The 116,335-nt window shown below is 43.8% G+C and overlaps 14 protein-coding genes across 16 annotated transcripts; 5 read left to right on the top strand and 9 right to left on the bottom strand.

The window, feature by feature from the left end:
* Positions 1-15,552: 15,552 nt before the first annotated feature.
* LOC4344050 (peroxidase 2-like) lies at positions 15,553-28,109 on the bottom strand. Its single transcript, XM_015789672.3, has 2 exons — positions 27,702-28,109; positions 15,553-16,303 (listed from the first exon to the last, which is right to left on the bottom strand). Exons 1-2 carry the CDS (start codon positions 28,107-28,109, stop codon positions 15,557-15,559), a joined length of 1,155 nt encoding a protein of 384 aa, XP_015645158.1. The 3' UTR covers positions 15,553-15,556.
* A 3,953-nt stretch (positions 28,110-32,062) lies between these two features.
* On the top strand, positions 32,063-33,909 carry LOC4344049 (peroxidase 2). The gene is made up of 2 exons (XM_015789671.3): positions 32,063-32,536; positions 32,956-33,909. The coding sequence occupies exons 1-2, from the start codon at positions 32,129-32,131 to the stop codon at positions 33,700-33,702; spliced, it is 1,155 nt and encodes a 384-aa protein (XP_015645157.1). The 5' UTR covers positions 32,063-32,128; the 3' UTR covers positions 33,703-33,909.
* Positions 33,910-34,414: 505 nt separating this feature from the next.
* LOC107281647 (peroxidase 2-like) lies at positions 34,415-34,998 on the bottom strand. Its single transcript, XM_015790577.1, has 2 exons — positions 34,752-34,998; positions 34,415-34,620 (listed from the first exon to the last, which is right to left on the bottom strand). The coding sequence occupies exons 1-2, from the start codon at positions 34,996-34,998 to the stop codon at positions 34,415-34,417; spliced, it is 453 nt and encodes a 150-aa protein (XP_015646063.1).
* Positions 34,999-37,252: 2,254 nt separating this feature from the next.
* Positions 37,253-38,582, top strand: LOC4344048 (peroxidase 2). The gene has a single exon (XM_015790207.2). The coding sequence runs from the start codon at positions 37,295-37,297 to the stop codon at positions 38,315-38,317; it is 1,023 nt and encodes a 340-aa protein (XP_015645693.1). The 5' UTR covers positions 37,253-37,294; the 3' UTR covers positions 38,318-38,582.
* A 1,469-nt stretch (positions 38,583-40,051) lies between these two features.
* On the bottom strand, positions 40,052-41,091 carry LOC4344047 (dirigent protein 5). Its single transcript, NM_001403225.1, has one exon. The coding sequence runs from the start codon at positions 40,992-40,994 to the stop codon at positions 40,377-40,379; it is 618 nt and encodes a 205-aa protein (NP_001390154.1). The 5' UTR covers positions 40,995-41,091; the 3' UTR covers positions 40,052-40,376.
* Positions 41,092-42,647: 1,556 nt separating this feature from the next.
* On the bottom strand, positions 42,648-43,953 carry LOC4344046 (1-Cys peroxiredoxin B-like). Its single transcript, NM_001403226.1, has 3 exons — positions 43,731-43,953; positions 43,479-43,627; positions 42,648-43,364 (listed from the first exon to the last, which is right to left on the bottom strand). The coding sequence occupies exons 1-3, from the start codon at positions 43,846-43,848 to the stop codon at positions 42,969-42,971; spliced, it is 663 nt and encodes a 220-aa protein (NP_001390155.1). The 5' UTR covers positions 43,849-43,953; the 3' UTR covers positions 42,648-42,968.
* A 1,626-nt stretch (positions 43,954-45,579) lies between these two features.
* LOC4344045 (1-Cys peroxiredoxin A-like) lies at positions 45,580-46,806 on the bottom strand. The gene is made up of 3 exons (NM_001403227.1): positions 46,581-46,806; positions 46,320-46,468; positions 45,580-46,220 (listed from the first exon to the last, which is right to left on the bottom strand). Exons 1-3 carry the CDS (start codon positions 46,696-46,698, stop codon positions 45,825-45,827), a joined length of 663 nt encoding a protein of 220 aa, NP_001390156.1. The 5' UTR covers positions 46,699-46,806; the 3' UTR covers positions 45,580-45,824.
* Positions 46,807-50,448: 3,642 nt separating this feature from the next.
* On the bottom strand, positions 50,449-52,646 carry LOC4344044 (uncharacterized). Its single transcript, NM_001403224.1, has one exon. It carries the CDS (start codon positions 52,601-52,603, stop codon positions 50,624-50,626), a length of 1,980 nt encoding a protein of 659 aa, NP_001390153.1. The 5' UTR covers positions 52,604-52,646; the 3' UTR covers positions 50,449-50,623.
* A 3,420-nt stretch (positions 52,647-56,066) lies between these two features.
* Positions 56,067-67,810, top strand: LOC4344043 (kinesin-like protein KIN-12E). Of its 2 annotated transcripts, none has more exons than NM_001422986.1 (33): positions 56,067-56,660; positions 56,833-56,988; positions 57,073-57,156; positions 57,246-57,365; positions 57,449-57,562; positions 57,649-57,741; positions 57,849-58,009; positions 58,077-58,151; positions 58,733-58,820; positions 58,919-58,977; positions 59,070-59,133; positions 59,226-59,291; positions 59,369-59,515; positions 59,604-59,708; positions 59,847-60,082; positions 60,216-60,285; positions 60,395-60,451; positions 60,591-60,670; positions 61,212-61,278; positions 61,357-61,413; positions 61,529-62,578; positions 63,334-64,632; positions 64,702-64,809; positions 65,147-65,292; positions 65,379-65,466; positions 65,549-65,623; positions 65,706-65,942; positions 66,217-66,315; positions 66,416-66,490; positions 66,586-66,644; positions 66,789-66,900; positions 67,043-67,144; positions 67,225-67,695. In NM_001422986.1, exons 1-33 carry the CDS (start codon positions 56,238-56,240, stop codon positions 67,363-67,365), a joined length of 5,913 nt encoding a protein of 1,970 aa, NP_001409915.1. In that variant the 5' UTR covers positions 56,067-56,237; the 3' UTR covers positions 67,366-67,695. The 2 variants fall into 2 exon arrangements, with proteins under 2 accessions (NP_001409915.1, XP_015644577.1); XM_015789091.3 differs by having other exon boundaries at positions 56,141-56,660; positions 61,212-61,269; positions 67,225-67,810.
* A 649-nt stretch (positions 67,811-68,459) lies between these two features.
* On the bottom strand, positions 68,460-75,591 carry LOC107281646 (dirigent protein 5-like). The gene is made up of 3 exons (XM_026027052.2): positions 75,036-75,591; positions 73,493-73,501; positions 68,460-68,607 (listed from the first exon to the last, which is right to left on the bottom strand). The coding sequence occupies exons 1-3, from the start codon at positions 75,497-75,499 to the stop codon at positions 68,460-68,462; spliced, it is 621 nt and encodes a 206-aa protein (XP_025882837.2). The 5' UTR covers positions 75,500-75,591.
* Positions 75,592-78,439: 2,848 nt separating this feature from the next.
* On the bottom strand, positions 78,440-79,536 carry LOC4344042 (dirigent protein 5). The gene has a single exon (XM_015790650.3). It carries the CDS (start codon positions 79,333-79,335, stop codon positions 78,733-78,735), a length of 603 nt encoding a protein of 200 aa, XP_015646136.1. The 5' UTR covers positions 79,336-79,536; the 3' UTR covers positions 78,440-78,732.
* Positions 79,537-84,289: 4,753 nt separating this feature from the next.
* Positions 84,290-91,489, top strand: LOC4344041 (serine/threonine-protein kinase haspin homolog). Its single transcript, XM_015790576.3, has 14 exons — positions 84,290-84,540; positions 84,654-84,734; positions 86,678-86,777; positions 86,857-87,377; positions 87,458-87,581; positions 87,659-87,774; positions 87,892-88,003; positions 88,106-88,198; positions 88,287-88,348; positions 88,724-88,866; positions 90,400-90,470; positions 90,549-90,601; positions 90,884-90,950; positions 91,051-91,489. Exons 1-14 carry the CDS (start codon positions 84,296-84,298, stop codon positions 91,192-91,194), a joined length of 1,932 nt encoding a protein of 643 aa, XP_015646062.1. The 5' UTR covers positions 84,290-84,295; the 3' UTR covers positions 91,195-91,489.
* Positions 91,490-91,557: 68 nt separating this feature from the next.
* On the bottom strand, positions 91,558-94,324 carry LOC4344040 (novel plant SNARE 13). Its single transcript, XM_015790648.3, has 10 exons — positions 94,121-94,324; positions 93,812-93,904; positions 93,479-93,572; positions 93,347-93,384; positions 93,116-93,207; positions 92,948-93,027; positions 92,818-92,874; positions 92,609-92,701; positions 92,366-92,440; positions 91,558-91,939 (listed from the first exon to the last, which is right to left on the bottom strand). The coding sequence occupies exons 1-10, from the start codon at positions 94,195-94,197 to the stop codon at positions 91,838-91,840; spliced, it is 801 nt and encodes a 266-aa protein (XP_015646134.1). The 5' UTR covers positions 94,198-94,324; the 3' UTR covers positions 91,558-91,837.
* A 16,167-nt stretch (positions 94,325-110,491) lies between these two features.
* LOC4344039 (pyruvate dehydrogenase (acetyl-transferring) kinase, mitochondrial) lies at positions 110,492-114,286 on the top strand. 2 transcript variants are annotated; one of them, XM_015790646.3, is made up of 7 exons: positions 110,492-110,851; positions 111,231-111,260; positions 111,660-111,921; positions 112,130-112,310; positions 112,547-112,694; positions 113,428-113,632; positions 113,892-114,286. In XM_015790646.3, exons 1-7 carry the CDS (start codon positions 110,615-110,617, stop codon positions 113,948-113,950), a joined length of 1,122 nt encoding a protein of 373 aa, XP_015646132.1. In that variant the 5' UTR covers positions 110,492-110,614; the 3' UTR covers positions 113,951-114,286. The 2 variants fall into 2 exon arrangements, with proteins under 2 accessions (XP_015646132.1, XP_015646133.1); XM_015790647.2 differs by lacking the exon at positions 111,231-111,260.
* Positions 114,287-116,335: the final 2,049 nt, after the last annotated feature.

The raw sequence follows: 116,335 nt of genomic DNA, 5'->3' as shown, positions 1-116,335 counted from the left end.
GTTTTTATTAGAGTTTTTCCTCGTTTTGCGTGCCAGCGTGTAGTTTCCGTCGTTTCGGAAGTCCGCGGTCGCGAGGAAAAGAGTTCGGAAGATCAAAGTGAAGAAGCAAGGCAAGTCACACATTCCCCTTGAGCATGTTGATCCCAATTTACAAATGTTTTACTGTTTGCAAACAAATATGCATGTTTTGCTAATTACATGGGGTCAGGGTTTTACCTATCTGCTCGCTTGTGCCATGTTTACTTGATATCTGTTCTTTGTCAACCTTGGGTAATGAATCGACTAGCTCATGTTACTTATGTGACCTAGCTAGAACTATATGCTTAGCCATGCTTAATTACCACTAGCTCAGTTGATGGGATAATTGCAGTATTAGACCTTTTTAGTATCAGAGTGAGCTGCGTGCTCGAGACACCTGGCCATGCTTCATGGTCGTAATTATCCAACTAAAATGCAACTGAATGGTGGGCTGTGGGTGCATGGTTTTGCTAGTCGCACCCATGGCAGTTAAGGACCGGTTCGCGGGATGCCCTGGAAGAACTTATCGTACTTACCACAAGCCAGCGTGGGCAACGGCTGGGCTTGTAGTGTAGCTTTCCTCTAGCCGACGCATCCAGGCAAGGGTGGGCGTGATGGAGTTTGGATGGGCCCTGCGACGGTCTATGCGGCTTCCGGATTCACCTAGGCACGAGAGGGGACTGCCCGCTGCCTTGCGAGGAGTGGGGGTGAAACCTGAGGTGTGGTGTGCTTGGTTAGAGGGGGTTATGCGAAGGGTCCTGTCACGGCCTCTTTCCGGTATGTCGTGGTGGCATGTCGGCGCACGGAAACGTGTCGTGGGGCTGTGTCTTGTGGGTACAGTTGTACACCTCTGATCAGAGTAAAACTATTCGAATAGCCGTGCCCGCGGTTATGGGCGGTCGACCAGATTCACCGTGATTAGTCCCACCTTAATAAATCGACCCAATGCACTGTAGTTCAGGTGGGTTGGTTGGGCCTGTTCAACGTGGTGTAGCGTTGATCAGTGGAGATTCAATATTACTTTAATTACTCAACTGTTTTACTGTTTTGCTCAATAAAATGTTTTACAACCGCCTTTATGCAAATAGCCACAAACCCCTCCTTGTATCCCCTTGCACGTTCGCATCGTTGGTGTGGCTTGCTGAGTACGGTGGTTGTACTCAGTCTTGCTATTATTCCCCCTTTTCAGAAGTGTAGTGCTTCTGAGCTGAAGACGAAGTTAGAGGACCAAGGCTCAGACCCCAGTTGAGTTTTGCCTGTGGAGTGGAGCTGAAGCCCCGCTAGGATCGCCTTTTTCCGCTGCTGCTGTTTTCGTTTCGGTGCGAGGACTAAGTGCCTCTTTTGTAAGTATTTTACGCTTTATTTACGTTTGGAACTGTATATTACTTGTCGTTTTGTGTACCCTGGCTGGTCCTGGACAGGGATTTAATACACAAAATAGTCTGGAAATTTGGGCTAAATTTCTGGGCGTGACAAAGTGGTATCAGAGCCAACTTGACTGTAGGTTGAGCCAAATGGTCAAACCCTAAGGACAAGCTTTCTGAAAACCCTATTTGAAAAATGTCTCCCCTCGCCCTTCGGCTTTTCTTTGCGAAACGGTTTTTCAAAATTCTCCTCCCTGTCCCTCCAATTCTTATAGTTGTTAAACCGTGGAGGATAAACCGTCAGCTTCGTGTCTGTTCGGAAGTCAAGTCAAGCCTCAAGCTTCGTGCAAGGAGCGAGAAGATCAGTTCAGAGTCGTCGTTCTGCGAAGATCAAGTGGAGTTTTCCCGGAGTTTACCTAAACCCAATCCTTCCTGGAAGAGTAGTTTCGTTAGCTGCTAGGTCGTGTGTTGTTTGCTTGTGTGTAGGGGTATGGTTTGCATCATTGGTGGGGATGCGACCATACTAGGTTGTTTGCTTAAGCAACTTGAACAATAAAAGTCTACTCACAACAGATCAGTAGGCAATCGGTTTAAGACCTTATCTTTAGCAACCCCTCTCTTCCACCTCTCTTCCGTCCTGGCAGCGGATGGTCAGTGTCAGAGATAAGCTCAATTAAAGTCACCAATCAATGGTTCAGTTGAAAGCTACAAGGTATCCCAGTGCCAGAAGAACCCTGCTCGTGATCAACATTTGGTGTCCAAGATTAGATGATGGATGTATTGATGCGGGAGATGCAAAGCTCGATGCAAGGTCAAGAGTAGCGGAAAGAACTCCAGCAGTAGTGTGTTGCAGTCAAGAGTCAGTGTGTCCATGAGCTAAATGAGAGTCACTTTTATGTGGAATTTCCTATCATCAACTAAGGCTTAAGTTCCAAATCTTGTCGGGATGAAAGTGCATCGCCATTGCTTCAATTTGATGGACCGATGAAGTTTCAGTCTTCAAAGTCAGGGCATCTGTAAATCCGAGAAATGTTGGTCATTTTTTTCAAGGACAACAGTTCAAAGGTTCTCGGTCACGCGAAAGTATGACTACTCTCTGTAAGGGGGGTAGGTCGCAGAGATGAGTTTTGGTTCACCTCGTTGCCGTTTCCCTTAAAGATTCAACCCAGTGCAGCAAGTTGGTTAGTACTTGAAAGGGCCAGCTGCAAGGCGTCAGCAGAGTAACACTGATCCCAAGTTGTCTAATTAAATTCGAAGGTACGCCGGTGAGGCCAGGTCAACCGTTTGGCTTAAAGAAGTAGCATCAGGAACAGCCGCAATCCAGACAAGGACAGACCAAGCCAGTTTCCTGAAAATACTTGTGGTTTGAATCAAGAGCAGGTCGAGCAAAGTCATTGTCTGTGGGTTACGGAAGTCAGTTTCAAGGTTTTGGGAAAACTACACCGATCCCCGGTCAGCAAAGTGAATCCTCAGTTTATCTAATTGCCAGCATTAGCAATTCAATCCAAACAAAAAAAATAGAAGTTCTATGAGCACCAGCAGTTCTGGTCAAGGTCAGACTAATCAGAGTCGGTCCGTCAGTTTATGGGAAGCAACAGAACAGCAAGCTTATGCAGGTTTGGTTCATCGAGCAATCGGTCAGATGAATCAGAAAGAGGCAGCATGTGTAAGCAGATCAGTCAGACCGCCCGCCAGCACCAGCTTTCTTTCTAGCCATCCCAGAATCTCGGGACGAGATTCCTGTAAGGGGGGTAGATTTGTAACGCCCCGATTTTCGTTCGGGATTAAAAATCATTAAATAATGCATTTTCTAGAAATTAAATAAAAGTTAAAGCAATTTAATCAAGTGAAATAATGGGAGAATTAAAATTTTCCCTTAAAAATCATTGGCCGGGAATATTTTGTAATATTCTTTGTGCCCTAATATACTCTCCGAAAATTTCCCGTGAATTTTCGGAGCTCAATAAATAATTTTAATAATACAAAGTTCATTAATCAATTAAAATAAAAAGAAAAGAAAATAATTTTCCCCTTCCTTGCTTTCGGGCTCGGCCCAAATTCCTCCCCCTCCCCCTCTCGGGCTCTCTCTCCCTCGGCCCAGCTCGCCGCTCGGCCCTCTCCTCTCCGAAGTCTACTTTGCCTCCCCAGCCGGCCTCCCTCTCCTCTTTGGCCGACAGGTGGGACCCGCGGCCCCACCTGTCAGCTCCTCCTCCTTCCTCTGGCTGGCCGGCTGCAACCACCATGGCCGCCCGAGCCGCCCCACGACGCCGCAGTTTCCGCCCACCTCCTCCACCCCACGCGCGCGCGCTCGTCCGTGGGACCTCGCCGCCCACGACCCCGCTCTCCTCCCCCACTTTCCCCCTCCATAACCGGCGCCGAACCACCCCACTCGCCCACGTCGCCGGCGCCTCTTCCCCCTTCAAATCCGCCTCTCCCGGCCACGTTCTCCCCCTCCGGGACCTATATAAACGACTCACGTGCCTCCCTTCATCCGTTTTCCCCTCTCCCCGAGCACCCCGCGCTCCCTAGACACCTCCCCACCGTGCTCCCGTGCACCACCGCTTTCCGGCGAGCTCCGGCCGGCCGATTCCGCCGCTCCACCCACCGCCGCGCCAATCCGCCACCACTGTCGGCTTCGCGGCGCCGTGCCGCAGCCCGGCCTCTACCCCATTTCCCCTCTCCGCCTCTGGAACACCGCCGCCTCGTGCACCACCTCTCTCCCCCACCGCCGCCGTCTTCAGCCGGCCGCTGCTGCCGCGTTAGTCGTCGCCGCACCTCGTCGTTTGCGTCGGCGGCAACGCTGTGCCAAGCTCTACCTCGGCCTCTGCTCCGTTTCCCCATTTCATCGCCGCAACCACCTTTCCGCCGTCGACCCGAGCTCCGCTACCGCCGTTGTCGTCTCAAACCACCGCTCCTCACCGCTCCGGTCGCCTATTTCTCTCCCTAACCGCTCCAATATTTTCCTTAGGTCTTGCCGGCCCTCGGCCGCGGCTCCACCGTGGTCGGGCGTCGTCGGAACGCCGTTCCCGTCGCCTCCCGTGCCGGTCGCCGCCATCTTTTCCGCCGCCGGCCATCTCCCCGTGGTCGTCTCGCCGTCGCCGTCCTCGGTGAGAATCCCCACCGCCCCCTCTCCTTTTTCCCCATCCGCCGCTCCCCATGCCCGCCACCGCGACGCGCTGCCGTCGCCGGTGGTCGTCTGGCCGCGTGCGCGTAGCCGCCGTGCCATGGCCGGCCGGGTCAGTCTCGGCCGCGCCCGTGCCCCAGCCGCGCCGCCTCGTGGCCGTCCGATCGGCTCGGGCCGATCTGGGCCGTCCACGTGGTGGACGCGCACCCGAGGCCACGTGTGGACTTGGTCCACCATGCGCCGCCCCTTTGTACCGCTGACGTGCGGGGCCCGCGTGTCGGCGCCGGCCTCCCCTTTGATGACGTCAGCACGGCCTTTTCCTTTGTAAAAATAAATAATAATTGCGCAATAAATCGAGTTTAATTCTAGAAATTCATTAAAATGGCTCAAAACTTCTAAAATCCATATCTAATTCATTCGAACTCCGAATTGAGCCGTTCAACTTGCAAAATTCATCTAAAATTGAGCTCTACATGTTTGTTTACTTTTTATGTACTGTTTCCTTGGTTTTTATTAGAGTTTTTCCTCGTTTTGCGTGCCAGCGTGTAGTTTCCGTCGTTTCGGAAGTCCGCGGTCGCGAGGAAAAGAGTTCGGAAGATCAAAGTGAAGAAGCAAGGCAAGTCACACATTCCCCTTGAGCATGTTGATCCCAATTTACAAATGTTTTACTGTTTGCAAACAAATATGCATGTTTTGCTAATTACATGGGGTCAGGGTTTTACCTATCTGCTCGCTTGTGCCATGTTTACTTGATATCTGTTCTTTGTCAACCTTGGGTAATGAATCGACTAGCTCATGTTACTTATGTGACCTAGCTAGAACTATATGCTTAGCCATGCTTAATTACCACTAGCTCAGTTGATGGGATAATTGCAGTATTAGACCTTTTTAGTATCAGAGTGAGCTGCGTGCTCGAGACACCTGGCCATGCTTCATGGTCGTAATTATCCAACTAAAATGCAACTGAATGGTGGGCTGTGGGTGCATGGTTTTGCTAGTCGCACCCATGGCAGTTAAGGACCGGTTCGCGGGATGCCCTGGAAGAACTTATCGTACTTACCACAAGCCAGCGTGGGCAACGGCTGGGCTTGTAGTGTAGCTTTCCTCTAGCCGACGCATCCAGGCAAGGGTGGGCGTGATGGAGTTTGGATGGGCCCTGCGACGGTCTATGCGGCTTCCGGATTCACCTAGGCACGAGAGGGGACTGCCCGCTGCCTTGCGAGGAGTGGGGGTGAAACCTGAGGTGTGGTGTGCTTGGTTAGAGGGGGTTATGCGAAGGGTCCTGTCACGGCCTCTTTCCGGTATGTCGTGGTGGCATGTCGGCGCACGGAAACGTGTCGTGGGGCTGTGTCTTGTGGGTACAGTTGTACACCTCTGATCAGAGTAAAACTATTCGAATAGCCGTGCCCGCGGTTATGGGCGGTCGACCAGATTCACCGTGATTAGTCCCACCTTAATAAATCGACCCAATGCACTGTAGTTCAGGTGGGTTGGTTGGGCCTGTTCAACGTGGTGTAGCGTTGATCAGTGGAGATTCAATATTACTTTAATTACTCAACTGTTTTACTGTTTTGCTCAATAAAATGTTTTACAACCGCCTTTATGCAAATAGCCACAAACCCCTCCTTGTATCCCCTTGCACGTTCGCATCGTTGGTGTGGCTTGCTGAGTACGGTGGTTGTACTCAGTCTTGCTATTATTCCCCCTTTTCAGAAGTGTAGTGCTTCTGAGCTGAAGACGAAGTTAGAGGACCAAGGCTCAGACCCCAGTTGAGTTTTGCCTGTGGAGTGGAGCTGAAGCCCCGCTAGGATCGCCTTTTTCCGCTGCTGCTGTTTTCGTTTCGGTGCGAGGACTAAGTGCCTCTTTTGTAAGTATTTTACGCTTTATTTACGTTTGGAACTGTATATTACTTGTCGTTTTGTGTACCCTGGCTGGTCCTGGACAGGGATTTAATACACAAAATAGTCTGGAAATTTGGGCTAAATTTCTGGGCGTGACACAACGACTCCGCCGTTTTGCATAGGACAGGAAGGATGCGATCAAGGAGGAATTAACCAAGTTGTTAGCAGCGGGCTTCATTAAAGAAGTCCTTCATCCCGACTGGCTGGCTAACCCAGTCCTGATTCGGAAAAAGACGGGGCAATGGCGCATGTGTGTCAATTACACCGACCTCAACAAGTCTTGTCCCAAAGATCCTTTCGGGTTACCTCGCATTGACCAGGTAGTTGACTCAACGGCCGGCTGCGAGCTACTCAGTTTTTTGGATTGCTACTCGGGATATCATCAGATCCGACTAAAAGAATCCGACTGCTTGAAGACATCATTCATTACGCCTTTTGGGGCTTACTGCTACATCACCATGCCCTTTGGATTGAAGAACGCATGAGCAACCTATCAACGCATGATTCAAAGATGTTTTTCAACTCAGATCGGCCGCAACGTTGAAGCTTATGTTGATGATGTAGTCGTCAAGACCAAGCAGAAGGGTGACCTGATCACGGATTTAGAAGAAACTTTTGCAAGCATTCGTGCTTTCAAGATGAAACTAAACCTGGAAAAGTGTATCTTCGGAGTACCGTCAGGGAAGTTGCTCGGATTCATGGTATCTCAAAGAGGCATACAGGCCAACCCGGAGAAAATCAATGCCATCCTCAACATGAAACCGCCAAGCTCCCAAAAAGACGTCCAAAAGCTGACTGGTTGCATGGCGGCGCTCAGCCGGTTCGTCTCACGACTCGGCGAGAGGGGGATGCCCTTCTTCAAGTTGCTGAAGAAGACTGACAATTTCCAGTGGGGACCCGAAGCACAGAAAGCCTTTGAAGACTTCAAGAAACTTCTCACCACTCCACCAGTTTTGGCCTCGCCACATCCACAAGAGCCGCTACTGTTATATGTGTCGGCGACCTCCCAGGTTGTGAGCACGGTCCTGGTTGTTGAGCGTGAAGAGGAATGCCATATTCAAAAAGTCCAACGACCAATTTATTTTGTCAGCGAGGTTTTAGCCGACTCCAAGACAAGGTATCCTCAGGTTCAAAAGTTATTATATGGTGTCTTAATTACCGTCAGGAAATTATCTCACTATTTTCAAAGTCACTCGGTCACGGTAGTCACATCGTTTCCACTCGGAGATATACTTCACAATCGCGAAGCAAACGGACGGACTGCGAAGTGGGTTTTAGAGTTGATGTCTTTGGACATATCATTCAAGCCACGAACTTCGATCAAGTCACAAGCTTTAGCTGATTTCCTTGCCGAGTGGACCGAGTGCCAAGAAGACATGCCAGAGGAAAAGATGGAATATTGGACTATGCATTTTGATGGGTCGAAGAGGCTTACAGGCACTGGAGCTAGGGTCGTCTTGATTTCTCCGACTGGAGAAAGATTGAGCTACGCATTGTGGATACATTTTTCTGCGTCCCATAACATGGCGGAATATGAGGCGCTGCTCCATGGATTAAGGATTGCCATCTCTCTAGGTATTCGCAGATTAATCGTCCGTGGAGACTCTCAGTTGGTTGTTAATCAAGTCATGAAAGAGTGGTCATGTCTAGATGATAATATGACCGCTTATCGACAAGAGGTACGCAAGTTGGAAAATAAATTCAATGGACTCGAGCTCACCCATGTCCTCCGACATAACAATGAGGCAGCCGATAGACTGGCCAATTTTGGTTCAAAACAGGAAGCAGCTCCTTCAGATGTGTTCGTCGAACATCTTTACGAACCGATCGTGCCCAGAAAAGAGACAGTCGAAGCCATGGATATTCAAGGCGTAAGCATGATCGAAGCTGACTGAAGAGAACTGTTTATAAAATTTTTGAGCAAACAAGAACTCCCTCAAGACAAAAATGAAGCCGAGCGGATTTCCAGGCGCAGCAGACTTTACATTATTCATGAGACTGAGCTGTACAAGAAAAGTCCATCAGGAATACTGCAGCGCTGTGTGTCTTTGGAAGAAGGGAGACAGTTGTTGAAGGATATACATTCTGGTATTTGTGGTAATCATGCTGCTGCACGGACCATTGTCGGCAAAGCTTACCGGCAAGGTTTTTTCTGGCCTACAGCTGTGTCCGATGCGGACAAGATTGTGCGGACATGCGAAGGTTGTCAATTTTTTGCCAGACAAACTCATTTGCCAGCCCAAGAGTTGCAAACCATCCCGTTGTCCTAGCCGTTTGCGGTCTGGGGGCTTGACATGGTCGGCCCGTTTAAAAGGGCAGTCGGCGGTTACACGCATCTCTTTGTGGCTATCGATAAATTCTCCAAGTGGATTGAGGCTAAACCGGTCATCACGATCACAGCAGATAAAGCTAGAGATTTTTTCATCAACATTGTGCATCGGTTTGGAGTACCTAATCGGATCATCACTGATAATGGCACTCAATTCACTGGCGGAGAATTTAAAGACTTTTGTGAAGACTTTGGCATTAAAATTTGTTACGCCTCCGTGGCACACCCTATGAGTAACGGACAAGTCGAGCGTGCTAACGGCATGATACTGCAAGGGATCAAAGCACAAGTTTTTGACCGACTACGTCCATATGCTGGCAAGTGGGTAGATCAGCTGCAGTCCGTACTTTGGTCTTTACGCACTACTCCTAGTCGGGCTACCGTCCAGTCGCCGTTCTTTTTGGTTTATGGCGCAGAAGCAATGTTGCCGAGTGAAGTGGAATTTGAATCATTACGATTTCGGAACTTCAACGAGGAGGGCTATGAAGAGGGCCGAGTAGACGACATCAATCGACTAGAAGAAGCCCGAGAAGCAGTTTTAATTCGGTCGACTCGATATTTGCAAGGGTTGCGCCGTTATCATAATCGGAATGTTCGATCGCGAGCCTTTTTAGTCGGCGACCTGGTTCTGAGGAAAATTCAAACAACACAGGATCGGCATAAATTATCTCCCTTATGGGAAGGACCGTTCATAATTGCTGAAGTCACTCGGCCAGGTTCTTATCGACTCAAGCGCGAAGACGGTACTCTCATCAACAATTCTTGGAATATTGAACACCTTCGTCGATTTTATGCTTAGGTATTTCGCTTGTATCTTTCCTATTTGACTGCTAACTTCAAGTTTTTCCTTGAAGTTTTCAGTCAGGGGGCTATTATGATAATAATGGAGTGTGATTTTTATCAATTCAATTTGCTTACTTGATTTATCATTGCCCTGTTTGGTCTTTCGACTTAGCCAATGAGAACTAAAGGTTTTTAATAGCTTTTGCGGGTTTTAGGCTCAATAAGGCTTGACAAAGGCTTTTAAGAAATCAGAAGCCAAGTATGGAACACCAAGCATAGCATAAATTCATCAGTATTGTACAAATTGAGCCTCCACCGTCATTGATCATCAAAATCATTGTTATATCAATCAGTATCAGTTTTTTCATCATCAGACTTATCAGACCCAGTCGGCCGAAGGTCGACATCTTGGAATCTCTCAACTACATCAGCAGCAATCTTGTCAGCCGCTTTCTGCACATCACTGATGAGGTCAAGAGCAGCTTCTTCGCTCGTCCCGTCTGCAAAGCCATCAATGGCATCAATATCAACTCTTGGATAAAGGGATTTGGTCATCGCCAACGCCAGACTTGCTCCCATACTTTCAGCTTCTTTGATGTTCTTGAAGTAAGTATATGGAGCGACTCTCAGCTTGTCGAAGATTTCGGCAGCATCAAGTGTACTCGACCCGGCGTTATTGAAGAACATGGCCTAGATAAGTGGAGTAGCGGCATTAGCGACTTTATCCCTGGCTCCTTCAAGCTTGTTGATCTTGCCAACTAAGACATCAAATTGTGCTTGAGACTTGATCTTGCGATCTGCGTCAACAGATTCACATTAATGAATCAGCATGTAGAAGATAATGGCTTTTGAGGCATTGATTATTGGTACCTTCAACCTCCTTTAAAGCCGAATCCCTCTGTCTTGCTAGCTCTGCCTTGTCATTTTCCAGAGTTTGGATCTGCTTCTCTAGTTGAGATATCTTGGCAGCTTGCACTACATTAACTTCGGTTAATCTGGATTACAGATATAACAGCACAAATCAGTAAGGCAGAGTTTGCGCGAACCTTTTGACGAGCCACTCAGTTCGAAATTGGACTCCTGGAGCTCAGCAATCCGATCCCTCAGATCGTGTTCATTCTTCTTGGCAAGTTCTCTGGCCTCGTACAGTTGACTCCTAGTGGCTTCGAGGGTTCCAAGATGAGGAACTAGTCTCTCTAGGGTTGCGGTTTTCACCTCGTCCCTAAGATGAATCCTCTGCGGAGCAGTTTAATCAGCGCTCGAGCCAGACGGTAAACAAGATGGCTGAGGTCAGGCGTCAAAGAGCTTACATTTACAATGCGAGTCGCTTGGTTGAGTGCCTTTTTCAGTAGGCATACCTCTTCGTCTTCTTTTTGCCGGTTTATTACAATTCCTTGAGGTTGCAAGTTGTCATCCCACCACTTGACCAGAATAGGAGGGCATGAATCTTCGGCTGCTTGTATACGGGGAATTTCTTCTTCATCACCGATCATTGGTCCTAATGCATCCATTGACAAAGGTTAGACAATCGATCGGAGTTATTTGGGTCAACATGGTTTCGGACAAAGTGTTTACCTGTAATGATTTCTGGACGAGGACGAGTGGATTTGGATGCTTTTAAAGGGGATCCAGATCTCCGGTCATTGCTGGCGTCTTGTCCGCGAGGGTTGTCTGCTTGGGTTTCGACTTCTGGAATATCTTGGCTTGGCCCTGCGTCCGACTGGTTTCCAGTCGGGGGCTCCTGATTAACTCCGGCTTCGGCTTCGGCCGACTGGATTCTAGTCGGGGGTTGATCACCAGATTCTGCATTATTGGTTGCCGGTTGATTGTCACTTGGATGATCCTCAGCAGTTGACTCGGTTTCTTTGGAAGAACCTGTGTCCACATTAGTCGGGTCAGAGTCTTTCCCAAACGGATCTATATTAGATGGTTTCTTGCAAATTTGATTATCAGTATTAATTGCCGCAATGGGTGCGCATCAATGCAAGAGAGATCGTTATATGAGTTGCACCTAGAAGACTTCCTGATCTTTGGCACAGGGCGACTGGATGTTTTCTTCCTTGGAGTAGCCTGTTTTGGTAGTTTCTTGGTTGTCTCTCGGTCTCCAGGCCTCCTGGCGGCATCATCGGCTTCGTCGTCACTTAGAACCAGCTTCCTCTTTCGAGAATCTGGCTGGCCGATTGGATCAGAAGCACTTGGTTGAGTTTCAGACCGAATTCTTGGTCCTCTGCTCCCTTGCCCAGTTTGGTGGCGGGGCGATCGGCGTTGAGCAATTGGGGGATCCGACTTCATCAAAGCAAATTCCTGGGTGTAATATCCTTCATTGTTAACTGATTCAACAAGAAAGCAAGACCATATTTTGAGAAAGGTTGAAGTGTATGAATACGTACCGGTGGAGGAGGATTGAATGCATTGAATGGCACAACGGGTAGCAGGTGTGAATAGCTGACAACAATAGCGTTTGAGAAGATCTTGTACATTCTTTCTTTCATGACCTTAAAGTCAAGAGAATCTGGATCTTCCCGATTTGGCTCATGCTTGCCGTCAAACTCAAAAGCCGTGCGGGATCTCTCTTTGATTGGAGCTAATCGACTTTTGATAAAGTGCCGAGTGATTTGTTCTCCCTGCAAACCTTGTTCCTTCAGTTTTAGCATGCGTTCCATCAATTCCACTGCCTGAGCAGCTTCATCTCCCATAGGCAATGAGTTCCATGTGTCCTGGTAAACCGGAGGAAGACAGGAATATTCGGGAAGTGCGGGTTCAGGATTTTGGACGTAAAACCAGTTTGCGTGCCAGCCTTTGTTTGAGGTCTTGAAGGGCATAGAGAAATACTTTTGGCTTAGTGTTCCTCTGAGTTGGAAACCAGCGCCCCCAACCACGCATGGTTTGCTCTTATTATGTTGGGGCTTGAGGAAGAAGATTCGGCGGAATAAGGCGAAATGAGGCCTAATGCCCAGAAAAGCTTCGCAAGCATGAACAAAATTGGCGATATGCACTATGGAGTTTGGATTCAGATGATGCAAGCTAATCCCGTAGAAGTTCAGAATCCCCCGGAAGAATCTTGAGGTTGGAAGAGAAAATCCGCCGTAGAAGAAATGAGCAAATACCACGATTTCGTGTGTATCGAGGGTCGGGAATGCCTCACCAAATGCCGGTCGCCACCCGATGATCTCTTTTGCTGGAAGAACGTCGTGTGCCACCATCTCCTTCAGATTGTCTTCCGTCACATCGGAGGGCGCCCATTGACTCTCGAAGCTTTCTCTTTCTTCCGCCATGAATGTGAACTGGATGGTCTGATTTAGTTCGAGATACGGCTGGAAAGGGATGGAAATTGGAGCGGTGGATGCGGGGAGAAATTTCGTGAAGTTTTTGAGGGTGGATTGGAGCGGATTGATGAACCCTAGTTTGCCCGGCGCAGTTTTGCATTGTAGCAGGAAATGGGGAAAATGGCGAGAGTCTCGGCGGGGAAGACGAAGAGACGTTTTTTACTTCGGTATTATTAGGGTATCGGGGGTGCTAATGGGCCTGGGCCTGTACAGTACTTCAGCCCAATTTTGTTTTCAGCTTTGGCAATATGTGCTCACAATGATGTGGCTCGATGCTGTTAAAATCCTTTTTAACGTGATTCAATAATTCTTTGGAATTATTATGATGCACATAAAAAGGTGCCCGACAGAAAGGTGTTATACCATTTTTGTAAGCTTTTTTAGGCTACAAAAGCTGTTGGGTTAATTTGAGATGACTGGTTTATTAGTAGTCATTCTCCTAGCATGTTATATGCTTATTTTGATTATGGTAAGGGTTATAGCCTAGGCTATTAAACTTCCTAATTGCCATGATCTTTATCATATTTGGTGGATCATTTTACGAGTTTTCTACTCGGATTCCTGTCAAATATGTCTACTTATGAACCTTTTTGAGTGTTTGTCACTCGGGTCTTTTCATATTTTTTGTCCTTGATATGTTCAAGTTGAAAAGCAGTCGGCTGGGTATCTTATTGAGTACCATGCATGCTTTGTTATAAAACCACTCGGTTCTTGACTACATGTTTAGTTTTTCAACTAATCATATAGTTGGGGGCTACACCTAATTAGGTGCATCTACTCGATGCACCATGTTTTATTTTCGCCCTTCACAGTCTTTTAGCACTCAGCAAGCTGGAGCAAGTTGAATTGAAGCACTCGGATTATTGTTTTTGTTTCGAGAAGGCTATTTTGTCAACTGTGAAGGTCTCGGGGGCTACTGTGGAGATTATGGTTACCCCATATCTACATGGCGGTTATATTCCAGCTGGATATACGGTACCAAATATAGATAGAATATCTTTATGAGGACTCGGGTTAGATTCTAAACTTGTATGTCAAGAAAATACCCGGGATCCTAGTCGGTTACGATTGTATTTTATCTGTAATCCCATATTCCGTTAGGATATGGACTGTATTCTGTAATACGGATCCCTTCCCCTATATAAGGAGGGGTCCGGGTTCCTCTCGGGACGATTCTTTTTTCCAGTTTATACAATCAATAACACACTCGGCGGAATCATCCCCGGACAGGAGTACGGTATTACTTCTTGAATAAGAAGGCCTGAACCTGTATAAAATTCCTTGTCTCCAAACCCATCCACTTTCCTAGCTTGATAGCCACCCCCTTTTATTATTGCCGAAATCTTGTTTCGACAAACATTGTAGAGCTTGATGAGATCTACAACTTTATTATTGACTATTTTATTATTTGAGGTCATTTAAGGGTCTAAATATTCATTATAATATACCATATTAATTTTTACAAAATCTCAGATCTACAATTCAAACATCTGATGGAGATGTGTTCCATATCAAAGTTGTAGAGCTCAACGGGATCTACCACTTTGTAGTTTATAACATTTGTATTTGAAAGCATTTAAAGTATAAAACAAACATTACAAGTTTCGAAGATGTGAAGTAAAATAAATAACATCTCCAATTTATACAATGGTAAATAAGTTATACATCTAGTAAAAGGTCTTGGGAGTAGAAAACGATAATCATATTTGCATATGGATCTCTTAGAGGAACAGCCATGAAAATTGATTTTCACATACGGTTGTAGGACCGTCTACAAAATTGACGATATAAATGTTGGAGACGTTGAACTAAAATAATAAGCGATATCTCTTTCTTGATCAAGAAACTCAATTTGAGGGGTTTTTTTATATACCGGTAAATATTCGCTACCGTATTCGTTCCGTCTCGTATTCGCTCCGTATCTGTATTCGATAATATTCGATTTCATTTCCGTATCCGAGTTTTCGATTTCGATTCCGATTCCGAAAAAAATATGAAAACGAATATGATAAAGCTAGTTTCCGTCCGTTTCCGATCCATTTTCATCCCTATGTACGGCCGGAAGCGCGGCGAGGTCGAGGCTGGCGTGGCAGTCGTCCAAGCCCCCTTACGGCGAGCAGCGAGAGCGCGCTGAGCACCACGAGTAGAGTGTTCAAAAATTAGTGGAGTGAATAAAGTCTATGGAATTATATATTTAAATATGAAGGGGGTAATTTTCTCGGTCCACCAAATATGTTATAACTCATGCGGATTCACGGAAGAAAATATGTTATCACCATCATGTTGTGTTCAACATTGTTATCGAGCGATGATACGTAACGTGCATGAGGTTGCTTGGTTCAGTTAATCTTTTTTCCCTTAAAGAAGCGTGTTTAAATTCTGCCGCACACACAACAGCATCAACGCAAGATGTCAGGCCTTCATGCTTAACCAGGTGCGTGACAAACTAACAATCAATAATAATCTCATTAAAAAGGGAAATATTTATCGATAATAGTCTCATAAAAAACTTGCTGAAATTCCAATATTGGTACAAGCAGAATTACAACAAAGGGTGCAACAAAAGAATGGCAAAATTAAACTAACTAATTAAACCTTTAATCGGTGGAAAATGTATGACAAACAAAAATCACGAGCTTATTCTGACCAACAACATCCCCGTCGTCGGAGATGTGGATTAACTGTGATCATTAGCCGGTGATCAATGGCGGCTAGTTGACGAGGCGGCAGTTCTTCCTGATCTCGCCATTGGCGCTGGTCTTGATTCCAATGCCGCCCATCTTCACCATCGCCGCCGCGAACTTGCTCTCCCACCGGCCGGGAATGACCACGTTGAGGAACACGCTGAACCCCGTCTCCGACGACCGGAGCGCCGCGTCCGACGTGAAGAGCACGTCGCGGCTGAGCACGTTCCGGTAGTACTGGTTGTCCAGCTTGTCGGGGGTTTTGAGGTCCTGCACCACCGTGGGGTCGCCGGTGCGGTTGCACGCCCGCGTCAGGTTGGCCTTGAGCGCGGCGTCCATGTCGGAGGTGGTGGAGGCGAGGCGGTCGGAGAAGGAGGAGCAGTGGGAGACGCCGATGGAGTGCGCGCCGGAGAGGGTGACCATGTCGTCGGCGTCGAGCCCCTTGTCGGCGAAGTTCTTCTTGAGCTGGTCGAGCCCGGCGAACGGCGACGGCAGGTTGGTGAGGGTCTCGTCGGCGAGGGAGACGCGCCCGTCGTAGCGGCCGGCCGGCATGGCGAAGTCGATGTTGGCGTTGCTGAGGAAGTAGGCGGCGTCGCGGCCGGCGAAGGCGACGACGTCGGCGCAGGAGACGACGCCGGGGCACGCGCTCTCGAGCGCCGCCTTCGCCGCGTCGATCACCTCGAAGCCGCGGAGGCTGGGGAAGTTGGGCACGCCGAGCTTCTCCGGCCGCGAGTTCGCCGTCGTCGGGTCGAGCAGAACGGAGGCGTCGCAGCCCTGATCAATCGAAAGGAGACAATACACAGCCACATTAATCACGTGGATTACTAACTAATTATTAATCACGTGTTTTAATTGTCGAAACTAGATTTCGGCAATAATAAAAGGGGGTGGCTATCAAGCTCGGAAAGTGTATGGGTTTGGAGACAAAGGATTTATACAGGTTCAGGCCTTCTTATAAAAGAAGTAATACCCTACTCCTGTCCGGGGATGAATCCGCCGAGTGTATTATTGATTGTATGATTCGGGAAAAATCAGCATATATCCCTAGAGGCGCCCGGACCCCCTTTATATACTGGAAGGAGTCCGGATTACAAAAGATAATCTATATTCCTAACGGAATATGAAGATAGAGGTAAAATACAGTCGTAACCGACTAAGTCTCAGGGTGTTTCCTTGATACACAAGTTAAGAAACAAACCCGAGATACAGATAAGATATTCTATCTACATTAAGTATCCGGTACCCAGTTCGAATACCATCGCCGTGTAGATATGGGATACCCATAATCTCCACAGTAGCCCCCGAGTCCTTTGCAGTCGACCATCATAGTCTTCTCAAAGATAATAATCCGAGTACTTCAAACTCTTCAAGCCAAAATCTGCCGAGTGGACTGTAAAGGGCGAAAAAAATAAAGAATATGGTGCATCGAATAGATGCACCTAATTAGGTGTAGCCCCCAACTATGTGATTAGTTAATAAACTAAACATATAGTTGAAAGACAAAATAATAACACAATTGTGCATTATATGACAAAAGCATACGCGGCGCCTAAATAGGCATACTAGCCGACTGCTTTTTAGCCACCATAAAAGAAATCCGAGTGGTTTACACTCTAAAAGGTTCACGAATGAACACACTTGACAGGCATCCGAATAAAAAAATTCTAAAGATTACCCATCAAGTATTATAAAGATTATGGTAATAAATAAGTCAAATAGCCTAGGCCATGACTATTTACCATGAAAATAGGCATATAACACGCCAAGGAAATGACTATAATAAAAACAAGTCATTCCTAGTTAACCCAAACAGCTTTTGTAGCCTAAAAAAGCTTGCAAAAACAGCATGACGCCTTTCTGTCGGGCACCTTTTTAATTTGCATTGCAATAATTCCAAAGAATTATATGACCGCATAAAAAGGATTTGATCAGCATTGGGCAACACTGTTGTGCGCATAATATTGCCAAAGCAAAATATGCCTAAGTCCCTAAGGAACACAATGGGCCACGCTGTTAAAAGTATTGGGCTGAAGTACTGTGCAGGCCTAGGCCCATTAGCACCTCCGATACCCTTAACTGAAAAATCCTATATCCAAGCGACGCTTCGTCTTCCCCGCCGGAACTCTCGCCATTTTCCCCACTCCTTGCTACAGTGAAAAGCTGCGCCGGCGAACTAGGGTTCACAACTCCGGCCAAATCCACCTCCGAAAAACGCATCAAAATCCTTCCCGTGATCCACCGCCTCAATTCCTCACCTCTCCCAAGCCATCCCTCGAATCAAACCAGCACATTTGAGAAAAATCGATGGCGGAAGAGAGAGAAAGCTTTGAAGGCCAATGGGCGGCGTCCGATGTGACAGAGGAGAATCTGAAGGAGATGGTGGCGCACGGTGTTCTCCCAGCCAAAGAGATCATCGGGTGGCGGCCAGCGTACGGTGAGGCATTTCCATCTCCAGATACGCATGAAATTGTAGTCTTCTCGCATTTCTTCTACGGTGGTTTTGCTCTTCCGACCTCAAGATTTTTCCGTGGGATCTTGAACTTCTATGGAATCAGCTTACATCACCTAAACCCGAATTCCATCGTACATATTGCCAATTTCGTCCATGCTTGTGAAGCCTTTTTGGGGATCAAGCCTCACTTTGCCCTATTCCGCCGGATCTTTTTCCTCAAGCCCCAACCAAACAAGAACAAACCGTGTGTAGTCGGGGGGGCAGGATTCCAACTGAGGGGAACTCTGAGCCAAAAATATTTCTCCATGCCCTTCAAGACTTCGAACAAAGGCTGGCACGCAAACTGGTTCTATGTCCAAAATCCTGAGCCTGCTCTTCCCGGGTACTCTTGTCTTCCTCCAGTATACCAAGATACCTGGAACTCTCTTCCAATTGGAGATGAAGCAGTCCAAGCCTTGGAATTGTTGGATCGCATGTTAAAGCTTAAAGAGCAAGGCTTGCAAGGAGAGCAGATTACTCGGCACTTCATCAAATGCCGACTAGCGCCAATCAAGGAAAGATCTCGCACGGCATTCGAGTTTGACGGCAAGTATGATCCTAACCGTGAAGAATCAGACTCTCTGGATTTCAGAATCATGAAGGAGAGGATGTATAAAATCTTCTCAAATGCAATCGTCGTCAGCTACTCACACCAGCTGCCAGTCGTGCCATACAATGCATTCAATCCGCCTCCGCAGGTATGTATTGGAAATCCTCAAACCATGATCAGAACATAATTTTGTCTTCATGCTGAGTTGACTAACTATGGAAGCATCTTGTTCAGGAATATACACTGATGAAGTCAGATCCACCAGTCACTCAGCGCCGGTCTCCTCGTCAACATACCGCTCAGGGAGGTGGAGGGCCAACGATCAGACCGGATCCGCAACCTCAGACCTCCAAATCAACTGGTCAGACGGGTCCTCGCAAGAGGAAACTGGTGCTTGATGACGATGAAGGCGACGATGATAAATCTGGGGATAAGGGCTCGCCTAATAAACCCCCAAAACGCACCATGCCCAGGAAAAAACTGGCCGGCCGCGCAATGCCAAAAATTAGAACATCTTCCAGGTATAAGACCTCTCGGTATGATTTCACTTTGGTAAGCTCTCTCATGAGAATGATGCTAAATTCTGAAAGAATACTTTGCAGGAAACCATCTGATATAGATCCATCTGGAAAAGACCCCGATCCAGCCATGGCAGAGCAAAATATATCCAAAGACCCCGAGCCAACTGCCGAAAGCCAGCCGACTGCCAAAAGCCAGCCGACCGGCGCCCATGCTTCGGGTGACCAGGCCAATCCGAGTGACCAGCCGCCGACTGGAAACCAGTCGGCAACAACTGAAGCAGCAACAACTCAAGAGCCCCCGACTGGAAACCAGTCGGACGCAGGCCCTGATCAAGAAATCCCTGAAGTAGAAGCGCAGACGACAGCTTCCCAAGGGCCAGAAGCTGGTAATGACTCAATAGCTGGATCTCCAGGCAAAGAACAAAGATCACCTCACGCTCAGCTAGGTACATCTCCAGGTTAATTGTCTTCTCATACAACGGTGATTTAAATAACCTCAGCGTATCCGTCTAATGTCTTGGAAACACATCAGGACCATCAGGTGATGACGGAGAAGAAATCCCTCGCATAAAGGCGACCGACGACTCTCGTCCTCCTATCTTGATCAAATGGTGGGACGAGAACTCACAAGCCGCCGGTATAGTCATAAACCGTCAAAAAGAAGATGAAGAAGTGTGCCAGCTGAAGAAAGCGCTTGGAGAGGCCACTCGTATTGTAAATGTAAGTCTTCCGAGCGACAGCCTTCAGTAACTTTGTTTTCTTTTTAGCAGAACTGAACCATGATCCATCGTGCAGAGAATCCATCTTCGCAATGAGGCCAAGACCACAACTTTGGAAAAGCTGGTTCCTCATTTGGGAACTCTAGAAGCAGTTAGGGACCAGCTGCATGAGACCAAGGAGCTTGCCAAGAAGACGGAGAAAGAATTAAGGGACCGAATCGCTCAGCTCCAAGAGTCAAATTATGAGCTGAGTGGTTCATCCAAAGGTAATCTCTAGATCAGTTTCATCAGTTCAAACTGGCATAACTATATCCTCAACCATCTGAATTTCAAAACAGCGCAAGCCGCCAGGATGGAACAGATGGCAAAGCAAATTGAAGCCCTGGAGAGAGATAAGACAGAACTGGCTGCGCAAAGGGACTCAGCCTTGAAGGAAGTCGAAGGTAACGCCAGCCAACAATCTGAGCTTCTCTCCTTATAATGCAACAGATGCTCATCATAAATGTGTTTTGTAGATCGCAAGATCAAATCTCAAGCTCAGTTTGACGTCCTGGTTGGTAAGATCAAGAGGCTTGAAGGAGCAAGGGATGATGTCGCCAATGCCGCTGCACCAATTATCCAAGCCATGTTCCTCAATAACGGTGGTCCGAGTGCACTCGACGCAACCGAAATATTTGACAAGCTGAGTGTTGCTCCGGAAGTATATTTCAAAAATATCAAGAAAGCTGGAAGTATGGGAGCTGGCATGGCCTTGGCGATGACAAAATCTTTGTACCCGAGAATTGAAGTCGACACCATTGATGGATTTGCAGACGGGACAAGTGAAGAAGCTGCCCTTGATCTTATCGGTAGTGCGCAAACTGCGGCTGACAAAATAGCGAGTGATGTTGTGGAGCAATTTCGCAACAACGACCTCCAGCCGAGTAATGATGACTCTGATGATGAAAGGACTGACTCTGACTGAGTTTGGATGTAATACATGGAGGCTCAATTTGTACAATACTGGTGTATTTATGCTGTGCTTGATGATTCTTGCAAAGTTTTTGATTTCTTAAAAGTTTTTGCTAAGCTTTGTTGAGCCTAAAACCCAAAGAAGCTATTAAAAACTTTCAGTCCTCTCAAACTAAGTAGAAAAACCAAACAAGGCAATGATAAACCAAGTAAGCAAACTGAATTGATAAAAAATCACACTCCATTATTATGATAATAGCCCCCGACTGACAACGGCAAGAAGAAAACTTGATGTTGACAGTCAAAATAGGGAAATACAATGATAAAGTTAAGCGTAGAAACGACGAAGATGTTCAATGTTCCAAGAGTTGTCGACGAGAGTGCCGTCTTCGCGCTTGAGTCGGTATGAACCTGGTCGGGTAACTTCAGAGATAATAAATGGCCCTTCCCATAGAGGAGATAACTTGTGCCGATCTCGTGTGGTTTGAATTTTCCGTAGAACCAGGTCGCCGACTAGAAAGGCACGAGATCGAACATTGCGATTATGATAACGTCGCAACCCTTGTAAGTACCGAGCTGACTGAATCAAAGCTGCTTCGCGGACTTCTTCCAGTCGGTGCAAGTCGTCCACTCGGTCTTCTTCATAGCGTTCTTCACGGAAATTACGGAAGCGCAAAGATTCGAACTCGACTTCACTCGGCAACATTGCTTCTGCCCCGTAGACAAGGAAAAAAGGTGACTGGCCTGTGGCCCGACTGGGCGTAGTACGCAAAGACCAAAGTACTGATGGTAACTGTGACACCCATTTGCCGGCATAGGGTTTAAGCCGGTCAAAAACTCGAGCTTTAATCCCTTGAAGTATCATGCCGTTGGCCCTCTCCACCTGTCCATTGCTCATTGGGTGCGCTACGGAGGCATAACAAATCTTTATTCCAAAATCTTCACAAAAGTCTTTGAAAACTCCGCCGGTGAATTGTGTGCCATTATCAGTGATTATCCGATTGGGCACCCCAAATCTATGCACAATGTTGATGAAGAAGTCTCGAGCATTATCTGCTGTAATCGTGACAACAGGCTTAGCTTCGATCCACTTGGAAAATTTGTCGATGGCCACGAAGAGGTGCGTGTAACCGCCGACTGCCTTTTTAAACGGGCCAACCATGTCGAGCCCCCAAACCGCAAACGGCCAAGACAGCGGGATAGTTTGCAACTCTTGAGCTGGTAAGTGAATTTGTCTGGCGAAAAATTGGCAACCTTCACATGTGCGCACAATTTTGTCGGCGTCGGACACTGCAGTAGGCCAGAAAAAACCCTGCCGGTAAGCTTTGCCGACAATGGTGCGCGCAGCAGCGTGGTTTCCGCATATCCCAGAATGTATGTCTTTCAGCAATTGTCTCCCTTCCTCTAAAGATACGCAGCGTTGCAGAATTCCTGAAGGGCTTTTCTTGTATAACTCAGATTCATGCATAACATAAAGTTTGCTCCGCCTTGAAATCCGCTCGGCTTCATCTTTATCTTGAGGGAGCTCTTGAGAAGTTAAAAATCGTATGAAGGGCTCTCGCCAGTCGGCTTCAACCATAGCGACATCATGGGTGCCCGTAATTTGAGTGGCATCTTTGTGAGGTACCGTCGGCGTATAAATGTGTTCGACAAAAACATCAGAGGGCGCCGCCTCGCGCTTGGATCCAAAGTTCGCAAGTCTATCGGCAGCTTCATTGTTGTGTCGAAGAACATGGCTGAGCTCAAGTCCATCGAACTTATCCTCCAGTTTGCGTACCTCTTGTCGATATGCCATCATGTTGTCGTCAATGCAAGACCACTCTTTCATAACTTGGTTGACAACCAGTTGTGAATCACCTCGAACGATTAGACGCTTTATCCCTAGGGAAATTGCAATCCGTAGCCCATGAAGGAGCGCCTCATACTCGGCGACGTTGTGGGACGCCGAAAAATGTATCCAAAGCACATAACTTAGTCTTTCTCCAGTCGGGGAAATTAAAACCACTCCAGCTCCAGTGCCTGAAAGTCTTTTTGACCCGTCAAAATGCATGGTCCAGTGCTCTATTTTCTCCACGGGGGTATCCTCTTGGCACTCGGTCCACTCGGCGACAAAATCGGCTAACGCTTGAGACTTGATTGAAGTGCGGGGCTTGAATGATATGTCCAAAGACATCAACTCCAAAGCCCACTTAGCAATCCGCCCATTTGCTTCGCGGTTGTGTAGTACGTCGCCGAGTGGGAATGATGTGACCACCGTTACCGAGTGACCTTGAAAGTAATGAGACAGCTTCCTGGTAGTAATTAAAATACCATATAACAGCTTCTGAACCTGAGGGTACCTCGTTTTGGAGTCGGCCAGGACCTCGCTGACGAAGTAGATTGGTCGCTGAACTTTCTGGACATGGCCTTCTTCCTCACGCTCGACAACCAAGACTGTGCTCACGACCTGGGAGGTGGCTGATACATACAGCAACAACGGCTCCTGCGGATGTGGTGAGGCTAAGACCGGTGGCTTGGTGAGGAGTTGTTTGAAATCTTCGAAGGCCTTCTGTGCTTCAGGTCCCCATTGGAAATTATCTGTTTTCTTCAGTAGCTTGAAGAAGGGCATCCCCCGCTCGCCAAGTCTTGAAACGAATCGGCTGAGCGCCGCCATGCATCCAGTCAGCTTCTGAACATCTTTCTGGGTGCTTGGCGGTTTCATGTTGAGGATAGCAGTAACTTTCTCCGGGTTGGCTTGGATGCCCCTATGAGACACCATAAAGCCAAGCAGCTTCCCTGACGGTACTCCGAAGGTGCACTTTTCAGGGTTCAATTTCATTCTGAAGGCGCGGATGCTCGCGAAGGTTTCTTCTAGATCCAAGATCAGATCATCCTTTTGCTTGGTCTTGACGACTACGTCATCCACATAGGCTTCAACGTTGCGGCCGATCTGTGTTGAAAAGCATCTCTGGATCATGCGTTGATAGGTTGCTCCTGCGTTTTTTAATCCAAACGGCATGGTGACGTAGCAGTATGCCCCAAAAGGCGTGATGAATGAAGTCTTCAAGCAGTCGGATTCCTTCAGTCGGATCTGATGATACCCCGAGTAGCAATCCAGAAAACTGAGGAGCTCGCAGCCGGCGGTTGAGTCAACTACCTGGTCAATGCGAGGCAACCCGAAGGGATCTTTAGGGCAAGACTTGTTGAGGTCAGTGTAATCAACACACATGCGCCATTGCCCTGTTTTCTTCCGAACTAGAACCGGGTTTGCCAGCCAGTCGGGATGAAGGACTTCTTTGATGAAGCCTGCTGCTAACAGCTTGGTCAATTCCTCCTTGATCGCGTCCTTCCTGTCTTGTGCAAATCGGCGAAGTCGTTGTTTAATAGGCTTGGCGTCTTCTTTGACATGTAAGGAGTGCTCAATCACCTCTCTGGGAATACCGGGCATATCCGAAGGTTTCCACGCAAAGATATCTTTATTATTTTGAAGAAAGGTGATGAGCGCGCTTTCCTATTTACAATCTAACTCGGCGCCTATTACAGCAGTTTTGGTAGGATCAGAAGGATCTAAGGGAATCTTTTTAGTCGCGGCTTCGGTTTCCCCACTTTTTGAAGTCTTGGCAGCGGGCACTTCTCCTTCGCTCACCGTGGTTGCAGCCAGTCGGATTTCCTCTCGGGCTAGCGCCATCTCGCGAGTTTGGGCCATGTCGCAACTCTCCTTGTCGCATGTGACGGCTTGCTTGATGTCGCTCCGTAGGGATAGGACTCCTCGGGGACTAGGCATCTTCATCATCATGTAAGTGTAGTGCGGGACGGCCATGAACTTGGCTAACGCCGGGCGTCCGAGTATGGCGTGGTATGCTGTCTCGAAATCGGCAACTTCAAAGCTGATATTCTCTGTGCGGAAGTTTTCCCGAGTGCCAAAAGTGACCGGAAGAGTAATCTGGCCGAGTGGAGTTGCGGATAATCCTGGAATTACTCCATGAAAAGGCGCATTGCTTGGTTTTAACTCGGAGCGAGGGATCTGCATATCATCCAAAGTCTTGGCGAAGAGGATATTGAGTGCACTGCCGCCATCAATGAGGGTTCTGCGAAGCTTGACATTACGGACCACTGGGTCTAGTACCAGGGGGTACCGCCCCGGGTGGACCACTCGGTCAGGATGATCCGAGCGGTCAAACTTGATTGCGATTTCTGACCATCGAAGATACTGGGGCGTGTCAGGTTGAACAGCATTGATCTCCCGTTCAGTCAACTTCTGCTTCCGTTTAGATTCGTAAGCCAGGGGGCCGCCGAAGATATGGTTAAGCTCCTTGCGGTGGTCTTGAAATCCAGCCGGGGTGTCGCCGTCATCCTGCTTCCTTGACGTGCTTTGTTCTTCGTCGGAGTTCTTCCGAGTAGACTTGGTGTACTGCTCCGCGAACTGTTTGTAGATGAAGCACTCTTTGGCCACGTGGTTGGAGTTTGGATGATGCGGGCATTGGGAGTTCATGATCTTGTCGAAGGTGTTGACGCGCGAACGCTGTCGAGAAGAGTGAGCGGCGGTTGCAACAAGTTCCTCAGGCTTACGCTTGCGGTCCTTATGATTGTTACTTCCACCTCCTCCCGTAGCCGGCGTATTTTTCGGCTTCCAACTGGGACCCGACTGCTTCGATGCGGTGACGGCGTCTTCGGCTTTGGCGTACTCGTTGGCTTTTTCAAACATGAGCTTGACTGTTCTGGGAGGTTTGCGCCCGAATTTGCCGACCAATTCTTCGTGGCGAATCCCTTTGGTGAATGCGGCGATGATGACGTCGTCGGTGATGTCGGAGATCTTGTTACGTTGTTCAGAAAATCGCCGAATGTAATCTCGAAGAGATTCTCCGGACTTCTGAATGACGTTGTAAAGATCATATTGTGTGCCGGGACGCTCGAAGGTGCCTTGGAAGTTGGCGATGAAGTGGTCGCGTAGTTCGGCCCAAGATCCAATTGTACCACGGGGCAATCCATGGAGCCAAGATCGGGCGGAATCTGCTAAAGCCACCGGTAAATAGTTCGCCATGGCCTTGTTATCTCCTCCTGCTGCGCGGATTGCGAGACCGTAGACGGTAAGCCACGATTCTGGATTAGTGGTACCGTCGTACTTCTCTATTCCAGTCGGTTTGAAGCCGGCTGGCCAATCCACTCGACGCAGGTCGTCGGTGAAGGCTGCAACTCCGTCAAGGTCGTCGTCGCGGCGATCCGGCGAGTGATGGTAGCCTCGAGCTGCTCGGCGCTGTGTGATTGTGTCGCGAAGATCGATGGGGCGGCGACGAGGTGGTGAGCGAGGCCGTTCCACTCGGCGCTCCCTATGAAGTTCGGGAGGCGAGTGAACAGACCGCTCGTCGTGGCCCCTGCTCCTGCGATTGGATCCTGCTCCGGTGATGCTGAGGCTTGGATGACGGTAGTCATGAGATCGGAAGTGGGGGACCCGGCTGCCAGTCGGCGTGTGGACGCTTTCGGAGTTAACTGGGACCGTCGCCGCAATCATGGTCTTTGTCTGGTTCAGGATGTTGACGACGTGGTCGGATCGATTGAGCTCGTTTTGGTTGAGGAGGGTGTCGAGAAGGGTGATCGCGGCAACCGCATTCTGTTGAGGGGTGCGGAAAACCGGTGTCCCTTCGACATCTTGCTGGCCGATGAGATCACGCGCTCGGCGCCCTGCTTCCAAAGCTCGCTGACGTCGATCTTCAGCCTCCTTCGCGATCCGTTCACGGTCCTGCTGCTCGCGCCGTAGCCGTTCTTGTTCTTGTGCTTGGTGCTCCTCCTCCAGTCGGCGACGCTCTTCGGTCTCCCGGGCTTGGCGTTGCTCCTCCGTCTCGTTATTGGCCATGAAAACGCCAAAGTAGAGAGGGGTGTAGTTGTCATCTAGGCTTCCGTCGAAGTCGTCGAGATCCGGGTCGTGGTAGCGAGAGCTAAACTCATCGTACTCCACGATGTCAGTAGGACGTGAGTCGACGGTGGGAGAGCTGTTGTAGTCATCCAGCTGATCTGTCGAAACCGTGCCGAGTGGTTGGAGGATGACGCCGACTTCCCTGAAGCTAGGCGAAATCGGTGTTGAAGCCGACTTCCGCCTAGGCCTACGGGATGAAGGCGCTGTCGTGGTGAAGACGGCCGCTAAATCGTCGGGGAGCTTCATCAGGACCGGTGGGTAAGCCCCATCATCTTGATCTGGTATCGTTGGAAAAGATGCGATCTCAGCCGAGTGGTTTGAAGCCGACTCGGTTGAGATGGTCTGGAAGTAGCTTTCAGCCGCGTTCGGGAATCCAAACGGGACCGAAAGCCGGTTCTCTCCCGACTGGTCCGATTCCGAGTCAAGGAGAGAAATCTTGCCGAAGTTGTTGGTGATGAAGTCGAGGCTGCCGAACCGAAACGTCTGCCCGGGAGGGAAGACGAGGTCGTCGATGCCGGAGATGGGACCCATTGCACTGATCGGCGAAAAGCTTGACGCTACCCCTACCTGGCGCGCCAACTGTCGAAACTAGATTTCGGCAATAATAAAAGGGGGTGGCTATCAAGCTCGGAAAGTGTATGGGTTTGGAGACAAAGGATTTATACAGGTTCAGGCCTTCTTATAAAAGAAGTAATACCCTACTCCTGTCCGGGGATGAATCCGCCGAGTGTATTATTGATTGTATGATTCGGGAAAAATCAGCATATATCCCTAGAGGCGCCCGGACCCCCTTTATATACTGGAAGGAGTCCGGATTACAAAAGATAATCTATATTCCTAACGGAATATGAAGATAGAGGTAAAATACAGTCGTAACCGACTAAGTCTCAGGGTGTTTCCTTGATACACAAGTTAAGAAACAAACCCGAGATACAGATAAGATATTCTATCTACATTAAGTATCCGGTACCCAGTTCGAATACCATCGCCGTGTAGATATGGGATACCCATAATCTCCACATTAATTAATAAGAAAACATTTTTTTTTACCTCGACGAAGCAGTCATGAAAGAAGAGGCGGACGAGCCCTGCGCCGATGCCGCGGTTGGCGTACACAGCGTTCTTGACGGTGTCCTTCACAATTTGCTCAGCTTTTGGGCAAGAGGAACTGTAATAACCAACTCTAAGCCCCGGGGCCGGCGGGCTTGGGCTGGTTGGAGCCGGGTTCGGAGGAGTTGTGCTTGGTGGAGGATAGGTTGTTGGCGGGCTCGGGCTCACCGGTGCTGGACTCGGAGGAGTCGAGCTAGGTGGAGGATAAGTAGGCGGCATGCTCGGGCTCAGGCTTGGCGGGCTTGGGTATGTAATGGGTGTGGGTGGGCTAGCATTGCCGGTATAGCCTTGGCATGTCACGGAACCGACCAGAGCCAGCAATGTGAGCAGCACAGCAAGCTTAGCCATCTCTGATTCTCTGCACTGAACTCTGAAGCAGGTTACAGTGTTCTGAAACTCTCAAGACTCTGAACTTTGTGGTGAAATGCAGCTGCTTCTGCATCTCCATTTATAGTCAGTCCCCAGCCGAAGCAGAGAACAAACAATTTGGTGAGCACGTCGCGGTGACAAATGCACCCTAAGTCAAGCAGGGGAACATGGGAATCGAGCAGCTAGCTAGACCAGTTGACATGGAGGTTTCTTTGATTAATTTTTGCCGGTAAAGCTGCAGCTGCACTGAACAAGTCGACGGTCTGGTTGGTTTAATTTCAGAGGTTTTTCGTCTTGCAGCGTATGTTCCATGGATGGGTTGTTTATTGTTTCTGAATCAAATTTATCACCCAGATTTATGTTCTTGCGGCCGTTGAATTGGCAGTTTGGCATTGGTTTTGATGGGACTCGTCCACGCCAGCGCCTACTTCCCGGGGTGGTGGAACGCCAAGTTCGCATAGGCGATGGTGAAGATGGGCAGCGTCACCGTCAAGACCGCCGCCGGCGAGATAAGGAAGCAGTGTCGGTTCACCAACCAGGGGCCTGTTTGGGGAGCTTAAAATTCTGAGAAGCAGCTAGTTGGTAGCCAGCTTCTAAGAATCAAAGCTGGGTTTTCCAGCTTCTGTCTTGTAGTTCATTAGCTGGATTCTACAACTACAGCTTCTTAGAATCTAAACCAAAAGCTAGACTGTTTCGGGAGCTTCTAATTCTGAGAGAAGCTGCAGCAGTTAGAAGCTCCTCTAAACATGTCCTAGTACTAATCACGACGCTTTACATGCATGCCTCAAGCCGAGCCAGTGAACTTAATTTAGAACAATAATTATCTAGATTATGTGTCACCTGCGATAATATTTAGGATCTTATGCAACTTCGATTATAAAACGTGAGATTTCCTAAAATTCACTCTTTTTATATGGTCTCCATTGATCCCACAACAAATTTAATCGGTTATAAAATTACACGGCCAACCTCCGCTAGTTTTACTAATACGACTAACTAAACTTTACTTAGACATGTTCTTATGTCATATATAAGGGCATGTTCACGGCTGGAGCCTGGTATATACTAGTAGGCAATACACGTCACTTAAGATTATAAACTATACTCAATTTCTCAAATATTATAAGAGTATAGTTTATAGTTTTTCTATTTTCTCATGTTCCCTACCCTATAGTAAAAATTTCTTCTATAAATACTAAGAGTCTATGTTTAGCCTGTGTTAAGCTTAAATGTTTGAGAAAATTCTCTCTGTACCCCTAAAAATTCATCCAATCCCTTCTATACCCCTAAGATTTGCTCATTCCCTTCCATACCCCAAAATTTCAATTTAGATCCCTTCTATACCCCTTCCGTTAGTTGACCATTAGTTGACCGTTAAATTCATATCATAAAGTCCATTTTACCCTTTGGTATCAAGAAAATATAAATTTATGAAGTATATTAATAGAGTGTATAAATTTATTGTATACGATTATTATATTTATGAGTTTATTTTGTGAGATATTATTTAACAAAAATAATTTTTATCTCGCATAAAAAGATTTATCTTATAAAAAATTTCGTACTACTCTAACAAAATATGAAGTTTTTAATGGCAAAAAAATATTATTTTTTTGTTTTATCTAAAATAAATTTTGCCATAGATAAAAAATATTTTGTTTTCCCTTCGCAAGGCGAAACTAAAATATTACTTTTGTTAAAAATATCTCACAAAATAAACTCATAAATATGATAGTCACATATAATAAATTTATACACTCCATTAATATACTTCATAAATTTATATTTTCTTGATACCAAAGGGTTGTCATAGATAAAAATTATTTTTGTTTTCCCTTCGCGAGGCGAAACTAAAATATTACTTTTGTTAAATAATATCTCACAAAATAAACTCATACATATAATAGTCAAATACAATAAATTTATACACTTCATCAATATACTTCATAAATTTATATTTTCTTGATAGCAAAGGGCAAAATGGACTCTATGGTAGAAATTTTGTGGTCAACTAACAGTCAACTAATGGAAGGGGTATAGAAGGGATCCAAACTGAAATTTAGGGGTATGGAAGGGAATGAGCAAATCTCAAAGGCATAGAAAGGATTGTGTGAAGTTTCAGGGGTACACAGGGAATTTTCTCTAAATGTTTCACTCTCCTTTCTCTCTTCAATGTCAGTAAAGAGCCTTCTATTAATATTATTAACAGATGTTGTACATGCCCTAAACTAGAGGTCATGCCAACTTTGGATTCCTTTTTTTCAGTTAGTAATAATGTTTAAGGCCTCCTTTGGAACAAAGGTTTTTTTAAAGAAATTTAGGAGAAATTCAATCCATAACAAAGAGTATGGAAATTTTTCCTCCATGGCCCCTTTTGATTAAAGGAAAAGCCATCCGAAAATCCTACGGAATTCATTTGGATTGGCTCAAAACTTAGAAACTTCGGAGGAAATGTCCAACCTCTTGAAAAAAGTATACTTTGTGTGTGTATCTCCGATTCTAGCATTTTTCCCGTGCTCCATCCACATGGTTATTCTTATAGTTTCCTTACATTTTTTTCAATCTATAGGATTTGAAATGTTAGTGCGCTCCAACCCTCTTTTTTTTCTTATTTCCGTGTTATGAGAAATTGAGAATCCTACGTTTCAAAGGAGCACTAGTTTTTTAGGCATTTATAACTGAAAATACCAGGTATTATGATTTTAGAAAACCACCCAAATTATGTGCAACCCATTTCAGTTATTAATTGGGTAAATTAAGAAACCGTGTACAACAGTCCAAAGCGGTATTGTATTCAAAAGGGAAACTATTTTGATCTCTTGAAGGGATGTCTCCTCGTTATTTGCATGCCAATCAAATGGTTATAAAAAGAATGGAAAATTTTGAGAAGATGTATTAACATGTGATATAACACTCCACAAGAATGCATGTTCAAATTCAACTTTTAGATCTCGCAACGGAAAAAACAAATTAAACAGCAACTACATAATGTATTGTCATAGTCAATTTTTTCTTGTTGCGAGATGTAGAAGTTGAATTTGAACTTGCATGTTTATGGAGTGATATATCATATGTTAATACATCTTCTCATTTTTTTTCATAACCATTTGAGTGACATGCAAACAATGAGAGGATATCCCCTCGAGGGATCAAAATATACTTCCATATTCAAAATTCCCTTTTCATAATTAAACCACACTTTTTATAATATAAAAATTATATCCAGCAAACAGACATACCCTACTACTAGTAGTCAGTCTGGCAAGTCTATATTATCATCTTTATTTTAAAACATAGAGACAATTGACATACAAAATAATAAGAGTCAACACGGTGCGCTATGTGACTGCGTGGTGAGCACATTAGCAGACCGACACTAATCACTAGTATTACTAGTACACTAGTCTCAAAACTAAACTATAATTGTCGGTGCCCCATGACCTTCTATGAGTTTCTATACCATCAGATTAACAACACAAACCGACAGTCAAAACTGAATTAGAAACACAGGCCGCGAAGCGTAATTAGTGCAATCCGGTAGTTGCATCCTACAGAGGTTGCATCCCATCAAAACCTAAACAATGCCAAATTGCCAATCCAACGGCTGCAAGAGCATAAATCCGGGTGATAAATTTGATTCAGACACAATAAACAACCCCTCCATGGAACACACTCTGCAAGATGAAAAACCTCTGAAATTAAACCAATCAGTATCAGGCCGTCGACTTGTTCAGTGCAGCTGCAGCTTACCGGCAAAAATTAATCAAAGAAACCTCCATGTCAACTAGCCTAGCTAGCTGTTCGATTCCCATGTTCCCTGCTTGACTTCGAACGCATTTGTCACCGCGACGTGCCAGCCAAATTGTTTCTTCTCTGCTTCGGCTGGGGACTGACTATAAATGGAGATGCAGAAGCAGCTGCATTTCATCAAAAAGTTCAGAGTCTTCAGAGTTTCAGAACACTGTAGCTACTTCAGAGTTCAGTGCAGAGAATCAGAGATGGCTAAGCTTGCTGTGTTGCTCACATTGCTGGCTCTGGTGGGCTCTGTGACATGCCAAGGCTATACCGGCAATGCTAGCCCACCCACACCCATTACATACCCAAGCCCGCCAAGCCTGAGCCCGAGCACGCCGCCTACTTATCCTCCACCTAGCTCGACTCCTCCGAGCCTAGCACCGGTGAGCCCGAGCCCGCCGACAACCTATCTTCCACCAAGCCCAACTCCTCCGAGCCCGGCTCCGGCAAGCCCAAGCCCGCCGTCCCTAGGGCTTAGAGTTGGTTATTACAGTTCCTCTTGCCCAAAAGCTGAGCAAATTGTGAAGGACACCGTCAAGAATGCTGTGTACACCAACCGCGGCATCGGCGCAGGGCTCGTCCGCCTCTTCTTTCATGACTGCTTCGTCGAGGTAAAATCCTTTTTTATTAATTAAAACACGTGATTAATTAGTTAGTAAGGGATCACCTATACATTTATCGATAAATTTTCTTTTAAAAATTTGACAGATGTAATTATAGTATAATCGTGATGTAATTACACTGTAACTCGCATGTAACTTATATGTAACTTTCAAAAATATCTATGTAACATACTTTTTAGGTAAAACGGAGGTCGTGGGAGCTAATCCTCTCAAATGTTTGCACACAGTGACTTTTTTCATTCTTCATTTGCATAAATCTTGAAACAATCTAACGGTTTAAAATTATGTGAAAGCTATATGCAAGTTACATTATAGTTACAGTGTAATTACACTCCGATTGTGCTGCAATCGAGTTAGTAATCCACGTGATTAATGTGGCTGTGTATTGTCTCCTTTCGATTGATCAGGGCTGCGACGCCTCCGTTCTGCTCGACCCGACGACGGCGAACTCGCGGCCGGAGAAGCTCGGCGTGCCCAACTTCCCCAGCCTCCGCGGCTTCGAGGTGATCGACGCGGCGAAGGCGGCGCTCGAGAGCGCGTGCCCCGGCGTCGTCTCCTGCGCCGACGTCGTCGCCTTCGCCGGCCGCGACGCCGCCTACTTCCTCAGCAACGCCAACATCGACTTCGCCATGCCGGCCGGCCGCTACGACGGGCGCGTCTCCCTCGCCGACGAGACCCTCACCAACCTGCCGTCGCCGTTCGCCGGGCTCGACCAGCTCAAGAAGAACTTCGCCGACAAGGGGCTCGACGCCGACGACATGGTCACCCTCTCCGGCGCGCACTCCATCGGCGTCTCCCACTGCTCCTCCTTCTCCGACCGCCTCGCCTCCACCACCTCCGACATGGACGCCGCGCTCAAGGCCAACCTGACGCGGGCGTGCAACCGCACCGGCGACCCCACGGTGGTGCAGGACCTCAAAACCCCCGACAAGCTGGACAACCAGTACTACCGGAACGTGCTCAGCCGCGACGTGCTCTTCACGTCGGACGCGGCGCTCCGGTCGTCGGAGACGGGGTTCAGCGTGTTCCTGAACGTGGTCATCCCCGGCCGGTGGGAGAGCAAGTTCGCGGCGGCGATGGTGAAGATGGGCGGTATTGGAATCAAGACCAGCGCCAATGGCGAGATCAGGAAGAACTGCCGCCTCGTCAACTAGCCGCCATTGATCATCGGCTAATGATCACAGTTCACGTCACAGAATAAGCTCGTGATTTTTGTTTGTCATATATTTTCCACCGATTAAAGGTTTAATTAGTTAGTTTAATTTTGCCATTCTTTTGTTGTAATTCTGCATGTATCTAATATTGGAATTTCAGCAAGTTTTAATGAGATTATTATTGATAAGTACTTCCCTTTTTAATGAGATTATTGTTGGTTGTGTGTTTGCAAAATTTAACATGAAATGAGCGTAGCTGAACTGATTATATTACTTATGGTAAAACCAGCCCACCTAGATTTAAATTTTAGATTTGACACGACACGGGTGTTTGTATTTACTGCTAATTATTTTTTCGATGGTAGATGACGTACCCGATGATAGCGGTCGCAACAGCTGAAATAGAAGCCGCCAAAAGCATAAAGCTCTCAAAGATAGTCCTTGTGTCAAAGATAAGGAAAGAGGCCAAAAATTAGGCTCTATCAGGAGCAAAATGATTCTGAGCTCACATATCTTAACTATTTTTTCCTTTGTACAGTTCTTCTCTTACTTGTCCAATCTTTTTGATCCTGCTATATCGAAAAGAAATTGACACTATAGATGCACGTTAAAAAAATCATTTGTTTCTCGAGCTTCCTGAAGCCATTAATTTCTTAGTGTCAAACATGCTAGAAGCAGACAATATTGACCGGAGATCTTCAGAAACGAGTTATCAACCCTTGCAAAACGCCGTTAGTAGTTCATGTCTGTAGTTCACAGGTATTGAGAAATTCGCCTCCGCGAACTTGGCGTTCCACCACCCGGGGAAGTAGGCGCTGGCGAGGACGAGCCCCATGGTGTCCGCCGCCGTCATCAGCGCCGCGTCCGATCTGAACAGCACATGCTGGCTCATCACGTTCTTGTAGACCAGTGACGAATCTAGAAATAAATAGCAATGGGATTTGAGTAAACTAGATAAAGTTACAGTCCCCCTCCTATCTACATATGATAAAAAATTTTAGTGGGGTCTTCGTGGGGGCTCTCATAGTCTTCACGTCAGTAGTGGGGGCTCGAGACCCCGCCGCCCCCATGCTGGATCCGCCCCTGCTTGTAGTACTGGTTGTCCAGCGCGTCGGGCGTCACGGCGTCTTGCGCCACCGTGTCGCTCGGCGTCGTGCACTGCCGCCGCAGGGACGCGACGAGGTCGGCGTCCATGTCGGAGCCGGAGGTGGTGGTGCCACTGGGCGGCGGGACGCGGTCGGCGAAGGAGGAGCACTGGGAGCGGCCGATGGAGTGCGTGCCGGAGAGCGCGACCATGTCGACGGTGGAGTCGGGCTGCCACCACCGTAGCCATAGCCGCCGGTTTGGCACGCAACGGAGGCGAGCAGCGCGAGCAAGGTGAGGACGACGACGAGCTTAGCCATGGTAGCGGGAAACTATTTTCATCCCTCGAGGGGATAGCCGCCGGTTTGGCACGCGACGGAGGCGAGCAGCACGAGCAAGGTGAGGACGACGGCGAGCTTAGCCATGGTAGCGGGAAACTATTTTCATCCCTCGAGGGGATAGCCGCCGGTTTGGCACGCGACGGAGGCGAGCAGCACGAGCAAGAGGTGAGGACGACAGCGAGCTTAGCCATGGTAGCGGGAAACTATTTTCATCCCTCGAGGGGATAGCCGCCGGTTTGGCACGCGATGGAGGCGAGCAGCACGAGCAAGGTGAGGACGACGGCGAGCTTAGCCATGGTAGCGGGAAACTATTTTCATCCCTCGAGGGGATAGCCGCCGGTTTGGCACGCGACGGAGGCGAGCAGCACGAGCAAGGTGAGGACGACGTCGAGCTTAGCCTCCCCTCATTGTTTGCATGTCACCCAAATGATTATGAAAAAAATTAAGAAGATGTATTAACATATGATATATCACTCTGCAAACATGCAAATTCAAATTCAACTTCTACACCTCACAACGAAAAAAACAAATTTGACTGTTAATATATGATAACTAGTTGTAGTTAATTGTTTTTTCGTTACGAGATGTAGAAGTTGAATTTGAACTTGTATGTTTGTGGAGTGATATATCACATGTTAATATATCTTCTCAATTGTTTTCAAAATTTTTCATCACTATATGGGTTGACATGCAAACAAGAGGATGTCTTCTCGAGGGTGAAAATCCACTCCCGTAGTAGCTAGCTATACTGAGCAGTGAGCTCAAGAGTGGCAAGAGAGGGATGAAGAGGAGATGCTGGGTTGCATGGCTATTTATAGTCACCGGACGGCGGCCGGGGACGCACGCCGACACGCCGTACACAGTACGTACTGCTGCTTGGGAATGTTTTTGGCGCGCACGTTGTGGTGGTGGTGGTGTGGTGTGTGCAGGGTCAACCGTCCGGTGAACGTGGCGAGCAGATCGAATGATCGATCGAATACCCAAAGCTAGCTTAATTAGTGTTAGCTAGCTAGTGTGTGCTTGCATTCTGCACAAGTCATAGCTATAGCGTTAACATGAGCTGCTCGATCGATGACGTTGTAGGTGACTCGATCAGAGAAGGGAGGATCTACCAGAATCCCAAATTAAACTCTGAAACTCTGAATGTCAAATCAAATTCACATCCCTTTGACCGGAGAACGGCGTAAACCGGAACGTGCGGCTTGGCTGGGTCGGAGCGGGAATCCGACCTCCGTGCAGCTCATTTTTTTTGGGTTAGGAATTTGTGGCATATAATTAGTTATGTGGGCTCAGATCTGCTCTTGACGGGCTTTCATTAAAGGCCTGGCCCAACCCATCACGGAGACAACAGTCTTCAAATATGCTTATAGGGGTAGAATTTACGTGCGTGCGTTTATAGGGGGTGAGTGTGTGTTGTGCGTTGTGAGTGTGTATGTGTTTATGGTGTGTAATTTTTTTTAAAAAAACACCAGATTTGTACATTACACGCCATTACTAAACGCGCCGATCGATCGATGCAGCACTGGTATCATCTTCTTGTCGGGCAAATATTCTAGAGAGGAAACAAAATAGCCAGGAAAATATTTTTAGATAAATAGGGAGTACTAGTATAGTACACGCATGATTACATAGCATGCAGCCGCCAAAATAAGAAGGGACGCAGTATCATTTTTGTCTCCAGCCTCCCAACAGCTGAAAGCCACGATTATACGTACCTTCATGATGTCAAACCAAACGTGCAAGAAGCAGACAATATCGACCGGAGATCTTCAGAAACGAGTTATTTTTCCTCGCAAAACGCCGTCAGAACAACCCAACTAAATACCCCTAATCTAGACGCCCGTTCGAACATATCCATTGTCGGAGCTATATTAGCCGTTGACCCCGGCAATGTCAACTTCTGTATAGCTCGATCCTGTTCGATCGATGATCTATAACTGCAAATCGTGCTCCCATGTTCTGCCGGTTGATAATCAAGCTGCTAAAAATGATTAGAATTTCTTAATTAATTATACACACAAACATTCCCTCCAATGCATGCATGCACATATTCTGATCGATTCATCGATCTCCATGCTATAAATAGACTCACAGAACAGCAGCTTCCATCACACTAACACTTGAATTAACACGGAGTAGTTGTGATAAAGCTTGTAATTAAGCTAGCTATGGCATCCATGGCTGCTAATAAGCTCGTCGTCTTCGTCTTGCTCGCGTTGCTCGGCAGCAGCAATGGCGATGGCTATACCAGTCCGGGCTCGATCGCCGGAGGTCTCACGGTCGGGCACTACAAGGGCACGTGCGACCGCGCGGAGGAGATCGTGAGGGACGCCGTCAAGAACGCCATCCGCGGCGGCCGCGGCGACCGCGGCGTCGGCGCCGGGCTCATCCGCCTCTTCTTCCACGACTGCTTCGTCCAGGGCTGCGACGCCTCCGTCCTCCTCGACCCTACGCCGGCGAGCGCCGCGGCGCCGGAGAAGGCCGGCATCCCGAACCTGAGCCTGCGCGGCTTCGAGGTGATCGACGCGGCCAAGGCGGCGCTCGAGGGGGAGTGCCCCGGCGTCGTCTCCTGCGCCGACGTCGTCGCCTTCGCCGGGCGCGACGCCGCGTACCTCCTCTCCGGCAACAAGGTCTACTTCGACATGCCGGCGGGGCGCTACGACGGGCGCGTCTCCCTCGCCAGCGAGACGCTCCCCAACCTTCCGCCGCCGTTCGCCGGCGTCGACCGGCTCAAGCAGATGTTCGCCGCCAAGGGGCTTGACACCGACGACATGGTCACGCTCTCCGGCGCGCACTCCATCGGCGTCGCCCACTGCTCCTCCTTCTCCGACCGCCTTCCGCCCAACGCCTCCGACATGGACCCCGAGCTCGCCGCGTCGCTGCAGCAGCAGTGCAGCTCCTCCTCCAGCAATGGCGGCGCCAGCGGCGACAACACGGTGGCGCAGGACGTCGAGACCCCCGACAAGCTGGACAACAAGTACTACAGGAACGTGGTGAGCCACCGCGTGCTGTTCAAGTCCGACGCCGCGCTGCTGGCGTCGCCGGAGACGAGGTCGCTGGTGAGCTCCTACGCGGAGTCGCAGAGGCAGTGGGAGGAGAAGTTCGCGGCGGCGATGGTGAAAATGGGCGGCGTCGGCGTGAAGACCGCCGCCGACGGCGAGATCAGAAGGCAGTGCAGGTTCGTCAACTAGCTAATCAAGTAATCAATCGATAAGGTGATGCAGAAATGCAGAATCGATGCACGTACGTACGCATCGTTCTACAGTTTTACTCGCTCGTGAGGCTGATCTGAATAACATCGTGTTTATTATTTGTATGCAACTTTGGATTTCCGTCCGGGGGTTTTCTTTCACTATAACATTTTTGTTTATTTTTTTGTTTGAATTGCAATTGTAATTAACTATTGCTGTTGTTGTTTTACTATACTTTCTGGAGGAATCAAGGTCTTTACTGAGATGGATAATCTTTGTTCAAATTGGTCCGAATTTTTAACAGATGAACCGTTTTCAAAAACTTATTTCGAAAACAGTCCAAAATAAATATCAGTGTCAAGCCCGATGGCCCACGCGGCCTATATTAATTGGGCAATGCAAGCTCGGTGCAACCCATATTAATTCGGCCGTGACGGGAATACATAGTACGTGAGGTTTAGCTTTTGTTTTGCCGAGACATTTAGCCCATTAGTTTGTTTTCGGACGGTCAGGCCGTTGCCGACGTTTTATATTAAGAAGAAGGTGTCCCATTTTAAGGAGCAAATAGGACCAAACCTTTGTCAAATTAATTAGGGAAAACTGAACGAAAACCACAACTACAACACCACGCTAACAACTAACCTAACCTAAACTACCACAATGGAGCCCGACACAAGGCATCGCCGTGGTGACACAAATAGCTAGGGGTGGGCATATTTAGACCGAACCGAAAAGACCGAGACCGAGACCGAAAAGACCGAGACCGAGAAATTCGGTTACCTTTTCGGTCTCAGCCCTCAAAAGACCGAATTTATTTCGGTCATTTCGGTTATTGGGCTCAGTTAACCGAATTAACCGAAATGACCGAAATTTTGGCCCAATAGGCCTAGGAAGTCCAATAAGCCCATAAAAAAAACCCTACCACTACTGCCGCACAGCGCCGCCTCCTCCTCTAACCCCACCACGCCGCCTCCTCCTCCAGCCCCCACCGCCGGCTCCGCCCCAACCGCGCCGCCTCCTCCTCCAGCCTCCACCGCGTCGCCACCGCCGCCTCCGCCTTCCACCGCGCCGCGGCTGCGGCCGCCGCCGCCGTCCTCCACCACCCCGCGGCCGACGCCGCCGTCCTCCACCGCAACGCGGCCGACACCGTCCTCCACCGCGCCGCAGCCGACGCCTCCGCCCTCCACCGCGCCGGCGACGCCTCTGTCAAATTTTTTCGTTCCAAACTTTCTCCTAAAAAATTTCGGTCAGACCGAGACCGAGATCGAAAAGACCGAGACCGAATTTGCCGGTCCTGAGTTTTTTTGGATGAAATTCGGTCCTGAGTTTGCAAAGACCGAACTGACCGAAAAACCGAAGACCGAGACCGAATTTTTCGGTCTGACCGAACACCCACCCCTACAAATAGCCCACGCATGTTATCGTTGCCGAGCTTGCCACCCAAACGACACAGCAGCTTCGACTTCACCGCGATGCTACCCTAACGCCAAAAGAACACATAAAAGATACCCATGAAGGACGTCATTTAGCCCATTAGTTAAATGCACTGTACTGGGCCCACTCTTGATTGGCAGCCAGGTCACTTCCAGTGGTTAGATGATCTAGCCCATGGCATAACCGACTTTCAACCGTCACTCGCGAAGACATCCAAGCGAATAACTGTCATTCGACGTCCGGTCACATCTATGACAATTGATTGAAAAAGGCAAGTATTTTTAACAAACTACACCAGATAATACAAGATTTTATATTGATGTAGAAAAAAAATTATAAGATTATAACTATGAAGATTATAACCAGGAAAAAGAAAGACAAAACAAACCACCACGCCAAGCCGATCGCTGACTCGTCACTCAAACAATACATGAGATGCAAATCCAAAACACGAAAAAAAAAACACATTTTGCACATTTCTCCGTGCATATGACTCGTCACGCAAAGATGATGAATGTCAAGAAGGAAATTCAACACACACAATCACACAAATACAAGCGCATATTTAGGACACGCGATGATCCGATCCACGGCCATGAAAGAGCAAGCGTACGTATGCATGGGATCAGACGTAGCATTCGTAGAGCTTGATGTCCACCTTCACCCGGAAGTATGACAAGTCCGCCGAGGCCTCGTCGGTGCTGAGCGTGGCGACGCCGCGGGACATGAAGAAGTCGCCGGTGCCACCCACGACGGAGAGGTCCCTCGTCTTCTCCGACATGAGGTCGGCGCCCATCAGGTTGAGCGTGCCGCGGCGCCCCGTGGAGTTGAACACCACGGAGAAGGCGAACCACGCGTTGGGCGCCTCCTTCTTGTCGTAGAGGTAGACCCCCTGCGCGCGCACTGCCGTCTCCTCCTCCATCGCCGGCGACGGCGGCAGCGCCCTCCCCTCCGTCATGGGGTCGTTGAACACCACCATCTCGCCGAAGAAGTAGCCGGGGTTGGACACGGCGGTGCTCAGCGGCGTCGGCTTGGTGGCCGCCGCCGACGTGGAGTTGGAGGTGCTGTTACTGTAGTCGTAGATGATGTCGTGGAGGTACAGCCTCATCTCCATGCACGGCTCGTCGTAGCTGGAGACGAAGCTCCTCCTGCCGCGGCGGCCATGCGCGACGCTTGCCGAGCTGAGGCCAAGCAGAATTACGGCGGCGACGATCAGAGACGACGCATTGGACCAAGTTGCCATCAAGCTAAGCTTGATTAGCCTGTGATCGAGAGATCGAAGGTTCGAAGCTAAGAAGCTAGCTAACTAGACAGTACGCGTACGTTGCTGCAGCTGTGATGTGGAGCTCGAGTTGTGCATGGCTATTTATAGAGAGATATGGTCAGGGGAATATACACAGGTGTTCTACTGACCACTTGCAAAATTGTTTACTGACAAAATTCCGAGTTGTTAGGATAGAAAGAGGAAGTGAGGCGTACGCAAAGCGATACTACTGTTACTCCAATTTCCTTTGCTTGATTCTGACGCTGATAAATTTGTCTACTGTATTATATTGTAGGAGCACGATCGAGGCTCATGGCGTAAGCCCAGTAGAGAACAGTGCGATCACTGCCATTGGCATGCCATAATAAGATGATCCAACACCACATGCACGAAAGACACAGCAATGCTAATGATTCGGCACAAGCCGGTGATGCCAGCCGGCGACTGGAAGGACGCCATGCATGTCAGCTTGGCTATAACCGTGCTATACTACCGTATTACCTCGCCAAATTAGCCCAAAGCACACGCCAAATTCCTCGGAGGGCATGGTTAAGATCAGCAATGAATTAGTTGTTATGATATAATAGGATTAATTTCCATTTATCTTTGTGGAGCTGAATATAATGGTCGGCAAAAATCCGCTTTGTTTTGGCATGCCGCATGCATTAAGATCGACTCGCTCTCATGACTGAGATTCCCTGTAGGTTGCAATCCCTTTTCTTTTCTTGAAAGGAAGCATTCCATTGGTTGCCTCACTGTCAAATTTCAATGCATATATACTAGCCCATACATAATATAATAAAAAAAATAGTATTGATGTTCTCTGTCAGTGAAATCCTGAAGATTGCTAATCTGGTTGCCGATGAACTGCGAGCCCTGTAACTGAGCTCCAAGCCCAATTTCAGTGACATGCGTATGGACTGGTGTCAGGCGACTTTCAGAAAAAAAAATATACTTAGACTGTTTATCTATATATTATAACTTATAATCTAAATATAGTTAACACACTATAACACTGCTAAACATGTTACGATACCAACGAACTAATTTTCTGGATCCACCACCGACTATGGACATCAACGGCGGCAGCCGGCTGGCAAGAGAGCTCGGGGAGGAGGAGAGAAGGCCAGGAGGGACAGAAGAGAGAAGGGGGAGGAGGTGTTGAAGCGTCGTTGTTCGCTGGAGATGGAGAGGAGTGTGGGACCTATTGATAGGTGGGTTCCACTATTTCTTTATCTTTATTTGGTGACATGTGAGCCCTACATTTTAATTTTTCTTCTAATGCCACGTCACCGCCACATAGGACGAGGATCAAGTCAAGCCAACCACGTAAGCGTCATGTTAGCCGAAACCGTCATCTAAACCACCTTGAAACTTTATTTGCATTTGTTTTAAAAAGTTGAGAGACGCGTAATTTCAGACCGGCTACGAACTAAGGAATCTAAAGTAGTTTTTTTTTTTTTGACGCTGAAGAATCTAAAGTAGTGAACTTATTCCTTCAGTACATCACGGACTTTGTAAGGTACAATCTTTGTAAGGCCGAGAATTTTGGCCCATTAGTTAAATGAACTGTACCGGACCACTCTTGATGGGTTTCATCTCAAACGCCCAACCCATCACGGACAAAACATATTTAAACGGGCTGTTTATTAACAGCATTACTTCACTATATTCCACAGTAATTTCGGAAGGGATAAATAAAAAACATACGGTTACATTTTACATACAAATGACAAACATAATCCGTTCGTCACTTTCAGGCAACAGAACAGCAAATGCACCACTACACCCAAACAGCAGATTACACATAACTAGAGTACTTACCGAATGATCGATCGATCAATCGAAGCAGCACGGGAAACACACACGTGGAAGCATCTACGTCGTGCGTTGGTTTATTACACACGAAACCGACGGCCCAGATCTCTCCCTCCCTCCCTCACCATCAGTCTCTCAGTCCACCTGGGTGAAGCGGAGGTAGCACTTGTTGGAGGGCAGCTGGGCGGTCTCGAACCCGGCCGGGAACCTCGCCTTGGCCTCCTCGTCGGAGACGCCGGGGGGGATGACGACGCGCTCGCCGGGCTTCCAGTTCACCGGCGTCGCCACCCGGTGCCTCGCCGCCGTCAGCAGCGCGTCCGTCGCGCGCAGCACCTCCGCCATGTTCCGCCCCGTGCACGCCGGGAACAGGAAGCTCAGCTTCACCTTCTTGTCCGGCCCGACGATGTGGAGCGCCCGGTTGGGGAGCTCGCCGCCGGCGGTGTCCTTCTCGTCGGCGTCGATCATGTTGAGCTGCCTGATCGCCTCCCTGTCCGGGTCGGCGACGATCGGGAAGCCGACGCGGCGGCCAGGCTAAAGCAACCATCGATCACAAATTGAACCAAGAAATTATAATCAGATACGACTCTGCAAATGTATCAATCAGTCAAGGATTGATGAATGCGATGAACTCGATCGTGTACATACCTTGTAGGCCTCGATGTCCTTGATCCAGTCCTTGTGCGACTCGACGTCGTCGCAGGAGAAGCCGAGGAGCTTGACGCCCCTCTTGTCGAACTCGCCGGCGTAGCCCGCCATCTCCGACAGCTCCGTCGTGCAGACCGGCGTGAAGTCAGCTGAAATGCACGCACGGATTTGATCAACATCTCAACTTCTCAAGCTCGTCTGCTGCACGGACACACGCAGTACGACAGTAATGCAGTAGTACACTATATATACCGGGGTGGGAGAAGATGATGACGTAGGCGTCGCCGACGAAGTCGTGGAGGCGGATCTTGCCGTGGGTGGTGTCGAGCTCCAGGTCGGGGACGACGTCGCCGAGGGTGAGTCCAGGCATGATGAGGAATCGAGGATTAACCGGAAATTAACTGAAAGTTGAGTTGGTGAAAAAAGTAATTAAGCTAAGCTGCTGCGATTCTGCGAACTGTCTGTGATGGAATGCACTGGACTTATCATCAGTCACAGCATTTATAGGTGAGGCTGTGTTGCCACTAGAGGATTATAAAAAGCAAGCATCTAGGCCTGGGTGTAGGATAAGGCAAGGAAAAATTTACGGGACAAGAATTCGAATCTGCCAACTCTGCTTGCTGTTCAGCTGCGTTCACACCCCTACTCAAAACACACTGCATCGACTCTGCTCTCGCGTAATACGGATTCTAAACTTTCTGTAATACGAAGTATTATTCTGCACGGCACGCAGCTGTTCCCGATCCTGAATTCCCGATCGCGTCTGATAAAGGTGTTTCACCCGCGCGCATTGCAATTCGCAAATGTTCTGACTAAACCGTAATCAAAGGGTGTGTTTATTTCACGCTAAAATTAAAAGTTTGATTGAAATTGAAACAATGTGACGGAAATGTTGGAAGTTTGTGTGTAGGAAAGTTTTGATGTGATGAAAAAGTTGAAAGTTTGAAGAAAAATTTAGGAACTAAACCAGGCCAAAGTGTGGAAAATTTCATATACTGTTCATCACGGATCTGTCTAGGCACTCGCCAAAATGCACAGCAGAATGAAGCGGAGCGACCTGACAACTAACCACGCGAGCGATGCCAACGGACGATTGCTTCCTCGTAGTATCACAGTTTTTTTTCCAAAGAAGAGGCTGACCCTCCTACTATAAAATACTAAAAGGCGGCGTTTGATTTCATCATCGATGACGTTGCAATGCCAACCTGATTAGTTCGTTAACCACTTGGTTTGGGTGATTACCTATTGTCGACCCTTTTCCTATGGAGAGTTTACGGCCGGATTCGACTGAGAATTTTGCGCGTACGTCTCACTAAAATCTCTTCGTCCTTTTTTTTCTCTTTTTCGTGTACGCTGTTTTATTATTATTTTAATCATTTGTTCTCATTCTTTGGTTACATTGGAATGTGCATGTATGCACCCACCCTCTCCGTACTAGAATCCTCTCCGTACTAGAATATAAATCATGAATATAAATCATTTTAAAAGTAATTTTAAGGTTTTTTTTATCAAGTTTATTTTTAGCCTAATTTTTAACCTCAAATTAATTTTGAGGGTCTTTTTTTATCTTCGAGGGGTGGTTTTTTTATCAAGTTTATTTTTAGCCTAATTTTTAACCTCAAATTAATTTTGAGGGTCTTTTTTTATCTTCGAGGGGTTTTTTTATCGAAGTTTGTTTTAGAGGTTTTTTATGGAAGTTTGTTTTGTAAAGCTCTTTAATTACTAAGAAGACGTATATAAAAATTTTTATCGAAGTTTGTTTTAGGGGTTTTTTATGGAAGTTTGTTTTGTAAAGCTCTTTAATTACTAAGAAGACGTATATAAAAATTTTATTAACAATATATACTAAATTTCATTAACGAAATATACTAAATGATGGCTTCATTTTAGAACTTTGATGCTATTTTGATCAATATTTATAAAATTAAGATGTTTTAATTCCGTCCCAAATATAAACATTTTAGAACTTTACGATGTTACTTTGAACAAACAATATCAATATCTATAAAATTAATAAAATTAAGATGTCTAGTAACATCTGATTGATCTTTTTAATTTGTTTGTTATTAGTAGTCAAAGTTAAAATGTTGTCCGAGGAGAGTACTTGCCAACCACAACACCCACTCTATTAGTACAGGGGCGAACATACGGGTACATAAACAGTCTGCCAAACAGCCAAAGTTCAGACAGTAGCACAGAGTAAATGCACTACTGTTCCAAACGTAGCGGCATTATCCACACCAACACACACAGGGATGCATCTCGCATAGTCATCACGCCAGCACACGCTATCACGCACGCGTGGCGCACATGATGTACGAAGAGCGAGGTCGATATCGATATGATCTAGCCGACCTTGGTGAAGCGGAGGTAGCCCTTGCCGGACGGCAGGTCGGCGGTGTCGAACCCCTGGGGGAACTTCTCCTTCGCCTCGTCGTCGGAGACGCCGGGAGGGATGACGACGCGCTCGCCGGGCTTCCAGTTCACCGGCGTCGCCACCGCGTGCTTCGCCGCCGTCTGCAGCGCGTCGACCGCACGCACCACCTCATCCATGTTCCGCCCCACGCACGCCGGGTACAGGAAGCTCAGCTTCACCTTCTTGTCGGGGCCGACGATGTGCAGCGCGCGGGACGGGAGGTGGCCGCCGTTGGAATCCTTCTCGTCCGGGTCGACCATGTTCAGCTGCTTGATGGCCTCGCGGCTCGGATCGGCCATGATCGGGTACGTCACGCGGTTCCCAGGCTATAACCAAAAAAATATATATTATTACGATCGATCTAGTTAATTAGTTACTACGTTTTCACACAAATTTAACTAGGCCAGGAAGGTAATTAAAATGACCTTGTAGGCCTCGATGTCCTTGATCCAGTCCTTGTGAGACTGCACGTCGTCGCAGGAGATGCCGAGCAGCTTGACGCCCCTCTTGTCGAACTCCTTGGCGTAGCCGGCCATGGCTGCCAGCTCCGTGGTGCAGACCGGGGTGAAGTCGCCTGATCGATCGACGGATCATTCAATCAATCAATCGGATGCACATCGATCCACACAAACTACTACCGAATGAGAATGTGAGAATCGAGCGAGTGTAGTGTGTAGTGTGTATACCGGGGTGGGAGAAGAGGATGACATAGGTGTCGCCGACGAAGTCGTGGATGCGGATCTTGCCGTGGGTGGAGTCCAGCTCCAGGTTGGGGACGGTGTCGCCGATGGTGAGCCCTGGCATGGCGACGAACGACTGTGCTGCCTTAGCACTGGGAGCAGAAACGAAGAAGAAACTTATGAGCTGCTGCAATGCAAACGTGTCGAGACGAAGGCACTGGAGACTGGAGTGAGATCGAAGCATTTTTATAGGTGAGGAGTGAGGTGAGTGGAGTTGATCAGTGTGCAGAGGTGTCGCCACGGCGTGCTGCATGGGGGCCACGTACCTCGTCTCGTGGCAGCCGCGCCTCCTACTATACCTTTGTGAGTCGTGTTGACCTCCCCCATCCCCATGACCGTCCATTCTGGAATCTTCTCACGGCCACCTGAAACTGATCGTGGCGGCCCATGTCGGGAGAGCTTTTGGAATTTGGACTCGGTTTAGCTCAGAAAGGACCAAGCGCCTATTCACTTTGATGCCAAAAAAAACCTTACCAAATTTTGGTATTACCAAAATTTATAGTGGCCAAAATTTTGATAACTTGTCAAAATTTTGGCAGGATTTCTTATATAGTTACCAAAATTTAGCAGCAAACTAAATGTAGCCACTTTTTTTGACAACTTTACCAAAATTTGGTAAGATTGAAAATGGCATCAAAGTGAACAGGCCCTAAGTTCACCAGACGTCCCTCAATTTATACACGAAATCTGTCTGAGGTCTCCTAACCGGAATACCTTAACTATATAAAACCGTCCAAAAAAAAGATCCCGAGGTAGTATTGATGCCTGGTTTCACTGACATAGCATCCGATTAGCAAAGAATAAAAAATAAATACATGTAAGTGGGAAGAAATAAAATGTGGAGGGTCAACAATCCTAGTCTGGGATGATGTATGGATAGGAAAGACACCCCTAAAAACTCAGTTTCCATATATCTACAAAATTTGTGCAGACCAGAAGAAAACTGTACATCAAACTTATGGTCCTGAGGGAGCTGGGTTATAGAGTTGAGGAGATCTCTGAGTGAAGGGGAGATGGAGGAATGGGAAGAACTACATAATTTGTAGGGGAGATTCATCTTTCAGGTGATAAAGATCAAATGTTTTGGAAGCTGATAAGTCTGGCTCTGTCAGGGTTATGGATATCACATACCTAATAGTAGTTGACTAAATCTCGGTAGGACCCACTACATACCATGTCCTATACGGAAGCAACCTACAGATATAGGAGGAGTTCCGGATAAGAAAAGATAACCAGAGTTTTACATGGAAACGACAAGGACTACTTAGATTGTATTCATATTGGTTTCCCTAGTTCTACTTGGACAAGGGGACACCTATGGGTATAAATACAAGACCCCCTAAGAGGAGAGAGGACACACCCACCATGGAAGACACCCACCACAACATACATGGAACAACAGAAGCCACAACATACAAGTTGACATACGCCAAGACAAGACGCCAGATATCGACTTCAGAGATAGGCATGGCTAGTCCCTTACGGTGCCTACGGATACTGTCAGCAGGAGAGATATAGCGCTGTCTCTGATCTCGCCGGATGCGGATTCGAGGAGGAAGGCTACACTGTTATCGACTACGAGTCAGACCTTCACACCGCCATATCGACAACAGTTTGATAGGTTATCCCAAATATTGTACTAGTGTGATTATGGTGAATAAGAGTAATACCGGCTTCGGCCAACAGGATGTTGGGTTATTACCTGACAATTCAGGGGCCCGAACCTGTATAAAAATCCCTGTCTCCGTCTCTTTTACCTCAGTCTCGCGTATATCATAGTACCAACGATCCCCATACTATGCAAATACCGGAATCGCGACATCAAACATCGACAGGCTCTTATACTACCAAATCCCTTTACCAGGCCCTATGTTTTGGAGGGGTTAAAGATAGGGTTTTGCAGGACCTGTGGAGGTCCTCCATTCCCTTAAAAGTCAAAATCTTCTTCTGGTTAATGTTGAAGGGAAGAATTCAAGCTGCCAGCCAGCTGAAGAAAATGAAATGGGAAGGTAGTCCAAATTGTAAATTTTGTGGGGAAGTCGAGGACGTGGACCACATGATGTTTAGATGTGCCATTCCTAGGTTTATGTGGTGCTGTTATAGAGATGCTCTAGGTTGGGATAGTATTCTCAATTCTAGAGGCGAACTGGTACATAAACTAAACTTGTACAAAGAAGGGTCGCATTCTATTTGGCTTGCTTGCTTCGCTGCGGGCGCTTGGGCTATTTGGCTCATGAGAAATGATTGGGTGTTCAATGACAAGATGATTTCGGATGCCTCTCACTTGCCTCATAAAGCTATCTTATTTCTTTTACAGCGGAGAAAAAAATGGCGTCAGCAAAGGAGAAGAGTTCTTTGAATGCTACAAGGGACTCACTGCTTGCCAGTACCCGAAGGACTGTAGGAGCAAACACCTGAAGCTGAAGAACTGAAGATCTCTATGCCTATCAGTTTGTTCGTAGCTTTATCTTCTTCTTGTCTAGTTTCCTGGCTTGTTCCTAAGATGTGCCAGCAGCTAAAGTGCCTAACTTATGTGTGCTGGTTTCATTCCAGCCTTGTTTTTGTTCTTCCGTTTTCATGTATGAACTATTTCGCTTTTTAATGAAAACCGGGCGTTTAACGCCTTTCCTCCAAAAACAATTCTAATCAGCAATTTTCTTATCTTTCGTTTTTATCTTTGCTGTTGAGGGGGAGCGGCAGCGGGCAGCGGCGTGCGTGACCGGAGGCCGGCGGCGGCTGGCGAGCAGCAGCTCCGGGCGCGGGCGGAGCAGAGGGAGGGGAGCGGGCGAGTGCGGCCGCGGAGAGGCGGTGGCGGGATTTTTCTCTTTTCACCCGCTGCGTCATTCGCTTGTCGCCGCGGCGCTGGCTTGCTACCGCTCCCCCTCTGCGGTGAAGATAAAAATGAAAGAGAAGAGAAAAAGGAAAAGACAAGAAGATTACTGGGTAGGATTGTTGACCGCGTAATTTTTTCTTCTCAGTTACATGTGTGCCCCGCATTTTAATTTTATTTTTTCTTACTAGGATGCCAGGTCAGCAAAACCAAGCATCTATACTGTATCGGGACTTTTTTTTGGATGGTTTTATATAGTTATGGGATACACATTTCTAGTATTGTGGTTAGGGATCTCAGACAGACTCGGCGTATAATTGAGGAATGTCAGATGAACTTATTCCGCTCAGAAATGGCCGTGGCGTGCTGCTCTGCTTTCCGTCCCAGCCCAGTCAGTTCGTCCTGTCCCCTTTGGATCGACGAACGATTCCAGTTAAGCCCAGTAAGGGTCTGTTTAGTCGGCCAAATGGAAATTTTTTAATATTATATCGAACGTTTGACCAGATATTGAAAGGAGTTTTTAGACATAAATAAAATAACTAATTTTGTAACTCGCTTGCAAACCGCGAGACGAATCTTTTGAGCATAATTAAACTGTTATTAACACATTTGGGTTACTGTAGTACTTATTGCTAATCATGAACTAATTAGGCTCAAAAGATTTGTCTCGTGATTTACCTGCAAACTGTGCAATTGATTTTTTTTAATTTATATTTAATACTCTATACATATGTTAAAGATTTGATGTGATGTTTTTTAAAAAAGTTTACGGGGAACTAAACAGGGAATAAGTAAAGCTTTGGACCGGCAGTTGTACTGTACTCTGTATTAGGGAAGAAGCCTAGAAGTCCAGTTTTGTTTTTGGACTTTTGATAATGCAAAAGTGACTTCACACGACAGTCGACAGTAGTACAACTGAAGATGGATAATGTCCACATAATCACAATCAGCTTTATCAAGCAACGGAACAAAAACGTACCCTGTACCCAGAATCATTATTCATTTATTCCCTTTTCATGCATAAAAAACCTATTCCCAACAAGGTTCGTACTAGCCCACACAATCAGGCTCGTCCCGTTATTATCAACCGATCAAATTCACCACAGATTTTATTCTAATTAAAAGTGCAGCTCATCGATCATCATCTGTCGCCCTCAGCTCAGACGTCGCAAGTGAGCCAGAGCGGCTCATCAAACTCGCCCAGCGACTCGTCCCCGGCGCCCGGGCCCAGCGACAGCGACTCCAGCCCCGCCGCCGGCGAGCTCGCCGGGCCCCACGCCGGCGTGCCGTTCTCGTAGGCGTTGCAGGTGAGCCTGACCAACCCCGAGCCGTCGAGCCGGCACACGTACAGGTCGCCGTACGGCTGGAACTGGTTCGGCGCCGAGATGGGCTCCGCCATCACGCCGCCGAAGTTGGCCGTGAACAGCAGCCACCGCGAGTCCGGGCTGAAGCACACGTGGTTGATCCGCTCCCTGTCCGCCGCCGCGCTCCCCGCCGGCCCGGCGACGTGGACGCGGCGGAGCCCGGAGCCGTCTGGCCGGACCAGGTAGATGCTGAACACGGCGGCGTTCGTCGGGTCGTGGCGGTTGGAGGAGAACGCGATCAGGCTCCCGTCCGGCGACCAGCTCGGCATCGTGTCGATCCACTCGCCGTCGGTCAGCCGCCGGATCGTCCCCTCGCCGGCGCCGACGTCCTCGCCGTGCGCCGCGTCGACGATGTAGAGGTTCTTGTGGCCGGAGCGGCCTGACCGGAACACCACCCACTTCCCGCACGGCGACACCGCCGGGAACGCGTCGTTGCCGGCCTCCGGCCGGGTGAGCACCTTGAGCGTGGCCGCGACCTCGTCGCGGCCGGTGGTGAGCTCGCCGGCGTCGAACTCCAGCCGCGCGATCCTCACCGTCGCTTTGGTGGTCTCGAAGATGGGGCCCATGGAGGTGAAGATGACCCCGCTCTCGGCGGGGCTCCACGACGTGTAGAACAGGTTGGGCTCCCGCGTGAGCACCCACCGCTTGGCGCCGTCGGATCGGAGGATGGTGACGCCCGGCGTCTTGAAGAAGTCGCCGTTCATGGCGAGGTGCGCCGCGTCCGGCGAGAACGACGGGAACGTGCCGTACACGCGCAGCATCCGGAGCGAGCTCACCGGGCTCTGCACCGGCTGCAGGTAGGGCACCACCGAGTCCCCCCGCGCGCCGGCGCCGCGGAAGCGGTGGTACCCGACGCGGTCGCCGGACGGGGAGAAGAAGGGGTTGTAGTGGTGGAGCTCCGGGTTGAGGCGCTCGGTGAGCGGGGAGAAGCTCTCCGTCTCGAGGTCGAACAGCTCGACGTGCCGCTGCGCGCGCCCCTTCCGCCGCGTCGCCACGGCGATCCACCGCCCGCCGCCGCCGCGGCCGACCGCGGCGGGAGTGAAGCAGTGCAGCCCGGGAGGCGTCACTCGCCTCTCGCCGCCGGTGGGCTCGAGGGTCTCAGGCGAGACGTCCACCCGGAACACGCTCCACCACCCGTCGTCGGCGACGCGGTGGAAGAAGACCGTGCCCTCGCCGTGCCACGTCGGCCACCCACCGCGCCCCACCACGACGACGCGCCTGGCTGGATCGGCGGCGCGGAAGACGGCGACCTCCGTTTCCAGCACGCGGAAGTCGAACGCCCACGGCCGATCCCCGTACGACGCGACGGCAACGAGCTCCCCGGAGTCCGACACGGCGGGGCTCATGTCCACGACGCCCGGAGGACTCACCCGCACCGTCTCCTTGCTCCCAATCTCCGTCGCGTACACCGCCGCCCAGCTCCTGAACGGCGCCGGCGGCTGCTCGTGGGCGGAGACGAAGTACAACCTCCCGCCCCTCACCGTCGGGCGGTCATGGAACAGGCTCCCCTCCACCGTCGGCAGCGGCTCGGCCCGCTGCTCGGGCCCCGGCCGGCACCGGAACAGCCCCGCCGCGCCGCCTCGCTCCGACACGAACGCCACCTCCTCCCCGCCATCGTCGACGAACTGCGCGTTGAAGTTCACGGATACGCCGTCCGTGTGGCGGCGCTCGGCGTCCTCCTCCATCGGCGGCAGTGGCACGGCGGCGGAGAAGACGTCGAAGCCGAAGTTGGTGACGCCGACGGTGGCGAAGACGATCGTGCCGGTGGGCTCCATCGGGAAGTGTGTGTGTGCCTGTGTGTGAGCCTGTGAGGTGAGTGAGGTGTTTGTCCGAAGCGAGGCGGGTATTTGTAGGTTAGCGGTTGGACCGGTCGCTGTCAGGTGGGGCCCAAGCCCGAGCTTTATCTACTCGGCAATTTTTTTTAACAACTTTTATTTTTAATTTAAAAATATATCATCCCAAATTATATTCAAATTCGAATTTGTTGGCCAGACCGACAGTATTGTTTTGCCACGTCAAACGAATAACGTGATAAAAAGGAATAAATATTTCAAAATAATTTTAAAAGTCTTTTTTAAATCAAAATTTAAAGAGTTTAGAAAACGAGTTAAAATTCCTCGGATGGTACTCGACTTTTTGAGTGGTTGCTGGGTCACTCCACTCGACACCATCGGTGTGAACGGGCGCGTGACGAACGGAATCTGTGGTGCATGTGCGTGCACGGATCGATCACGTTTGGGCACAGTGTCATCTGCGATTTCTATCAGGAAGCCATCTGGATGATCTTGGAAAGAAAAGTTCATTGTCGTTATCCTAATCCAGGGGTTAATTAACTCTAGTGCTTGCTTCGCACGGCAAAAAGTGACTACCCTGCCTACCTGTCACTGACCGGGCTTAAAGATGGTGTTTTTTATGTGTTGGCTAGCTGATCAAGGCAAATGATGTTCTACTACTAAACAATCTAGGAGTACCACGCTTAATTTGCATAATTGCATGCATGCAGCTCATGGATGATGGAGTGCACCTGGCGCGGAAATGTGGGAATGTTCGTGTTCGACTGCGTGTGAACGCTCTTAAGCTCATGAGTGAGCTGGCAGATTCGATCGAGTTTGGGGTCAATGCGCAGAGTCGAGTCCCTGCATTTTTCTTTCTGAGCTTGTTTACCAAGAAACTTTTAACGAACGTGCGCTGTTTGTTTTACTTAGCTGCTCTGCTCTGCTCTGCTGTCCTATGTTTTTGCCTTGAAAAACATTATATAATGATGATGAACTCCTGCTTAATTACTTGGGTGATTTCGCTTGCTGTTTTGTGAGAGTGGCATTATATATTTGTATTAAAGGGTTGATTAGGTGTGAACACAGCTGGGCTGGTCGGAAGATGCTGATTTTGGTCAGAGCAAGGACAAGCCCACACAAACCATGCTGGGTTGATTAGTGAAGGAATTGCTCGGTTGTTTCCCTTTCTGTCTACTCCATATTCGTGTAAGCCAAAAGAGATTACTGACTGTTGTTCTTTCGCTTGTCACATTAATACGCACGAAAATGCAGTTGGTACCTGTTGGGCCCAATAGTGACTTAGATAGGCCGAATCAAGATGTTGCGGGCTAGCGGCCCAGTGAGTAATTGAAGTTCACCAGACACTGTGGCCGTAGCCCTCCTAGCCACGTACAAAGGCCACGGCCCAATTCGGAAATGATTTTATTTTTTTCAGTTCACCCTTTCTACTCTCAATCCCTAAAACCTAATCGCCTTCTCAATCTCCCTACTCGTGGTCGGTCTAAATAGTTTTGTCCACATTGTTTTGGTTGGAACTTCAGTGATGGATTGAGATACATGTCAAATACTCCTCAGATTTCAACTAGGTACATTTGACTGAAATTTTGTGATCTTCAAGTTTAAAGCATGAATATATCTTGAGATAAAAAATGGGGGGTTTCAAGCAAAGGCATTCCTTTTGAAAAGTTCTTTTTTTGCAATAAATTAACTAATTTGTGCGAAAATCCTATAAAATTTCCTGCATTTTATACGAATTTGCAAAGGAAAAGTTCAATTACTGCAAAAAAAATGCCCTAATTCAAGCATATACTCCATAATTCCTGAAAGAGTGAAGTTGTAGCATATTTGTCTCTAAAAGATTATAGTTTTTATGGTCCATTAGATCTTTTTAATACCATTTTATGTTTTCCTTCACATTTTAGCCATTTAACTGATAATAATCTTTTTTTGCTCTTTGTTTTCTCTCGGTTGAAAGAGTAAGGCTATGTTCTTTTCCCCTCTTTCCCAACTCACTTCCCTCGTTTTCCGTGCGCACGCCTTTAAAACTGCTAAACGGTGTATTTTTTGCAAAAGTTTTCTATATGAAAGTTGCTTTAAAAAATTATATTAATCTATTTTTTAAGTTTTTTAGGCTAATACTTAATTAATCTCACTATAATCGTGTGCTTTGTTTTCCGTATCGGGAAGCAACCTTACCTCCCGAACATAGCCTAAGGGTCCCTTGATTCCTAAGTCCCTTGATTCCTAGAAAAAACATAGTAACTTTGGAAGATTTCAATCATATCGGAAAATTTCCCATAAAGTTTTTTTCAAACAAAGGATTGAATCATATCCTCTCATTTGAAATTACTATGGAATAGACAATTCTATATAGAATTTGGAGGAGAATAGCAAGAGCCTCAACCTTTTGGAAAATTTTCTGTATGTCTCTCTTATCTGATTTCTACTTCTTTCCCACGATCCACTGAAACAGTCTTTTCCTGTGTTTTTCTCGCGTTTTGCGATTCTCCATTTTGTACTTGTATTTCTGTCAGAATCCTACATTTTTCTTATTTCTTTGTTTTTCTGTTCCTATGATTCAAAGGGTCCTCATAATTTTATAACATGATCAATATATAAATAAGTTAATACTATTAGGTTGAGTTCTTTGCTGGGTGTTAGGAACTCATCTCTCACGGACGCAAAACAAAGCGATTCATTAGCGTATAATTAATTAAGTATTAGCTGATTTTTTTTGAAAAATGAATTAAGATGATATTTTAAAGTAACTTTAGATTTTTTTAAAAGAAAAATATTATTTAGTAGTTTGAAAAACGTGCCTGTGGAAAACGAGAAAGTTGAGTTAGAGCAGGTACAATAGCAGGCTATAAACCTGCTGCAAACATATTTTAAGAACATAAATGAGGAGACAGAAGGGCAGCGGGCTACAGATTTATAGCCAGCTGCAGCACGGACTCCAAGACGTAACGTGTGTATGACAGGTGGGACCAAGTATTAATAGTGTAGTATATAATTATTGTATGAATGAGCTATTAGATTGGCTAAAGATGAATTAGAGTTAGGGCCTGTTTGGCACAGCTCCAGCTCCAGCTCCACCCCTCCTGGAGCTGGAGCTCAGCCAAACAGTTTCAGCTCCACCAAAATTGAGAGTGGAGTTGGGTGGAGCTCTCTCACAAAATGTACTAGAGTTGTGGAGCTGGGTTTAGGCAGCTCCACAACTCCACTCCAGACTCAACTCCTGGAGTTATATTTAGGAGTTGGAGCTGTACCAAACAGGCCCTTAATAGTTGGCACTTAGAAGTCTAACCACTCCAGTTTATAACTCAGCGTTAATGAATATTTAAGCAACCCAAATAGTACAAGTGGACATCGCCATCATTAATTAATCTACATCAAAAAGAAAACGACTTCCCTAATTACCGTTCTTAATCACAGGAGCGGGGGTGGCCGAAAGCCCGAAAAGCTTTCACACAGTCAGAGACTCATCAGTCATCAGATCCACTTCCTCTCATGGCCACCCACACGCATGCGCAGTTCAAATTTGAATTCTAGCGAGATCGCCCATTACTAGTCTCCTCTACTCTACCACCCCCCGCTCCCCCACCTCGCCACCTCACTCCGTCTCCGCGCAGCCATGGCTGGCCACGGCGCCGGCGGCCGGCGAGCCTCCACCTCGAGGGCCGCTGCCCGCCGCGTGGAGGCGGAGACCAACGAGAACGACGACCTGGCCGCCGCGGCGGCGCCGTCCTCCTCCTCAGTGGTGGGTGGCCCCGCCGCGCTGCCGTTCATGCTGCCGCCGAGGTCGCCGCTCGCGGCCATCGCGGACCCGGGTAGGAACCCCCGGTCAGCGCCGGTCACGCCCAAGTCGCTGGCCGGCACGCCCCGGGCCGCCGCCTGCGCCGCGGGGTCTGGGGTTAGGGATCGGACTTCCTCGATTGGGACGTCGTCGAGGAGGGTGTTCGATCTCAGGGACCTCGCCGCCGCCGAGGTGCCCGCGGAGGTGCCGCACTTCGAGCTCGATGAGGACCCTGCGTTCTGGAAGGATCGCAATGTGCAGGTTGGTCGATTGTTTGCAGTAATAATTCGGAAAATCACAACCATTCTATGCGCTATTGGATTAGCAACCATCAGAATAACGAAATCCAGTGTTGGTAGATTGTCAATTTTGCACGCACGATAGCAAAGATTTCTGAAGCTAAGAATGCTTAAATGTGGCGTAATTTCTTCAGGTGTTGATACGGATAAGGCCCATCAATGCAGCCGAGAGCACCGCGAACGGTCAGAGAAGATGCCTGGTACAGGATAGCTCAAAGACATTGAGCTGGACAGGGCATCCGGATACAATGTTCACGTTTGACCATGTTGCATGTGAAACAATATCACAGGTTTGCAGAGTACTACTGCCACTGCTATTGATTACTTTGCAAGGACGGTCTTAGCCTAATCAATGTTCTGTATAATTGTTCTAGGAGAAGTTATTCGGGGTTGTTGGTCTTCCAATGGTGGAGAACTGCATGTCTGGATACAATGGCTGTTTGTTTGCCTATGGACAGGTAATATTATGTTGTACTATGTTTTTTTTCGGTGTCAGAAATAGGGATTTGTCTGATGTATATGCATGGTTCTCCTATTGTTTTTATAGACAGGAAGTGGGAAAACATACACGATGATGGGAGAGCTTAGTAAGCTGGACAATGAACTCAGCAAAGACTCTGGTTTGACACCTCGCATTTTTGAGTATCTTTTTGCTCGGATAAAAGAGGTAAGCTTAATACTTATAATTGTTGTTTATACTTAATAGATATTAATTATTAAGAAAAAAACAAAATGCTATGTTTCTTGAAGGAAGAGGAGAGACGGAGAGAGGACAAACTGAAATATATCTGCAAATGCTCCTTTCTGGAGATATATAATGAACAGATAACCGATCTACTTGAACCATCATCAACCAATCTTCAGGTAGTTTGCCTACTAGTTTCCATTTGAGGATTGCTTCATACTGTACTAACTTAATGTGGAAACTAACATAGATATTGCCTCTGTAGATCCGCGAAGATATAAAGAAAGGTGTATATGTTGAGAACCTAATGGAATGTTATGTGTCATCTGTTAAAGATGTTATGATGTTATTGTTACAGGTGATATAATCTTATCTTCATTTTACGTTCCATTGTCTGAATATCTGAGGTACTATAATTGTTATATGATGAAATACTTTAGTGAAGCTCCTAAATTGTTCTTTTAGGGGGTGGCAAATAGGAAAATGGCAGCAACAAATATGAATAGTGAGAGCAGCCGTTCACACAGTGTCTTCACTTGTGTCATTGAGAGCCGCTGGGAAAGAGATTCAATGACACACCTCCGCTTTGGGAGGTTAAATTTGGTTGATCTTGCTGGTTCTGAGAGGTGAATTACAGAGTCTAGCTAAAAAGCTTTTTCTTGTCTTCACAAATACTGACTGAATTGAAACTAGGCAGAAAAGCTCAGGAGCTGAAGGGGAACGTTTGAAAGAAGCTGCAAACATTAATAGATCATTGTCAACTCTTGGGTAATTTCTTCTCAGCCTCTCAAACAGCACTCCATTTTTTTTCTCGAAAACGCAAGACACAACATTCCATTTGCTGGACGTTTTGGAGCAATCCTTTTTTATACATATTGAAGGAAATTAACCGTGTTTGCATACCAATCAGTTTTCAAAATGCTATCATTTAGCAAGTCTAACTAGATTCTCATACTAGAACACCCATGTCAGTTTTCAAAACACTATCATTTAGCAAGTCTGACTAGAGTCTCATACTAGAACACCCATGAAGATGGTGTTTAAAATGAGACCACCAAATAGCTCACTTTGTCCATGTTAAAGTGGATAACTTTTGTTATGTTTTCCATTTTATGAAGCCTGCTACATTTATGGCTAAGTGAAAAAAAAACCATGAATATGTGTTCTATTGGTTTCCTTATTCAAAGTGAAGTGCAATTGGCTTCATGGAAGTTTATTATGTCTACTAGCCTGTACTGTAATGTTCTTTACTATACCAGGATGTACATATATTTGAGTGCTAGGAATGAATGCTTTTGTATAATGAAAATATTGTAGTGTAAGAAGCATGAGTTGCTGTACCATTTCAGGCTTGTTATAATGACACTGGTGGATGTTGCGAATGGGAAAAACCGGCATGTTCCCTACAGAGATTCAAGGCTTACATTTCTACTTCAGGTTAAAATAGAAAGACAATATTAGACTGCTGAAATATTTTTTCCATCACTTGTCTTCAATTGTTCTTTTCGCTCACTGACTTGTGCCTTTTTAACTAGGATTCCCTAGGAGGGAACTCTAAAACAACAATTGTTGCCAACGTCAGCCCATCTATTTGGTACCCATGTTCTATATATTCATTTGTAGCATTCAGTTTGTTTGGTATATTCTTGATAGTACCCTTAACTCGTTTATGAATTATTCTTGCAGTTCCTCCAGTGAGACATTGAGTACCTTGAAGTTTGCTCAACGTGCTAAACTTATCCAAAATAATGTAATACTATTTAGTATTTTAAGAATGCCAGAGTTTGCTAAGATAGGAGGAATTCTCTTGTTGACATTCGGATCTTCATCTATTTATGCTAGGCCAAAGTAAATGAAGATGCTTCAGGAGATGTTATGTCTCTACAAAGGCAGATAGAAGATTTGAAGGTAATGCTTTTATAGCAAAGTCTCTCTGTTGGATTTTTAAGGCATTTTTAATTGAATTAATTGTTTACTTCTTACAGGATCAGTTAACATGCTTGAAGAAGCAACAAAATATGCCTGGATCACCTAGCTTTAAACTTCTAAAATCAGGCTATGGTAATGAATTCAATAGTTTGCATGGGGTAGATGATCAGTCAGCCTGTGATTTGGAACTCCTAAAGCAAAAGGTCACATGACATGTTTTTACTTTACTGGTTTTTAACCATGATGTACGATGTATTACTTGTAACCAATTACTCATATATCTAATAGCAGGTTATCCATCTGGAGGATGTTTTGGTAGGGAGCCTTAGGAGAGAAAAATCAGCAGAAACAGAAATAAGGAAGCTGGAATGTGAAATAAAGAGTTTGAACCGTTTGGTAATACTATATTCTGTTATAGATAACCCTTGAAAAGAGCTATTGATTACTCTTATATTCCCTATATATATATATGCTGTAGCAGTGTTATGCCTTTTCAAAATTGGGAGATGCGAGTTATATGTTCTTCTTTTTCAGGTCAACCTGATGGAATCTGATACACGACACTTGAGAACGACGGTTAAACTTCGTGATGAAAAAATAAGAAGATTGGAATTATTAGCTGATAACCAGATATCATCTGATGGCTATCTGATGGATGAAAATGCTGCAATGTTCCAAGAGATTCAGCTACTGCAAGAACAAATCAATGATAATTCTCAATTAACTCAGTTTGCTTTGGAAAACAAGAGATTAATTGAGCAAGTTAGAATGTAATATCCCAGTCATGCTGTTTCATAGCACTAATGATTTTAGTTTGTAGATAGAACACTTCACACAACAAGTCATAAACTTTGTGAACTTGAATGAACTACTTATAGCTTCTTGTACTAACCTCATATACAGGCTTGAGAAGTTCAGCAAGCAAGGGGAGCGAGAAATGTTATTAACAGAGATATCCCTTTTGCGTAATCATGTATATCCATCCTTCCTGATTTTTTTGATTAAAGTAAATCCATAGTACATAGCCTCTTTATTACTTTTTGGGTCTCATTTGCTACTCTCCTCTCATCATCTATGTGCAGTTCCTTCATATTCTTGAGCAGAAGTATGCAAGACCCCCTAAAAATATGGAAGCTCAGGTGTGTTCTTATCTGGATATCATTTTATTTATGAAAACAGTTATCTGATGGGGATGATTTTCTTTTGCGCTTCATCAAAGTGTAATGAGGAACAACCTGAATTATCTTTAGTGATTGATCTGGGACATTATGCATTTAGGGTGATGTGACTATCAAGGAGCTGGAGACCTGCAGGAAAGAATTGGATGCATGCTTAGAAAATAATGTTCTGCTAGCACGGTAAGCATTTATTCACTCTAATACTATAATCTGAACGAGCATTTACATTTACAAATTCAACAATTTCATTAAAGAAAAAGAAGTGCTCCAGAAGATGGGAATGATTCAATACTTCCACTGTGACAAAGAAAATGAAGCAGAAATATTCCATGACACTTACATTTTTTCTAATAAACTTGTCAAGTCTAAATTCCTTAAAATTCTTAATCTTTGAAGTCTACATTCCCATCTCCTCTGGAAGCTGCAACTCAATCCCACTGATCTAGGTTGCAAGCGCCCAGTGTAAACACTTATCTTCTTGAAACCAGATAAGACCTAAGTATTTCACTGATAATAAGAAACTTTGCACTGTACGTATGAAAAATAATATTCATTCCAATTCTTATTGTAAAAGAAACTTTCACATTGTGCTCTGATTATTTTCTCTTGATCTATCTAAATTTCTTAAATACCATGAACTGCTTTTTAGGTTAACTGTTGCACACGATATGGCTGCTATTTTTTAAAGGTTGGTAATTGGTTATGCATGCTGTTTTCGCAGTGAAGTAAATAAACTGCGCTGTGAACTGAAGCAGTACCAGAAGTGTGGTACAGGTCAAGTACGTACGGTATTTTCCCAGCCTTAATTCATTGTGCGTTTGTTCTGGTCAGAATTACATTCAGCTTGGATGCTCATTATCATTCAGGTTGCTCCTGAGGTCGTGGAGAGCTCTGTGATACCAGGGATCAATCAGAAGCAACATGTGAGATGTTATTTATAGTCATATCCTACAACTATGATTCACACTTGTTTTTTAGGGGAAAAAAACTATGATTCCAGTTACACACATAATTTACATATTTTTTACTTCATATCAGGATCAAGCAGGATGGTGTGGTTCATATTTGGCTTCAATTGATGTTGAAAGGCAATTCGTGGATGTTGGGATCACAACTGATATTACTGAATCACTTGAACTCACTCCACCTTCAGAAATTTATAGTGAAAACCAGGACTCTCCTTCTCGTTTGCATTTCTCTGATCCGGAGATATGTGATTTGAAGAACTCTACAAAAGTGCTAGAGTACAATTCTTCACGCAATCTACTTGACAAAGGCATTATTTTGAGTGGACAATTGGAGAATGAATGTGGATTAAATTCTGTACAAAATGATGAAATAAGTCTAGTAAAAGAAAATGCTGAGAAGATGTATGGTCATGACGAGATCTCAGTGTATCGTCAAAATGAAATACTGCATTCAAGTGAACAATTATTACAGGACGAATTGACACATATTAAAAGCTTAAATGAAGGTCTCAAAGAGAAGCTAATTATTATGGCTGAAGAAAGTACCAAGCTTTCAGAGATTATTGTTGCTAAAGATGTAGAAATTGCAACTTTGTCAGAAGAATGGGAGTCTGCAATTGTTGATCTGACAAGCTTCTTGACAGATGGTTGCAGTTCTTTAGATGATGCATATCAGAATATTGATAATATGATTAGCTCTTTTCCTTACAACAATCATTCCGTCAGTGAACATGTGGAGAAGGCTATGAAAGTTAGTATCGAGAAGGAAAAAATAATTTCTAGGCTTCAAATTGAGCTACAAGCTGCACAGAGAATGGGCAGGGAGGTGAAAGAAAAGTTGCACATTCTAAGAGGTGCTACTCTTGCTATAACTGAAGCTCAGCTGTTGGATAATGATGAATCCCAGGAAGCACTAAAACTATTAGATTTAATGCGTCAAAAAGATTGCACAGTACAAGAACTGAATGACAATGTGAAACAGAAGAGTTGCTTATTTGCAGAAGCAACAGAAGGGTATTCTCGTCATGAGTGTCACTTACCAGATAATGTGGGTACTGTAGCTGAAATAAGTCACAACCGAGATGGATCTGAAGTGAATCAAGCTAACACACACTACCAGGTATGCACCGAGTTTCTTACATGAGTAAAGTAGGAGATAGTGTTTGTTTACACAAATTCATGTATTTTAGGAGAAAGAAAATGTTAACAGTAGGATTTCCTTGAGTAAGACTACTTTGATCTTCCGATGGATATAACCATTCTTGAACATACTGGGCCCATTATCTGACTTCCTGCTTGCTCTCATGGTCCCCTTAACTGCTAACCACTTCTCAAGTAGATGTTATTTGGACATTCCATTTTACATTCTATCGGAAAAGATGAGGAAAAACTGAAATTACGATTAACAGTCACCTTCTGTAATGGTATTAATGCTTGTCTTTATTATTTTCATAAACTTTGTTCCTTAAATATATTATAATAGATGAACCAAGGTAATTGAATTATCTAGGGCCATGTACAGCAAGGATTATGCATTTATGCTTAACTGACATGTGCTTTATAGTGGTTGCAATAATTCTTGCCAGACACATTCATAATATGTTAAGTTATTTGTCAAACTTCTCACATAAAAATTGGTACAATTTTCTCAGATTTCTCAATCTGTAAAAGATGTTCTATCTTGGATACCATCTATCTTTCTATCAAGATATTAGCATAATATTGCATGAAACATGAGAGTGGCCTCTTTTTGTGAAATGCTATGTTCGTGCAAACATAATGACTTTCTTTTTACGTTCCACTCGATGTTCTTCCTTATGAATTAAAAACAATCTTATTAATAATGTACAATCTAATTGTTCAAATACCGTACAGGCAAAGCTTGAAGATGTGTTGCATCTTGTTGAAGACAAGTCAAATAAGGTTCTGGCCTTATTTTCAAATTTTGAGGAAGCTCAAGAAACCATGGAAGAAGCTGAAACTATGCTCTCATCTCTGTTGAAGGCCAATGAGGAGCTAAAACTTGAAAAAGACAGTTGCAGGCAAGCAGTGGAATTGTTGTTTGCTGAGAGAACTTCTTTGATCAATGATTTGCAGGAGCTTGAAGCGTCAAATTCATTTACAGCACAGAGGTATGACAAATTGCATGAACAGGTAAATGGATGTGTAGCAGAGATGACAAACCTTGCTACTATAATTAAAGAATCTTTTCATCAAGTACAAAGAGTTACTACAGTAGAACTATTTGCATTCTGCTCGGAGGTTATCAGTTTTGGCCAGGACTTGAGGAAATGGATATATGAATCAAGGTCTTATCTTGTTAACATGGGAGCACTTCTAGAAGAACAAGGCAATTCTTATGCTGAGCAGAACCGGCGCACTAATTCAAGTACTTATGCGGGAGTATCTCAACAAGTTGAGTCATGTTCACGTCAGTTGGGTGGTATGAATGGTGATATTTTTCCAGGAACATATATGGTCGTAGATGGAAAGGAAAAGGCATCTGTGCATGTAGTTCCCTTTGGCAGTAATGCAGAACTGGAAGATACCAATGTCGAAAGGACATTTGATATGGATTATGCATCCCTAAGAAGAGAGTTTGACAGGAAAAGTGATGTTGCAGAAGGATTATCTTTTGATCTTAAACTACTGCAAGAGTCTACATCACAAGCGAAGGACATGAAAGACAAAGCTGATGAAATATCAGATGCCCTTGTCAGTGTTCAAAGAGAACTTGAAAAGAAAACTTCTGCAATGGAAAGCATACTGAAACAACAAAAGGTGCTAGAGGAAGAGCTGGCTGAAAATGGAGCTGCACTCCTAATCTTAAGGTCTGAGTTAGAACATTCTGAAAGTTTGTCATCAGAGTTGTTCAAGGAAAACAACAATCTCAAAGTGATGTTGGAAGAGGAAGCTATGATGATTAGTGAAACAAAAGCAATGCTGGAAGACAAATCTAAGGTCATCGAGGGATTGGAGCACGAAATACTATTGCTTAATTCTTCTGAAGAGGGACGCTTGATGTCACAAATCAAAGAGTTAAATGATAATCTTAAAATTATAAGTATTGACAAAGGAAATCTCGAAGAAGAAATACTCAAGTTAACTGACAAGCTTGAAATGGCTGTGGCTTTAGCTGAGGAGAATGAAGCTGCTTCTATTGAAGCTCGTCAAGTAAGTATTACTAATGCCCTTTGTTCTTGATCCTAATTTAGATAAAATTAATTTGTCTTGCTTTTGTAGGCTGCAGAGATAAGTAAGGTATATGCTGAGGAGAAAGAGGAAGAGGTTAGGATTCTTGAACGTTCTGTGGAAGAACTTGAATCTACTATAACAGTTCTGGAGGAAGAAGTAAGCTGTTCAATACTCTGCTTTCTTTGGTGTTTTCTCTTCTTCACTAGGCTCTCTCTTTTGATGACTAGTCAGTTAGGCCTTCTATTGTTTGCTAAGTTAAATCTTCCTTTGGATATTGAGTAAAAAAATCGAGTTTCTAATAAATGGGTACCAGAAAAGGACATGGATAACAGTAATATCAGATAGCACATCAAAGAGGAAAGTTATGCTAGATAGCCTGGAATTCAACATCTCCATTGTAACTATGTAAAGGCTAATTCATGTGAATACATAGTTCGCCAGGTTTTAATGGAAATTATACATAGCACATCACATATTCTCTGTTTAACTGAAGGTATGCAACCTTAAAGAGGAAGTGAGGAGCTATCAAATATATAAAAAATCTGAAGCTGAACAAGCTCAAGAGATGTTCATTGTAGATAGCACATCAAAATGTGATGCTACAGAGCAATTGTGTCCAGGGAGATGCCAATTAGAAAAGTGAGAATTCTCTTCATCTGATTTTTTTATGAGACTGCCATCGTATCCTATTTTCAATTGTTTGTCAATTTTTACTCTTATGGTAGGAGGTTGAAAGCGGAGATTATTGCACATCAGGATGCTAGAAGAAAGATTGAATGTCTCACAATGGAAGCTAGTTGTAAAGATGAGGAGGTATATGCTTTAAATGTGGCACACCATTACTTTAGTTATGTCTATAAAAGGTATTCAAATACCTTCTCTTTTGTGTACATAGGTAAGGCAATACAAAGAGCACATAGCTGAGTTGGTCCTGCATTCAGAAGCACAGTCTTTGCTGTTTCAGGAGAAGGTATGAAACCTTCAACTGTTAGTATTGTCAATTTCATTATTTCTGTATTTCGTCAGAAATGCTTATAATTTGGGCTTTACAGTATCAGGAAATGGAGCACATGATTTCTAAACAGAAGTTTGGTCTACATGAATCTAATTCTGATACTGGCCATACCAAATTCGAAAAGCCTTCAGGACGGACTAGAGGATCTGGTTCACCTTTCCGATGCATATCTAGCATTGTTCAACAGATGAACTCTGAAAAGGATCAAGAAATCTCAGTGGCACGCCAGAGAATTGAAGAACTAGAAGGATTGGTTTGTAATAAACAGAAAGAGGTGACTTTATTGTACTTCAGGCCAATTGAATAACTAGAATTTTGTGACTGAAATTGGATAGAATAAGCAAATAACATTTTGATTAAATTCTAGAAATAGCCATTTCGGTAAAGATTATCTGGGGATCTTTTTTTTAAAAAAAAATGCCTGGGAAACAATGGAAAATAACTGTCTTTTATTCCTTCTCCTATAAAGTATTACAATTCATTACCCTGTGTTAAAAGAAGTACTCCGTACCTTATATCAGCTGCTTATATTTTCTCGTTCTTCATAGATCTGCATGCTAACATCAAGACTGGCCGCCGTTGATAGCATGACACATGATATTATAAGGGAGTTACTTGGTGTCAAATTAGACATGACAAACTATGCTGTAAGTTGCAGTAGTATATTAGTATCTACACACAGTATTAGGTCTTATTGTCAACCAGTTCACTGATATAGTGATATGTGATTTCTTCTTCTATACACAGAACATGCTTGATCAGGAAGAGTTGCAGAAATTGCTAATGGCTTCCCAGCAACAAATTGAACAGTCAAAGGCAAAGGTAGGCCACTATCAAATTCTTATTTTACACTTCTGATTTTTCTGGATCATTTAATAAGACAGAATTTCCTATCATCATGTGCTTTGTCAATCTAGGATGTGGAACTTGACATGCTAAAAGAACAATTTGATCATCTCATTCAAGAAAGAGACAGGTGATTCATATGTTTCCTGAAGGGATTTATGTTTACAGCACGATGAGCATTTCATTTCTTGGTCTTTCTTTGTCATTTGATACTGTTTATCAATTAAATTATTGAAACCATGCTTACACCATGTTGGATACTGTTTCCTTATAGCTTGTTTGATGATATGGACCAAAGAAAGGCGGACTTGTTGGAGAGCCAACTGCTCATAGAACAGCTTGAGCAACGGGAGCAAATGCTTGAAGCCCAGAACGGAATTTTACAGGTTGAGATAATATCTGCAACTATTTTTTTTTCACACATTATATCTGCAACAATCACACACCATCACACAAATAGCATTCTGCTATTGGACTATTAAATACCTGATTACATTCATATTAAACCGTTATTCTCTGTTATTGTAGATGGAGAAAGATAACCTTCAACAGAGGATCATGGAAATGGACGAGGAAATCCAATTGCTAGTTGGCTCAAATCAAGCGATTGCTGAGACAACGTTCCAAATGGTGAAACAACTTTCAACCATGGCAACCATTTCCATTATTACAAATACTATCATTTTGTTCTTACAAAATCACTTCAACAGGGGAGCAACCATCGTTCCGCCAACAGTGAATTCAGCAGGAGGCTGGCTCAATCGGATATGCTTCTCTCCCACGCGAGACATGAGCATTCACGCTTGCAAGCTGCTAAAAGCTCCAGGACGCGTCGTGGTAGTCATCAATGAAGGCTGGAGCGGAACATGAATCAGATCAGACACTTCTTGTGTCTGCAGCACCACCTCTCTGACGCTACAGGCCTACTTTTTTCTGAAGATGTAGGGTTAAAAATGGTGATGACTGCAAGAAACATTGTATATGAGGTACATCCATCCAGTGTATTTATGATTTGTGCAGATTTCCGTCGTATGTACAGTACTACCGTACATGGTAGCAACGGCTTATTGAAACTTTTCTCCAACGAGTGAGTCATTGAGGGGGTGTTTGGCCCCTTTCACAGAACCATAAGTCTCTAGGGGAGGGAATTATACTTTTATGAGAGAGACCAAAGTTTAATCCTTCCTTCCCAAACACCACCTGAGATGGTTGTTCGTAGCTCTTGGTTGCTTGATCTGTCCTGCACACTAGTGCGTACTATTCTATTATTTAATGTTCTTCATCGTTACATTGTTAGTTACTTACTACTTTCATCCCAAAACATAGACAAGGTATGCCTTTTTTTGGGAGATATAGACCTAGAAATTATTATATTTTCCTCCGATGCAGCCCACGGAGACAAGGTATGCCTTTTTTTTCCTTTTCTTTTCTTTCGTTTGTTTTTGTAATCCTTATACTCTACTACTACATCTAATTACTTTTTCTTTTGTAGTTTTACGTATTTATGCCTTTCAATGTATTCAAAAGACAAGAATAATTGACTTACAGTTTTGCAAAAACAAATCCAACTATTTGCAAATAAGAAATACTCCCACTATCTCAAAATAAACCAATCTTAAATAGAATGTGTAATTTTCTAGCATGTTCATATTCATTATAATATGAAATATTTCATTCCATTATAGATTCATTTATTTTGAGACGTATTAAGTATTCAACAGGGAGTATACTAATTAGGTACACGGGACTATATATATATTGGTGCATATACATCTCTTTAGGTGCACGGGACTGCATATTTATTGAACGAAAATAAAGCGGTGCATACATACATTGTTTCACACACAGAGTCGGAAAGAGATAAATTGTTTCACACACATATATCTCTTACCATGCATGCATATCGATTAATTATCAAAGAGCAAGTTAACGTATATATATGTAATCAGATGTAGCATTCGTAGAGCTTGATGTCCATCAGCAGCCTGAAGTAGGTGAATCCCTCGACGGCGTCGGCGCGGAGCGTGGCGACGCCACGGGACATGAAGAAGTCGCCGGTGCCTCCCACCACGGAGATGTCCCTCGTCGCGGTGCTGGGGTCGGCGTGTTAGATAGATCTCCCTCCCCTTGAGCCCAACGGCTCAAGGGGGCCTTGACCGCGCCCTGATCGGGGGCGCCTAGCCCAATGGCTGGTGGGCCCCCGTCACACTGCGCCATATAAAAGAGGGGTGGAGGCCGGCACGGCACAACGTACGAAGTTCACCGCCGCCGCCAACTCCACCCCACAAAACCCTAATCCGATCGAGAGGGGGCGCAGCCAGTGACGGGAAACGCCACCGCCGCGCCACGCCTCATCGCCGGGACGTCTACGACCACCACTGCCGCAGCCGTCATCACCGTCGACCTCACCGGCGCCGCATCCACGTCAAGCCGCGACGACAACGACGATGTCTGGCGCCTCTTCCTCCACGAACTCCTCAACCGGTCGGTATCTAAACCCTCTCCCTTTCATCTAGAATGTCGTTCATCAAACCCAAATAGAACCACCCGACTAGATCTAACCTAGGTGATCCTAGTGCAAAGTTCAACAATGGTATCAGAGCAACCCTAGGGCTTAGATCGGTTCGGGAAAATAAATCCAAAGAAAGAAAAGCACAAGATCCGCACGGATCAAAAGAACCAAAAACCCTAACCCTAATCTTACCTCGTCGCCGGCCGTCGTCGACGCCGGCAACGGAGGGGGGGAGGGGCAAAGAGGCGCCGCCTAGGAGCCACTCGACGGCCGCGCGCGCACCTGCACGCGCGTGCCGGCGAGGGGGCCCGCGGCGGCGCCGCCATCTCCGTCGTCGCCATCTCTCTCTCACACGGTGGGGGTTAGAGACGGTGGGGGAGCGGAGAAGAAGAGAAAAGAAAGGAGCGCCGGCCATGGCGCGGCGGCGCGAAGGTCGCCGGCGATGGCGACGCCGTCCACGCGGTCGCGTGAGAGAGAGAAGAGAAGAGAAGCTAGGGTTTTTCGGCGGCCGGCCGGGAGAGGGGGGTTTTGATCCTCCGATCTCGGCGCCCGGCCGTCCGATCGAAACCCTAGCTGATCGGACGGTCGACGCCGGCCGGGCCGAAATCGGCCCAAGAAGGCGCGCGCGGGGGGCGGTTTTCCTGGCCCAGGCCCAGGTTGCGGCTTGGGGAAAGGGGGCGCCCGCCCATGCCAAAAGGGCCGTTGGCCGCCGGCAAAAGTTCAAATTAGGTCCCTCGGGGGCCGAAAATGAATAAAAGAGAACAGTAGCAATTTTCCATTTTATTTTGTCAATTTTCATGCAAATTTCAATAGAATTTTGAATAGTTTTTTGCATGTTTTACCTCTGTTTAAATTTGAACCAACGGGAGAATTTTCACAGAGAGAGAATTACAGAGATTTTGCTACTGTTCATATGATTTTTATATAGTTTTCCGCTGCAAATAGATGTAATTGATGAAAATTAGTGTTTCTAAAATTAAATTTCGAACCAACGGGAGAATTTAATTTTAGGAACATTAAGTATGTGCTATGATGTTGTAATTTTCTGACCAACGTTGTTAATTGCAATATTATAGTTATGGTTATATGTGTTATGTCTAATTCTGCCCAACGGTGATGTAGGCTTAATGCATAATATTTTAATGTTAATTTTGTTCTCACCGCACATGATTATTTCAGGTGGCTACTCCTTGATGGGTTGCATTAAAGATATTCCGACCCTAAAAGGAGATAACTACGCAGAATGGAAAAGAAAACTCGACCTTGCTTTTATCTTGGGAGAGGTGGACTGGGTATTGACTACCCCATGTCCTATAGAACCTGCTGAACTTGTCAGAGGTGAAAATGAGTCAGATGCTGACTGGCAAAAGAGACAGAGGGACAATGCTCCTCTCGTCATGTCGTATGACATTGAACAAAAGAAATGGTCCTTAGCCAACAAGAAATGTTTGGCTGTGGTAAAGAATACGATTGAGCCTACCATATTGGGCTCGATCCCAGAGTGTGACGCTGTCTCAGAGTACCTTGAAAGAATAAAGAGTCAGTTTACTGGCTCTTCAAAGACTTATGCTACACAGCTGATCAAGCAGCTTGTGACAGAAAGGTACCATGGAGGTGGTGTTAGAGACCACATACTTAGAATGAGCAACATGGCTTACAAGTTGAAGCCAATGGATTTGGGCATAACAGATGACTTTCTGGTCCATCTGGTTATGGCCTCATTGCCAAAGTAGTTTGACAATTTTATTGTCAACTACAACATAAGTCCAGAGAAATGGAACTTTGAGAAGCTCATTGCTAATTGTGTGCAAGAGGAGGAGAGATTCAAAGAATCAAATGGTGGTTCAATAAACTATGTTAAAGATAAGAAAAAGAACCACAAGTCTCCCACCTCAAAAGGTAAACAGTCTCAGCATCTGCCTCAGCAACAACAGTTCGCTGTTGAGAAAGATCAATGTCTCCACTGCAAGAAGACAGGACACTACAAGAAAGATTGTCCTGACTTTTTGAAAATGATCATGGCAAAGAAAGGTGAGAACATTATTACATTTGTAAATGAATCTCATTATGTTGGTTACTCTAGATCCACATGGTGGATTGATTCTGGAGCAACTATTCATGCTTGTAATTGTTTAAAGGCATTCCGTTCGACGAGGACTACGCAAAGAAGAGAAAGCACCATTAGAGTTGCCAATGGAGTTGAAGAAAAAGTTGAAGCTGTTGGAGATCTTCCTCTAGAGCTCGCGAATGGCTTCATACTTTTACTTCGAGATGTCTTTTATGTTCCTTCTTTGCAAAGAAACTTAATAAGTGTATCAAAGTTGGATTTTGATGGATATGATTGCCGCTTTGGAAGTGGCAAATGTGAACTATGGCATAATAATGCATGTATTGGTCTTGCCGTGTTGCGAGACGAGCTTTATTTGTTATCTCTTTTTGAGAATGTGAATGTTGTGTCCTCGTTGACAAAAGAAAACAAGAAAAGAAAGCGAACTCCCGATGTCTCATCGAAATTATGGCAATGTCGTTTGGGCCATATTTCGAGGGGGAGAATTGAGAGACTAGTTAAGAATGAAATTCTTCCTCCATTGGAGTTCTCAGACTTAGAACAATGCATAGAATGCATTAAAGGAAAATTTGTAAAGAGCATCAAAAAGGGTGCAAAACGAAGCGCAGGAATTTTAGAGATCATTCATACAGATATTTGTGGTCCATTTCCTGTAAAAAGTGTGGATGGCTATGACTCGTTCATAACATTCACAGATGATTACTCCCGCTATGGTTATATTTATCCAATTAAAGAGCGATCAGAAGCACTGGATAAATTTAAGATATTCAAAGCTGAAGTTGAAAATCAGCTTGATATAAAGATTAAAGTAGTAAGATCTGACCGTGGGGGAGAGTACTATGGTCGACATACGCCTTATGGGCAAGTCCCTGGACCTTTTGCAAGGTTCTTGCTAGAGAATGGAATAGTAGCCCAGTATTCAACACCGGGCGAACCTCAACAGAATGGGGTAGCTGAAAGGCGCAACCGTACGCTTATGGATATGGTGCGCAGCATGATGAGCTACTCCACACTACCACTCGGTTTATGGATGGAGGCGTTAAAAACCGCCATTCATATTCTCAACAGAGTTCCAAGCAAATCGGTGCCCAAAACACCGTATGAACTATGGACAGGGAGAGTACCCTCGCTAACTCACCTCCGTGTGTGGGGGAGTCCTGCAGAGGCCAAAGTATTTAACCCAAATATTGGGAAGTTGGACCCCAAAACAGTCAGCTGCCATTTTATTGGCTATCCTGAAAGATCAAAAGGCTATCGTTTCTACTGTCCAAACAGTTATACAAAGTTTGTAGAAACGAGACACGCCGTCTTCTTGGAAGACGAAATGATTAGGGGGAGCTCGGTAGTTCGAGAAATTGATCTTGAGGAGAGGCGGGTGTCTGTACCCGCTCCGTCGACTCAGGAACCTTTCTTCTCTCTACCTGCTGATGTTGTGCCTGCAATGCCTGTCATTGAGGTACCAGCACCTGTTGTTACCCCTCCTGTGGCAACAATGAATGAGAGTGAGGAACCTGTTATACAGGATTCAACAGAAATGGTTGCCACACCAGAGGAGGAGCTACAACAGCCTCAAATAGATAATGTGCCAATACAGGAGACTCATCAAGAGCCTCAGGTACAGGATGTGCCAAATGTGCAGGCCCCTAGAAGGTCTGAAAGAGTCAGAAGATCGGCTATCCGTGATGACTATAAAGTTTATAATATAGAAGAGTCGCATATGGAGGATGATCCCACCTCATATGAAGAGGCCATGAGAAGCGCTCGCTCATCTGAATGGTTGGAAGCCATGAAAGATGAAATGAAATCAATGAAACTAAACGATGTTTGGGATTTAGAAGAAATTCTTAAAGGAGCCAAAACAGTAGGCTGTAAATGGGTCTACAAAACCAAATATGACTCCAGAGGGAATATAGAAAAGTTTAAAGCGCGACTTGTGGCAAAAGGCTTCACGCAACGAGAAGGGATTGATTACAATGAGACATTTTCTCCAGTCTCTTGTAAAGATTCCTTCAGGATTATAATGGCACTAGTGGCACATTATGATTTGGAATTACATCAGATGGATGTAAAAACGGCATTTCTAAATGGAGATTTGGAGGAAAAAGTATACATGGCGCAACCGAAAGGTTTTGTCATGAAAGGAAACGAAAATATGGGATGTCGTCTAAAGAAATCCATTTATGGATTAAAGCAAGCTTCGAGACAGTGGTACTTGAAGTTTGATGGGACAATAAAGAAATTTGGGTTTCAAGAGAATGTCGAGGACAACTGTATTTATTCAAAGTTTAAGAATGGGAGATTTATTTTCCTAATTCTGTATGTGGATGACATTCTACTGGCTAGTAGTGATGTCAGTCTACTGCAGGAAACAAAGAAATTCTTGTCCTCAAACTTTGACATGAAAGACCTCGGTGAGGCTTCATATGTTTTGGGCATAGAGATTCACCGAGATAGAACAAAGTATGCATTGGGACTTTCTCAAAAGACATATAGAAAAGGTGTTGAAGAAATTCAACATGTACAGATGCAGTGCTACACCTGCTCCTATAATGAAAGGCGAAAAGTATGGGGCATCGCAATGTCCCAGAAATCAGTATGAGCTCAATGAAATGAAAACAAAGCCATATGCATCAGCTGTAGGAAGCCTACAGTACGCGCAAGTGTGCACACGACCTGACTTGGCATTCGTTACCGGGTTACTTGGCAGATTTCAGAGTAATCCAGGCCTAGAGCACTGGAAATTGGTAAAGAAAGTCTTGCGTTATTTGCAAGGAACAAAAGGCCTCATGCTATCTTACAGAAGATCAGAATCACTCCAAATAGTGGGGTACTCAGATTCTGACTTTGCAAAAGATAATACAAAGTCAACATCGGGATACGTGTTTACCCTGGCAGGAGGAGCTATTTTATGGAAAAGCTCAAAACAGACTATCACTGCAGGGTCTACTATGTATGCCGAGTTTATAGCATGCTATGAGGCAACGGGGCAGGTGAACTGGCTAAAGAAGTTCATACCCGGTTTAAAGGTGGTTGACAGTATTGAGAAACCACTAAAGTTATACTGCGACAACGAACCCGCAGTAATGTACGCTCACAACAATCAGTCAAGTGGTGCTGCCAAACACATTGACATAAAGTACTATGTTGTGAAGGACAAAGTCCGGGATCAAACAATCAGTCTCGAGCACATTAAAACAGAAAGGATGCTCGCGGATCCGCTCACGAAAGGCCTACCACCCAACGTGTTCAAGGAACATGTAGCCGGCATGGGTTTAAGGGAAGCCTTATGAATCCTGGACTACAGGGCCCAAAAGTAAAGTATCTGTTTCTGAATAGAGTTGTGTATAGTGGCTGTCGAATCCATCGGTGATTGACCGTGACGATGAAACATGCTCTATTTACAAATCTGTGATGGAATAGAAAAAGCTAAAAGAAAAAGTGAGATCAAGGGGGAGAATGTTAGATAGATCTCCCTCCCCTTGAGCCCAACGGCTCAAGGGGGCCTTGACCGCGCCCTGATCGGGGGCGCCCAGCCCAATGGCTGGTGGGCCCCCGTCACACTGCGCCATATAAAAGAGGGGTGGAGGCCGGCACGGCACAACGTACGAAGTTCACCGCCGCCGCCAACTCCACCCCACAAAACCCTAATCCGATCGAGAGGGGGCGCAGCCAGTGACGGGAAACGCCACCGCCGCGCCACGTCTCATCGCCGGGACGTCTACGACCACCACTGCCGCAGCCGTCATCACCGTCGACCTCACCGGCGCCGCATCCACGTCAAGCCGCGACGACAACGACGATGTCCGGCGCCTCTTCCTCCACGAACTCCTCAACCGGTCGGTATCTAAACCCTCTCTCTTTCATCTAGAATGTCGTTCATCAAACCCAAATAGAACCACCCGACTAGATCTAACCTATGTGATCCTAGTGCAAAGTTCAACACGGCGCCCATGAGGCTGAGCGTGCCGCGGCGCGCCGTGGAGTTGAACACGACGGAGAAGGCGAGCCACGCGTTCAGCGTCGACGCCGCCTTGCCGTCGTAGAGGTAGAGCCCCTGCGCCCTCACCGCCGTCTCCTCCAGCGACGGCGGCAGCGCGCTCGTCCCCTCCGTCATCGGGTCGTTGAACACCACCGTCGTGCCGAAGATGGTGGTGTTCTTCGCCGCCCTCAGCAGCGCCGCCGGCGAGGCGACCACCGCCGACGTCGAGTTGGCCGTGCTGTTGCTGAAGTCGTAGAGGATGTCGTGGAAGTAGAGCCTCATCTCCTTGCACGGCTCGTCGTAGCTCCTGACGAACCTCCTGCCGCCGCCGCCGCCATGGACGACGGTCGCCGAGCTGAGGAGGAGGCCGGCGACGAGGAAGATGGCGGCGACGATCAGAGACGCCTTGGACCAAGTAGCTTGCATTGTTACTCTTGCTTGAGGTAATTAATTAATGTACCACTTGGCTTAATTGATTGATTAAGCTTGCTTTCTTGCAGCTGTTAGCCTGTGATCGATGTGGCGAGCTCGATCGAGATTTGCGTACCTATTTATAGTGATGAGAAAGGTTTTGCATGCATGCATGGATATATTATATATATTTCTTGCTGGTCCGATTCTCTGGTCCTGAACTCCTGATACTGATGTTTCATTTAATTAAGAAATTAAATGGAATATAAACTTGGCTTCTACATCAAGCCGGATGCACATAGCCATGTCCTACTGCTGATGTATACGGTACTAGGGAAAATTGCTAGAAGAGATAGCACGTCTCTTTCAAAAAAAAAACATTATAAATCTCAAGAAAGCAAAAGAGATTTGTTTAGTAGTACTCCCTCCAATGCCAGAAGAGTAATTGTTAATATTTTCGACAAGGTTAAAGTTAAACTACTAGTAACTAAAAAAATTAGTTTAAATAAACTAGAATAACACATATAGAATAATCTAAAGGTACTATAATAGAAATAAATATTTATTTATTGTATACATTATAATAGAAAATCATAGCAAAGATATGTTTTGAAAACCGTGTCATTATAAAGAAAAAGTCAAAAATTATAGAACCGGAGAGAGTATTTATTATATATTGAGATACGGGTGGCATATCTCAAATTTTACAAATATAGGGTGGCATGGTTCGAACAAACCCTATAAAGTAATACACCTTCATCTAAAATATAGTGACTATTGGTTACCAATATGAACATACTTTTATCTAAATTCGTTGCTAAATTATTATATATATTTTGAGACGGAGGTAGTAATTTCTTTTTATGTTATAACTAACACCCGATATGTTAAGAACTAACGCATATGATGTTGGAAAGCCACCAAGGTGCCAAGGTTAGTGGGCAAACCTCAAAGAAAGGAATAAGAGGCTTCTCTGACTGATTTTAACAACGGCTATTACATGTTTCCTGTGTGTTTTTATGCGGCAAGAATATTAAAATCATGGTTGGAGAAAAGATATTTGATAAATACATGGTATGGTAGAGTAGTTGCTGAAAGTACAACATCTAACAAGGACATGTTAACAAAATAGCACTATTGAAAACGAGTTGTCGTCATTGGTAGGAAAAATGAGTTGTACAGGACAAAAATAACGTGAGGTTTCTTCTTATGTGGAATAGGAAGTTGCACTGATTGTCCTGTGAAGGGGTTGCCACCAAGGTGTATTTTCCATCATATATATACTACCTCCGTCACATAATAACTATATTTCTAGAATTTAAATTTGACCCAAAAAGTTGTCATAATAGAGTATTAATTGTCCTATCAATCACTTCTCATCCAAATTTCTCTCTGTTCTACCCTCAGCCACCCTCCCACTTTTATCTATACACTATTCAATGAGGGGCATCATAGTCTTTTTTTCTCAAACCTTTATATATATATATATATATATATATATATATATATATATATATATATATAGTAAATTTGTTTGGTGCTCCATGGTGCCCGGGCACCATGATTGAAATTTACTATATACCCAATTCAAATGAGTATGAAACTTTTTCAAATATTTAGGTATTAACGTTAACTACTTTAGTAACTAGTTCAAAGCAAGTTTGAACTGAATTCAAACTTGCTTTTGTTAGATTTTGATTCCAGGTATATAGCATCCAAACATATAATTAGTTAGGTATGTAATAATGGATTGTGAAATAAAGTTAAATTTGAGTTGTTTTGTTGCTAGGTATAGGTATGAATCGAATACTTATAAGTAGGTATATACTCACAATTTGAAAATTTTGAAAAATTTGGGCGAATTTGTGTATTTCATACCATGGTGCCCGGGCACCATGGTGCCCCATATGAGTGTCCTATATATATATATATATATATATATATATATATATATATATATATATATATATATATATATATATATATATATATATATATATATATATATATATATATATATATATATATATATATATATATATATATATATATATATATATATATATATATATATGCCAAACAACCTATAATTATAATTATTTTGAGACGGAGGCAGTATATCACAATATGGCTTGACGAGTATGTGACTAGAGTGAAAAAATTCACATTGGGATCAAGAGAACATAATATATTGAACCTATAAGTTTATTTAGGGTAAGGATATATATAAAAAAGCAAATACACTGACTATATGTGTTGATTAATGTTGGGTTTAAATGTGTCAATGAGATATTTTTGTCTTTAATATTTTAATAGTTGTACTACCCAAATTATAAGGAGCATTCACATTCCATGAAATATGACCTGTATTTTTGGCATAATATTAGTGCAATAAATCTAGCCGCGTGCCAATGGCCAATGCATGGGCGTCGGGCAACCCCAATAGTAGTAAAACTATCTTTAACGCAAATCTATATACAACCAATTTACATAATAAAACCGGTATATATTACCGTTTAAAGTGGACTCAAAAGATAACCCAAAAAACATCAGTCCTATCATTTCACCAACAGCTAATTATAAGACGTAACCCTTGTTAGTTAGAAAATAATTTGAGGGTAAAATTTTATGTGTTCCTAATGAATTAAAAATTAATGCTGAAAATAAAACTTGATAAAAAAATTCAAAATTAACTCTAAAATTAAAATTTTGGTTGCTACTAATAAGCTGAAGAGCAAACGGTAGAGCGATACAATAAGTAGAAGCGGACCAGACATTAATTAGGCATCCCGGGTCATAGCCCGGGAAATGGGATCTCTTGCCCTTTATAGCCTGTTTGTTTTTTCCACCATGGATGGACTCTCAAAGTCCAAACTGCAATAGGCCACAGGTTGTGGCCCAATTCTGGGTCCACCTCTAACTATAAGAGTGTAACGAAAGAACTCATAAAACTAATTGTTATATAAATGCATCTTTATTGTATGAAAATGAAGATGTGATACATTGTCAACAGACTGTCAGAAAAGACAAACTGGTTTGAGTTACATTTATTTGCACATTCATTCTTGCATATCACTATCAGTACTCGTCGTAAAACAAACCGGTATCGAGATAGAAATTCCAAAAAAAAAAAAAACTAAACATCACGTTAAATATATATAAAACGTGCATCACGTGTGCAATATATATATATATATATATATGTATACATATATATATATATATATATGTATACATATATATATATATCAGACGTAGCATTCGTAGAGCTTGATGTCCATCTGCACCCGGAAGTATTTGAATCCCTCGATGGCGTCGGTGCGAAGGGTGGCGACGCCGCGCGACATGAGGAAGTCGCCGGTGCCGCCCACCACGGAGATGTCCCTCGTCGCGGCGTTGGGGTCGGCGCCCATGAGGTTGAGCGTGCCGCGGCGCGCCGTGGAGTTGAACACGATGGAGAAGGCGAACCACGCGCTGAAGTCGTCCTTCTTGTCGAGAAGGTAGAGCCCCTGCGCCCTCACCGCCGTCTCCTCCAGCGACGGCGGCAGCGCCCTCCCCTCCGTCATCGGGTCGTTGAACACCACCACCCTGCCGAAGAAGTAGCCGGGGCTCGACACGGCGGTGCTCAGCGCCGTCGGCTTGGTGGCCGCCGCCGACGTGGAGTTGGTGGTGCTGTTGCTGTAGTCGTAGAGGATGTCGTGGAGGTAGAGCCTCATCTCCATGCACGGCTCGTCGTAGCTCCTGACGAACCTCCTCCTGCTGCTCCGGCCATGGACGACGCTCGCCGAGGTGAGGCTGAGCAGGAAGATGGCGGCGACGATCATCAGAGACGCCATGGACCAAGCTGCCATCGATCTGGGCCTAGCTTGCAGTGTAATGGAGCTAGCTAATTAAGTAGCTGAACTTAACTAATTGAATAACCTGTGATCGATCAGCTCGTGAGAATTAAGCTAAGCGCGCGCATGCAAAACAGTACGTGTTAGCTGCAGCTTTTATTAGCTGTGATGTGGAGCTCGAGTTGCGCATGCTTACTAATTTATAGGAGATGTGGGGCTCGAGTTGTGCATGCTTATTAATTTATAGGAGATGGCGGAAAAGGGAATATTTCCTAAACTAAACCAACCTCTGAGTATAATAATATTATTGTACCAGATATGCAGTGGCGTAGCTAGAATTTAGAGTAAAAGTGGTCTATCTATATGTAATAGATCAATTAAATGGGTGGCCTACTATATAATTTTTATTATATTAACTCACACATATACTACAGTTTTAATCTCGATCAAATTTTTAGATGGTCCATGGACCACAGTGCCACATAGCTAGCTACGCCACTGCAGATATGTCAGATACAATTACTGCTAGGGGTCGTTCAAGGGGTCGTGGAGGTCCATTGATAACTTACCAACATCATTTCAATATTGAAATCTTTAGGGCCCCTTTGATTTGTAGGAAAAATGTAGGAATTTTGGAGGATTTTAATCCTATGGAAAAAATCCTATGAAAGCCTTTGAAAACAAAGGATTGAATCCTATCCAATCCTTTAAAATTCCTATGGAATGGGTAATCCTATGCACATTTTGGAGGAAAGTTAGCAAGAGGTCTAACCTCTTGGAACATTTCCTCTGAGTCTATCTCTCTCATCTGATTCCTGTGTTTTTTCTGTGGTCCAATTAAACGGTCATTCCTGTGTTTTTTCCGTGTTTTGCAATCCTCTGTTTTACAATTGTATTCCTGTCAGAATCCTGTGTTTTTCCTATTCCTCTGTTTTTTCATTCCTACGATTCAAAGGGGCTTTAATGTGGTACATGACCAACCTAGGCCCCCTTTGATTCAAAGGAAATTCATAGGAATTTTAAAGGATTTCATTTCTATAGGAATTTTTCCAATATAGTCCTTTGAATCAAAGGAAAGAATCCTATGTAATCCCATGAAATTCCTATGGAATGCCTCTTCCCATGCAAGATTTGGAGGAAATTTAGGCCCCCTTTGATTCAAAGGAAATTCATAGGAATTATAGAGGATTTCATTTCTATAGGAATTTTTCCTACAAAGCCCTTTGAATCAAAGGAATGAACCCTATGTAATCCTATGAAATTCTTATAGAATGTCTCTTCCCATACAAGTTTTGGAGGAATTTTAACAAGAGGTAAAACCTCATGGAAGAAATCCTTTAAGTCTTTATCTCTCCTCAAATTCATGTGTTTTTCCTGTGGTCCAATCAAACGGTCATTCCTATATTTTTCCTGTGTTTTGCAATCCTCTGTTTTACACTTACATTCCTGTCAGAATCCTATGTTTTTCCTATTCCTCCGTTTTTTTCATTCCTTTGATTCAAAGGGGTCCTAAAGCATGGGGTTCTACCTCATGTTAAAAATCCTTTGAGGGCCCCTTTGATTTGTAGGAAAAATGTAGGAATTTTGGAGGATTTCAATCTTATGGAAAAAAAAATCCTATGAAGGCCTTTGAAACAAAGGATTGAATCCTATCCAATCCTTTAAAATTCCTATGGAATGGGTAATCCTATGTATATTTTGGAGGAAAGTTAGCAAGAGGTCTAACCTCTTGGAACATTTCCTCTGAGTCTATCTCTCTCATCTGATTCCTGCATTTTTCCTGTGGTCCAATCAAACGGCCATTCCTGTGTTTTTCCTGTATTTTGCAATCCTCTGTTTTACAATTGTATTCCTGTCAGAATCTTGTGTTTTTTCTATTCCTTTGTTTTTTTATTCCTACGATTCAAAGGGGCCCCGAGTCTTTATCTCTCCTCAAATTCCTGTGTTTTTTCCTGCGACTCAATCAAACGGTCATTCCTATATTTTTCCTGTGTTTTACAATCCTCTATTTTACACTTATATTTCTGTCAGAATCCTATATTTTTCCTATTCCTCCATTTTTTTTATTCCTATGATTCAAAGGGGCCCTAAGATTTGGCCCTGAGCTTAGAAAAATCCTGGGTCCGCCACTGTTCTGAGTGGTAGATTAATCTGAGCTAGTTGTTAGGATAGAAAGAGGAAGTAAGACGAGCAAATTGTTTATTCTCAATTCGGAGTTGTTAGGACAGACAGAGGAATCAAGTGAGACCTACGCAAAGATACTACTGTTACTCTGGCCTGTTGCTTTAATTTGCTTGATTCTGAAGCTGATAAATGTACTGTGGATTATGTACCGTAGGGTTAACTAGCCAGAGAAGCTGGCTACTGCTGATTAGCTAGCTAGTGTTTGCTGGCTTTATTGCTGCAGCTGCGGTGGAGCTAGAGTGGAGACTAACGCCGCGTCCTTCCCCGTATGAGTGACTTTCCCTGCACCAGAAGCCGAAGATTGTTGATCATCCTCCACCGATGCAGAACCCTACTCGATCGGCGCAACCACCACTTATTATTATTATTTTACATTTTAGAACTTTTTAAAAACTTATTTTACAAAATAAATCTCTAAAAGAACTTATTCCGGGAATAGATTTTTTTCCGCAATGTCAATATCGTTAGCACAATGATCCAACATGATGACGCCAAAGACATTGACGCTGCCCCTCTAATCTCCCCGCGGAAGTTAAGCCACTTATATTGTAACGCCCTGAAAATCATCCTAAGTTTAAATCGTGCTTTAATACATTTCTAGAAATTTTTATAGTCTAAAAGAGCCTTCGACAATTAAAACTCACTAAGATTTAGTCAAATTGGCTTGTGAATATTTTTAATAAATTTCCCCATGCTTCAAAATGTGTAACCAATTTTTACTTGAATTTTCAGAGGATCTTGAATAAGTTTAAGACAACAAAAACAATTAAAGGAATTTTATAAAAGTAGTAATATTTTTAACCCAAGACTAATATATCATGAAAATTTATTCAATTATAGATTTAATGAAACTATGCTAGTGCTGTAAATATTACTACTTTTTTCTATAGAGTTAGTCAAACTTATAGTAGTTTGACTTTGACCAAACTCAAAACGTCTTATAATCAGAAACGGAAGGAGTAGCTAGCAAGTATCTATGGCTGGAGCAATGGCTAACGCCCGATATCACCACCCCTAGCGGCGTGTCGGCGGTGAGGCTGAGTACCCACTGCTAGAGCAGCGGCTGACGGCCAACATCACTAGAGTTTGAAGAGCTAGGGCGCCGCCGAATGGCTGGAGAAAGGATATAGTGATGGTTTGTTTGGGGAGCTTCTAACTGCTGCAACTTCTCTCAGAATCAGAAGCTCCGCAAATAGACCAACTTTTGGTCCAGATTCTGAGAAGATGTAGTTGTAGAATCCAAAAGCTCCCCTAAAAACTTTTGGAACCCAGCTTTTCCAGATTCTCAAAAACTGGCTACCAACCAGCTACTTCTCAGAACTTAAGCTCCCCCAAACTAGCCTAGGGAGGGTAGCTGGAGAGGGCCGGGATTTCCGGTCACTGGCGAGATGGAGAGGGAGGGCAACCGGAGGTGGGAAGCGGATTCCTGGGCATTGCTGCAGCGGATCAATGCTGATGGGAATTCGTCAACCGAATGGGAACGAGAGAGAGAGAAGAGGAAACCGATGGTCTTTCTCACCAGGTCTCTCTCCTCCTAGCCTTATGGCCTGAGAACGTGCGTCGTGGACTCGTGGGTGCATATGCACGAAATAGTATTTCCGAAGCGCAAGGGGCTTCTTTGACTGATTTTAACAATGGTTATTGCATGTGTTCATATGTGCTTTGATGCGTCAAGAATATTAAAATCATTTTAGGAGAAAAGATATATAATTGATAAATACTAGTACATCGTATGGTAGAGTAAGCTGCTGAAAGTGCAACATCAAACATGGACATGTTAACATATTGAAAACGAATAGCCATGGGTAGGAACAAAAAGGAGTTGGAGAAGAAAAAACGATGAGAGAAGAGTTGGTAGCAACATTTAGTAGGTATCACATTGTTTTATTTGGTAAGAAGAATAGTTTAGATCCAAACTGTAACCAAAACAGTAATGAAGTTGCCAATCAACTTATAGGACACAATTTTTTTTGGCAATCTAAAATGGCCTGAATTTGCTGGGATTTTACGAGAAATATAGCACAAGTTGCGTTCATGAAAAGAAATATAGCACAAGTTGCGCGAGGTGTCTACAAATCGGGCATCAGGCGCTGTTCCACCAAGCAGATCGAAAATATTTCAATCGTTTAAAAAGCTAAAACACAAACAAATCACTTTATGAAATATTTTGTTACAACGTATGAAACAAATAGTTTTCAAAAAATCGGGTGCTGTTTCACCATATATAAAACAATGTTTCAGCAAATAGCGAAAGGATGTTTCAATTCACTGCAACATTTGATCTATACATAGTGAAATATTACGAGTACACTTGCTGAAATATTGTTGGTAAAACAAAAATTAAAACGGATTACTTTAATAGAACATTTTCATAATATGTGGGTAATTTGTTGCAACAACGCATGTGGTGGGACACGTGGTGGGAACGGCACAGAGGACCAGGAGGAGGTGCGGGAAGGGGCTGGCACCGATTTTTATGGCGCTGATCGGACAACCGATCCCCAACATTTTCGCAAGTTGTGTTCGCGAAAAAAAAAATATTGCACAAATTGCGTTCGCGAAAAAAAAAAGTTATTCGGCGCCAGTAGGCCCAGTACACTCTTTCCTTCGGCCAGAATCCCTTTCCGGCCCAACTCTGAGCCCAGCACCGTTGCCTTGAATCCCATTTTCGGCCCAGCCCAAACCCATATTCCAACGGTCGGGGAACCCGAGCTCCAACGCGAAAAAATTCGAACTCCCGCGGCGGCGCCTCTCTCTCTCTCTCTCTCTCTCTCTCTCTTTCTCCGATTCAATGGCGACTACTCGAGACCTCTCGGCGATCGACATGGCGAGAGAAGCCGCGGCACCAGGGCGCACCGCGGGGAAGGCCTCCGCGCCGTCGGGACACCACCACGCGGGCGCTCGCGGCGGCGGCGGCGACCTGTGGTCGGAGATCATGGCCAGCGGCGGAGGCGGAGGCGCGGCCCGCATCGGCGTGGTGTACGGGCGGCGGCGGGCGGCGCAGGAGGCGTCGAGGCCGAGGGGCGCCGTCGATGTGTGAGTCTCCGCGATCTGATCGATCGATCTCCCGGGGGTTTGGTTCTAGGGTTTTGGATTTCCTTTCGATTTCCCCTTTCCGCTGACACGACGATGGTTTTTTTTTTTTTCAGGAGAGGCGTTGCGGCCGGCGAGAAGAGGGCGAGCTTTGAGCCGAGCAAGAGGACCAGCTGGAACCGGTCGCTCTCCATCAGGTGGGCTTCAACTCCACTGGCTTCTTCAGTTTGATGCTACTCCGGTTATAAGTTCGATTTAATTTCTGTGGAATTTCCGAGATGCTACACTGCTGAAGGGAAATTAAATCTCCCCTAAATTTTGTAGCAGCTGAAAGGGATTGAAAACTAGTAGTATAATGCAATGAGGAACCCTGTTAAGCTTTCAGTAAAGCCGGGCTCGCAGAGCCTTTTCTCTAAAATAATGCAATGAGGGAATCAAATTCCAACCAGATGCATCCCCATCTGTGAAAACATTAGATTTTGCAATGCCATTAATTTCATATCTCTAGTTCGTTGCTCTATGATCGACACACCTTTTTTTAGTCCCTACATCCCACACACATTAGACCGTGAGCTGTTCATTAAGCAATGCGCACTTACCAATAATAAATGACATCCCCTAGTTTTATACTACATCTGTCCCAAAATATAAGAACCTATAGAGCAGGATTTTAGTATCAATTCGCATAGGAATGCAAAAATTTGGAGAATTTTTTGGCGTTCCAAAAAGACACTATTGTGTAGTTGGGCCATGTTCTAGTGACCGTACAGCTGTAATAAAGCTTTGTACTGTTCCCCTCGTGCTCACTGCTAGCTTCTTGTAGAAGCTTTCTACATACTCCCTCCGTCCTAAAAAAAAGACAAACCTTGGGTTTTCGTGTCCAACTTTTGACCGTCCGTCTTATTTGAAAAAATTATGAAAAAAATTAAAAAGACAAGTCACGCATAAAGTATTAATCATGTTTTATCATCTAACAACAATGAAAATACTAATTATAAAAAAATTTCATATAAGACAGACAGTCAAACGTTGGACACAGAAACCCAGGGTTTGTCTTTTTTTGGGACGGAGGGAGTATGTCCATATGAGCAATAACCATGAGTGAGGACTGAGGAGGTTGAGCTTCTCGTGGAAGCCTCTCTACCGTGGATGGGGCTTCATTAACAGGGAGTCCAGTAGAGAAGCTAGAGATAGCAGGTTCTTGTTTTAGTGTTTTACCTTTAAAATTTAAATGAGTTTCTTGTTTTCCCGTTCTTTCATTTGAATGCCTCACATCTCTCTTTGTTCAGGTGCTGTAGTTTTCGCATTAAAGTTTGTATTCCTTTCTTTTATTTTTCATTGTGTACTTAAGATAAATGGACTCCGGAACATGTCAATCTCGTAAGCAAGTAAGAAATATTGCAATGCTAGCTTTGCTTAGTAGTCATTACCATGCTCATGCTAGTGCGTGTTAGTATTTGTTTGGAACTGTCATTTGTACCCCCAAGATTATATTTGCCAGAAGCTACATACTTTTAAGTTGATCTTTTATGCTGCCATTGTACGGATTTCAGAGGTATTAAATAAATTTTAGACCTAAATGCAATTTTTACAGCATTAAATGTTAGAGTTGTGAAATATTTACACTTTTGTTTCTTGATTTGGGCATTGAAATTTCCGTGAAGTTTTGAGATTTGCCATTCTCAAGCTAGTGGAGATTGGACAACTCTTAGGTCCCTGTGATGTCATTACCTCCCATGTAAAAATCGTTGAATAAACTTACTACATGACAGAATAAGTAGGTTCATAGACTATTTTGCCACATGCAAATTCAACAACCTAGGTGATAGAGAGTATTAAGATAAATAACTTCTGGTGCAAATCTCAGTATATACCTTCTGTTACAGAATGGTACTCCTTAGCACTTGATAAATATAATATAATAATATTTTTGTTCACAATGAATAATGTGGCTTGCAAGATTTGAATTATATTTCAGGTCCATTGCCCTTTGTCCTATTCGTTTGCTTATGAAGATCTGATCTAACAATTGTTGGGTCTTAGTAGATGTAGAAGAATCTCAGTTCTCAACTTCTCAAGTAAAATTTTTAGCCTCCAACATTGTTTTCTTAAAAAAAAATGTTCTGGTGAAACTTGACAGAGGACGGGAAAGTATCCTTTTTGCTCCTGGAACAAAAATTCAACCTCAGCAGAATCCTTGCAGAGCACAGAAAAGGCCACCAAAGCCGGGTAACCGAGTGGTAGGGCTGATATATTTTGCCTTCATGTTTGCTAACAGCATTAAAGTGGTTTGCCTTTAAATTTGCTATTCTATTGCAGAAAAGAACTTTTGGGGGGCCTCCTGACTTGAAGAAAGAAAAGGCTTATTTTGAAGAAGTTGATGCTTTTGAACTGATGGAGGAGAGCCCTTCACCTAAGAACTTTGGCACTTGGGCGAGAGGAATGGAGCAGAATTACATTGTGCATGATCTATCTGCAATACTGGAGAGATGGAAAATCTCCAAGCTTGCGAAATTTGCAGCATCCAGGCCCTTGTTTGATATCATGGAGACCCCAGTTGTACCATCAGTCCGTAGTGATTGCAGTCTTCACGACAGTTGTAGAACCCCTGAAAAGGATAGGGGGTCTAGAACAAATCCTATGAGAAGAACAATCCCTTCAGGGCTCAGTGACAAAACCAGCATTTTTACATCCTTTAGTGAGCTTAAGATTAAGGAAGAACCTGATGATAGCAGCATTCCATCATTGAGTGCTGAAGCTATGACTGCCTTTGCTCAACTCCTTTTGGTTTGCAATCAATCTGCACCTATAACCCTAGCTGAAGCGTTTTCCACTTACTGGTAGGTGGTTCAACCTTACATGTTTATTAACTACTATGCAGTCTTTATTCGTCATTTAACGAAGATGTTCATGGAAATAGTACACCAGGCAGCATTGTGAAGCTTGGTGAAGGAACATTCGGTGAGGCCTTCAGGGCTGGTAGTACTGTCTGTAAAGTGGTTCCCTTTGATGGAACATCACTAGTTAATGGAGAGACCCAAAAGGTTTATTTCATTCATTTGTGCTGTCCACTCTGAAATTTTCAGGTACTCATTAGTCATTGGATGGTTCTGTTTTGCAGAAAGCAGAAGAAGTTCTTGAGGAAGTTTTGCTTTGTCTAACACTAAATAATCTAAGAGCAGACCGGGGTGATAATGTGAAAGAAAATTCATGCCATGGTTTCATTGAGACAAAAGAGTATGCGATTTTCATTATCTTGTAGTTATCTTTGTAGAAATTGTATGAAATGACTAAGCCAGCTTTACCCAACAACCAAGTGGCCTAAATTCTTCTGATATTTGTCTGTTTTTGCAGTTTTTGGGTTTGTCAAGGTCCATATGACCCTTCACTTATTTGTGCTTGGGAAGATTGGGATGCCAAATGTTGTTCTGAGAATGATCATCCAAATGATTTTTCGAATGAACAAGTAGGATTCTGATCGTTCAAACCACACATCGTTCAGTTATTGTGGTGAAGCATGCGTGACCATTTCTTCTGGTTATCACATCTTTTTGTAACTTTCTTGCAGTGCTATATTGTCTTTGTGCAAGCTGATGGTGGGAGAGACCTTGAAAAATTTGCTTTGCTTGACTACAATGAGGCTTGCAGTTTATTGGTTCAAGTATAAACCTGGTGTATCCTAAGCTTTTATGAACTTTACCTCAACTACAAAGTCTTTGGATAAACTATAAATCATCTTATTGATGCAGGTCACTGCTGCTTTAGCTGTTGCTGAAAGCGCGTGCGAATTTGAACATCGAGATTTGCATTGGTTTGTACTTTCAAAAATGATTTCCATTCACATCCTTAGTTTAGTGTTCTCCAACGAAATGATGTAACATTGATGAGGTAGTTTATTCTTTTTAGTTTTGTTAAGTGTTTGTACAGGATGCAAAACAAGGGCCAATATTTAGAATGTGAAATTTTGATATTTTTATAAGTACACGTGGATTTAATATACCAGGTAGCTGGGAAAATCCTAACAATACTTAAAGTGGGTCAAAATATAGGTGGTGACAATGGGTGGACAGAGTTGAGTTGTTTTTAAGGTTCCTATTGGGAACCCCAACTGCTCAGACCAATTGTTGATATTCTTTCTTCTCAGTTTTAGTTGTCTATTATTGCTTACAAGCGGCTCATTTCGCAGGGGTAACATTCTATTGGATCGAGATGAAACACAAGACAAGAATCATACAATGGGTTTCACTCTTCAAGGGAAAAACATGTGTACTAGAACTTTTGGTTTGAACGTCTCAATAATTGATTTTACGCTTTCTCGGATCAATACAGGTACTCCATGAACCTAATATTTTTTTTCATTACATTATGCTGCACCCATTTGTAGTTTTAAATTTTGATGTGGCCTACAATTTCTAGAATTACTAAAACTGGTGATTTTTTGTATGCTTTTGTGTTGTGATCATAAGCAAAATTTTTAGCCACAAAAAACATTTGCAGAGGAATACTACCGTCCCAAAATAAGTGGAGCCATGGGTATCTGTGTCCAACGTTTGACCGTCCGTCTTATTTGAAAAATTTATGAAAAAAATAAAAAGAATCAGTCACACATAAAGTACTATTCATGTTTTATTATCTAATAACAATAAAAATACTAATCTCTACTATTATAAAAATTCAAGATATTTTTGCCTAGCTTTTCGTACGTCGACCAATTGTGAGTCGGTGAACGTTCTTGGGTATTTTTCCTTGTGTTTTACGTTTCCCTCGAATCAACTTGCTATCCGATTACGATTAATTTCCATGTCTGTAACTGCGCTCGCGTATGAAATAGCCCTGCCTGGGCCAAGCTTCTAACTGGGCAGCCCATGAACTGCTCCTGTCAGGCACAAGTTTGCAGTCCACACAACACATCCCACGTGCATATGCAAATCTACCTCTTGGGCCAATCTGCCGTTGTCCTCATGTCAGCCCGTGCATGCATGTTGACCAAGCCATTCTCGTGTTTATATATATGGGTGGACCCAGCACAAGCGCTATTACTGAGAATTTTTAATATTTATTTATAAGTATTTTAAAAAATAAATTCCCAATTCAAATTTTTTCCAAAAATATATTTTCTTCTCTATCTCTACTATTATAAAAATTAAAGATGTTTTTACCGGTATTTTGGTATGCCATTCGTGTATGAGACGGTTTTTACGATTGTTCGCTTTTGAAAATACATATCCGTATTTGAGTCTGTTTTTAAGTTTGTTCGCTTTTGGAAATACAGTAGGAGTCGTATAAAAAATCTCTTTAAAAAACTCGTGTGCTAACTTGAGACAATCGAACTCCTAATTGCAGCTTATGATTTTCTAAATATATATATATATATCCAAGCGAATTCCCACAGTAAATTTCACCTTAACTAAACCGTATATAATAATAATAAGATTAAAATAGCCTTCACCCGTTGCAACGCACGGGCATTTTTTCTAGTCTTAAAAAAAATTCAAATAAGACGAACAGTCAATCGTTGGACATGAACAGTGCAAAACTGCACTTATTTTGGGACGGAGTGAGTAATAATTACATTTGCACCTCCAAGTTCATATTGGATCTGATAGATCCTAGCTGAATATGCCCATCTTCTGGCTAGTCCATGTACGTTAACTTCTGGTATTACTATATGATCAATTCAGTTAGCTCCATAAAATATTTCAAGTTTGCATCTCAAGTGCTACGCATGTATGTAACACCTTTGTGGTTCTTGTTCTTTTTTCCTCAAGAGCAAAGTGATACGGTCATTTCTTATTTGTTAGCCTTTTACGTGTTATGTTTTGTCCATTTGACAATTTTTGTGTTTGTAATGATACTCTCCAGGTGATGCTATCCTCTTTTTAGACCTGTCAACGGACCCTGCCTTATTTGAAGGACCAAAACGAGATAAGCAGGTTTTCAGATGATCACTTTGAAAGTAGCATGTTAAATCATTTTGGGCTAGTGTAATATATGTTTCTTATAATATGCAGGCAGAAACATACCGAAAAATGAAACAGATTACCAATGATTACTGGGAGGGCAGGTAAGTACTCCACTACATAAGACAGAACAATTCTTGAGCCATTTACATACGCGTGTCATTGACATTGTTGCAGGATTCGTAGTTTCAGACCAACTTTGTTAGCTTGCAATAGCAAAGTACTAATTATTCTAGCCGACTCACAAACTATGTGTATGGCTATTCACTAGCTGAAGTTACTTTTGCATGGATTTAAAACTACAGTAAACTTTTTTTAATCAGAAATTGATAGAAAAATACTTTCAAAATCGGAAACATTTGAGGTCTGTTTAATTGTCATTGCAGCTTTCCAAAGACAAACGTCGTATGGCTAATTTATCTTGTCGATATCGTACTGCAGAAGAGATACTCCGTGAGTTCATCTTTCCTGACAACGTTTGAATTTGCGCTGATTTTGTTATTGCCTACAAATCAAATTTGCCACCATTGCTAACCTCAGTAACTGTTGCTAGACATTTACTTCCAAAGACGACAGGGAGCTCCGAGCGTTCAAGAAACGCCTAGCCAAGTATGATTCCGCTAAAGATTGTCTCACTGATTCTTTCTTCAGTGACCTATTATTGTCCGACGAGGATGCACAGCCCTCTACAGCCTGAACTGCCTCTTCTTTAGTTCGATCCGAGAGATGACATAGCCTTCCTCTCCATGGGAGGGTTAATGTTACTTGTTAATTAATCAGTTAACACAAGCTCCTCTTCCTGGGACGTACAAGAGCTAAGATAACTTGTTGCCCGGTAACCTTTTGCAAGCACTGTAACATAAGTCCAGTGATCCATCTAGGATCCTTGCATTTCTATCATCTTTATTTTACGTTTTGGCCTGAACGACGTTGTTTTGCCCAGATGCTTTTGTCTGACCCTGCCAAGTTGGGCGTTAGATTTTGTACGAATATGTTACCTTTTTATTCTGACGAGACTGAAGCAAATCACAATTCACAAAGATATGAAAACTGGAACAACTGCAAACTGAAGCCTTCACGTGATTACTTGCAGAATAAAAAGAACAACAAATATCTTTGTATCCTCATCACTACCACATATACACACATTCATAAAGCCAACAGGAAGCCGCACTGCAACCATCAAACGTAAATCCAACACTAATGACCAATTACAGCAAGAAAAGAATAGATCAGTGGAAGGGAATAACGACATGAGATGATATACAAGCGCAAAAGAATTGTCACGACGTGCATAGTATCTTCTCCCAAACATCTCGGTTGCCTCCCACTCGCAATGCTCAGAGGCTTCCGAAAGATTCTATGGACAAGAGCTTCCTGTTCTGCGCAGGTGGTGCCAGTCCTGGGATGTCTCTGATGTTCTTGTTGTGAGGGTTGACAATCTGGAAGAACGGCAGACCGGTCATTCATTGCATAGTAATGTAAGACTAGCTTGTAATGTAAAATGTGACAAATGAAACAATCTATGACATTCTGGAACTGAATCAGTTAAGTATAGCATTGCATGACGTAACACACCAAATGTGGGACTGATCACTAGCTCTAGTTATTATCCAAATGATGTATTCCTGCTCCTTTTATTCGTCATTCTTATCTCCAACATATAATAGAACACGTAGAGTTAACGAGAAACTAGCTAGGTGCACTAACTGGCTCTACAATTAACTGGACAGAAATTTTCACCATAGGTCATGGGCTTTTAGTTGAACTTGCACATACGGAGGATATAGGATCAGTTTTTATCTCAACAAGTGATGTCACCTAAGGTAAACAACATGGGTACATTTGCAAAAGCAATTAAAACATACCTTAACAACAATGATTGCAATCACACCACAGACTATCAGAAATAGGAATGCCATGATGCATTTGTCAGTTGCAACCTGCAGCAATGAATCTTGTAAGTCTAGGCACAGCCACTTCAAATATACTCCATCTGTCCCAAAATGAGTGCAGCCTTCTAGTTCAAATTTGAACTAGAGGGCTGCACTTATTTTGGGACGAAACGAGTAACATACGTGTGTGCAGGGGGGGAGAGAGAGAGAGAGAACCTGGCGACCAATCTCTTTCACCATTTGGCTAGCCTTCTTCAGTGAAAAGTGAACCGAGTCTAGCTCATTGCCAATTCTCTTCATTTGTTCTGTCTAAAAGGATGTAAAGAGAATTTTAGGGTGCTGGATTAAACTTATCAGGACTGACCTTTCTAACAAGAAACGTCCAAGGAATATTCTGTTGAATTTTATCATCCCAAAAAACTTACTTGTTGTGATAGAGCTGCAGCAGTTTGAGATCCAACTTCAACGGTTTGTGCAACAACCTACAAGAAAGGATTCTTGTAAAATTTGCTCTTGAAGTGTGTAAAGAAATGAAAGCAAAATCTACTAGCGCACCTTTTTCGAACGCTCAATAACTTGATCTGTTTGGTCCATCTGTTTCCTTCCGGCATCCATGAGTTGTTGATTTGACATTTCTGAAGAATTACCAAAGTGCTTTGGTTAGAATAAGAACACATTACCTCTCAGGGGCAGGTTAACAATGATATAAGAAACTACAACCACCTGATGCCATTTGAACAGTGTTGTCCTCGGCCACCTGATCATTACCAGTATCAAATAGTTCAATCCTCTTATTACCCAGGCTGCTTTGGTACCTGAAACACCATGAGAGTTGCATGTCTATTACCACAAGTGATGTACAATGTAACAGGATCACATATGCAAATGAAACGCTGAATTCAACATAAGGAAAAAAAATAACACATGCATAACGAAAGGGGAAAATCTACTTACGTTTTCCTCAATGTGACATAGGAATTCAATTCTTTGATCTGTTTTAACACACAAGAAACAAATTACACTTGTGAGCTAAATTGTCCAGTAAGGGTAACACAAACACTAGTGAAGAAAACTAGTACTACCAACCATCAGCTGCTTCTTATCATTTAGCTGCTTGTTGACATCAGCCGAGTTCTTTTTCTCATCCTCTTTGAGAATACGATCAAATTCTTTGATTAAGCTGCGAGAAAACACCAAATCATCACATTTACACAAATCTATCAAGACATTAGTGCTCCATCTAACAGGCAGAGCAGTTGCAGAACTCATGCGCCACATGCAAAAAGATCTAAATTGCTTGTTCAAGCCAGGAACATCAATGGCGCACAGATGGAGAAGCTAAACTAAACCATGGGTTCAGGCGTGAGCCTGTGCATCACCAGAGCACACAGTAGTGTTCAGGCAGGCAGGGAGACCTACCGCTTGCACTCCCTCATCTTCCCGGTGAGATCTTCCAGCTGCTTGGACTGCCTGTTGGAGTCCTTGATCTTGTCCATCTTCTGGAACCCATTCCTGCAAACGAAAAGCAGTGAACCCAACAGCGGAAACCGCGAACAATTTCGAGCACAGATTGGGCGAGTGGCGAAAATCTGAGCCACCGCCGCCGCCGCTGCCGCAGAAGCCTCGAGAAGCTTCGCAGCCCACTAAGCCGGTGGAGGGAGGGGCGGAATGCTGGAGGGGGGAGGAGGAGGAGGAGGCGGCGGTGGGGGAGGGGGAGATCTGACTCACTGGAGCGCGCGGAAGATGTCCTGGATCTCGCCGTCCACCTGCTCCAGCTCGGGGCTCATGGGCACGTCGCTCGCCATGGCTTTCTCTCTCTCTTGCCTCAAGCTGCCGGATCTCCGTATCTCGCCGCCGCCGCCGCGTCGCGAGATCCGAGCAGTCGCAGGAGGTGGTTGGTCGTCTCGTCACCGCCGCATTCCGGTGAGCGGCGGTTGGAGTCGAGTTGAGTTAGGAGGAGAAGGAGATGGGTTGGTGCGGGTGCGGGTGCGGGTAGCGGGTTCGGGTGGGGTGGAGTCGGGATCCGACAAGGGTATTAGCTGTGCGGTCCAGTTGATTAGGGAGGGAAAAGCAAGAGGGGAACGAAGCTTAAGGATAAAATTCACATTATGGGTTGCTTGATTTTGAGATAAGAGCAAGTATAATAGTGAGCTATAAGCATACTATAAGCTCATGTGGAGGAGAGAGGTAAACAAAAGAGAATGGTGTTGGCTCTCATGCAAAAGCTAGCTTAACACAAGTTTCAAGACAAATACATTAAATGTATAAGTGAGAGATAGAGATAGGAGAAGAAAATTATAGCTAATCTATTATATGTGTTGACTTTAGAATGGGCTAATATTAGGAAGTGGGCTATATTATTATCCTTGCTCTAAGGGAGGTAGGTAAGTTTTGTTGAGTTAATGCTGGTTTGAAAAAGGAGAGGTACCACAATATTTTTTTTACTATGAAAAAGTTTAATATGCACATAGAGTTGGTTTAATATCCTACCTTAACAATGTCCTAAGCGATATTAAAAGCTAATGCTAAAAAATAAACTACGATAAAAAAAACTTTATAATCAAGTTTTAAATTTAAAATTTGACCATGGTTTATAAACTATAAACCATAGAGAAAAGATGAGAGCCACCTACTATATTAAACATCGATGTAGTTAGTCAAATATATCAATAAGGAGTGATCCTTTTTTTGTTTTTTGAACTTTTAAATTTTTTAATTTTAAAAATAAATCATTTCAAAAATTATTTTCAATATCTGAACTAGTTGGCCACGTCAGCTAGACTAGTGTGGCAAAACAACACTACCACGCTGATCCGGCTGACGTGGTAATGTTATTTGGCCGGACAAACCTGTCACGCCCGATGAGTGTGGCGTGTCAGTATTGTTTTACCACATCAGGTGTGCTGGTGTGATTAAAAGGTTCAGATTATGGAAAAAAGTTTTAGAAGGGTTTAGGTTTTAAAATACAAAAACATAAGGAGTAGGCATATAACATAGTGCTAAAATAGCGATATGACGTAATTATTAACATAAATCTTTTATATGTTGTATGTGATTTTCGACTGATTTGCATATTTAAAGAAGATATTGATTGCTAAAAATTTTAAAACTTTATATAGATAAGTGTGCTCGTGTGAATATGAGTGCCTACATCTCTATACATATTTTTTTTGAAGGAAAATCAAATATGTGATTGAAGGGAGCAAAGTTCCTCCTTTTCTTGACCCATGGTGGTTTTTTAAGCATATCATGACACATAACATTTATCAGTACCATTTATTTGTTTTCTTTATACCCTTCATCTTAAAATAAATTTATTTTTATACACGAATCACGTAGTAAGCGATTAGGTCGTCTAGTTGGCAGGAAGCATGTAGCCTAATGGTTACAGTGACCTGAGTAGTACCCTAAGGTCGTGAGTTCACATCTTCATAGAAGCGAATTATAGATTGAGTTGTTTATGAGGCTAAGTTCCTAATTTAAATGGCCGCATATATCCGATTAGATATAAATGCCGGGAAAAAAAGAACCTGGGAAAAAAACAGTTGGCAGGAAGCCAGCAGCGGTTAGGTCTCACTCGTTGGTGGCATGCGTTGTCGATGGTCCCACTCCCATCCTATCCATCCGACGGCAAAAGAAAAAAAGTTTGCCTTTCGATCCAACTCATCAGGCCCAATCTGGCTTACCACGGCCCTATTGCGGATGGCGGCGCGCAGCTCGGACCCACCAATCGGTTTATGGGCCGGATAATATTGCTCTTAAATGGCCTGTACAAATTAGGCCGACAGCTACTCAAGGCCCAAACGCATATATGCCATCTCAATCAAAGAGAAAGAAAAGTAATTGCATCAAAAGTCGAAGTCCATTCAAGCAAGCATGGAATGCACTATGCAAAATTGCGTAAACCACTCTAATTGTTACCCTTATTTTTTATATTCTACGTCACAACCTGTTTTATTCCAAAAACTCATCCACCTCAACACTCACATGTTGAAATTGCCATGTACACGCATGTGAGTAGCACATTCGACCCATTTTATTTTGACGCGGATTTGTATCAGCTGGCTCGGATTTGTCCTTAGGCTATTTCTCCACTCAAGGTCCAACGAAGAGTTTGTAAGCTAGAAGTAACTAGGGGTGGAAACGAGCCGAGCTAGGCTCGGCTTGCAATGGCTTGTAATAAGCTAGGTTTGGCTTGGCTCGACCCGATTAAGGAAACGAGCTAAAACATGAGCTCGGCTCAGCTCGTTTTCTGGCTCGAGCTAGCTCGAGCTGACTTGCGAGCCTTCCATTGAAGCTATATAATTTGTAATCATTAAGAAAAGCAATAACAAATCATCAACATGTAAAATTAAAATAACTTTATATATTAAATTCATTAAAATATAGATGATAAATTACATATTGACAAATAATAACTTCACTAGAAAAAAAATCATCCATATAAATACATGATGGCCTAGGCTAGGCTCATGAGCCAAATCAAGCGGCTCGCAAGCCAGCTCAGGCTCGGCTCGTTTCAGAACCAAGCTAAAAAGGAAGCTTGGGCTTGCTCGTTTGGCATTCAAGCCGAGCCAGGCTAAGCGAGCTCGAGCCAAGCCCGAGCTGCTCACGAGCCCAAATTTTTTTTCCACCCCTACAAGTAACACTGTTTTTTTTTTCATAGAATGAGTTCGAGTTGAATTCATTACATTAATAATATTGAACGAGACTGGATGCTATATATGGCTTGGCGCACATTTAAGTTAGAAAAAATTTGGACTGCGCGTGCGCGGGTTGGGGTGGTGGGGGAGGGTTGATAAGGCAATTTCAACCTATGTTAGTGTTGGGTGAGTAGGTTTTTGAAACAAAATAAGTAATGGATTAAATCACAAAACAAGAGTGATAATTGAGATGGTTTACATAATTTTGCCACTATACTACTTGCAGGCGTGCGTTATCCATCCACGTGTGCACGTGGCTAAGGTTGCTCAATTTGGCGTGCACTTCATTTTTTTTTTTTCACATGCATGCCCTGGCACTGCACGTCTCCGGATTCCACGTAGTGCTGCTGCCTCTAGTTAGTAGTTACTGATCAGGATGACAAATCACGAGTACAAAAATATGAATTGGGCTTTTGCACGTACCAGTACATGCCCACCCGTTGATCCAAGCTAATATAACGACTTCTCATTTGGCACGCATGCCTGCAAAATAAGAAGAAGAAAAAATATTAGTCAGTACGTAGATAGCGTGCAATGTTTTTTTCAAATATTTATTATACTTTTGTTCCTAAATACAGGCAAGCAGAATTGTAGTAGTGTACAACTGTTCATCGATCTTCTGTCACACGTTGATGTCTTGATGATCGGTGCTCATCCAGCTCTTATGCGTCAGATAGACGAAACAGATCGAATACACGCATTTCCTGCCTTAAATCAAATAGGAATTGGCCTGCGTGTAATCTGTAGCTGTAGCTTTGCGGTGCCCCGTTTGACCTTTTCTTTCTCTAATAGAATGGGTGGTTTGTTATTAATCATACTATAAAATCAAAATCAGCGCACGTGTTGGTGTGCCTGCTTTTTTTTTAGAATGATATGCTCAAAAACCAAAAAACTTAGTAGAACCATATGTTTTTCTGTTGGACTTTATGGTTGAGTATAAATAATATGGTTTTGATAAATCTTTAACTAAATCTTATATGGATGATGTACTTTCCAAGGCAATATATTAGCACCGCACAACTAAAAAATATAAAATATGACGAGGATAATGAACTAATACATATTACATACTGGAACTTAGAGTCAACGGTCACACATATCTTCACCAACTTTGGATAGATATTTACAAATAAAATTAAATAAGATGTATTAATTTCTCCTCTGTGTTGGAGTTTTTAGACTTATTGCCTCGTCATGTTTGGATTTTTTTAGCATCTCTATGTTAAGCGAGCTATGTTTGTAATAAGTGATTATATATTAGCTTTTTTCTAAAATAAAGGCATGATGTATTATTCCATTATCTTTAAAGAACCAACCGCCCATATGCTATTAAGTGGAATATATCGAGGAACATGAATTCTTATATTAATATTTGAAATGATAATAATATGTAATTCCTTCATATAGTTCCATTACAACATATACACGCACTAGATCTCCTAGCATTCAGAGAAGCAGGTCATGCGAACACCATATCGGACTCTCTAATAGTAGCATACTTTCTTCGTCTCATAAAAATCTAATTCTAATGATAAATTTGAATATAAATATCCAGATTCATGAGTAGTACAGAAGGGAATTCCCATCCCGAGCTGTTTCTCTAACGAACGAATTCGATCAATAATTAATATTTACAGCACCACGCGACACGATCCCAAACAACAACACATGCGTGCGCCATCGATCCGTAGGTCGTAGTTGCATGTTTGTGCGATTCTCCATGCCTCATGTTAGTCCCGGCAATGATGTAATATGGTTGTTTACATCTAAATTTGGCATCTATGGATGAAATAGGAGAAAATTGCCAAAGTTTGGAAAGTATCGGGTTTTCTTCACAGGGCCGGTCAGACCGCAGGTATGTGGGCGGTCTGACCGGCTAATAGGGCCGGTCTGACCGCAGGTATGTAGGCGGTCAGACCGGCAGGGTCTGAGTCCAAGTCTGTTTTCGTCAGGTCTCGAGTTTCCTTACTCGGGAAGGCATGTTTCGTGTTTCCTTTGGTTTCTATCCTGAGTTGGGCATGGAGAAGGGCCTGTAGAGGGCAAGACCAACCCCTATTTAAGGGACAAGGCCGGTTCATTGTAAAACCCTCAAATACAATCTATTTGAATCGTTCTTTTACTATGTTTTCTATTTTACCCTAGTTTAGTCCATCTTTATCGGTTTACGCCGTAAACCGTCCGCCGCCGCTGCGAGAGTGCGACACCTCTTTGTAGGTTTGTCCTGAAAACCTTCCGTTTTGCCCACGAGATGAGTAGTTATCCTCGTATCGATCTAAATCGGCCTAGAGGCTGATTTTGATCTCTAAATCGGCTCCGCTAGCCGGTTTAGTTGTTTTTCCTCAAAACCCATCTTGATTTGGCCGTTTGGCTAGATTGAGGTGGTTGGCGACTCCATATCACCGCAAGGTGTTTAGGTGTTGTGATCGTGCTTGTCGACTTGTCAAAAAAGTTGCCAACATGATTTTTGGCGACTCCGCTGGGAAACGATCTAATCGACCATATCACGGCCGAATTTCGTTTAATCTAGTCACTTTTTCGTTTCGGCGAGTCAAGAATTTCGGCCAAACGGCCGAAATCAATCTACCCAAAATTCGTCACTGCTGCCACGTATTTTTGATTGGATCAATCTATTTGGCAGCGATACTGTTCGGTCATCAAGCTGATTGCTGCCATCGATTCATCGATTTCCCATCTAATCGAGTGTTTCGGCTATACAGCCGGAATCGATTTTTATTCTCGCGTGGAAACAGCAACAAGCGACCGGTAGTGTCCTCGCTGTACACGGTCTGAAAAATCAGAAATCCAATCCTATTTATAGTTTGCTGTTTAACGTGTGCTGAAAAGAAAACGATCAGGCTGTACAAAGCCGATCTATCTAGAGCCAGCAGCAGTAGTATTGATTTCTGTATATTTTTTGCTGTGCACAGAAACCGAGTGAATTATTAAAAAAGAAAAAATTAAAGCCGATTCAATTTGCATCGGCTATCACTGGGAAGTTTCAGTTTTTGTAAATTTTTGCTACAAACACACAGTAGTATGCAACGAAAATTACGAGACCGTATATTAATCTATTCGGTCAAAAATTTCGACTATGAGCTATATGGCCGAAATTAATCAAGGAATTTCTTCATCAACTATGACGAGTGGGAACGGGTTCAACAATATTACTCAAGGCGTCGTGAGAGGAAATGTCCCGCTACCTCAAGTTGTAGTTTCACCAAAGGTAACCTCCGATTCGCCCAACCCATACTTTGCTATTCAAAAGGTTAATGATCATTGTATAGATGCATATGCTACTTCTAGTTTTGCTCCTATACAATATGCTTATAATGCTATGGGGGTCAATGTGTGATTATACAGCCGATTACATAGGAATCGGCTATATGCAAAACCTAGCTAACGGTATGATCGGTCATGACACCGGTCTAACCGCATCCTATGCCGGTCAGACCGTGCCTACCATAGCCGGTCAGACTGTGCCCTATCCTGGCCAGATCGCGCCTCCTGTGGCCGGTCTGACCGCACCACTGACCACCGGTCAGACCGGGCCATGGGCCGGTTAGACCGGTTCCCTGGGAGTTTTTCCAGGTTTTCATACCACGATTAGCAGTACTAATTTTAATTATTATTCATCACCTGTTAATACTGTTAGACATGCTATTCCACATATTCCTAATGCCTACAATGATACTAATAGGGGATATCCTTCCGATACTAGGTATGGCCAATATAATTATATTGCGCCACAACAACCACCTCTTAGGCCACCAAATACACCACCAGATCCACCAAAGCCTGAAACTGTGGAGGATTGGTTTAGAAATACTATCAGGGAGAATATCGCAAAGCTAAGGAATCGTGCTAGAGAGTACCAAAAGCCGTATCCTGATTTTTATGATATTATCCCATATCCTCGTGGTTATAAAATTCCTGAATTTACCAAGTTTAGTGGTGAGGATAGTAGGACCACAAGGGAGCATGTAGATCAATTTTTAGCGCAATATGGTGAGGATAATTGGGATACATGTAAATTGCGCTTGTTTTCTTTATCTTTGTCCGGTACTGCTTTTACATGGTTTACTTTTTTACTGGCAAATTCTATTTTTTCCTAGGCTCAATTAGAACAAAAATTTCATGATTATTTCCACACTAGTGAAACTGAGCTTAGGTTGTCTAATTTAACATCGGTTAGGCACAAATACAATGAATCTGTTGCTGATTATATTAAAAGGTTTAGATATATTAAAAGCCGATGTTTTAGTTTGAAAATAACTGACAAAGATTTGGCCAACATTGCATATGATGGATTTCTTGATTCTATTAAAGAGAAATTGAATGGCCAAATATTTCTTGATATTGATCATGTGTTGCATGAAGCTCTGGCTCAGGAAAGCCGAGTGGATGACAATAGCTTAAATGCTAGCTTAGATTATAGTGCAATATCATGTATAGCCGAACCAAGCGATGATTCGGATTGTGTTAATAATTTGTGCAATGATGTCATAACGATTATATCCGAACCAAGTGTTGGTTCGGATTGTCTTACTAGCTTGGATGATAATGCAACAACCATTATAGTCGAACCAAGTGTTGGTTTGTATTGTGTTACTAATTTAGACAATAATGGAATAGCCGAACCAAGCAATGGTTCGGATTGCATTGCTAGTTTAGAGAATAGCATCATTGAAAATATAGCCGAACTAAGTGATGGTTCGGATTATATTACAAGCGAAAATGAAATAGCATTGTCACCTAAGACCGAATCAAAAATCGGTCATGTGGATGTTGGAAAAGATGATGACAATGTCTTGCGGGATAGTGGTGAAATAGAATCCAAAGTAGCTATGCATACATATCAAAGGCCGTATCCTGAGTACGTAGATTCGGTCCCATACCCGCAAGGATTTGAGGTGCCCAACTTCACGAAATTCACAGGTGAGGATGCTAGAACAACAATGGAGCATATCGACCAATTTATTGATCAATGTGGTAAGGCCGGTAATGATGATTTGCTTAAGTTAAAATTGTTTCCTCTTTCTTTGTCAAACTTTGCATCTACATGGTATAGTTTATTTGCTCCTAATTCAATTTCTACATGGTCACAAATGGAGCATGAGTTTCATGGTTATTTCAAAGATGCAAGCTTGATGGAGCAAAGACCGATTGATACTTCATCGGTCACTTGTGAAACTATTTCGGTTACATCTATGCCTAAGACCGGAATTATTAGTGATCCTCTCCCTGTTAGTTCTATTGGTGTTGGCAAAAAGAAAGGGAAAAGTGTTATTATTGGGGATCCTCGGCCCAAGAATAGGATCAAAAATGCGAAGGCTGAAGATCATAAAGTTACAAAAGATAAGTCATCTAGTTCCCAAAAGACTAAAAAGCCGAAGCTCACTTTTGAGATGCTTATGGCTAAGTACAAGAAAGGATTAGCTGGTCAACGATTTGATAACCAAACTAGTGATTCGAAAAGACCAAGATCATCTCGTAGGAAGAGATTTGGTCAAACATCAAAGCAATCGGAGCCATCAACTATACCAACTCCATATAAACCTCCGGTTGTGATGCCATGGTATCCACATCCAATGTCATCATTTGGTTATCCTTTTATGTATTACATTCCATGGATGCCTCAACCACATATGCCGTGTCATCAAGGATGGAAGCAATCACCTAGGACAATACCAAGTCATTCTAACTCAAGACAAGACCGTTTCCCACAAAAGAATCGGTCCGGTGGATCAAAGGTGAAAAAGGTGAAGAAGGTGTGGGTGAGGAAAGAAGCCAAAGCTTCGGAGGTCGTCACTGTCAAGGAGGAGTCTCAATATGTTCATGTACCTACTGGAGATGCGGTGGAAACCACGCAAGCAAAGAAGATCGAAGCCGCCGCCGTGACTGTCAACATTGGTGGTCTAACCAAGACAGCTGGCCGGTCTAACCGCCAGTCTACGGCCGGTCTGACCGACCTTACTGGCCGGTCTGACTGATGGCTTGCAGCCGGTCTGACCGGGCCCAGAGGCCGATTAGACTGGGGGGCATTAAAGGTGAGAGGGAAAATTGAGAGCAACATAGGAGCTTCCACTTCGACCAAAAATATGAAGAATCATTGCTTAGCTCCTGGAAAACAACCACAGCTGAAGTGGATACCTTCTGGCTTATCTCGCTCTCAAAAGAGGAGGCTACAGCGTCTTCGAGCCATAGGTCAAAAAGAAAAGGAGGCCGAAGATGTGGAGAACAAAACATGTATCAATTTAGAGCCTTGAACGACACTTAAGCGAGTGTGGAGACCTAAAGAAGTAAAAGTTAAAAGATCGGTGATTTCACGGAGTAGTGATGGATTCAATTTGATGAGAGAAGAATCATCGGTCATTAAAGATAAGTCTTCTTCACATGATGCTATGGATGTTAGTGCGGTATTCATCTTGCCTTCGAAATCGTGAAATCAAGAAGGCCGATTTTGCTTAGGGGGCAAGACATTAATATGCTCATAAGGGAACCAAGAGAAGATGAACGGCGATGGATACAATACCACATCTTCGAGCCGCCGTTTGTTAGATTCTAAGGCAAGGTATGAGTTTATTGTGTTCATCATTATATTATTGGGAAAATTGTAACCATACCATTATAATTTTTCAAAGTTTGAGATATGCCATCGGTATCTCAATGACATGTAGGACCCACATGAGTCAATGACATGTGGGTCAGGATGGCATATCTTAAATTTTGCAAAATTATAATGGCATGGTTACAATTTTCCCATTATTTATATTATATGCCTATGCCATGTTAGAACATTGCTTACTATCTAGCACATGTGTGTTTTTGCTTATCGAATTGATATTATACATACATGCTGTAAATGCCAGTTCTAAGTAGTGGAATTGGTAGGTTGGCATATAATTTGTTTGAAGTATGATTTGGCTCATGAGTCTTCGATATTTATTTAAAGCCAAATTGGATGTGTTTTTATGGATCACCATATAAGATATAGATTTTATAATTATTACACCATGAAAGTTTTGCTTATTTAGTAATTCGGCTAATGTCAATGGTCAATGTGATGATTTATTCTACAATTGTTTTCTTTAGAAACATTGGCATTGCTAATATTTTACATACATGCTCAAGCCGATTACTTACATTTGTAGTTTATTGGAATTCATGTGTGTGAGGCATATGACTTTGGTGATTCATTATTGATCATATTTCAATTGGCTAAGTGTTTTGATGCCATGGTGATTATTGTTTTAAAAGCCATTTGAATTAGTATTCATCTAGACATGTTAGTTGGATGTTATAGTTTTTCATATGTCTAGAGAGAAGGAATTTTGGTCTAATAATTTGATACACCAAGCATCTGGCTATTATGTGAAGAAAAATTATATACTAAAGGCCGATGCTTGATTTCAAAAGTTTAGACGAAATTGGCAAAGTCATAGACCAGGGGTGGTCTGACCGGCATTGCATGGCCGGTCTGACCAGTGGTACCGGCGGTCTGACCGGCTCTGCATGGCTGGTCTGACCGAGCAGACAGGGAGGTCTGACCGGCATTGCGTGGCCGGTCTGACCGATCTCAGACAGGAGGCTGGGGGGCACGTTACAATTGATTAAAAGGCCGAATTAATTGTGAATTCGGACATTTGTGCCCATGAGTTAGAAATAGCTTGGGGAATTCCTTTGATTAGATATTTGAAAGATCCTACACTTAAGGTTGATTGGAAGATTCAGCGGCAAGCGCTCAAATATTATATCGCCGAAAAATAGATGGAGTATTACTTAGATAATGATCAATCTAAAGTTTCTAGGAGAGTACTACATGAAGGGATTTGTGAAATTCATCAATCGGCCCGTAAGATAAATTGGCTGCTTAGGAGAGTAGGGTTTCATTGGCCGAAAATAATTGATGATTGTTTCAAATGTTATAGAGGGAGTGAAGCTTGTTAACGGATCGGCAATGTTCAATTAGCGCCTACCGCTGTGTTGAATCCTATCATTAAACTATGGCCGTTCCGAGGTTGGGTTTTAGATTTCATTGGTCAAATTTATTCTTCGTCATCAAAAGGGCATTGGTTCGTGCTAGTTGCAATGGATTACTTCACTAAGTGGGCCGAAGCCGTGCCGCTCGAGAATATTACTTGTACGGAGGTAATTGACTTTATTTTGAAGCATATTGTTCATAGATTCGGTATTCCTCAAACGTTAAAGGAGCTTCTTTTATGTCCAAAGAAGTTTTGCTGAATCTTATGATATTAAGTTGTTAAGTTCTTCTCTTTACTACACTCAGGCTAATGGATAAGCCGAGTCGAGTAAAGAAACATTGTTGAAATTGCCGTTTTGCCAGTTGAGGTAAATCTTGGCTCTCTTCGGTATTTCAAGTAAGACGACTTGTCAGTTGAAGATTACAAGACCTTGATGGGAAGCAATTTTGAAGACGTCATCGACAAGCGTTTGAAGACTTTAAAGGAGATGAAGATACTTCAAGACGGTGTTTTCAGAGAGCGATTAATGGGAAATACTTGAAGAAATACTTCCCGAGCATTTGGCAAGATACTTAGGAAGTCCTATGGCTGGTAATTGGATTATCGCCCTGAGATAACATGTTCTATACTTTTAGGTTCACGTATGTTCACCAAAAAGGTAGGGGGGGCATGTGTTTACACCCAAATTTGGCACCTATGGACGAAATAGGGGAAAATTGCCAAAGTTTGGAAAGTATCGGGTTTCCTTCACAGGGCCGGTCAGACCGCAGGCATGTGGGCGGTCTGACCGGCTAGTAGGGCCGGTCTGACCGCAGGTATGTAGGCGGTCAGACCGGCAGGGTCCGAGTCCAAGTCTGTTTTTGTCGGGTCTCGGGTTTCCTTGCTCGGGAAGGCATGTTTCGTGTTTCCTTTGGTTTCTATCCTGAGTTGGGCATAGAGAAGGGCCTGTAGAGGGCAAGACCAATCCCTATTTAAGGGACAAGGCCGGTTCATTGTAAAACCCCCGAATACAATCTATTTGAATCGTTCTTTTACTATGTTTTATATTTTACCCTAGTTTAGTCCATCTTTGTCGGTTTGCGCCATAAACCGTCCGCTGCCGCTGCGAGAGTGCGACACCTCTTTATAGGTTTGTCCTGAAAACCTTCCGTTTTGCCCACGAGACGGGTAGTTATCCTCGTATCGATCTAAATCGGCCTAGAGGCTGATTTTGATCTCTAATTCAGTTTCGCTAGCCGGTTTAGTTGTTTTCCCTTAAAACCCATCTTGATTTGGCCGTTCGGCTAGATTGAGGTGGTTGGCGACTCTATATCACCACAAGACGTTTAGATGTTGTGATCGTGCTTATCGACTTGTCAAAAAAGTTACTAACAATGATATGTGACAGATCAATCGATATTCAATGCCGTTACACGAGTATATGCTAGTACTGTACGTTCCAACCATTTTTGTCTTCCATCCGGTCGAGTTAATAAACTGTACGCGTGTGACGTGTGTCACTCCTCTTGCATAATATACTAACTAGAGTCTTTGTTTGGAGGTGCACGCTTAATTGGTGTGATTTCTTATGGTAAAATATTCAAGTTCTATATTTGACGAGTGTTCATATTTACGACTATTTTCTTAAGGTAATGTACACATGGATAACAAGGCGTTATGGTGACTTCATCAATCTAGAGATATTCTGGTTCAGTTTTCAGAGATGGTTATTATTGTCATGATTACGAATAAGGCATACCTCCTATTCTACGACTTATGGAATATATGGATATGGTATACCTTCATGTACACGGGTTATTTCCGTATGTGTTGTAGGAATCCGCTACAAATTATAGAAAATATCCCTACGAGTTAAGTGATTTCCAAAGTCCTACTAGGAGGGGATAGAGTTTCTATTGTCTCGTACGGGATTTGATGTCTCTGAGTCTTACTTGGAGATCAAGATGATATATGGTATAAAAGGGACCCCCAGAGAGGGATACAAGGCATCGAATATCATCGCCAACACACCCACCACGGTTTACAAAGCCGGAGTACGCGGAGCCAAGTCATCGGGAGATCTTGTCGAATACATCGACTACGATCTCGTCGGTATCATCGAATTCGTCTACTTCCATTGTATTCTGTGTTTTTCCATCATGAGTCCCATATAATCTGGACTAGGGCTATTACCTGATAAGGGGCCTGAACCAGTATAATCCTTATCTTCTGTTTGCTTGATGTCGTATTACATAGATCCTCGTTACAATGTACATCAATACCCAACTCATCCGGTTTACGAGTATCACTCATCGACAATTATAGTGTACGTTGTATGCATGTGCACGTTTATAGAGATGAGCTCGTACGTGTTGTTTGAAGAGCCTGAGATTCTAAGACGTAATTGGTGAGAATCAAGAAGTATTAGTTTCCCAGTTTCTAGTTTATTTTTATTTTCTAGGTTTGATAACTACGGTTTATGGAGCTGTAGATTTTAAAAGATGCTATAATTACAAAAATTATATGAACATGCTTAAACAATTTACAAGAATAATTCTGGTTGATGGCTTGAGGCACGTCAAAATGTTTCATAAAGTGTGAAGTGAGTGTAACTCAACTGGTTATGTTTTTTTATGGAATCAGTCTACCTAAGTTGAAGTCCTAGACTTACGCCGATGCTTGTATTTATTGTTAATTTTTTTTTCGTGCTAGACGCCTATCATGACTTCGTTAATCTCAAGATATGCTCGCACAGTCTTTCGGAGGTGCTCATATGAGTAAGATGTGCGTGTGTACGTTCATATGAGTGAGTATACGTGTGCTACGAGAGTCTGCGTATACAGTGTGCTTCTACCAAAAAATGTTTCAGAGTAAATTTCACAAAACTGCAGGTACTTTGATCAAATTATTATAAAACTACAGATTTAATGTGATGTATTACAAAACTACATATTTAACCATGAAATTATTACAGAACTACAGAGTTAAGATTAAGTATCACAAAACTACAAATTTAATAATAAAATTATCACAAAGATATAGGTTTTGGGGTTTAAATTCTTAGCACTAATATGTTATGATTGAGTTATAAATATCTAAGTTTTGTAATTAAATTGATGCTAAACATATAGTTCCACGATAATTTTGTTACTAAATCTGTAGTTTTATAATATTCTACCTTAAATCTATAATTTTATGAGAAATTCAGTGTTAAATCTGTAGTTTTGTAATATATTATCTTAAATATATAGTTTTGTGAAATTTAATCAATGTTTCACAGGAGACGTGGCATATATGTATACTCCACAGAGCGTGTAATTAAACGTAATTAAAATATGACCAACATGAACGACGGAAGACTACGTGTGAACCAGCCAGCTAATTGGCCCTGGAATCCGTGATGACCAAGGAGACGGAAACGTGGCGGCCAAGCGTTCATCCAGAGGTGTCAACTTCATCCCTTGGCATTATTGGGCCGACCGACGTGTCACACAGAGAAATTAAAAGAGATTCCCCTCCATCCATCCACAGCCATAGCCCCCACCACAAACCGCTGTACTATGAGTCGTACCAACTGATAGTCGTGTTGCCGCCAATAATTCCGCCCTAAATCATGAAACGAATTATAACTGATTAGAACACTCTAATTTATCGGAAATTTATCAAGCTCAGATAAGTGATAAGGTCTGGTTCTGTTCTGATTAAAATACATATTTTACTCGAATTTTATTAGCGTGATTTTCAAACAGTTAAACGGTACATCTCGTACGAAAAATTTCTATCCAAAAATTGTTTTAAAATATCAAATAAATATATTTTCTTAAGATTTAAAATAATTCAAACTCACCTAATCAAGCGTTAATATTTTTTGTTTTTCATGTTCGCATTTAATGTTTGTCCGTCGTGAACTCAAACGGGCCTAAGTGAAATAATAAGTCACAAATTAATGTTGCTCCTGCAAATATCTCTAGCCATATAATGCTATGTGCAGACCAATCAGTGAACCTTGGTTTCAGAGATGTCACATTTCTGTTAATTAAATGGGCGAGTTAATTACCAGCTAGCGATGTTTCTGACCCACATCATTGCCCTCTCCGAGCAAGCAACGCCTTGATTATTACAGTTGGAATCAATCAAGTGATCTAAACGCTTAGATTTGAAATAGATCGTTGAGCGAATTATTATTTTTGATTTATCTATTTTGTACACAAGTTAATTGTTTTGGTAAATAAACTTGATAATCTCTTAAAACAAGTTCTCTGAGCAAATATAGTAGAAGAAAGTTTTTTTCATTCAAAAAAATGAATATTTTTTTAAAAACGTGAAGTAAACAATTCGTTTCAACAATTCGATAAATAATCCGAAAAGAATTAAGCCTCGAAGGTAATAACGTATTACACTGATGATTATTACAAACAAAACCTATGGTTCTCCCTTTGCGCCGAATCGTTGGATCTCTCCACCACCATGGATCCAAACCTGTGGCCATCCTGCCTCGCTCCATGCCTGGAACTCTCTCCAATGGCCTTTGTCACTTAGATCACAACTTATGGTATAAAGCTAGCCATATCTCTTTCTGAAAGATTCTTAACCACTGTGATATTTCCTACTGATATGGTTAATTTTAAAAATTTAACCCATGGATATTTATTCTTGATTTTGGAGAATTTTGAGGCCTGGAATCGTTTGGGGTCATTTTCTGCGGTTTGGTGGTGTTGTGCATGCATGTGGGGGGAAAATGAGCATGTGGCCTGAATCTTCCATGAATAGTGTCCACTAGTAAATTAGCATAAATGAAATGATTCATTTAGCATAAAAAAGATTCATTCTCCTGGTAGTGCCATTGGACCAAATTTCCGTGTGAAGTCGTCTTCGTCGTCGACCATGACCGCATCCCTCTACTAAAGTTTAATTGTACTCTAAACATAGGCCTAATTTAGTTCAAAAATATTCCTTCGGCCATTAATATACGAGGAATGCTTGTTTATTCGATCCAATTAGAACTTTTTGAATTTTGAGGTTTCGGAAATTCTGATCGAACATATTTACACTAAGCACAACATACTTTTGGATAAAGATTACGGAAATGTCGAAACGATAGATTAAAAAAACACATGATTAAGCTGGGGCGATTGTCCTGAGATTTATCCCACTAATTCATAGTAGATAAGCTCATGTGGCTAACAACAGATTCCAATGACCAACCACCCACTGACACCCGGCCCCACAGACCTAGCGCTGGACACCAGTAAACCACCCTCTCCCACTGACACCTCGGCCCCACAGACCTTGCACGGGATACCCCTCTCCCACTGACACCTGGGCCCCACCATATTCCTCTCCTTCTATCCGGGACACACCAGTGCAGCGCTAATCCAGCAATTTTTTTCTTCTTTTATTTTTTTATTTTTCTTGACGCCACACACCTCTCCTCTGTTCTTCGCTTCCTCCGCTTTATAAGCGCGCGAGCTCGGCTCGGCCTCCCATGCCGCGCTCGTCGATCCCCAAATCTCGCCGCCGGTGAAGGAGGTAGAAGTGGAGGTGGAGGTGGGGGGAGGATGGCGTCGGAGCCGGTGGCGAGGGCGGTGGCGGAGGAGGTGGGGAGGTGGGGGAGCATGAAGCAGACGGGGGTGAGCCTGCGCTACATGATGGAGTTCGGGTCGCGCCCCACGGAGCGGAACCTGCTGCTCTCCGCGCAGTTCCTGCAGAAGGAGCTCCCAATCCGGATCGCGCGCCGCGCGCTCGAGCTCGAGTCCCTCCCCTTCGGCCTCTCCCGCAAGCCCGCCATCCTCAAGGTAGTTACTTACCACGCGCACCTCTCTATCTCTCTGTGTGTTCGTTGTGATCGATTGGTTGATTGATTGATGATTTGGTGGGCGATTGGATGTATATTACTCTATGCCCACACTGAATCATGGCGATTGTTTGTTCTGTCGTTTTGGCCCGTGGATGGATGATGAATTAATGGCGAGTTTTCGGTGTGTGGCTCGGTTGATTATGGATGGGTTATGCCGTTGCATGCTTATCTGAATCTGCTTATCTTGCAGTGATGTTTAATAGGAATTATTCTAAAAAGAGGTGGCGCCTTTTGGATGGATCCTTTGATGTCTTTCATGTTTTGTTATTATTAGAATATCACCTTTATCATTAATTCTGGGAAATTTTTTTTGAAAGGTAATTCTGGGGGAGTGGAGTGTGAATAAGGTACATCACTACCACATGCAACTACTTAAAATGTGCGATTTGTATTGGTTGAAATTGGTGTAGTAGTCGATAACTCTTGACACAGCATCAATTGTGTGTTTGTGTTGTTAATATTCGAAAGGTGTTCTAAAAAAAGTAGGATAAGGGGGGCAATTTTAGATATTCTTGCTCGCCAACTTGCTTGAATTTTGTTCTCTTGGAGTGGGGTCGGGGGTTCTTAATTTGCTTCAAGTTTATGTTGTGCTGTCTTATTGATCTTATCACGCCTGTACTAGAATAATTTTGGAGTCAGCACAGAGTAAATATTTAATCAAGGAATTTTCGCAGCTGAATTCATTCATGCAAATTTTAAGTTTCTTATTGTGGGACTGATGGTGGGTTTGTTCGCCATATTTGAAGGTGCGGGATTGGTACTTGGACTCTTTCCGCGACATCAGATACTTTCCAGAAGTGAGGAATAGGAACGACGAGCTCGCTTTTACGCAGATGATCAAGATGATCAAAGTACGCCACAATAATGTGGTTCCAACGATGGCACTGGGAGTTCAACAGCTCAAGAACGAGCAGTATCGCACAAGGAAGATCCCCACTGCATTTGACGAGATCCACGAGTTTCTTGACAGATTCTACATGTCAAGGATTGGGATCCGCATGCTTATAGGTTAGCAAGCTTGACACTGCTTTTTTGTCATAATGCAACTCTGGATTTGGTGTACCGGCAGTGACATCTTTTTTTAGTCAACTTTATCTCCTAACCTGTCCTAAATCGTATGGTGGTTTATGTGCTAATTTGTCTAATCATATAAGAGTGCAGTTCTAGTTATTGATAGATTCTTGTTCTGAGTTATTGTCAACTTGCTTAATTTCAGGGCAGCATGTGGCTTTGCATGATCCTGACCCAGAGCCTGGCGTCATAGGCCTCATTAATACAGAATTGTCCCCTATACAGGTGGCTCAAGCTGCCAGTGAAGATGCCCGTTCTATTTGTTTGAGGGAATATGGATCAGCTCCTGAGATTGACATCTATGGAGACCCAACTTTTACATTTCCGTAAGTCTCCGATATAAATTAACATTAGTTTTTTTCAAACTTCATTAACCATGTTTTAGTCCAGTTCATGTTTTCTGTTAGTGCATCTTGTGTGATTATTCTTCTATTGTCATAGAGCTTGTTTTCTGTTCAATTTGACTATTCTTATAAGACATAATTTGTTCGGGGTCATCTTTTACTGCCTACTAAATTTTGGCATACTAATGTGTTAACTCCTTTAACCTTGTAAACTGCAGATATGTTTCATCACATCTACATCTCATGCTATTTGAATTGGTGAAGAACTCCTTGCGTGCAGTACAGGAACGATATATGAATTCCGATAAAGATGTTCCTCCAGTTAGAATTATCGTTGCTGATGGGGCAGAGGATGTAACTATCAAGGTATTCATCTATTACATCACCAAACATCTGTTATTAATAGCATCCTAGCTCCCTGGGTATGAGCAGTCATTAAATGAGTTGTACCTTTACAAGTTTTTAGACTCAAATGACTGTAATGGAAGTTCCACTGGCACCAATTTATCATACGATTTTAACATTCTTGGCATAAATAGCAAATATGAATAACTCTGACTTATATAGTTATATCGAATTAGTTGAGTTGGATGGTGACTGGCAGAAGGATCAGGTAAGAATTAGCGCTGGCTGCTGAACAGGACATGTCTCAACTTTAAACCAATCTGGCAGTAAGAAAGATGCTATATTTTATCTTTGAAGTGGATGCAAATTGAATGGTATATTTGTTTCTAGTAATATTGACGAACAGAAAATTTAATTAGCTGAAGAACATTATTTGATATACTGTTATTATGTGATGCAAGTCAAGCTGCCTTTCTGTACAGCTGCCATGTTATTTGTGGGGCATATCATTACTATCATTACTAGAAACTGGTCAGTGTCAAGAATGATAGGTGCTACTGTCTTTTTACGTGGCAGATGCTTTCCGTCGTTAGAAGTTACATCTTGCTCAATCTTTTGGTGCAATATATAATGTATTCTAGTTGGAATAAATTTGAGAAATATTCCATGTGAGGAAACATCAGGGAGTTGGAATTTTCATAAAATAAGGGAAGTGATATTTAAGTGTTTCAACATCAATGTTATGCTGATGCAGGTTAGTGATGAAGGTGGTGGAATACCAAGGAGCGGCCTTCCAAGAATTTTCACATATCTATATAGCACTGCAAAGAATCCACCTGATATGGATTGCCCTAGTGAAGGAGTAACTATGGCTGGATATGGCTATGGTCTTCCAATCAGTCGCCTGTATGCTCGATATTTTGGTGGTGACCTGCAAATCATCTCTATGGAAGGATACGGTATTCCCACACTTCATTTCCTTTCTGATTTCTAACCAATGTGAATGTCTAATAATTTAGCCTTTGTTTAGCTGAGGTTTTCTGTTTTTTTATGTGCTGACAAAGTCCAATTACTTGTTATAGAATTAGATGCTGAACAATCCATCCATGTTTAACTGATTATTTTTTGTGTATTTCTTTGTTTTGCAATTATCACAAATTCTAGATTTATAATCCACTATATGTTGATCTGACCAGTCTTGCCTTTTCTGTCATTTAGGCACCGATGCTTACCTGCACTTGTCACGGTTGGGAGATTCGGAGGAGCCCTTGCCTTGAAGGCTTCCCTGTCCTGATACCATCTCTGTAATTAATTAGGTTGCTCTTGTCTCTTGTAATTCCTGGGCTGGTTTGGAATATTGTTTTCAAGTGCCAGCCACCTATAGCTGTTAACCTTCTACAGTAGTTGCCACGGTTTCATCACTTCAGCTTTGCAGCAGCATGAGCACAAGTCTCCTCTCTCTCTTTCTCTCTCTCTCTACTCTGCCTTGTAGCGAAATGTAGAATTCTTCTGCCACGCACATGGCATTGTTCATACTTCTCGTACTTGTTGAGCTTCATGGCTTGGTGCAGATTGTACTTTGATAGTTATCAGTAGTAAGCTAACTTCATCAAGTGAATGTCTTTTGTTCTACATATAGTTTGCAGCTTTTGAAACTTCTCTGTCCATTGATCTGGGGAGAAAACCTCGTGCTGTCGGTTCTGGAATTTTGCAAATCAAGTATGCACCTAGGGGTTATAAAAGCTTGGTGTTGAGTTTAGCACCAACTAGTTCATCCTAAAGTTAACAAAGCATGAACTATTTTCTGTTTTTTTTTTCGAAACATGATAAAATATATTAAGGGAGAATAGCACATTTGGTCCCTAAATTTTCGCTTTGAGGTCAATATGGTCCTTGATATTTTATTTTTTCCAATCAGATCTATAAACTTTGTCATATGGTCCAATATGAACCTTAGGTCCACTAGAAGCGTAATGTAGACATGCCATGTCATCATCTTATTAAAAATGGATGGTGAAATGTCTGATCTGTCCATTTGTATGTGATATGAAATACTGTAACTAATTAATTTTATATGATTAGATAATTTAATCTAATCCCAAGAATTGATATATACACAAAATTGATTATGTTAGATGTATTGATAGACAAATCGATATATTTGAGTATTTGCAAATGTGTGTGACATTTTTCTTTTTTCTCTCTTATGTTGTATGTAAGGGTATATTAGACATTTCATGACAAATCTGTATAAGATTGTGAGACGGTATGTGTGCGTGATGTTTTCTGGTGGGTCTAAGGACCATAGCAGACTGAAAGATAGACTTTGAGGACCAGTTTGAACAAAATGAAATATCAATGACCATATTGATCTCCAAGCAAAAGTTGAAGGACCAAATATGCTATTCTCCCATATATTAAATAAGAGGATATATCACAACCCTGTTGTTACAAAAGCAAGAAAGGAAGAATATGAGAAAATAGAACAAAGAGGCTCTATATCTTAGATTACCACAAGAGATACGAGCAAATGAGTGCAGTCACAACATCGATCAACTTCAACATGTGCAAAACCATATAAACGAGCATCGATCATCGTCTTCATTCTTCCAACGAGTTAGAAAACTGGCATAAGTGAACATGTCGGCAAACCAGGTCCTAAAGCCGATACTGCCAATTAAATAAAAACTTGACCAACAGAGGGAAGATCTATTCTATCTTGTCAATAATTGTCTAGATTCCGTAATCCATAGACAAAGATAAACTCTCGATTATCTCGGAAATCTAAAACCCTATAAGGATTTTACTTGAGGAAAAACCTAAAAACTTTATTTGACTAGGACGAGATATGGATCTCCTTCTCCATGCCATTGCCATTGGCGAGGATGCGGAAGATTGAGGAGGAAGGGGACTGGAGCGGCCGAACAGGCAAGGCCTTCCAGTGCTAGAACGAGGGCCGTGATAGACAGCGACGAACACGTCACTTAACAAAACCTCAAAGTGTGGACGTTTCTTGAGTCAATGAGATAGTAAACAATATGGTGCGCATTAATCATTCATGTGATACAAAACACAATGTAAAAAACATAAGATAAGTACACTCTCATGAAGAGGGAACATAAACCTTTTAAGTTGCGATTCTCTTTTTTTAAAAAAAAGTTACACGGTTCTGCAAAAACCATTTCTTCAGACGCCGTTCTTTCTTGTTGTCTAAGCAAAAGGACTACTACATGGGCCAGCACATGTCCCTTAAGAAGTCTTTTGGAACCTATGAATTTTGTAGGATTTCACAGTAATTGGTTTAATTCATACGAAAATTCTCTAAAATTTCTCTATTCCAAAGGATGCCTCCATCATTTTTTTTGTAACCATGTTTTCTTTTTACTAAATTCATTTATTTATTCTTCTAATAAAAAGGAGAAGAAATTAACTCATCGGCCCATTCTCCTTTAGCTGTTCACTGATTTAACTTCTTTAAAGTAGTGCATTTTCCTGTTCTATAGCCCAATCTGCTTTTATTGGTTTTACTACTTTACTCTGTATTATAGCTTTCGATGACGCAGCTTTGCTTTTTTTCCATGTCCTGATGATGCAGTTTGTTCTGCGCCTTTTGATAGTAGGTCATTGCTTTCCATGGTAGGTATGCACCATCACCATTGTGC

Source organism: Oryza sativa, chromosome 7 (genome assembly GCF_034140825.1).
Source record: "Oryza sativa Japonica Group chromosome 7, ASM3414082v1".
Classification (NCBI taxonomy): domain Eukaryota; kingdom Viridiplantae; phylum Streptophyta; class Magnoliopsida; order Poales; family Poaceae; genus Oryza; species Oryza sativa.
This window is presented reverse-complemented; position numbering and strand designations above follow the sequence as displayed.

What these genes read in the sequence shown, in the direction of transcription:
- LOC4344045 (NM_001403227.1), bottom strand. Translation starts at nt 46,698, where the DNA reads ATGCCAGGGCTCACCATCGGCGACACCGTCCCCAACCTGGAGCTGGAC. An exon ending in CATCCTCTTCTCCCACCCCG is followed by an intron (nt 46,469 to 46,580) that starts GTATACACACTA and finishes TCGATCGATCAG; the next exon opens with GCGACTTCACCCCGGTCTGC. An exon ending in AGGACATCGAGGCCTACAAG is followed by an intron (nt 46,221 to 46,319) that starts GTCATTTTAATT and finishes TTTTGGTTATAG; the next exon opens with CCTGGGAACCGCGTGACGTA.
- LOC4344050 (XM_015789672.3), bottom strand. Translation starts at nt 28,109, where the DNA reads ATGGCTAAGCTTGCTGTGCTGCTCACATTGCTGGCTCTGGTCGGTTCC. An exon ending in TTCATGACTGCTTCGTCGAG is followed by an intron (nt 16,304 to 27,701) that starts GTAAAAAAAAAT and finishes TCGATTGATCAG; the next exon opens with GGCTGCGACGCCTCCGTTCT.
- LOC4344049 (XM_015789671.3), top strand. Translation starts at nt 32,129, where the DNA reads ATGGCTAAGCTTGCTGTGTTGCTCACATTGCTGGCTCTGGTGGGCTCT. An exon ending in TTCATGACTGCTTCGTCGAG is followed by an intron (nt 32,537 to 32,955) that starts GTAAAATCCTTT and finishes TCGATTGATCAG; the next exon opens with GGCTGCGACGCCTCCGTTCT.
- LOC4344039 (XM_015790646.3), top strand. Translation starts at nt 110,615, where the DNA reads ATGGCGTCGGAGCCGGTGGCGAGGGCGGTGGCGGAGGAGGTGGGGAGG. An exon ending in GCAAGCCCGCCATCCTCAAG is followed by an intron (nt 110,852 to 111,230) that starts GTAGTTACTTAC and finishes TTTTTTTGAAAG; the next exon opens with GTAATTCTGGGGGAGTGGAG. An exon ending in TGGGATCCGCATGCTTATAG is followed by an intron (nt 111,922 to 112,129) that starts GTTAGCAAGCTT and finishes GCTTAATTTCAG; the next exon opens with GGCAGCATGTGGCTTTGCAT.
- LOC4344043 (NM_001422986.1), top strand. Translation starts at nt 56,238, where the DNA reads ATGGCTGGCCACGGCGCCGGCGGCCGGCGAGCCTCCACCTCGAGGGCC. An exon ending in CTAAAAATATGGAAGCTCAG is followed by an intron (nt 60,452 to 60,590) that starts GTGTGTTCTTAT and finishes TTATGCATTTAG; the next exon opens with GGTGATGTGACTATCAAGGA. An exon ending in GGGAGATGCCAATTAGAAAA is followed by an intron (nt 65,293 to 65,378) that starts GTGAGAATTCTC and finishes CTCTTATGGTAG; the next exon opens with GAGGTTGAAAGCGGAGATTA.
- LOC4344044 (NM_001403224.1), bottom strand. Translation starts at nt 52,603, where the DNA reads ATGGAGCCCACCGGCACGATCGTCTTCGCCACCGTCGGCGTCACCAAC.
- LOC4344048 (XM_015790207.2), top strand. Translation starts at nt 37,295, where the DNA reads ATGGCATCCATGGCTGCTAATAAGCTCGTCGTCTTCGTCTTGCTCGCG.
- LOC107281646 (XM_026027052.2), bottom strand. Translation starts at nt 75,499, where the DNA reads ATGCAAGCTACTTGGTCCAAGGCGTCTCTGATCGTCGCCGCCATCTTC.
- LOC107281647 (XM_015790577.1), bottom strand. Translation starts at nt 34,998, where the DNA reads ATGGTCGCGCTCTCCGGCACGCACTCCATCGGCCGCTCCCAGTGCTCC. An exon ending in TGGGGGCGGCGGGGTCTCGA is followed by an intron (nt 34,621 to 34,751) that starts GCCCCCACTACT and finishes ATTTATTTCTAG; the next exon opens with ATTCGTCACTGGTCTACAAG.
- LOC4344040 (XM_015790648.3), bottom strand. Translation starts at nt 94,197, where the DNA reads ATGGCGAGCGACGTGCCCATGAGCCCCGAGCTGGAGCAGGTGGACGGC. An exon ending in ATGATAAGAAGCAGCTGATG is followed by an intron (nt 93,385 to 93,478) that starts GTTGGTAGTACT and finishes GTGTTAAAACAG; the next exon opens with ATCAAAGAATTGAATTCCTA. An exon ending in TGAAAGAGATTGGTCGCCAG is followed by an intron (nt 92,441 to 92,608) that starts GTTCTCTCTCTC and finishes TCATTGCTGCAG; the next exon opens with GTTGCAACTGACAAATGCAT.
- LOC4344042 (XM_015790650.3), bottom strand. Translation starts at nt 79,335, where the DNA reads ATGGCAGCTTGGTCCATGGCGTCTCTGATGATCGTCGCCGCCATCTTC.
- LOC4344041 (XM_015790576.3), top strand. Translation starts at nt 84,296, where the DNA reads ATGGCGACTACTCGAGACCTCTCGGCGATCGACATGGCGAGAGAAGCC. An exon ending in CTTGCAGTTTATTGGTTCAA is followed by an intron (nt 88,199 to 88,286) that starts GTATAAACCTGG and finishes TTATTGATGCAG; the next exon opens with GTCACTGCTGCTTTAGCTGT. An exon ending in AATGATTACTGGGAGGGCAG is followed by an intron (nt 90,602 to 90,883) that starts GTAAGTACTCCA and finishes TTGTCATTGCAG; the next exon opens with CTTTCCAAAGACAAACGTCG.
- LOC4344047 (NM_001403225.1), bottom strand. Translation starts at nt 40,994, where the DNA reads ATGGCAACTTGGTCCAATGCGTCGTCTCTGATCGTCGCCGCCGTAATT.
- LOC4344046 (NM_001403226.1), bottom strand. Translation starts at nt 43,848, where the DNA reads ATGCCTGGACTCACCCTCGGCGACGTCGTCCCCGACCTGGAGCTCGAC. An exon ending in CATCATCTTCTCCCACCCCG is followed by an intron (nt 43,628 to 43,730) that starts GTATATATAGTG and finishes CGTGCATTTCAG; the next exon opens with CTGACTTCACGCCGGTCTGC. An exon ending in AGGACATCGAGGCCTACAAG is followed by an intron (nt 43,365 to 43,478) that starts GTATGTACACGA and finishes TGGTTGCTTTAG; the next exon opens with CCTGGCCGCCGCGTCGGCTT.